Source organism: Apodemus sylvaticus, chromosome 7 (assembly GCF_947179515.1).
Source record: "Apodemus sylvaticus chromosome 7, mApoSyl1.1, whole genome shotgun sequence".
Classification (NCBI taxonomy): domain Eukaryota; kingdom Metazoa; phylum Chordata; class Mammalia; order Rodentia; family Muridae; genus Apodemus; species Apodemus sylvaticus.
The window spans coordinates 46150385-46294563 of NC_067478.1; positions in this window are offsets into that span (position 1 = coordinate 46150385).

Consider the following 144179-nt stretch of genomic DNA (forward strand, 5'->3'; position numbering starts at 1 on the left):
ATCTGTTTCTGTCTCTTCGGTGTTCGAATTACAAGAGTCTGCTACTGTTTACAGTATGCTTTTGTTAATACAGACACATCCCTGTACATTATATCTCCAAAACTTATTTATGCTGTTTAAGTGAAACATTGCATTAATTAACCCCCATTTCTCTAGTACTCCCTCATTCTCAGAGACCACAGTGACCTTTACCTCTTCATTTAAGATTTGTGTATAGGTGAGTCATTTGTTTTTAGGTTATTTCACTCAGCATGAAGTCCTACAGGTTCATCCATAATGTTGTAAAGGTAATTTATTTACATATATGTAAATAATGTATGTATGCGTGTACAAATTCATACATATATGTGTATGTACATGTATATGCTGTATATGTCTATGTATATGATGTGTACATATATATATATATGAGTTATTATATTATTCATATATAGAAGTGCTGCAGTAACAGTGGATATCTAGACAGTGGCCTGGTATTCAGATTACTTTCTGTTTTGGAATCATATCTGAATGTGAGGTTTCTGCTGTTAAGTTTTGAACTACCTTCCTAGTGATTTCCCCAGTGCTTGTGCCCATTACATCCCCAGGAGCTGTGTAGTTTTCCCTTTTCCCACCTTCTTACACTATCACTGACACTTTCCCTTCATTTTATCAACTACAGATGTCCTACTGCTTGTGTGTCTGTTTACCTGCATAAACCAGAAGGACAGTCTGAGAGTTCAAATACAAAGCAACACATAAACATCAACTGGTTTTTACAAGGGTGCCAGGACTCAGAATAGGGAAATCAGAGTCTCTCTAAGAAATTTCTCCTCTGTAAAAAAATTTCACTGAGCACTTGACAGGGTCTATTTGAAATCTAAATTGCTTCAATAGGTATAAAAAATTAATAATATTAAACTTTCTATTTATATTCCTGGCATATCTTCCCACTGATTAATATTTTTAAAATTTCCATTTTCTCAAAATTTATTAATGCTTTTGGTTTTCTAGTGTAGAAATCATTCATGTTTTCAGTTAAGCATATTACTAAACCTTTGGTTCTTTTGGATTCCCCTTTCAGTGTAATTGATTTATGGATCGATCAATGTTTAGAAGTACTGATTTTTGTGTTTATTTTTATCCCGCAACATTATTAACTTTTTAAATTGATTCTAAGAATTTGTAGCATCTTTGTTTTCTACATGTAACATTACATAACACACTAAAGGAGATAGATTTAGCCTTTTTCTTGGTTTGATTTTAAATTTTTTTCTTGCCCAGTTTTTCTGGTAGGGGAGGCCTTCCAGTAATCTACTGCCTTTTGACTCTTAGTGGAAAAACCTTCAATTTTCAGCATTGAATATAATGTTAGTGTGAGCTTTCTTTGTGGTTCATGGGGAGTCCTCTAACAGTGGTTCATCATAGCTGGAGCCAGCCTTGGGAATGCTTCTATGTTTATGCCAAATCCATGGTTCTACGACCAGTTAAAAGGGGATGGGTGATCATGTCTGCACATAAGGAACTTTCTCTAGGACTGTAGACCTGCAAATTCCCTTTGAATCTGCAACAATAGGCTGTAATAGGCCCGTTTCTTCATTTAGAGCTGGGCCTATGAAGATGGACCAATTATCAGGACAGACCTGTTTTTTCGAAGTGGTTTTCTTCTGCTTTGGGGTCTGTGGGAATATCAAAACCTGCATCTGGAGTCTCATAAGGTCACATCTGTGGTGGTTAACAATTTATCTATTCTTTATCTTAGGCTGCCCTAAGAAGTGCTGAAATCTTCAAACTGGCTCTAATGGTGTGAGAGAGAGCTTTGTTACCTGACATGCACTTTCTCATCAGATAGTGCCCCATCAATGCCTACAGAAAATCCTCACCTCATAATCATTTGTAAAATCCTAGAAGGAAAATTTGGAAAGCTTGTGAACCAAGTCATCGTGTGGCTGCCGTAAAGCACATTAGCACAGAAAGCTTGAGTTCTATTGGTTGAAAGGTTGGTGGAAGCCATTTTATGATGAACACCAGCAGCTTAGAGCTTCCCAGCAAATATTTAATCATTTTTTCTCTGCTTGTTCCCTGAAGAGAACTGTCTGCTTTATTTCTATTTCCATGTTTAGACGGTCATGAGGCAAGCTTCATGCAAATGTGCATGGATTGAGATAGCGAACCTTAGTTAGTAATGGATTAATAGTGTACAGAGCAAAGGAAAGTGCTAATCCTCTTCCTTTTATCCTTAAATAAGACAAGTAAATCTTTGATATACACATCATATACATATATCTTATATAAGAATACACCTATATATCATATACATATACATATATACCATATACAATATACATAGAACACACACATATAATATACATATAAGTTATATAAACATATATATCATATACCTATGTATATATACACATATACATAGAACACATGTTAAATATACATTATAAAAACATATACAAATACATCATATACATATATATCATATACACATATACTGTATACACATATACATAGAACACATCATATATACCATATACACATATACATAGAACACATACACATCATGTATATATGTAAGTTATATAAACATACACAAATATATCATTACATATATACCATATACACATACACATGGAATACATACACATCATATACATATAAGTTATATGCATACATATATACATATATATTGTATACATGTACATGTATACATGTACATCATATACATTGGAGTCATTGGAGTCAGGGTCAGTAGTGGTGAGTAGTGGAGAGAAAGCTGAAAGCATCCATCCCTGGCTGAGGTGATGCTTGAGAGAGCATCTGAGTTTCCTATTTATAGAGAGAACGGAAGAGGACAGATGGGATGCTGTCTGTCCATCCAGACTCCCTCAGCTGCATTGTAGAGATTGCCTGTGTAGGAGGTCTCAGTTCATTCTTGTACTTCATATCTTGCAGCATGTGAAGCGAAAACAACACTTTTGTATCTGTAGAAGAAAATGCAGGAATTCAAAAGTTTGGGAGCTAATCATCCAAAAGTATTTATTAAATTAACAAAAAACATTTGTTGGTGTTACATGGAGTTTCAATTGGATCCCTCATTACCTTGCCACAGACTCTTCCCGTGTCAGTACTCTCTTCTTTTGCACCATATGCCTGGCAGCTCATACATTATATTCGTTAATATAATTCTAGCCTCCAATAATAAGTCAGTTGTTCTCAAAGAGAAATTTTAATTTAGTTGCTTTGCCTGGGAGCATGTAATGTTGTCTGGTAGAGGATGGAAGCTAATGCTTTCTTTTATAAGATCCTTTACACATGAGGACTTTAAAGAAAAAATTAGCTTTCCACATTGTAACGATTTAATAAAAATTATGTTTTTATTTTCTTTGGAGTTGTGTGTATGTGTGTGTGTGTGTGTATGTGTGTGTGTGTGTGTGTGTGTGTGTGTGTGTACTTGTGAGTGCAGCTGTCTGTGGAGACCTGAAGAGAGTGTCATACACTGTGAAGCTCGGGTTACAGGCATTTGTGAGCCCCCTGATGTGGGTATTAGGGACCAAACTTGGGTCCTCTGAAAGAGCAGGATATGCTCTTAACCACTCTGTGATTTCTCTACCCCGAGACTTTTATTTTCATTAATCAAAGGTTACTGCTCTTATTGTTAGTTTTGTGACAATCAAGAAAAAAAAGGCTCTTTACAGGAACCATGTGGACCATTATGTTGGAGAATATAGAATTTTTCCTTTCAGATGATGAAAACTGTATCCTGTTTTTGTATCCTTAACTTTAGAGGGATATGAATATGAATGTATATAATTATCCCTTTTCCTTAGTTGTCACTAGACAGTTACTTGTCTTAAATAAGTAGATCTAGTCAAAGCATTTTTGGTTTCATCATGTGAGTCTATTACATAAATATAAAATGCTGCCAAAATGCAAAATGTATACTTGGCAAAGATCTGCCTAATTAGTAGTAGGATGTTGGTAATTGATGGAAGTCCATAATTAATGAAGAAATGAGTCCATTTCATGTCTTATGTTTCCAGAGCATTCATAAACGACTCTTTGTTTAGCCGTTGGTTCTGTCTCTGCGTCTTTCTACTTTATCAGAATTACTTTATATCCTAAAATACCTGTAAATGCCTTGCAGATATTTAAAGCAGATTGCTTCATAATGACTAGAAATGCACACAAGTGTAAGGAATCTTTTTATTTCTTTCCCTAGTAATGAGAATGTGGCTTAAAGTCTGAAAAATATCTGTATTAACTCCTTGTGAATATTTAGTGTTTTCCTAATTAAATAAGAAAGTTCCCACTAAAGAATGATAAAATCACAATTATCAGCAACTATATTTTGATATTTAATGGAGCAGCTAGATACCAAAACATAATAGATGCTACATATAAAAAGGGGAGAGAGACTCATAATCACTACACACACACACACACACACACACACACATACATATTGATGTATGGTCAGATGGTAACTAAAACTATGAGACTGCCAGCACCATTGTAGATCTCCTTCAAAAGCAGAGTGGGCATCCAATGGTCCACAATGCACAAAAGAATTTTGCATTAGAAATGACAGAGGAAGGTCAACAGTGCTGGCTCTTGCAGGATCATTTATCAGATCATCCAATTATAAACATGTTGGGCCGGGTGTAAAATGCCAAAGAATAATGCTAAGTCTAAGGAGGTTTGGGGGTAGACAGAATGACAAATGAACTGGAGTTCACCACATCCATCCCTTTTGGAAACACTGGAGTGGAAAATGCCACTAGCATTCATACATCAGTGAGGGGATGCTCTTGAGACTGTAGCTAGATTTGGACTCCAGCTTTTTTTTTTTCCCATATGACTTGGTCAACACTTCAGTTTTCTTATGTTTGAAAACTACCCACCTCATACTTTTTTCACACAGAAATCTGCAGAGACACATGGTCATACATATTTTTATTTTATATTGACTTCAATAATTTTTGAGGATATCATTTTCTGCATTTAATTGAAGATAAGCAGGATGAAATTGTTCTGAGAAGACACAATCATCAAGCTTAAACTTGATTTTATTCCCAAATCGTATTTTCAATAAATTATTCCCTCATTTGTAAAACTGGTAAGGCATGGAATTTCTCAACAAGTATTATTTCAACTATTCATTTACCCATTATTTAGATCTTCCCTTATTCTTAGGCATTCTATCCTAAAGCACAGAGGAAAGAGAACACTGCTATCTGCTGTCTGACAGTGAAGAGAAGGACAAAGTAAGAGGTCAGATTCTAACTCTCACTACAGGAATTTGTCAACAAGTTGGTAGATAAGAATACTAAAAAAATCAATCAAGGAATAAAAGTTTCAGGCCTAAAATCCCATTTCCAATGTTATATAATTCCATGGACATTTATCTGTAAACACGCAAGGAAAGATATAAACATGTAACTATATTTAAATCGGTAGTATTTTAAAAGATGAAATAGAAAAAAATGCAGTCTGAAGGACATATCAATATGTGTCACTTAATATATCTATTCACAGTCTATCTTGGTTTTGTGTGTGTGTGTGTGTGTGTGTGTGTGTATTTTGATATATCAAGACAGAATTATGCAGGAAAAATAGCAAAGGCCAGATAACATTTCCGAGTTAAATATAATAATACAATATTCATGTAGAAGGACTTGGAGGTATTAACATTGGGATATTAATAGGAAAGAAGCAGAGAAGATGAAGAATGCTTAAAAGGACAATTGAACCAACAAGTCCTCTACAGAATCTGGGGTTGTGAACTAGCACAGAATATGTGGAAATCAGTTATTACCAGAACTTGAAAAACATGTCTGTTACCTTAAGTCAGCTGGAGTGGCAGAAGGAGCATTGAACTGTTTTTTTTTTTTATTAGAGATTTGCATTCCTGGAATTTTCTTCAGCCTGAACAACTTTGTAATAACAACAACAAAAGAAAAGTCAGTAGTATAGTCACAGAACCTCAGCACTGAAGGTAAAGAGTATATAAGAACAATATGGGCTAAAATGGATTTATGTGTGAGAGAAGATGACAAACAAATAAGAAAAACAATAGCAAGAATGGAGAAGATAAGAAAAAACAACAGGAAGAACCCCCCAGGTCAGCAGTAATCAATATTGATCAATATTTTTTCTTTGTAAAGGGGGGATTGGGTGTCAGCAATCAATATCTTTGCTGTTTATGAAGGGGAGATTGGAGCAATTGAAATTTTGTATAACTATGCATTATATATATGTATATATATATATATACATACATACATACATACATATATACACATGGATTAAATTTTATCTATGTCTAGTAATGCATTGTGTGTTTGTATGTTGCATCATGGTTAAGCGTTCTTGTTTGCATGTGGACATATGTACATGCAGGTGCACATGAACCTTTGTGAGTGAAGTGTCTTACTCTTTACTTTTTGAGACAGGGTTCCTCTCATTGTTAGGTAGGCCAGTCTAGCAGGCCACAAGCTCCTGCAAGCTCCTCCTGACTTTGCTTCCCCGGCATTGAGATTTCTGGTATGCACTCCTGTCCTAGTTTGGGTGTTACTTCTGTGAAGAGACACCATGAACAACACAATTCTTAGAAAGGACAACATTTAATTGGGGCTGGCTTATAATTTCAGAGGTTTAGTTCATAATCATCTTTCTGGGAAGCCTGGCAGCAACCAGGCAGACATGGTGCTGGAGAAAGCTGAGAGTTCTACATCTTGGTCTACAGGCAGACAGGAGGAGACTGTGTTCCACTCTGGGTGGAAATTGAGGATAGGATACCTCAAAGCCATGTCCCCATATTGACACACTTCCTCCAACAAAGCCACACTATCTCTAACATAGCCATGCCTCCTATTAGTGACATTCTCCATGTGCCAAGCATTCAAACACATTGGTCTATGGTGGCCATACCTATTCAAACCTACACACCTGGCATGCGTGGATTTTTATTGGATGCTGAGGATCTCAACTCAGGCCCTAGTTTTTATGCATCAAGCTCTTTACCCACAGAGGAATCAACCAAGCACCTATTCTACAGATGTGTGATTGAGAAATCACAGTTAGTGCCTTTGGTCTTGATAAATTTCCAAGAAAAATTCATTTAAGTTATTGAGTAAATGTGATCATTGCATTGAATTTGAAGCTATGTATTAGAAATGTGAACTTACAAGTTGGAGAGATGGCTCGGTGGTTAAAGGCTAGGCTCACGACCATAAAATATAAGAAATGTGAACTTACATACATGTGCACATGTGGATGTATGTACAATCCACAGACTTACGATGTAAAACTCCAGATAATCATGAACTTATACTTCAAGGGTGCTTAAAATAGGGATTTTGGCACAGTTTGCACAGAGAAGTAATAGTAAATGACTGAGGTGAACAAAATGTTGTCTTCACTGTCTGTCTAGTATGTAAGGAGATCGGTCACACGCCTTTGCCTCCCTAGACCTTCCAGTCTCAGTGCACGACTTCTGTCTCCTTTTTATTTTAGCAGCCATAAGCCCCAGGAGTGATGCATGTTTTTGCTAGTCCATGTCTACACAGCCACATGGGAACTTGTCTCCTGATACTCATGTTGGCAGAGAGAACTATCCAAATACCCCTGTCTTTAGATTTATTCAACACCTCCATAGCTTTAATCAAAATAGTTCATTGTGGTTATCACAGGTTCCCTAAATTCTATCATAGCATAAATTATACATCTCTTTAGAGTTACAGTTACCTGGAGTGTATTTGCAACCTCCTTCAATAAGACCCAAAGAGAGAAAATGGACTCCAGTCCTAGACTAAATAAATCTAACAAAAATGGGAAGGTATTTTTTAATCTCTAGTAGTAATATACATTATATGTAGAATGGATTAATTTTAATTAGCGAATTGAAAAAACTTGTCAGGGAAATGAGTTATTAAACAAAAACCAGATTAGATTAGTTTTTGTCTTGAAGTCCAATTCTTTAAAGTGTTGAAATGTTCCAATTTTGACAAGGCACATGTAAAACATACCTCATTTTGTCAATAAGATTATTGTTTTATGTGCATGAGAGTGTGTTGTAAGTGTGTGCCTGTATGTGCATTCCGAGAGGACAGGGAAAGACTTTGGGGATCCTGTTCTATTTATCCACCTTTTGAGACAGGGTCTCCCACTGATACTGGAGTGAGGCTTGTGGCTAATAGGCCCCAGTGATCCTTCTGTCTCTGCTCCTCTATACTGCCCCGGTTACATCCAAATCTTTCATCTGTGTGTGCTGTCCTCACACATACATATATAACAAGTGTTCTTACCACTGAGATGTCTATCCAGTCTCCCAATTAAGCTATTTTGAAGGCAAAGAGGGCTATTTTTAACACTTTAGATTTCCAATGACAATAATAAACACCACACATACTTTAATCACTGGCTTAGGTTGAAATAGAAATGAAGCTGTTTTAGAAGAAAGCAGTGTGAGATGATGTGTTTGCAAAAACATCCTCTGCCACAAATTATATTTTTTTCTATTAACAGAAGAAAATGTTAGCATGATTTATTACAAAGCCCAAGAGCACATTTAACTTGTTATGGAAAATAAAACAGCAACAACCCACAGGGTGTGAAATCTCCCCTCCAGCTGAATAGAGTAAGAAATCAGCGCTGAGGTGTAATGCAGGAGCACACACATTTGATCCTTGCTGTGGAATTGTACGAACCACTGTGATGACTACTGACTAACAATCCCAGTTACTGTTTCTTTCTAAAACAGTTTTCATAATTGCATTGCAGAAACATGTTCGAAAGCTCTCCCAAAGCAATTCTTTCTTTCCTAGAGATTTTGCACTCACACATTGTTCTTTTATATATCTAACCACACAATAGTATCTGTTTATATTTTCTTATAGTAGTTTGGTGATTTGTCAGATAACTGATGATTTTAGAAGTTTTGAGCACATAAAAGTGCCTTATGCCACTGAAAACAAAGTGATGCCCTGTTACCCAGTAGGCCTGTGCTCACCAACAATGGATGGCATTATTAGTTCCCAAGACAATTATATTAAAATCCAGATTCTTTGGCCATTTAGACTCAAATTTTGGTAGAATTTGGATTACTGGACATGCCAAAATACTCTTTATATGATACTTAAAATTTTCTGAAACTTGGTTCAAATTTAGCTATCCTACTTTCCTAGGGTCAAAACAAAATGTCTTTGATAAGCTCATTGCAGAAAGTGGGGATGGGAGAGACAAAATACCTGGCTCAAAATGCACAAGTAGCTGACTTTGTTGGCTTTCCTATGGAGTTCCTATGTCCTATGGTGTAGGGAGCTGCTTGCCCGTTAACTGCCGTTAGCTGTCGTTAACTGTCATTAACAGTTAACAAGTCCTTATTTGGGTGGAGCCTGTTGAGTCTTGCGCCTTCCGCGTGGATACAACCTATCAGCAATGCCTACGTGGCTAAGCCTGATTGGCTGGCTATTAGTATTTAAGGGCTGGGCTGATTCTCTCGGGGTCAGGAGAAGAAGTAGTAGTACAGGGCAGAAGAAGAAGTAATACAGGAGGGAGAAGAAGAAGTACAGGGGAGAAGTAGTAGTACAGGGAAGAAGAAGAAGTACAGGAGGGAGAAGAAGTACAGGAGGGAGAAGAAGAAGTAGTACAGGAGGGAGAAGAAGTAGTACAGGGGAGAAGAAGTACAAGGGTCCCGAGTAAACTGCTTGAAGATCTTCCTGTGTTGCGTCATTCCTTGCCGGCGAGGGTGGTCGTGACACTATGGGGCCTGCAATCCTTCCTTCTGTCGAAGAAAGTCTCAGAAGATGGAAAAATCTCCCATGTTCATGGATTGGCAGGATCGAAATAGTAAAAATGGCCATCTTGCTGAAAGCAATCTACAGATTCAATGCAATCCCCATCAAAATTACAAATCAATTCTTCATAGATTTAGAAAGAGCAGTTCTCAAATTCATCTGGAATAACAAAAAACCCAGGATAGCAAAAACTACTCTGTATAATAAAAGATATTCTGGGGGAATCACCATCCCTGACCTCAAGCTCTACTACAGAGCGATAGTGATAAAAACTGTTCTTCCATAAAAGTCTCTGTACTGGCTGGTTTTGTGTGTCAACTTAACACAGGCTGGTGGTGTTGTCACAGAGAAAGGAGCTTCAGTTGGGGAAATGCCTCCATGAGATCTAGCTGTGGGGCATTTTCTCAATTAGTGATCAATGGGGGAGGGTCCCTTGTGGGTGGTACCACTGCTGGGCTGGTATTCTTGTGTTCTATAGGAGAGCAGGCTGAACAAGCCAGGGGAAGTAAGCCAGTAAGTACCATCCTCCCATGGTCTCTGCATCAGCTCCTGCTTCCTGACCTGCTTGAGCTCCAGTCCTGACCTCCTTTGGTGATAAACATCAATTTGTAATTGTAAGCTAAATAAACCCTTTCTTCCCCAACTTGCTTCTTGGTCATGTTTGTGCAGGAATTGAAACCCTGACTAAGACAGTTCCCAAGCTCCATCCACTGTTTGGCTGTGGGTCTTGGTATTTGTCTGAGTTGGCTGCTGGGTGGAGCCTCTCAGAGGGCAACATGCTCCTGTCTGCAAGCATATCACATTAATAGTGTCAGGGATTTGTGCAGTAACCTGGTCCCTTGGGACTTTCAGAGTCTGAACCACCAACCAAAGAACATACAAGGGCTGGACCTAGGCATCCTTGTACCTAGATGTACCTTGTACAGATGTTCTGCTTAGTCTTCATGTGGGTCCCAAACAATGGGAGCAGTAGCTCTCCTAAAAGCTGTTACCTGTTCTAGCTGGGTTGCCTAGTCTGGCCTCACTGGGAGAGGAAGTGTCTAACCTCGTATACACTTGAAATGCCAGAGTTTGGGGAGGGGTGTACCCAGGGGCCCTCATCCACTCAGAGAAGAAGGGGATAGGGGATTGGGAAAAGACTGTGGGAGAGGTGACCAGGAAGGGGGTCAATGAGTGGGATGTAAAATGAATAAATAAAAAATAAAATTAAATTAAAAAAATCACAAGTAGCACCAAATAGGGGTAGAAGATAGAGCCTTCCCTAGGAATGTATGCCAAAGAGGGTCTCTGAATCTCAGTTACAGGGCTGGAGCAAGGGGTGGAAGAGAAGATCAGATAGGACTTTTGTGCATCTGCTAATATCAGAGACCTCAAGGTGAGAGCTGTGGGGTGGTTTATAAGAATAGTTTGAAAAAATAAATAAGCACATTAGATTTCAGTCTACAAAATAAATAATAATACTACAAAAGCCAAGCAAGCAAGCAAGCAAGCAAGCAAGCAAGCAAGCAAGCAAGCAAGCAAGCAAACAAGCAACAAAAGCATGGAGGTAATAGATGAGAGAAAAGGAGATGGTTCATAAGCTGTTCCAAAAGGAATTTAAAGGTATAAAGGGCAGAAGATGGCTTCCTTTGCTAGGGAGAGGCCATCGAAGGAAATCACAAAGGGTTTGGGTTTTGCAGGTGATTTTATTCTCAGGTTGCTGGGTGTGCTTGCTGATGTACTCCCTGTAGCTCAGGCTCAGGGATGGGTACAGACTGAACACAGGAAAGAAATATTAGAAAACCTGGGTGTGGCCAGGCCAGACTATCAGAGGAGAAAGAAATCTGCCAGGGCTGGCATTTTCTTACCTCACACTCTGCCAAATGCTACTGGCTCCGAATTAGCATCCTTTCTTTTCCCTATGATCAGCTACTGTGTAAGGTCATTTCCCATCATGTCTCCAAGGCTAGTAATGAATACTTCCAGAAACATCTGCTAGAAAAAACTGCACATTAAGCATGATGTTGCAGAGATTCAGCCCTTGTTGCTGAGATATCTAAATTTTACTACCTTTAGATATTCTTCATAAACATTTTTGATTACTCTATCTCTCCTCTTATTTCTTTAGCCACTGTGACTTTAATGTATCTTACATTTCTACGTAAATGGTAACTATGAATTCAGCATGTATACCCCAATCACCATCAAGGGCTAGCAATTCTTCCAACATAAATCTTGTCTGTTAAATCGTTGTATTGCGTACGTCACACTGTAGACAAAGTCAAAGCTTCCTAAGTGCCTTTTAATTCATTGGCTCCATCATTCCTAAAGTTTGGTGCTCATAAATTTTGCTTCTTACTAGGGATTTTTTTTTTCATTAGCATGTCTGAATAGCTTTGTAAGTTTTTCAGAGGTTTTAAAATCCATTAAATACTTTTGAATTTTATAGAAAAGTGTTTACAACTGTGAAATATAAGCTTAATGATAAATAAATTTACATACAAGATGAGTTTTATTTATATATTTAAGATATGTGTAGAATAGGTCCTAATATTATGATCTGGTGAGTATAAGCTTGCCTGTGGCCCTGAAAAGCTGAGAGAAGATGCTTGAAATATTTGGGTGCATAATTAATAGCTTAATCTTAATGCAATGTTATCTGGACTTTTTAAAAATTTTATTACTCATGACAGTGTTGTCTGCATGTTAAGCTAATGTTTTTGATTTAGAAATTGTGTTGCAGTTTCAAACAATTACTTTAACTGGACATTAAAGGAACTTTGTGCAGATGGTAATATATCATGCCAATTGAAGAGATTCAGAAAAAATGCTGGTTAAGTTATATAAAAGTTTATTTTTATTTTTATTTTCTATATTCTTCGTTTATATTCCCAATGATTTCTCCTTTTCCGGATCCCCCCTCCCCATATGTCCCATAAACCTTCTTCTCTCCATCCATTCTCCAATCACCTCCCTCCTTTTTTTCTCTGTCCTTATATTCCCCTCCAATGCTAGATCAATCCTTTCCAGGATCAGGACCTTCTCCATACTTCTTCATGAGAGTCATTTGTTATAGGATTTGTGCCTTGGGTATTCAGGGTTTCTGGGCTAATTAATATCCACTTATCAGAGATTGCATTCCATGTGTATTCTTTTGTGACTGGATTACCTCACTTAGGATGATATTTTCCAGATCAAACCATTTGCCTAAAAATTTTGTGAATTCATTGTTTCTAATTGCTGAGTAGTATTCCATTGTGTAAATATACCACATTTTCTGTATCCATTCCTCCTTTGAGGGGCATCTGGGTTCTTTCCAGCTTCTGGCTATTATAAATAAGGCTGCTATGAACATAATGGAGCATGTGTCTTTATTGCATGCTGGGGAATCCTTTGGGTATATGCCCAGGAGAGGTATAGCGGGGTCCTCTGGAAGTGTCATGTCCAGTTTTCTGAGGAACCGCCAGACTGATTTCCAAAGTGGTTGTACCATCTTACAGCCCCACAAGCAGTGGAGGAGTGTTCTTCTTTCTCCACATCCTCTCCAACACCTGCTGTCTCCTGGGTTTTTGACCTTAGCCATTCTGACTCCTATAAGGTGAAATCTCAGGGTTGTTTTGATTTGCATTTCCCTAATGACTAATGATGTTGAGCACTTCTTAAGGTGCCTCTCGGCCATCCAAATTTCTTCAGGTGAAAATTCTTTGTTTAGATCTGTACCCCATTTTTCAATAGGGTTATTTGTTTCCCTGGGGTCTAACTTCTTGAGTTCTTTGTATATATTGGATATTAGCCCTCTATCAGATGTGGGGTTGGTGAATATCCTTTCCCAATTTGATGGTTGCTGTTTTGTCCTTTTAACAGTGTCCTTTGCCTTACAGAAACTTTGTAATTTTATGAGGTCCCATTTGTCAATTCTTGATCTTAGAGCATAAGCTATTGGTGATCTGTTCAGGAACATTTCCCCCGTGCCCATGTCCTCGAGAAATATAACCCAAGGAATGTAATGTAGTTTTTTCACTTAATAATTAGCTAAATAATCAAATCTACAATTTTCTGCTGCTTTGAGTCTTGTGTTGTGGTTTGGTTGTCATTGGTAACTAAATATGACCAGATTCTGAAGTAGAGCATGGTATTTCAGTTGCCTTTATAACTCTGAAGCATTCTAGAAAAAGTTCAGTCCATGTGACACAAATTGTTACTTTCTCCTGTAATCTATATGACGTGGATGAAGTGATCTAGTCTCTTAGAAATGCTGCCTCTTAGGTCCCTTCCACAGTGACTGTGTGTCTTACTACACTTGTTTTGCAATCTCAATAGAGGCTTGGAATTCTTGAAAGATAACTAGCTCATTGCATATTCTTTTCCCAAGGGGTTTTTTTTTTCTTCTCTTTCTTTGTTTCTTTCTTTGTTTTTTCTTTGTTTCTTTGTTTCTTTCTCTTTCTTTCTTTTCTTCCTTCCTTCCTTCCTTCCTCTCTCTCTCTCTCTCTCTCTCTCTCTCTCTCTCTCTCTCTCTCTCTTCTTTAAACCCAATTTGTCTCTCTTCTGGAAAAAACAGCTTACATTTACATTATTTTCTTGTCTGATCAGACAAACATGTACAAACAGCATAATTTCGATTTTATTTTTGAAATGAAGTGCTTGGTTCAGATTCTTCTGTTGCCCTCTATCTTTGGCATGCTTCTCCTGTTCAGCAAATGGAGAAAGGAAGGAATACACATTAAGTATTTATTAAGTAGTTACAATTTCCTAAACTGATGCACTTGGTTTCTGCTTTTAAGCAGAGGGATACCTACAGAAAATTTCAATTGTTTCCATTTGCACATGTATGTGCATATGGCTTGCATGGTAACAATTTTGTACAGGTGAGTGCACATTTGTCCATGTGTGTGCATTTACATGTGTATAACCCAGAGTCTTGTGTTGCATGTCTTCCTTGATTGCTCTCCATGTATTAACTGAACTCTGTCTCTGAACCCTGAGCTTGTGGATCTGGGTATTCTAGCTGGTTGGCTTGCTCTGGGAATTTCCTGTCTCAGCTAGGGTTAGCAGGTAGACCACCATGTCTGTTTGGCTTTTATCTGGGTGCTGGGGTTCCTAACCCCCTGTGCTCACACTCTCACTGAGGGTGGTTTGTCTACCCATCCATCGTTTATCCCCAGATGTCCTCTCTAATACAATTCTCACATTGTTTGGAAGAACTTGGTGTGCTGCTTATGTAAGGGGATCTCAATGCCTTCTAAGTCTTACTTTATTCATCCATAAAGATGGAAAAGCACAGTGACTCAGCGTTAGATCATCACTGTCATCATTATAGTGTCAGCTCCAGCCCCTTGGTATTTTAGGTGTGTGTGTGTGTGTGTGTGTGTGAGAGAGAGAGAGAGAGAGAGAGAGAGAGAGAGAGAGAGAGAGAGAGAGAGAGAGAGAGAGAGAGACTGCAACGATCCTGAGCCTTGGGACTGGACTCCACAACTCTGTATTTTTTATTGCTGTGTGGTTTTCTGTTATGGTTGCAAAGAAACGTTTCTTTGATGAAAGATGAAGACTAAGCTTATCTCTGTGTCTAAGAACAAGTATTTGGAGTATAGTTAGTGGTTTAGTAAAGTGGCTGGTTTGCATTCTCCTTCAAGATCCATGGCTTTACTAGTCTTGGTTCCTGGCTAGGTTTCTAGTACCAGGGATGATTTCCCTCTTGTTGGGCAAGTCTTCAATTCAATTAGAGAGCTGTTGGTTACTGCCAAGGTATATGGGTCAGTACTGAAGCCTTAGGGTTACATGATATTGAATAGTCATTCTTGAAAGCATACACAAGTTGCATTGCATAGACTGAGAAAATTGTACTTATGTGTTTAGGAATATATATGTATATACACATATGTATGTATTTAACAAAAATTAATGAACAAAAGAGGCCATGGATTTGAAAGATAGCAAGGAGAGGATTATGGGGGGCTCTGGAGTGAGAAAAGGGAATGATGTAATTATATTATAATCTCAAAAATAAAAGAAATAATTAAAAACAAATTTAGCAGTAGAATATCAAGACAGGAAATCTCCTTAATTAGCTAATAGTGTGAGTTGAAACTGCCTCTTGGTTCTTTTTAGTGAGCATTACTTCACTATAAGCATTCAAATACTCCATGATTTTTTTAAAAATTGAAAACAGATTATTTTTCATGCAGTATATTTTTATTCCAGTGCCCCTTCCCTCTACTCCTCCTAGTTTCCTTCCATCTAGATCCCATCCCATCCAGATCCACTCCTTTTCTGTTTTTCATTAGAAAAAAACAGGCATCTAAGGTATAACAATAAAATACAATAAGACAAACAAACAGATGGAAAGGAGCCCACGGAAAGACACATGAAACAGATAGAAATTCAGAAGCCTCCATTTTAAATGATGTTTTTATTTATTCTTTGAGAATTTCATATAATATATTTGATTACAGTCTCTCTCCTTCTCTGACTCCTCCCAGATCTTCACCCACATCCATACAAACCAACTTCATATTCTTTCTCCATTTTAAAAATAAAAAGATGGTCATGGGGGAGCATGAATATAATCCCAGAACTCAGAGACAAAGTCAAGCAGATCTCTGTGCATTGGAGGCCAGCCTGGAGTATACAGTGAGTTTCAAACCAACCAGGGCTACAACATAAGACTCTTTCAAAACAAAATAAAAACAAAAGCCATAGAGTCCAGTTTGTGTTGGCTGACTACTCCTCAGCTTTGGGGACTGCTGGAGTCTGATTGATACAGTATGATTGATGGAATTTGATTGATAGGTCCCCCCACTGGAAGAAAACCGACTTTCCCTGTTCTAACAGCTATCTATAGCTGAAAATAGCTTCTTGGTTAGGGGTGGGAAATTTTGTGTCCAACTCCCTCTTCTGTGCTGGGATTTTGCTTGGCTTCAGCTTGTGCAGGTCTTATGTGTCCTGTCACAGTATCCGAACTTATATATTTGCCTCTCCATATCATTCCACACTTAGAGTTCTGAATAGTGACCTTAAAAGTTTTAATTTTGAAAAATGAAACTTATGAAATACCAGAAAAACAAACAACAGAAAAGCACAACAACAACAACAACAACAACAACAACAACAACAACAACAATCTCAAGATAATCCCCAATTGGCTACCTGGAATTTAATGTCACTTACAAATTATTTTATTTGCTTCAACTTTTACTTTAGAAAATATTTTCAAAAAGGTCATTGAGGACACAATGAAAAAATTAGTGTAAATTCATTGAAAATGCACTAGCATTGTCAAATACACGTTTTCTATGGCTATATAAAACATAATTATACAGGATTTCCTCCAACAGACACAGTGGAGACTGGCTTGCTGTTCCTTTCACTATTCTCTCAACTGAACTAATAATAGACAGCTTCCTCTTGGTTATGGCTACAAAACTGTTTTGCCCTTTCTCATGTTTCATTCTTTGGCAATTTATATATACTGATTGCAACTAGTTATTGTTAATTCCAATTTGATAGAACCTGGCAACCCCTGAGAGATTGTCTCGGTTAGATTGGCTGCTGGACATTCCTTTGAGAGAGATTTTCTTGATTATGTATGTTATTGAGGTGAAAAGATCCACATTGAAAATGGGTGCCACCCATGGGTGGCGCCATTCCCTAGACAGGGGATCCTGAACCAGAAAAGCATGGAGATATGTGAGCCTGCAGGCTTGTGACCAGCTGCTTTAAAGCTTCTGCAGCCTTCACTTAACTACCATGATGACTGTGTGTGCAGCTGAGAGTTAACCTATCCTTCTTCCTTAAATTCTCTTGTCACCATAACGTCAGGCAAAGAAGAGAGACACTCATCTTTCTCTTTCATTTCTTTTCTCTTTAAGTCACCTGCATTTACATCCATCCATTTTGGGAGTGAAATGTAGCCCATTTACTATTTATTGTTCATCTATTATGTCATGTAGGACAGAGTTTTCTATGCCACAGAGACAAAGGGAACATCCACAAGCAGCCGTGTCTTACGCAATGTGGCTGTTTTGTTCTCATGTAAACAGTGTTGAGAAGGGGCGATTTTATAATACCTGGCAGTTCTTCATCACCAGTGCAAACCCCAGCTGCCTTGCCATGCTCAGCATGCTCCAGCTTCTAGATCCCATGATTCAAATTCTTGGTTTTGTGGTTCATGCTCGCGGTTTGGGATAGCTTTTGAGGCTCTAGCTCCCACATCCACTTTCCGAACAGCAGGAAATTAAAAAAAAGAGAGAGAACATTGCCAGGGTTTAATAATTAAGGGAGTTAGACCACGCTTTTATAATTAAAGAAGAATGGAATAATGGATACCGAGTGGGAACCAATGGGCTTTGTATCCCTCTACATAATCTGCCAAATGCAGGCTGCTATTCAATTATTCCGAATGTGGGCTTATTTCTTTATTTCTCTCATGCTGTGGCTTTGTGGAATGTCTGGGTCAGCTGCTTTTGTGTTCTGCCTCGGAGATGCTGGGACTTGCTTTTGGTGAGAAAAGTAACAACCTGATTAAATTGGCATTGGAAAAAAAAAGTCTCTCGTTATGTAGAAATGCAGATGCTGTAATACTGTCTGCTAAAAGCTATTAAATGGCTTTCTTGGCAGGCATATTATTGTAAATAGTCTCACGCTGGATAATTTTAAAGCTATATAGCAGCGATAGCCAGAGAACAAATAGGATAGCCATGTTATGATAATCTTTCTGTTCGACCTTCCTTTATCACTATTTGCCAGGTACTGATTTTTTTAGTCCTTCGAAAATGCTAACTCCCTGGAGTGTTCCACCCCCACTCTCGTACACATAGTGGGTCTTTCTCACAGGACACTGACTTCTGATGATGCCACCAATTTCAGATAGTTGACTGTGTGATCGCTATTCTCTACATTTAGGATTTTATGTTTAGACTTTTTCGATAGTAGATAGCAGGACAATGGATTATTTAATCCAGAGAGTTTGAGAGGGCTCAGAAGCCTATAATTACCATGTAGCAACTGTGCCCCATGGGGCTAATTGTGCCACGTTCATACATCAAGACATTCTGGTTAAATCTCCCTTTAACATTTTTACCAAGTCCCTAACTTCTTCCTTTCTTCAAATGTTCTCCTTTCAATTCATGTCACATTTTTCTAGAGTTCTTTCTGTGCTTTGGACCTCGTTCTACAAGCTCTTATTTCTTTCTATACAGGAGATTTCAAGTAATTTACACACATGAATGCTGAGGCTGGGTTCAAATGCAAAATTAAAGCTCAATGTTTTGAGACCTAAACCCCTAACAGATGCTCTTACATTATGAGAGGATTCCTTACTCTGAGTTCTCAGTCCGGCTAGAGTCTTTTGTTACCAGTACTGATATAAACATGAACAAAATTTCCTGGTGATAGGAAGAGATAAAGAGAGGAAGGGAAAGAAAGAGAAAGGCAAAAAGAAAAGAAGAGGAACATAAGCCTAACGGCAAGTAGACTTTGTACCCAAAAAGGAGGCTGTGACACAAGAGTGATGGGTGCTGCTTACAGGCAACAGGTAAGCTGCTGTGGAGAGCGACCAGAGTGTGCCCTCTTCATGATCCCACAGTCAGCTAGTCGGGTGCATCGCAGCAGGAAAACCTCCCTTTACAAGAGGAAATTTGAACGACCTCTGCCTAAATCCATCCTCTTACTAACACTGTAGCTAGACAAGGAATTTGATCCTAGCCTCAGCCCTGAAAACCTTGCTTCTTCAGAATACCTTCAACCACTAGGGTTGAAAGAACATCTTGCTTCAAATATACTGTGCTTTGCAAAACAGTTCCAAGAGCTGGAATCCATCATGCTCACAACAAAGAAGAGGTTCAAGCTGCTTGGCAGATCACAAGGCCCTTCATAACCAGGCTGCACTCCTCGTCTGCCTCCAGCTTCTTTTCTGTTCCCTCTATGCTGTACATTTTAGTCACATTTATTTTTTTCTTACAGCTTCAATAAGCACATTTATTTCCCCCCCTGCCCTGTTTGTGCATCACAGAGCTGTCCATGATATCACAATATCCTCCAAAGCACAAGAGGTGGTGGAAAGAAAATGAGGCAGGGTGTTACCTCTATCTGTAAAATCCTCATTACATGGTGTTAGGAAGTTGGAAACCCCAGTGGACTGGCCAGCCTTAATATTCCATCTTCATCTCTTATTTAAAACTGACTCTATCAGCCCTCAGCATCTCTGTGCGCACCAGCCAGTTGTCCTAACCATAGGCTCTTCCTCCGAAGCTTCCCCTCGAAGCCCTGTTTTAAACCAGAGCTTAGTCTCTCCCTCTTGATTCTGTTTGTCTTGCACGACTCTTGGTTCCACATCCAAATAAGGCCATGTTAGTATCCCACTCTTTAAGCTCATGAAGGACACTTGCTTTAATAAGATACTTCAGTCAGTTTCTTGTGACTTGAAATTTGTCTGTGTTATCTTTCACTTGTTCTTTAATAGTAATACTTGCATTTCCCCATCTACCACCCCAGGTGCAGAAATTTCAAGAACAGAGCAGAGCATTGAAATCTCTCCGTGACTTTCTCTTCAGCAGCCTGCCTGTCAAGGTCCTATCAAAAATACTTCTGAATGACTCAAATGTAATTGCAAGTAAGACTACAGACACAGTGCCTCCAGTACTTGTCAGATCTGGGTTTGTTCTTATTCTTTCTGATTGCATCTTCATGTGCATAAGCTTTGGTGTTTTGAACGAAAATTCATTTACTGAAGCTCTCAATTCCTGAGTAGGGGTGCTTTCTTTTTGATGTTCCATTCAAACTGTTGTTGTTGTTGTTGTTGTTGTTGTTGTGTTTAACAGAATCTCAATCATTTGATTTTACCAGTGAAGACCCAGTAGCCAGATGCTCTGTTGTAAGCCTGGTAATTAACAGGGAAGCAAAACAAAACAAAATAAAGCAACAACAGTCACAAAAAAACCTCCTTCAAACCATCTGCTTCCCGTGTCTCTCTATCCATCCTCCCAACTCCCTCTTCCTCCCTATTTTTTTCCCTTAATGATCCTATGTTCACTTCCTGTCAACTGGTTGTTTATTCCGCCTCTTGTCCCATGGTTAACTTTTTAAAATCCTTTTTACAGTATTCAAGAAGAAAGTGCTTGGATTAAAGGTGTGTGCTAAGGCTGAGCCATACCACAACTAAAAATAGGTTTTTCCAATCAATAACACAATTTGAGGGTTCATAGTGTGATCAAATATCCTGCAACATCACACTGTCTTTGCTACCTTGTTTATACCTTCAAAATTAGCCAAATATCTCATCTTAAATACAGTTTTGTTTTAGGTCTTTTGAAAAGTAATTTTTTTTATTATGGAGAAAATACAAAAGGTTTCCCAATCTTGTCTTTAATTTTTGAAGGTTTTGTTTGCCTCTAAGTTAGCTTTCCATGGCTAGCTTTTTATTTCCCCAGTCACTTCTGCACCATTCTCTGATAACACGGTCCTTATTGTAGTATAGTAGTTCTTCTACATTTGTAGCATTGAAGGACGTGTCATGGGACCACATATGCACTAGGGTATTATACACTGTCTGGTAGAGCTAGTATTAGAGTCAAAGTTTGCGACTCATTTATGTTTTGTATCCATGGAGATGAGCCCAGCTGGGATGTGCGATCGCTGGTTGGAACTGGTGAACCGAAGGCGTCTAAGTAGAGCCTCTACTAGGACACTTTGAGAACCTGTGTAATAAGAAATGCCCTGACGCTGTCAGCCCTGCTGGGATGGCAAGAGCATCAATGAGAGCAACCACAAGCTTGGTTTAGGACTGGAATTTCGAGCTTAATAAATGAATATTGTACAATCATTAATTTTAAACTATTTTGCAGCATAGCCACCTTCAGAATTTAGTGTACCATTTTTAAAAAATATTTTATTAGATATTTTTTTAAATTTACATTTCAAATGTTATCCCCGTACCTGGTTTCCCCTACCAAAACTCCCTAAGCCATCCCTCCTCCCCCTACTCATCAATCCACCCACTCCCTCTTCCTTGTCCTGGAATTCCCCTTTCCTGGGGCTTTGAGCCTTCTCAGGACCAAGGACCTTTCCTCCCTTTGATGTCCAACAAGGCCATCCTCTGCTGCATATGCAGTTAGAGCCATGTGACCCTCCATATATACTGTTTGGTTCGTGACTTAGTCCCTGGGAGCTCTGGAGGTACTGGTTGGTTCATATTGTTGCTCCTCCTATGAACCTGCAAACCCCTTCAGCTCCTTGGGTCCTTTCTCTAGCTCCTCCATTGGGGACCCTGTGTTCAGTTCAATGGTTGGCTGAGAGTGTCCCCTTCTGTATTTGTCAGGCTCTGGTAGAGCCAATGTTGTATGCTGGGGATGCAAGAGTTGATAAATATCACCATAGAACTCCAGGGTAAGGATGACTCAGCTTTAAGGTTCTTACCCCCTGTCGGATGTAGGGTTAATGAAGATTTTTTTCCCTAATCTGTACACTGCCAATTTGTCTTATTGACTATGTCCTTTGTCTTACAGAAGCTTTGCAGTTTCATGAGGTCCAATTTTTAAATTCTTGATGTTAGAGCCATTGGAATTCTGTTCATGAAATTTCCCCCTGTGCCAATGAGTTCAAAGCTTTTTCCCACTTTCTCTACTATTAGATTCAGTGTATCTGGTTTTATGTTTAGGTCTTCGATCCACTTGGACTTGACCTTTGTGCAATGTGACAAATATGGGTGTATTTTAATTTTTCTACATATAGACAGCCAATTAGACCAGTTTCATTTATTGAAGAGGCATTCTTTTTTCCCCAATTTATATTCTTGTTTTTTTTTTTTTTTTTTTTTTTTTTTTTTTTTTTTTTTTTTTTTTTTGTCAAAGATCAACTGTCCAGAAGAGTGTGGTTTTATTTCTGGATCTTCAATTCTATTCCATTGATCAACATGTCTGTCTCTGTACCAATACCATGCAGATTTTATCACAATTGCTCTGTAGTAAAGCTTGAGATCAGGGATAGTGATTCCCCCAGCCATTCACTTATTGTTAAGAATTGATTTTGCTCACCTGGATTTTTTGCCTTTCTAGATGAATTTGAGAATTGCTCTTTCCGTGTCTTTCAATAATTGTGTTGGGATTTTGATGGGAATTGCATTAAATCTGTAGATTGCCTTTGGTAGGATGGGTATTTTTTGCTATATTAATTCTGCCAATCAGTGTGTGGAGATCTCTCCATATTCTGAGATCTTCTTTGATTTCTTCCTTGAGAGACTTGAAGTTATTGTCATACAGGTTTTTTGCTTGGTTAGTGTTACTCCAAAATATTTTAATTATTTGTGGCTATTGTGAAGGGATTCCTAATTTATTTCTCAGTCTGTTTATCATTCATATAAAGGAAGGCTACTGATTTATTTGAGTTAATTTTATATCTAACCACTTTGCTGAAGTTGTTTGTCAGCTGGAGAAGTTGTCTGATAGAATTTTTGGGGTTGCTTATGCATAGTATCATATTATCTGCAAATAGTGATACCTCCATTTCTTCTTTGCCAATTTGTACCCCTTTGATCTCTTTTTGTTGTCTTATTGTTCTAGATAGCACTTCGAGTACTATATTGAATAGATAGGGAGAGAGTGGGCATCCTTGTCTTGGAAAAAAGAAAGCATCTTCAATAAATAGCTGTCTGTAGAAAAATGAAAATAGACCAATATTTATCACCTTGCACAAAGCTCAAGTCCAAGTGGATCAAGAATCGCCACACACACTGAATTTAATAGAAGAGAATGTGGGCAAGAGCTTGGAGTACATGGGCATAGGGGGAAAGTTCCTGAACAGAACACCAATAGCTTAAGCTTTAAGATCAAGAATTGACAAATGGGACCTGATCTAATTGCAAAGCTTCTATAAGGCAAAGGACACTGTCAATAGGACAAAACAGCAACCAACAGATTGGAAACAGATCTTTATCAGCCCTACATTTGATGGAGGGCTAATATCCAACATATACAACGAACTCAAGAAGTTAGATTCCTGAGAACCAAAAAACCCTATTAAAAATGGGGTATAGAGTTAAACAAAGAATTCTCAAATGAGGAATACTGGGTGGCTGAGAAACACCTAAAGAAATGTTCAACATCCTTAATCATCAGGGAAATGCAAATAAAACAACCCTGAGATTCCATCTCACAACAGTCAGAATGGCTAAGATCCAAAACTCAGGGGACAGCAAATGCTGGAGAGGATGTAGAGAAAGAGGAATACTCCTCTGTTGCTGGTGGGATTGCAAGCTGGTCAAACCACTCTGGAAATCAGTTTGGTGGTTCCTCAGATAATTGGATATTGTACTACCTGAGGACCCAGCTATACCACGCCTGGGTCCACATGTCCTATGAACACATGCTCCACTATGTTCATAGCAGCCTCATTTATAATACTCAGAAGCTGGAAAGAACCCAGATGTCCCTCAGCAGAGGAATGGATACAGAAAATGTGGTACATTTACACAAAGGAGTCCTACTCAGCTATTAAAAACAATGAATTCCTGAAATTCATAGTGAAATGGATGGAACTAGAAAATATCATCCTGAGCGAAGTAACCCAATCACAAAAGAACATACATGGTATGCACTTGCTGATAAGTGGATATTAACTCAAAAGTTCAGAATACCCAAGATACAATTCACAGACTACACGAAGCTCAAGAAGAAGGAAGACCAAAGTGTGGCTACTTTGGTCCTTCTTAGATGGGGGGTCAAAATACCCATGGCTCATAGCCAACCAATGGACTGAGTGCAGGGTCCCCAATGGAGGAGCCAGAGAAAGGACACAAGGAGCTAAAGAAGTTTGTAACCCCGAAGGAGGATCAATAATATGCACCAACCAGTACCCCCAGAGCTCCCAGGGACTAAACCACTAGCCAAAGTGTACACGTGGAGGGACCCATGGCTCCAGGTACATATGTAGCAGAGGATGGCCTTTTCAGACATCAGTGAGAGGAGAGACTATTCATTGTTCCTGTGAAGGATTGATGCTCCAGTGTAGGGGAATGCCAGGTCAGAAGAGTGGTGTGTGTGTGTGTGTGTGTGTGTGTGTGTGTGTGTGTGTGTTGGTAAACAGGGTGGGGGACATGGGATAGGGTTTTTTGGAAGAGTAATGAGCAAAGGAGATAGCATTTGAAATGCAAATAAAGCAAATATGAAATAAAAAACATAAAAATAAGAAAAGAAAGTAAAAACAACAACAAAATAAGCCTATAATTATGATGTCTATTGGTCTATTTCTAAAAAATAAAAAAATAGAAAAATAAGAAATGTTCAAAGTCCTTAGTGATCAGAGACATGCAAATCAAAAGGATCTTGAGATTCTACCTTATGCCAGTCAGAAGGTCTAAGATCAAAAACTCAGGTGACAACACATGTTGGCAAGGATGTTGAGAAAGAGGAACATTTCTCCATTGCTGGTGGGACTGCAAATTGGTACAACCACTCTGGAAATCAATCTGGAGGTTCTTCAGAAAATTGGAAATAGTTCTACTTGAAGACCCAGCAATACCACTCTTGGGAATAGACCCAAAATATGCTCCACCATGCCACAGGGGCACCTGTTCTACTATGTTCATAGCAGATTTTTTTTTTTTTTGTGATATCCAGAAGCTGGAAGCAGCCCATATGTCCCACGACAGAAGAATGGATACAGAAAATGTGGTTCATTTACACAATGGAATACTACTCTGCTATTAAGAACAAGGACATCCTGAGTTTTGCAGGCAAATGGATGGACTAGAAAATCATCCTGAGTTAGGTAACTCAGACCCAAAAAGACATGCAAATCAGTTTGTGGTTCCTTAGAAGCTGTTGAACCCTTTGGTTGAACTTGGGCTAGTCTGGAGGAGGCTGAGGAGGAAGTCTACCCTGTAGGAGGACCAGCGGTCTCAATCAAACTGGACCCCTGAGGTCTCTCAGACACTGGACCAGCATACACCGGCTGATATGAGGCTTCCAACACACATACATTAAATGACTGCTGGGTCTGTGTTCATTCAGAGAAGATGCACCTAACCCTCAAAAGCCTGGAGGCCCCAGGGAGTTTAGAGGTCTGGTGGGGAGGGGACTGGGTGGTTTGTACATGCTCGTGGAGACAGGGGGGCGGGGAGCGGGTGTGGGATGTGCAGTGGTTAGAGGATGGACCAGGAGTGGAATGGGGTCCAGAGTGTAAATAAATAAGTAAGTAAGTAAATAAATAAATAAATAGTTAAATAAATATAATTAAAGAAAAAAAAAGGTTTTTACCTTTTCAAAGGTACTGCTGAAACCCTATTCCAGAAAGGATCCTTTTAGGTTGTAGGCACGGATTGGGGTGGAACCTGTCTAGAGCTGCTAGGCAGCAAGTGGATCCTTTGTAAATCTTTATCCAGTCCTCAGATGGAATTGTGACTCCCCAGGCATCGATCCCTGCTCTCCCAATCCTATCTGCTCAGAAGCACTTACACACTTACATGAAAGGAACTTTTTTTTTCCAGACAGAACCTCATGCTCTGTTCCCATGATGCCCTGCTCCCATCCTAGCAGATCAGTTACCTCTTTTGCACGAAAATAGTCTTTCGGGTGTCATTAGCTATTTCTTTTGTGACATTTTAGGCTGGGGAGGGTGGGATGGTGGAGCCAGTCATTCGGGACTTAATTCTTCCTTGTGCTGTGGTGTGCTTTTCTTTCTCTCTTCTATTTTTTCAATTCCTTTGTTGCCATTGTAGGAGAGTATGAAATAGCTTCTGGGTTCTCTGGCTCTGAGCTTGGCAGGTGATTGTGGTCACACCTTGACAACATTAGGGATCTGGAAAAAAAAAGTCTGGTGACCAGAATCATTGGGCAGGGGCAAAGGACAGGAGAAGATAGCTATATGAGTTGAAGGAGGGACCAAATTGGCCTTTCCTTCACAGTTTCTTTCTAGTCAGGCTGCCCACATTGATGAGGATAGACTTTTTTTCACTCAGTCGCATGATTCAAATATCGTATTTTGTAAACATACTCATATGCCTTCACGCATTGGGAAATAATATTTTAATGGCTATCTGGATAGTTTCTTTTAGCTGAGTCAAATGGCCATAGGATTAATTATCACAAGCCTAGAAGCTTTAACAGAATTCCTGAGTTGTCAGCTCTAAGGAAGAAGGCCAGGCCTTTGTTTGAGAGTCCTATGATGCCTTTTTCTTTTCTTTTTTCTTTTTTAATGTGCTCATGATCAAAGTCCATGCCTCACACGTGCTCAGCCTGGAGGTCAGCTGTCAGCACAGCTCTTTAATGGCTCATGGATTGAGGCTCATGTATCACCCAGGATTATATTTTATCTCAATTTGTCAAATATACAAGGCTCAACAAAGTTATATATTGCTTGTTCAGAATTCTTTGGTTTATTGAGCCACATTTGTGTGCTATTCTTTCTTTGCATCCTCATGGAGAAAAAAATAATCAATGTTGAACTATAAAGGATTCAGTGAAACGTATTTAGTGGGTTTCTAATAGATCACTGTTGAGATGACCATAGCTTGCTTACCATTTAATATTGGTCTTTGTCTTGATTACTCTGATATTATAGCCTCTGCTTCTACTCATTTTCCTTCAGAAGACATGATCTCACTCTTCTTGGTAGCATATTGATACTGCATTGTGTGTATATACCATGTTTTCTTTATACAGTTGTTTCTTGGTAGGTTCCCAGGCTGACTGTATAATATGGTCATTGTGAATAGTCTTGCAATGCAAATGAGCATGCAAGCTTCTTGTTGTGTGGCTGTTTGACTTTCTTCTGCGTATGTGTGCAGGAGTGATATAGCTGGATCACATGGTAGTTATGCATTTAGGTTTTTGAGTGACCCCCATGATGCATCCAATACTGGTTAGGCTGATTTACCCTCCCACCAATGATGCCCATTGGTTCCTTTTCCTTTACGTGCTCATAGGCATGTGTTTTTGTTACTGTTATACTTTGGAAGCTAGACAATGAGTGAAATGAATTCTCAATATAGTTTTGACATTGATTTCTCAGGTGATCCAAATTGTTGACTGTTCCTTCATATACTTATTGATCATTTGTGCTTTAAGAATGGCAACTAAGTTTATGCAAACACATAATCAAATTCCCGTATTAGCACTCTTCACACAGCAGTGTTTCATTCAGAGCACACTCCTGTGGGTTTCTGTTATTTTAGTCACTGGGTTGGATAAGGAGGAACTCATGCATGCACTTTAACCACAGCACTAAGATTTATGGTTGGCTTACCATAATTTTATTTAATTTTTATGAAAATAAAATGAAGTAGACATTAGTACTTTGTTTTAGCAGCTGCAAACACTGAAGCTTAAAGAGTTAGATTACTTAGTAACTTATGTTGCTTCTCTTGGCATAAATAATAAACATGAAAACTAATTTCTAAATTAATAATGTAGAACAATATTGTTGAAGGCATGTTTAAATTGCTTTAGACATACAAACAACTTTCTCAAGTTTTGAGCATTTAAATATACATGTCAGTATAAATATTAATTGAATAAATAAAATTATCCATCAATTTCTAAAGCATAGCATTTGGTGTATTGGAAACTATTAACATTGCTTCAAAATCTACTGTATTCCACTGTTCTTATTTCAGAGTAGCAGATTCCCTTCTTTAAATTAGTGTTTTCTCACTCTGTCACATGGCCAAGTGGGATTTATACTCAAAGCTGTTGATGAACTATAAGGAAGACAAGAATATTTGGAGGTGTGAGATGACATTCATGTCCCTTTCCTAAAATGGTACATAGGAATTGTAAGTCTGAGCAAGTGCTCCGCAGAGTGCAGCTGTGCCTCTCCAGCTGTGCTTGTCCTTTAGGTAGCCAGATGGCATAGATGCCACACTCCCCCCTCCACAGGCAGTCAGTTCCTCCTGGGATGTTCTCAATAATTTTTATTCTCTGTATTCATGGAAAGATGAAACCTAAATTGATTTAACATCAGTTCATCTTGGAACCTATCCTTCATCAAGGATGTTGGAAATAATCTGTGATGTTTCTTTAAATTCATTTGAATCTTTTCAAGTTATTTTCAGTCAGTTTAAGGCAAATGGACAGTTGTACAAACTTGACGAACATTGCTTTGTCAATAAAATAGGATCATTGCCTACTCTAACAATGATGCTCTCAACAAAATTTAGTTTAAAATCTCATTATGTTTAAAATAGAATTTCAGCAAGGTTTCTCTTAGTTATAGTTAAGTTAGCTAAGGTTTTGATAGCTCTTAGTCTTAGAAAGTGAGACACAAAAGAATTTTCCATGTGCAATTATGCTTATACCTAGTGAATTTTCCATTACTATTCTTTAAAACTATTTTCTTGTTTTTCGTCTTTAAAAATCATTACATGTATTATTATCATTATTACTATTATTATTGTTATTAGTGTGTGTGCATCAATGGGGCTGTACATGTCATAGTGCACATGTGAAGGTCAATTTGAGGGAGTCAGTTCATTTCTTCTGCCACGTGGGTCCCAGGGTTCTAATCTAGGTTGTCAGGCTTGGTGGCCAGTGGCAAGTGCCTTTACCTGCTGAATCAAACAATTCAGCTTGTCACAGATCATCAGGCACCTATTGAAAAAACAATTACATCACATTCTCCCTCCCTTTCCTGCTTTTTCACCCACTCCCTCCAGTTACCCTTTCTTGAACCCCTCTTATGTCTCCCACAAAGCCATTTTATATTTAATTATACACATGTGTATACACATATATATATGAGTAGGCCCACACATACGTATCTTTCTGTGTTGGAGGATGGTTTTGCGCACTGTGCAAAGGTTGTCTTTGTATTATTCAAATGCTGATTTCTGTACCAGCAGAGAGTACAGCCCAGACTTTGGTATGGTTATTTTTGTAAAGCATCGCCCATCTTAGTGATTTGTAAACATACTTCTCCATCATATTTTTATTGGTTAATAAATAGCTGGATCAGCCTATTAACTGGGTATAAGAGAATAGGGCAGGACTTCCAATCCCAGTCTGGGTGTCCCAAGGGAGATGAGAGAGCTGAGAGAAAGACGATGAAGAGAGAAGATGTGGAGAAACCGTACGAAGAGGCCAGGAGGATTTGCCATGAGATCTTGATGATGAATAACCATGATGACACACATGAATCAGTGTGATCCACAGGAAGACTCAGATGTGGCTGGGAAACAGGGAGCCTTAGAGGGTTAGCACAGCTCAGAATCTGCCCAGCTTAGCGCATGGAGCTTTCTAATAACAGATACCAAGTCTTTGTGAGCTCATGAGCTAAAATGGGGTAGAGCAGATGTAGAAAACCCAGCAGTTATATGAGAATATTGTGGGTAATAGTTCTTGAGAAAAACCTCAAGAATTACTTTTACATCTCCAAGTCCTTATTTATTATTTGTATGTATGTGAGTTCAAAGCTGGCCATTTTGTACAAGTCAACCAACCACCTAGAGGGATCGTCACTGAGAGTGGCTTGTTATCCTCCCAACAGCCAGTAGTTACTGTAGTTCACTATCTAGGGGTGGAACCCGATGGGATTTTCCTCTCAATAGTGTGTTTCTTGATACTGCTTCTGTTGCAATATTGTTTATGCAGCTATCTCTAGGAGAGGCTGTTCCACTAAAGACTTTCTGCTCTTCTGCCCTTCTTGTCTTTCCACTTCCTCCTGGGTAATGTTTCCTGAGGCATAGGTACAGGCCCTGTAAAGGAGTCTATCCACTATTGATCTCTGCTTTGCCCAGTTGTGGTTTTCTGAGATCTCCATTTGCTGTAAAGAGAACTTTCTTTGATGAGGGCTGGCAGCTAAACTTAATTGTGGGTATAAGGATATAATTTAGAATATAGTAATGAATTATGCTGGTCTAGCAAAGTGGCACCAGTAGATTCTTTTTTAAGGTCCATGATGTCACTGAAATTACTAGACCCACCAGGAAGCTGGCTAGGTTTCTAATATACAGCAAATAATTTTGTTCCCGTTGAGTGAGCCTTAACTTTATCCAATTAGACATCTGTTGGTTGACACCAACATGCAGATGTCACTTCTGGGCCTTTATGTGTATCTTATCATGTTGGTAATTGTCATTGTCACAGGTGTTGCAGCTGGATAGGACTATTTAATTGCCTTCCTCCTTTAGCAGCTTGCGTAGTATTTTCTGGAACCATAAAAATTAGACTGCAAGAAAGAGGCTTTCTGGTCCGATCCAGCTTGATTCATGCACTTTGTGTTCTCTGTGCATTGTCTTTTCAGTAGTAGGAGCTAACACTCAACCCCTGAGAGGGGATTCAAGGCTATACTGATAAGGTGTAGAGTTTTGAGAGTCGCTTGAACTACCCTGACCAAGCTTTGAAAAGGAGGTTTCTCATGTCAGTTACCAGGCTTTAGTCAGGGTGTCATTCTTGTGGGGGGGTGGATTTTAAGTCTAAGTAGCTAAACTTCCTTTAAGGTGTGTGTGTGTGCACATGCATGTGTGTATACACACACACACGTGTGTGTATGTATCTGTATACACATATGTGTATACACATAAATTTTATGTAGTGCATATCATTTTAGGTAAGTATAAAATAATTCAATTCATTGAGGGTTCATCAAACAACCTTGGTGTAACCTGTCCCTTCTGTATTTACCCCCTTTCCTCCACTCCAGTTCGATTCCCCATTATTCTGTTTTATTTATTTCATATCACCTATAACCCACTGCTACTCTTCTAAGTGTCCTCCTGCTAACTATGGTCCCTTTATATTTTTCTAGTTTCTGTGTTTTCTCTATGTTTTGTACTTGTATTGCAAGAGTTGGAGCTGGGATGCACAGATGAGAGGGAACATATAGCCTTTATCTTTCTCGGCCTGGGTTACTTTACTCAATTTAATCTGTTCTAGTTCCATCCATTTACATGTAATATTCATAATTTCATGTGTTCTTTTATTTTTAGCACTTTTGCACTTTATTTTTCTTTTTTATTAGTTATTTTCTTTATTTACATTTCAAATGCAATCTCTTTTCCTGTTTTCCCCTCCAAAACCACCCTATCTTATTCCCCTCCCCCTACTCACCAACCCACCCACTCCCTCTAGCCTGTCCTGGCATTCCCCTATACTAGGACATCCAGCCTTCTCAGGACCAAGGGCCTTTCTTCCCTTTGATGACTAACAAGGCCATCCTCTGCTTGAGCTTCCTTTGGTTCTGTGAATTGTATTTTGGGTATTCCAAGCTTGTGGGCTAATATTCACTTCTCAGTTAGTGCATATCATGTGAGTTCTTTTGTGATTGGGTTACCCCACTCAGGATGATATTTTCTAGTTCCATCTATTTCCCTAAGAATTTCATGAACATGTTTTTTTTCTTTTTTTTTTAACTCGATATATTTTTATTTACATTTCAAATGATTTCCTTTTTTCTAGCCTCCCACTCCCCGAAAGTCCCATAAGCCCCCTTCTCTCCCCCTGTCCTCCCACCCACCCCTTCCCACTTTCCTGTTCTGGTTTTACCAAATACTGCTTCACTGAGTCTTTCCAGAACAAGGGGCCACTCCTCCTTTCTTCTTGTACCTCATTTGATGTGTGGATTATGTTTCGGGTATTCCAGTTTTCTAGGTTAATATCCACATATTAGTGAGTGCATACCATGATTCACCTTTTGAGTCTGGGTTACCTCAATTAGTATGATGTTCTCTAGCTCCATCCATTTGCTTAAGAATTTCATGAATTCATTGTTTCTAATGGCTGAATAGTACTCCATTGTGTAGATATACCACATTTTTTGCATCCACTCTTCTGTTGAGGGATACCTGGGTTCTTTCCAGCATCTGGCAATTATAAATAGGGCTGCTATGAACATAATAGAGCATGTATCCTTATTACATGGTGGGGAATCCTCTGGGTAAATGCCCAGGAGTGGTATAGCAGGATCTTCTGGAGGTGAGGTGCCCAGTTTTTGGGGGAACCGCCAGACTGCTTTCCAGAGTGGTTGTACCAATTTGCAACCCCACCAGCAGTGGAGGAGTGTTCCTCTTTCTCCACATCCTCTCCAACACCTGCTGTCTCCTGAATTTTTAATCTTAGCCATTCTGACTGGTGTAAGGTGAAATCTCAGGGTTGTTTTAATTTGCATTTTCCTAATGACTAATGAAGTTGAGCATTTTTTAAGATGCTTCTCTGCCATCCCAAGTTCTTCAGGTGAGAATTCTTTGTTTAACTCTGTACCCCATGTTTTAATAGGGTTGTTTGGTTTTTGGAGTCTAACTTCTTGAGTTCTTTATATATATATTGGATATTAGCCCTCTATCTGATGTAGGATTGGTGAAGATCTTTTCCCAATTTGTTGGTTGTTGATTTGTCCTTTTGATGGTGTCCTTTGCCTTACAGAAACTTTGTATTTTTATGAGGTCCCATTTGTCAATTTTTGATCTTAGAGCATACGCTATTGGTGTTCTGTTCAGAAACTTTCTCCCTGTACCGATGTCCTCAAGGGTCTTCCCCAGTTTCTTTTCTATTAGCTTCAGAGTGTCTGGCTTTATGTGGAGGTCCTTGATCCATTTGGATTTGAGCTTAGTACAAGGAGACAAGGATGGATCAATTTGCATTCTTCTGCATGCTGACCTCCAGTTGAACCAGCACCATTTGTTAAAAAGGCTATCTTTTTTCCATTGGATGTTTTCAGCCCCTTTGTCGAGGATCAAGTGGCCATAGGTGTGTGGGTTCATTTCTGGATCTTCAATACTATTCCATTGATCCGCCTGCCTGTCCCTGTACCAATACCATACAGTTGTTAAAACTATTGCTCTGTAGTATTGCTTGAGGTCAGAGATACTGATTCCCTCAGAATTTCTTTTGTTGCTGAGAATAGTTTTAGCTATCCTGGGTATTTTGTTATTCCGGATGAATTTGATAATTGCTCTTTCTAACTCTGTGAAGAATTGAGTTGGGATTTTGATGGCTATTGCATTGAATCTGTATATTGCTTTTGGCAAAATGGCCATTTTAACTATATTGATCCTGCCAATCCATGAGCATGGGAGGTTTTCCCATTTTTTGAGGTCTTCTTCCATTTCCTTCTTCAGAGTCTTGAAGTTCTTGTCATACAGATCTTTCACATGTTTGGTAAGAGTCACCCCAAGATACTTTATACTGTTTGTGGCTGTTGTGAAGGGGACCATTTCCCTAATTTTTTTCTCAGCCTGCTTATCCTTTGAGTATGGATCAATTTGCATTCTTCTGCATGCTGACCTCCAGTTGAACTGGAGCATTTGACAAATGGTTTTGGTATCAGCGTAATTGTGGCTTTGTAGAAGGAATAGGAAGGCCACTGATTTGCTTGAGTTGATTTTATAACCTGCCACTTTGCTGAAGTTGTTTATCAGCTGTAGGAGTTCTCTAATGGTGTTTTTTGGGTCACTTAAGTAGACTATCATGTCATCTGCAAATAATGATAGTTTGACTTCTTCCTTTCCAATTTGTATCCCTTTGACCTCCTTATGTTGTGGAATTGCCCGAGCTAGTACCTCAAGTACAATATTGAAAAGATAAGGAGAAAGGGGGCAGCCCTGTCTAGTCCCTGATTTTAGTGGGATTGCTTCAAGTTTCTCTCCATTTAGTTTGATGCTGACTACCGGTTTGCTGTATATTGCTTTTACTATGCTTAGGTATGGGCCTTGAATTCCTGTTCTTTCCAAGACTTTAAGCATGAAAGGATGCTGAATTTTGTCAAATGCTTTTTCAGCATCCAATGAAATGACCATGTGTTTTTTTTCTTTGAGTTTGTTTATGTAGTGGATTGCATTGATGGATTTCTGTATACTGAACCAACCCTGCATTCCTGGGATAAAGCCTACTTGATCATGGTGGATGATCGTTTTGATGTGTTTTTGGATTCGGTTGGCAAGAATTTTATTGAGTATTTTTGCATCGATGTTCATAAGGGAAATTGGCCTGAAGTTCTCTTTCGTTGTTGGATCTTTGTGTGGTTTTGGTATCAGCGTAATTGTGGCTTCGTAGAAGGAATTGGGTAGTGTTCCTTCTGTTTCTATTTTGTGGAATAGTTTGAAGAGTATTGGTGTTAAGTCTTCTTTGAAGGTCTGATAGAATTCTGCACTGAAACCATCTGGTCCTGTGATTTTTTTGGTTGGAAGACTTTCTATGACTCCTTCTATTTCATTAGGCTTTATGGGACTGTTTAGATAATCTATTTGGTCCTGATTTAATTTTGATATTTGGTATCTGTCAAGGAAATTGTCCATTTCCTCCAGATTCTCCAGTTGTGTTGAATATAGGCTCCTGTAGTAGCATCTGAAGGTTTTTTGGATTTCCTCAGTTTCTGTTGCTATATCCCCCTTTTCATTTCTAAGTTTGTTAATTTGGATACTTTCTCTGTGCCCTTTGGTCAGTCTGGCTAAGCGTTTATCTATCTTGTTGATTTTCTCAAAGAACCAGCTCCTGGATTTGTTGATTCTTTGTACGGTTCTCTTTGTTTCCAATTGATTGATTTCAGCCCTGAGTTTGATGATTTCCTGTCTTCTACTCCTCCTGGGTGAATTGGCCTCTTTTTGTTCCAGGGCTTTCAGGTGTGTCATTAAGCTGCTAGTGTATGCACTCTCCATTTTCTTTTTGGAAGCACTCAGGGCTATGAGTTTTCCTCTTAGCACTGCTTTCATTGTGTCCCAAAGCTTTGGGTATGTTGTGCCTTCATTTTCATTAAATTCTAAAAAGTGTCTGATTTCTTTCCTTATTTCTTCCTTGGCCAAGGTGTCATTGAGTAGAGTATTGTTCAGCCTCCATGTGTATGTGGGCTTTCTGTTGTTTTTGTTGCTATTGAAAACCACTCTTACTCCATAGTGATCTGATAAGAGGCATGGGATTAGTTCGATCTTCTTATATTTGTTGAGGTCTGTCTTGTGACCAATTATATGGTCAGTTTTGGAGAAGGAACCATGAGGTGCTGAGAAAAAGGTATATTCTTTTGCTTTAGGGTGAAATGTTCTATAAATATCAGTCAAATCCAATTGGTCCAAAGCTTCAATTAGTTTTACTGTGTCCCTGTTTAGTTTCTGTTTTCCTGATCGGTCCATTGAGGAGAGTGGAGTGTTGAAGTCCCCCACAATTATTGTGTTAGGTGCAATGTGTGCTTTGAGCTTTAGTAAAGTTTCTTTTATGAATGAGGGTGCCCTTGCATTTGGCGCATAGATGTTCAGAATTGAAAGTTCTTCTTGGTGGAGTTTTCCTTTGACCAACAAGAAGGGTCCTTCTGTGTCTCTTTTGATGACTTTAGGTTGAAAGTCAATTTTATCTGATATTAGAATGGCTACTCCTGCTCGTTTCCTGTGACCATTATCTTATAAGATTGTCTTCCAGCCTTTTACTCTAAGGTATTTTTTTATCTTTGACACTGAGGTGTGTCTCCTGTGTGCAGCAAATTGTAGGGTCCTGTTTCCTTATCCAGTCTGTTAGTCTATGTCTTTATATTGGGGAATTGAGACCATTGATGTTAAGAGATATTAAGGAATAATGATTATTACTTCCTGTCATTTTTGATGTTCTTTTTATATTTGAGTGGTTATCTTCTTTTGGGTTTGATGAAGGAAGGAACTATTTTGCTTTTTCCAGGATGTAGTTTCCCTCCTTGTATTGGAGTTTTCCTCCTATTATTCTTTGCAGAGCTGGGTTTGTGGAAAGATATTGTGTAAATTTGGTTTTGTCGTGGAATATCTTGGTTTCTCCATCTATGGTGAATGAGAGTTTTGCTGGGTATAGTAGTCTTGGCTGACATTTGTGTTCTCTTAGAGTCTGCATGAGATCTTCCCAGGATCTTCTGGCTTTCGTGGTCTCTGGTGAGAAGTCTGGTGTGATTCTGATAGATCTTCCTTTATATGTTACTTGGCCTTTTTCCCTTACTGCCTTTAACATTCTTTCTTTGCTTAGTGCATTTGGGATTTTGATTATTATGTGACGGGAGGTATTTCTGCTCAGGTCCAGTCTGTTTGGAGTTCTGTAGGCTTCTTGTATATTCATAGGCACCTCTCTCTTTAAGTTAGGAAAGTTTTCTTCCATAATTTTGTTGAAGATATTTGCTGGCCCTTTCTGTTGTAAATCTTCACTCTCATCTATACCTATAATCCTTAGGTTTTGTCTTCTCATTGTATCCTGGATTTCCTGGATGTTCTGGGATACAAGCTTTTTGCATTTTGCATTTTCTTTGACAGTTGAGTCAATGAAAATGCTATGGTATCTTCAGCATCTGAGATTCTTTCTTCTATCTCTTGTATTCTGTTGTTTATATTTGCATCTATGGCCCCTGATTTCTTCTCAAGGTTTTCTATCTCCAAAGTTGTCTCCCTTTGTGATTTCTTAGTTGTTTCTACTTCTGATTTTAGATCCAGGATGGTTTAACTCAGTTCCATCATTTGTTTGTTTGTGTTTTCCTGTAATTCTTTAAGAGATTTTTGTGTTTCCTCTTTCATGACTTCTGCCTGTTGACGCAAGTTCTCCTGTATTTCTTTAAGTTTCTTTTTTTTTTTTTTTTTTTTTTTTTTTTTGCCTTTCTTCTTTATTGGCTTCTATCTCTTGGGCCTTATTCTCCTGCATTTCTTTAAGAGATTTTTGTGTTTCCATCATACGGGTTTCTAGCTTATTCATGTTCCCCTGTATTTCTTTAAGAGATTCATTCATGTTCTTTTTGTGTTCTTCTAGCAGCATCATGAACAGTGATTTTAAATCCAAATCTTGTTTCTCTGGTGTGTTGGCATAACCAGGACTTGCTGATGTTGGAGAGTTTGGTTCAGATGCTGCCATATTGCCTAGATTTCTGTTAGTAGCGTTTCTGCATTTGCCCTTTGCCATCTTGTTCTCTGGAGCTAGTTGGTCTTGTCTCTGGCTGGTGTTTCAGCCTCCTGAGAGGCTCTAGGGCTATTTCTGCAACACTGGATGGCAGGGTTTCCCCTGTTGCAGATTGCTGATGTGCTGTCCTCCTCTTGGGTGCTTTTGCAGCCCTAGTGTGTTTTGCCCCAGATTGTGACTGTGAACCAGATGGTGCTCCTTTGCTCCTTCAGGGAGTGCTGAGGGGTGTATGCTATGGGGACCTTTTCTGTGTGCTGATCACTCTGCTGGCCAGCGGAACTCCAAACAGGGTTGGTGCACACAAGGCTAGCCTTGCTACTCAGGCCCTGAGTCTAGGCAAAAGCCTGGCAGGCCAATGTCTGAGCAAAGTTCCTCTCAGCTGTAAGTGTTGTTGGGTCTGTCAGGTGGCTGGGATGGCAGCGTGCACGCACTCCCTGAGAGTGCTGGGAGAGTCTGCTGGGCTAACAACCTCCTGGCCGGGTCTGCACACAGATGACCCACTGAGCAGCCCATTTGGTGGGGGCGTGTGCTGGCTCGGGCAAACAACCTCCTGGCCGGGTTTGCACACTGGTGGCCCTCCCCCCCCCTCCCGACCAGCTCAGTGCCTGGGTGCAGGCCAACGCCCGTCAGGCTTAGACCCCTGCGATGTTGGTCTTGGGTTGTATTTGCGTACTTCAGTCTGTCTGATCTCTCTGGCTTCTGAGAACCAATATGGAGGCCTCTATCTGACTGGCGGGAGGCAGAGTTCTGATGTGGCTTCTGTGTAGTGAAAGGCGCCGTAAATCCTCCGCTGCTTGCAGCCCGGCTGGCCAGCGATGGCCAGTGGTCGTGGGCGCAGGGTCTGCCTGGACCCTGTCAGCTTGGTTCTACTGATGATGGTCCTTCCTCTGGACCAGCCGCTGCTGCCGCTGCTCAAATGCTCGTTCACGTGTTGTTTTTAATAGCTGAGTAATATTCCATTGTATAGATTCTGTATCCACTCTTCTGATGAGGGACATCATCTGCGTTCTTCCCAGCTTCTGGGTATTATAAATAAGGCTGCTATGAACATAGGGGAGCATGCATCCCTCCTCTTTGCCTATAATTTAAAGACTTGGTCTTTGGACAGTATCCTATATTCCTGTATATTCTTATTCTGTGCTTTTAAAATTATTTTAGTTTTTTTGTTTATTTTGTCTACTTTATCTTTGAGTCCAGATGGTCTTTTTCCTGCTTGGTTACTTACGTGGCTTTCCTTGAGTTTCTAAATTGGCATATTGAGGTTTTCTCTTCCATCTTCATTTTAGCTGATGTTCTTTTCAATGTTACTACCTCTTTATTGAATTTACTTTCACAGTCCTGGATTGCTTTTGTTATTTCATCCAGGTGTGCATTTACCTTTCATGTTTATTTTTATCCACTTAAAGTTAAATAAAATGTTTATACAGGTCTTTTTAAAGAATTAATTGCTAAAGTTAATGATTGTTCTTTTTAATCTCTGCATTCTATAGTTTATCTAGGTAGTTTTTATTAGGGAAAACACCTATGGAACTAGTAGGTTTAATGAGAGAAGTGCTGTCTTGGCCATCTATGGTTTTTTGTCTGTTTGTTTTGCTGTTTGACTTAGTCATGTGGACTTCTTTCTTTGGTTGTGCATAGGTTGAGATATCCTGGGCTTTCTTTGTTTTTGCCATGTAGGAGTGTCATAGCCTGTCTGGGCCAAGAAAAGCTCATAGCTGTGCTGTTTAATCAGACCTGTGAAAGATGGTTCTAGAACATGAGTCTATAACCAAGCTAGACAAGGGGAGTTCACAAATAATATGGTTCACAGCCACTGGTCTGAAACTAGGCTGAACAGGATTCAAATGGCAGAGGGTTGGTGGAAGTTCCACTACTATTCCTATAATTTGAATTAATTTCCTAGAAACTTAACAGAAAATAGTAAGAAACTCTAGTGTTTGAACCTTTTTTAAAAAATTTTGGGCTGTTATTTTGTAATATGAGTTTTTTTGTTCCATGTACTGTCATATGTGCATTCTCTTTAACAAAGATTGGTGTGTGAAATATTTAAATAGTTTATAATACTTCTACTTTCTTCTAAGTATACTTAAATTATGCAGGTGATTCACATAGTTGGTGCTTAACACTTACAAATTTTTTTCCAAAACCAGTTTGTTTTGTCCTATTAAATTTTATGAAAATATAAAGTGGAGCTGACACACCACATTAGCGATATCAATCAGTCCAACCTGCTTTGCAGACCACCTCAAACAATGTGTCTAAAACAGTGAGAATCCCTAGATTTGAAGGCTGGAAGGTGTGGTGTTGGTACACCAATATTGTCTATATATTAAAGACCAGAGAATCTTCCTGGTTTACAGGTGAGTTTCTCATTGCTTTCTTGTAACATAGATAGGGAGCTAGATAGGTAGATAGATAGATAGATAGATAGATAGATAGATAGAGATAGATAGATAGGTAGACAGAGAGAGATAGGGAGATAGATAGGGCATCTCTCCTATTTTAAATTCAAGGAGGACACCAATCCCATCTACATGTGTTCTACCAAATGAGATCCTTATTTCTGAAAGGTCACAGGTCCTAATGCCATTCTCCTACAGGTAGGGTTTTAATATATAAATTTAGGGAAAATTAAACATCTTTTCTGTGAATACAGATAACTGTAGTACAAATGATTTTGTTGTTGATGGCAAGATTAGCTCATTGGAATCATACTTCTCTTCACAGTCAGTACAAGCAAATCAGACTCCAGGAGCTCTTGGACCCTGCATCAGTATCCCTTATAAGAATTTAAAGCTTTGGCTTGGATCTAAGGAGCTATATCAACTCTGTCATGTAGCTAACTGCCAAAGTCTACTAACTGGTCTTTCTGAATCCAGTTTTGGTTCTCAGACTATTTCTCACACAGCAGGAAGAGTGAAGTTTTGAAAATCAAAATCAAACCAAATATTCTTCCAAGAGAACACAGTGGGAAAGGTTGGAATGTGATGCAAACTTCTTGCCATGGCTTATTTAGACTGCACATGGTATAATGTCATCTCACTACAGATTTATCTCCTGACTACTTTTTTGACTCTATGGACAAAAAGAACAGTCTATTGACCATTCCTGGCCCTTTGTAGGTACTGAAGTCTCAGGCTCTAGATCAAAATGTGACTTCTTCCTGCATTTCATGTAACTCTGACTCATTAAAAAGTTCTTGTTTCCTACCCTACACTCCCTATTTTCTAATCCTCCTTTTCACCTTAGATCCAGCCTGAAACTGCAGTGTTTGACTAGTTTTAGCTTCCTTCCTTTCTTGGGACACAAGCACTTTGATGACAGGGGGTTCTGTATATCTAAAGCCCAGAACTATGTGTGACAAAGAGTGGGTGTGTAGAAAGTATCTGGTGAGTAACTAAACCATTTGTATTAACTATAATGATATTTACCTTGTCCTCAGGAATTAGATGGTATTTGGACATTTATTTCATATCAATTCTTTAGTGTATTGCATCTTTCTTAAATCATTCCATGTAAATACTTTTTGCTAGTTTCTATTTCATAGTCTTCTTAAATTTTTAGATTAGTATATAAAGAAAAGTTTTCATCATGGCATCTTTAATATGTGAGTCATCCTATGTTATTATTGGCATTTATTCCCCTTTCCCAGGACCATCCTCTACTCCCTCTGCATCCAGCTGGTTTCGTCTTCCTTTTGATCCCATCGTCTCTTTTATCCACTATTCTTTGTATTTCCTACCTCCCATGATCTTTTCTTCTTTTTCTAGTTTTTTCTTTTATGTACACATATAAAAATATTCACACATGTAATTTCAATCCAGGTTTTATGTATGAGAAGAATATCCTCTTATATTGGCACTGTCTTACATTGTGTTAGTTTGCATAATTATTTCTAGTTGCATCCATTTCCTGTAAGTCATGATTTTATTTTATTTTCCAACTGAACATGCTTTCACTACATACGAGTACCACATTTTTCTTATCAAGTCACCTGCTGGTGGCCATCTAGCCTGGTATAAATTCCTGCTATTTTAAACAATGCAGTAATAAACTTTGATGTGTGAGTATCTCCAAGTCCTTTGGGAATATACTTATGTATAATATAGCTGAGTCAAATGGAAGTTCCATTTTCAGTGTTTTGTGGATACTTCATATTAATTTCCAAAATGGCATTACATTTACTTTGCCACTAATGCTGAAAGACTCAGTGAAGCAGTATTCGGCAAAACCAGAACGGGGAAGTGGGAAGGGGTAGGTGGGAGGACAGGGGGAGAGAAGGGGGCTTATGGGACTTTCAGGGAGTGGGGGGCTAGAAAAGGGGAAATCATTTGAAATGTAAATAAAAAATATATCGAATAAAAAAAAGAGATCTTTTCACCAACATTCATGCAAGCATTTTTTTTTTTTCATTTTAAAAATTTGTTTGTTTGCTTGCTGATAGCCATTTTGGCCTGGGTTATGTAGAATTGAAAAAGAGTTTTAGCCTGTATTTTCCAGATAGTTAAGAATGTTAAACATTTTTCAAGTATTTATGGCTTATTTTTTATTTCTTTTTTTTAGAACTGTCTAGTTCATTAAAATGAATAAAATAAATTTATAGGATTTATTGGATTAGATTTTTTTGTACTTAATCTTTAAACCCTCGTTTTATACTTAGCTATCAACAATTTTCCCATTGTAGAGACTGTGTCTTCTCTCTGATGATTTTTTGCTTTGATGTTCAGGTATTTATTTAGTTTCATGTAACTCTACTTGCCAAATTCAAAAAGATTATGTTCTGTGCTGTTAGAATACTTACTGTTCAGAATACCTTGCCAATGTCTATATCTTGAAGTACTAACCTATCTTTCCACTTGTAGTTTCAAAGTTTTAAATCATACTTCCAAGCCTTTGAGTCATTTAAAAGCAATCATCATTGTTTTTAATGCATGCAGAGTGAGAAAAACTGATTTGGTTTCAGTGTTTTTATATATGGAAAGGTATACAATTCAGAGGAAGCATTCAGATAAATTTCAACATGTTTTCTGCATGTCCAAAAAATGTAATGTTTTAATATCTGTTTTTTGCAGGAAAATATGAGGAGTGATGATAACCTGTATTGCTTTGGTGTCTTCCTGACCAACGCCTCATCAGGGAGCTTACCGCATCTGTGACTGAAGTTTTCATTTAATAGCCCATTGCTTCTGGGATTGATAATATTTACCATGCACAGCATTTCAGTTCAAATGCCCTCTTTTTAATATAACTTAGATTTTCTAAGGGTAAAGTGGTAGGTTTCCTTACAGCTTCTTCACACACACCCTTAGCTTTTGTTAATCCTCTTCTCTGTTTTGGCTTTTATAACACTGAAAGAGAAAGTGTGAAATGAATTATGTTTACTAGTTATTTCATCATCTTTTCTTGTTGTCTCTTTCCTTCTCACTGGAGTTCTTCTTGGGAGCTGTTTTATGCTCTTGTCCGTATGGGAACCTCTTTGTATTGTTTGCTTGTTTTGTTTTCATAATCGTTATTCTAAAACAGCTTTTCAGTTTCACAATTACAGATCAAGCATGCCATTGCTGATGCTGATTTTCCTCTTATTCTGGCCTCCCCTTCTATCAGTGGAAGCAGCTACTCTTTGTCACATGAGAAGCTTGGCTACCTCATTTGCTTCAGAGTTTCCAGTGTCCAAAAGTTGACTTTGTAGACTTGTTGATGTACTATCATCTAAGATAGAAGGCACTGAAAGCACAGACTAATCATACCCATCCTCTTGACTCAATTGTTACATCCCATAGTATGTCATTTAAGGCATGACTTCCATGACATTTGGGTAGAGTACACTGCCATACTAACCTTGTGCTTAGCCAGTGCTGCCCAGCATGCTCCACTGTAAGACAGAGAGTGCATAGGTATTATTTGTGCTGCTTCTCATGTTTGGCAATTTTTTCTTTCCCTTAATTAAGCATATTACTCATCTAGTACCAAAGCCTGATGTGTGAAATGTGTGACAACTAAGCTATTTGGCACTATATAATTACTCATCCAGGTCATGATAAAAACCAATGTACTTTTGTTGGTGTAAAGTAAAATAGTGACAAAAATGTATAAAGCACCCAGTGCAGAGTGAACCCAATAATGTCTGGGTGATACTTCTGTTACTAACAATATGAAGGAGAGTACTTTACTTTTTCTTACTTTTTCTTCATATTCTTTCCATATCCACATATATTGCCTAGAAGTTATCATTGTCTTTTTAGAATTAAAAAAATAAACAACCCCCAATCAATAATAGATTCTAAAAGAAAGTCTTTACTAAGACTTAGATGAAAACACTTGCTTAAACATTAATCACATCGCTGCTATCAATTATGAAGTGCTTTAATAAACACAAAATGTGTAATCATTGTTTACTGCTTTTTATTTGAGACATTGTATCCACATCACAGGAGCTGGGAGAATTTGCAATTAATTAGCAAGTGATCATGACAGCATGCCATCCTATACAATTTATGCAACACCTGCTTTTATTATTTTAGAATTCATGAATGAGAACAATCATAGCAAAGTGCCATTTGACAGACAAGCCACCTAATTAAAATGCTCCCAGGCACAGAAAATGGAGTAGAAATTAATCAGGAAGAATACTGTTTGCTAAAGTCAACAAATTATTTAATACAATGCAGAAATAGTGAGGCATAAAATAACTTCATCTTTCAAACATTCTAGGCAGAGGCTTTAGAAGACAACTAAGTTTAGAAAATTTACCTTCTTTTCAATTTTTGGGGAGTGGTTATAGCAGATCAGAGACCATTTTTGTCTGCAGAAATTGTATTGAGGAACAATAGAGGCTTAGATAATTAATATAAACATGTTGGAATGGTAGGTTTGCTCAAGAAAAGTTTCATACTATTGATAGATTGCACTTTCTTTTAAAAGTATGAGAAAACAGTACATAGAATCTAAGTAATGACTATATGAGAAGGCTACTCTTCAATTTCAACTTTATTCAGTTTAGAATTACAAAGAAGATATACCTATGAGTATGTCTGTGAGGTTCTTTCCAGATGTTGAACTGAAGAAGCAAGACAGCACTTCAAATGTTAGTCTCATGACTAGTTGAGAACAAGTTGGAGTTCTAGACTGAATAAAAAGAGAAAAAAAAAGAGATGTAATCTTATTAGCAGTGTTCTTCTTTCTCTGCTTTCTGATTGTGTACACTGTGACTGTCAACCTTGTGGTCTTCCCACCGTGCTCTCTCTCATGATTGACTGTATCCCTTCAAACTGTAAGTTGAAAGTAGTCCCCCTCCTCAGACTGTTTGCTAGGTATCTTGTCACAGCAACAAGCAAAGTAACCAATGCAGTGGCCGTGGGGACAGTCACGTCTTTGTGAGATAGCCACCTAATGTGCATGTGCAATAGTGGGGAGAAGGGGCAGAGAAGTAACAGACACATCTGAGATCCCAGTGCTACTGAGATGCTCTACTTTTTCAAACGGCCATGCTCTTAATTCTGAAGTGTTAGCTGAGTGTTCTAAAGAATTCAGTGTGAAGGAGTATACAGCTTTAAGTAAGTTGTTACTAAGTAATATTTTTGCTGTTCTAGAAGTTAATATTCTGTTTAGATTATGGGCCATGTTCTGCTGTATTTTGAGCAGTGTTATAAGCTCAGGGTCCATTCATTTTTATATCACCCAGGACATCTTGATTCAACACAACCTCCATTGAAGATCATAAACTGAATCTACTATAAATGGGCAGAAGAGAGCAGGAAGATGACTCAGTATGTAAAAGTCCTTGTAGTGTAAGACTGATACACTGAGTCTGGTCTTTGAAAATCATGTAAAAAAAATCTGTTTACAAGTGGTATGTATCTGTGAATCCAACACTCTTACTGTGGGAGATGAGAAATAGAGATAAGATAATTTCCCTGAAACTCATAGACTAGCCAGCCTGGTGTATGCAAAATGGTAGAAACAAAGATCTTGCCTCAGGCCAGAGAGATGATTGTGTGGTTAAGAGCACTGACTGCTCTTTCAGAGGTGCTGAGTTCAATTCTCAGCAGCCACAAGGTGACTCATACCTCTGTAATGGGAGATGTCCTCTTTTGGTGTGTCTGAAAACAGCTACAGTGTACTCATATACAATAAATAAATAGATAGATGATAGATAGATAGATAGATAGATAGATAGATAGATCCAGCTTCAGATAAAGGTAGAAGATTCAACTATGCAAAGAGTATGTGGTAATGTAGGCATCAATCTGAGATGGTACATCTATATTACATTCTGTCTTCCCAGTGCTTGGGGAACATTTCAGAAGAGAGGGCAGAAAGGTCAAAAAGGCCAGAGATTGAGAACAAATGGTGTTACATAGTATATGAACATGACATAGCTGTTGCATTCATGAATTCATAAAAGCTGTGGCCAACTGCCCATGATCTGCCCAAGATCAAGCCAGTCAACATTCATACAGCAGTGGGGAGGGGCTCACAGGTCCCACCTCTAGCTGAGAAGCTCTTGGCTGTTGCTAGCTGTTAGGGGGAGAGAGAGAGAGAGAGAGAGAGAGAGAGAGAGAGAGAGAGAGAGAGAGAGAGAGAGAGAGAGAGAGAGAGAGAGAGAGAGACTCAATTTTCTTCAAGACTATGATGCAGAAGGTCTCCCATGCTCCAATGGTTGGCCTCTAACCCTCACATATAAAAGCCATACCAACTGAACTCAGTGGGCTTTTAAAAAGACAAAATAAAGACACATGAAATTGAAAGTGGTGTAGAGGAGAGGGGTCTTGTCTTGAAAATGTAAGAGGGAAGGAGGGACAGGTAAATATGCTTAAAGTACATTATGCATTTTATAATACATATATTATAATTAAATATAATTAATATATTTAAATATATAGATGAAAGGTTTTTTTCTTTGTAGAAAAATGTAGAAGGAGAGAGCACATTCTCCAAAAATTCAAATGTGTACAATGGCAAATGCACACAATGGCAAATGCACACTGGCACACACACAAATATGGTACACACACACACACATGTGCACATGCACACGTGCACATGCATATGCACACACATATGCACACACATACACACACCACAAAATTTTAAATATAGTTTATGCAAATATTTTTAGAGTTTTTAAGGCTGTGAAGAGACACCATAATCACAGCAACTCATATAAAGGAAAACATTTACTTGGGTCTGGCTTACAGTTTCAGAGGTTTAGTCCATTATTATCATATTGGGCAGACAGAGTGCTGGAGAAGAAGCTGAGAGTACCACATCTGGATCCTCAGGCAGCAGGAAGAGAATATTGACCCACTTGGCCTGGTTTGTGCTTCTGAGAACACAAAGCCCTCTCCCAGTGACGTACTTCCTCCAACAAAGCTATGCCTACTCCAACAAGGCCACAACTTCTAATAGTGCCACCCCTTATAGGCCTAAGAGGGGTCATTTGTATTCAAACCACCATGCATATAAGATAAAACTTGCTATATTTTTTATTATGAGTTTTGCTTTTTTTGCTTAACAAACTGATTTGTAATTTATCCTTTTTCCCTGCAAATGTCATGATTTTATTTCTCTTTATAGTGTAACAAAATTACATTGGCTATTTTATCACTATGTGTCATATTTTTATTCTTTCTTAAAATTAATCTAGGCTGGATTTATTTATTGTGAATAGTGCAGAAATATACAAGGACGTGAAAATATCTCTATTGGGTATTGAATTAGAGTTCTTTAGGTGTATATGCAGGAGAGATGTAGGTCATATGGTAGTGTTATTTTCTTTCTTAAGGAACTTCAATATTTATTTCCACAGTATCTGTGCGTGTTTATAATTCCACCAATGCATACGTTTCATTTTACCTCACGTTCTCCCCATAATTTGATCATTAGGTTTTTGGTATAATTATTATGATAGAGTAGAGATGAAATATTCAAGTAGTTTTGATTTGCATTTCTTTGGTAGCTAAGATGTTGAACTTTTGACCAGTTTCTTCTTCTCCTTTCTCTTCTTTTTCATCCTCCCCCTTGTCCTCCTCCTTCCTCCTCTTCTTCTTCATCTTCTTTTTGTTCTTGTTTTTATTCTAGTTATTCTTGCTCTTCTTGTTTCTCCACATTTATTGGGCATTTGTATTTCTTCTCTGAGAACAATCTATTCAGTTCATCAGCTCACTTATTAATTGAATGGTTATTTTATGGTAGTTACATTTTATAGCAGTTATATATTCTTGATATTAACCCATTGTCAGATGCGTAGTTGGGAAAGACATTTTTCCTATTCTGTAGACTCTTTAAACTATGGTGATTAGGTTTTTTTTGGTGTGAAGAAGCTTTAGATTTACATGTAAGCCAGGCATGATTTCATTTGTGGATTGGTATATAAATCAAATTGGAAAGTGACTTTCACGCCCATGATTTTGTACACTATTGCAGTAGTGGGCATGTCCTGCCAAGGCAGACATTATTATGGACTACTATTATGGGGGTCGCAGTTTGGTAAGATAGATGATTGGTTTTAGCATCCACAGTGCCTTCAAGTATTATGAAAACAAAAAGTGGAGGTGAAGCTTTCAGATAAGAATCAACTAGATTTCCTGATGTTCTATGGCTCAAGTTTATTGTATCTTCAGCAATTGGATCTTACTATCAAGTTCTAAAGGGTTATCAATAACATTGGTAGTAGTATGTAAAGTTTTGTGGTCAAAGAGTCTTTACTTGTTTGGCTGGAGACTATCCTCTGCCACAGAGATTTATATCCAAGTGGCACAGAGAAGTAGCTAACCTCTTAGTGCAGAAATGCCTGAGAGCACAGGTAGGACCACCCCTATTGCTCAGAGGAACATGTACAGAGCCCTCACGCAGGAGGGCAGGAATCCTCCATTTTTTGTCTCTGCCTGGAGACAATCCTCTGCCACAGAGTGCCATATCCAGGTGGTGCATGGAGATAGCTAAACTCCCAGGAATGCAGCCTGAGAGAGCAGGTAGGACAACTGCTCAGAGGAACCAGCCCAAAACCCTGAGGACTCAAGAGCCCAGGAGCAGTCTTGGACAGGAGTCTTTCAATTTCTATCTGCACCAAGAGCTGATCCTGGGCCACAGAGCTACATACACAAATACCACCATGAAAGAGCTGGTCTCCCAGAAGTGCCTACATACCTATGTGCACAGGTAAGACCACCACCTCTCTTCAAATTCCTGGCCCAAGAGGAACCTGCCCAAAGCTATCAGAACACAGGAACAAAGGATGAACTGGGAACAGGATCCTTCTGATTTCTGTCTCCACACCTGAGCTGAAACTGTATCACAGATCTCCATACCTAACTTCCTCCTAGAGAGACCGGTCTCCCAGGAGTACAGATAAGACACATTCAGAGACAGCAAGACCAGCTAACACCAGAGATAATCAGATGGCAAAAGGCGAATGCAAAACATTACCAACAGAATGTAGGGGACATGGTTTCATCTGAACCCAGTTCTCCCACAACAGTGAACCCTGGTTATCCCAACACACCAAAAGGGAAGATTTAGATCTAAGATTACAACTCATGATGTTGATAGAGGACTTCAAGAGGGACATAAATAACTTCCTTAAAGAAATCAGGAGAATATGGGTAAACAGGTAGAAGCCCTTAAAGAGGAAACACAAAAATCCCTTAAAGAGGAAACACAAAAATCCCTTAAAGAATTACAGGAAAATACAAACAAACAAGTGAAGGAACTGAACAAAACCATCCAGGAATTAAAAATGGAAGTAGAAACAGTAAAGAAATCACAAAGGGAGACAACTCTGGAAATGGAACACTTAGGAAAGAAATCAGGAGTCTTAGATTCAAGCATCAACAATGGAATACAAGAGATAGAAGAGAGAATCTCAGGTGCAGAAGATACCATAAAAAACATTGACTCGACAGTCAAAGAAAATGAAAAATGCAAAAAGCTTGTAACCCAAAATATCCAGGAAATCCAGGACAAAATGAGAAGGCCAAACCTAAGGATAATAGGTATAGAAGAGTGCAAAGATTCCCAACTTAAAAGGCCAGTAAATATCTTCAACAAAATTATAGAAGAAAACATCCTGAACCTAAAGAAAGAGATACCCGTGAACATACAAGAAGCCTACAGAACACCAAATAGACTGGACCAGAACAGAAATTACTCTTCTTACATAGTCACATAATAATCAAAATATCAAATGCACTAAACAAAGAAAGACTATTAAAAGCAGTAAGGGAAAAAGGTCAAGTAGCATACAAAGGCAGACCTATCAGAATTACACCAGACTTCTCACCAGAGATTATGAAAGCTAGAAGATCCTGGGCAGATCTCATACAGACCCTAAGAGAATACAAATGGCAGCCCAGAATACTACACCCAGCAAAACTCTCAGTCACTATAGATGGAGAAATCAAGATATTCCATGATAAAACCACATTTACACAATATCTTTCCACAAACCCAATCCTACAACAGATAATAGATTGAAAGCACCAACACTAGGAGGGAAACTACACACTAGAAAAAGAAAGAAAGAAATCTTCTTTCAACAAACTTAAAAGAAGATAATCACACAAACATAAAAATAACATCAAAAATAACAGGAAGCAACACTCACTATTCCTTAATATCTCTTAACATCAATGGACTCAATTCCCCAATAAAAAGACATAGACTAACAAAGTGGATATGTAAACAGGACCCAGAATTTTGCTATAGACCAGGAAATGTGTCAAAGACAAATACTACTTCAGTGTAAAGGGCTGGAAAACACTTTTACAAGCAAATGGTCCCAGGAAACAGGCTGGAGTAGCCATTCTAATATCAGATAAAATAAACTTTCAACCAAAAGTCATCAAAAAAGACACTAGACAAGGAAGGACACTTCATACTCATCAAAGGAAAATCTACCAAGAAGAACTCTCAATTCTGAGCATCTATGCTCCAAATGCAAGGGCACCCACATTCATAAAAGAAACTTTACTGAAGCTCAAAGCATTCATTGCACCTCACACAATAATTGTGGGTGATTTCAACACCCCACTCTCATCAATGGACAGATCTGGGAAACAAACTAAACAGAGACACAGTGAAACAACAGAAGTTATGGACCAAATGGATTTAACATGTATTTATAGAATATTTCATCCTAAATTCAAAGAATATACCTTCTTCTCAGCACCTCATGGTACCTTCTCCAAAAATGACCCTGTAATTGGTGACAAAATAGATCTCAACTGATACAAGATTGAAATAATCCCATCCTTCCTATTAGATTACTATGGATTAAGGCTGGTCTTCCATAGCAACAGAAACAACAGACAGCCCACATACACATGGAATCTGAACAATGATCTACTTAATGATACCTTGGTCAAAAAAGAAATAAGGAAAGAAATCAAAGACTTTTTAAATTGAGTGAAAATGAAGGCACAACATACCCAAACTTATGGGACACAATGAAAGCAGTGCTAAGAGGAAAACTCAAGGCTCTGAGTGTTCCATAAAGAAACTGGAGATAGCATACAGGAGCAGCTTAACAGGACACCTGTAAGCTCTACAACAGAAAGAAGCTAATACACTCAAGAAGAGTAGAAGGCAGGAAATCATCAAACTCAGGGTTGAAATCAACCAAGTGGAAACAAAAAGAACTATACAAAGAATCAACAAAACAGGTGCTTTGAGAAAATCAACAAGATAGATAAACCCTTAGCCAGATTAACCAGGGGCACAGAGAGTGTTCAAATTAACAAAATCAGAAATGAAAAGGGAGATAAAACAACAGAACCTGAGGAAATTTGAAAAAATCATTAGATCCTACTACAAAAGCCTATACTCAAAACAACGGGAAAGTCTGGATGAAATGGACAATTGTCTAGACAGATACCAAATACCAAAGTTAAATCAGGATCAGATAGGCCATCTAAACAGTACCATAACCCCTAAAGAAATAGAAGCTGTAATTGAAAGTCTCCTAACCAAAAAAAAGCACAGGACCAGATGGTTTTACTGTATCATTGTATCAGATCTTCAAAGACCTAACACAAATGCCCTTCAAACTATTCCACAAAATAGAAACAGAAGGAACACTACCCAACTCATTCTATGAAGCCACAATCACACCGATTCCAAAAACATACAAAGATCCAACAAAGAGAACTTCAGACCAATTTCCCTTACGAATATTGATGCAAAAATGCTCAATAAAATTCTTGCCAACTGAATCCAAGAACACATTAAAATGATCATTTACCACGATCAAGTATGCTTCCTCCAAAGGAAGCAGGGATGGTTCAATACACGGAAATCCATCAATGTATTCCACTACATAAACAAACTCAAAGAAAAAAACCATATGATCATTACATTAGATGCTGAAAAAGCATTTGACAAAATTCAGCATCCTTTCATGCTAAAGTTCTTGGAAAGAACAGGAATTCAAGGTCCATACCTAAACATAGTTAAAGGAATATACAGCAAACTGGTAGCCAATATCAAACTAAATGGAGAGAAACTTGAAGCAATCCCACTAAAATCAGGGACTAGACAAGACTGCCCTCTCTCTCCATATCTTTTCAATATAGTACTTGAAGTTCTAGCTAGAGCAATTAGACAACATAAGGAGGTCAAAGGGATACAAATTGGAAAGGAAGAAGTCAAATTATCACTATTTGCAGATGACATGATAGTCTACTTAAGTGACCCAAAAAACTCCACCAGAGAACTCCTACAGCTAATAAACAACTTCAGCAAAGTGGCCAGTTATAAAATCAACTCAAGCAAATCAGTAACCTTCCTATACTCAAAGGATAAGCAGGCTGAGAAAGAAGTTAGGGAAATGACACCCTTCACAATAGCCACAAACAATATAAAGTATCTTGGTGTGACTCTAACCAAACAAGTGAAAGATCTGTATGACAGGAACTTCAAGTCTTTGAAGAAAGAAATTTAAGAAGACCTCAGACAATGGAAAAATTTTCTATTCTCTTGGATTGACAGGATTAATATACTAAAAATAGCCATCTTTCCAAAAGCAGTCTACAGATTCAATTCAATCCCCATCAAAATCCCAACTCAATTCTTCATAGTGTTAGAAAGAGCAATTCTCAAATTCATCTGGAATAACAAAAAACCCAGGATAGCTAAAACCATTCTCAACAGTAAAAGAACTTCTGGGGCAATCAGTATTCATGACCTCAAGCTGTACTACAGAGCAATAGTGTTAAAAACTGCATGGTATTGGTACAGTGACAGGCAAGTAGATCAATGGAATAGAATTGAAGACCCAGAAAGGAACCCACACACTTATGGTCACTTGATCTTTGACAAAGGAGATACAACCATCCAGTGGAACAAAGATATTCTTTTCAACAAATGGTGCTGGTTCAACTGGAGGTCAGCATGCAGAAGAATGCAAATTGATCCATTCTTATCTCCTTATACTAAACTCAACTCCAAGTGGATCAAGGCCCTCCACATAAATCCAGACACACTGAAACTAATAGAAAAGAAACTGGGAAAGTCCCTTGAGCACATGGGCACAGGGGAAAATTTCCTGAACAGAACACCAATAGTTTATTCTCTAAGATCAAGAATTGACAAATGGGTCCTCATAAAATTACACAGTTTCTGTAAGGCAAAGGACACTGTCAAAAGGACAAAATGGCCACCAACAAATTGGGAAAAGATCTTTATGAACCCTACATCTGACAGAGGGCTAATATCAAAGATATTCAAAGAACTCAAGAAGTCAATCTCCAGAGAACCAAATAACCCTATTAAAAATGGGGAACAGAGCTAAGCAAAGAATCTTCACATTAGGAATATTGAATGGCTTAGAAGCACCTAAAGAAATGTTCAACAGCCTTAGTCATCAGGGAAATGCAAATCAAAACAACCCTGAGATTTCACTTCACACCAGTCAGAATGGCTAAGATAAAATACTCAGTAGAAAACAGGTGCTGGTGAGGATGTGGAGAAAGAGGAATACAGTTCCACTCGCTGGTGGGGTTGCAAGCTGGTACAACCACTCTGGAAATCAGCCTGGTGGTTCCTCAGAAAACCTGGCATGATACTACCAGAGGATCCTGCTATACCACTCCTGGGCATATACCCAGGGGATTCCCTAGCATGTAATAAGGATACATGCTCCACTATGTTCATAGCAGCCCTACTTATAATAGCTAGAAGCTGAAAAGAACCTAGATGTCCCTCAACGGAGGAATAGATACAGAAAATGTGGTATATTGACACAATGGAATACTACTCAGCTATTAAAAACAATGAATTCATGAAAGTCTTAGGCAAGTGGGTGGAACTGGAGAATGTCATCCTGAGTGAGGTGACCCAATCACAAAAGAACACACATGGTATGCACTCACTGATAAGAGGATATTAGTCCAGAAGCTCAGAATACCCAAGAAACAATTCACATATCAAATGATGTCCAAGAAGAAGGAAGGAGAGTCCCCTAGTCCTGGAAAGGCTCAGTGCAGCAGTATAGGGAAATACCAGGATAGGGAAAAGGGAAGGTGTGATTGGGGAACAGCGGGAGGGAAGAGGGCTTATGGGACTTTTGGGGAGGGGAGATCCAGGGGAATAATTTGAAATGTAAATAAAGATATATTGAATAAAAAATAAAACAGAACTATGGAAATAACATTTTTCTCACCAAGACTGGAATGACAGGAGGTATCTATGCACTGTACAGTAAGTGGTAGATGTGTTAAGACATCTGCTCTTCAGCTAGAGAGCATTATTTTCTTGTGTTTGGGGAACCTGGCAGCAGTAAGGCTGCTGGTATAGAGAGAGGGAATCATCCCAAGGAGAAATACAGGACAAATCTAGAGAATCTGGGAAGACTAGATATATGATTTTGTTTCACTTTATTCTGAGTGCAAAGGCAAACCTTGAAGGATTTTAGGCTTTTATGTACAGTACTGAAAGCCCGTGACTTTTTCAGTCTGTCAATAATATGTGTATTCTGTCCCAAGGTTTATTCTCCCATTGTGAGAAGTAATTTATCACTTATTAATTGTTCCTTATGTAGAAGACACAAAACACCTATATCCAATGAAACCGGCTGTTTCCTTCAGAGAGTTATGTTGCAAAAGCTGTGAAATTGACATACTGGAAATTCAGAGAGTTGCAAATATGCCAGCTGCTTCTTGTGGAGTGCCTGGTCTATGCTTACACAGTCGAATGCCATCTGCATTCTGACCTCCTGTAAGGAAAGTAGTCTTCGAAGAGAGGAAGGAACACTCTCGAGTCCACAGCTGCTACGGACGGAACCAGCACTGGGCTGTTGCTGTTGGATCTTGTACTCTGAAGCTAATGGCTTTTTGTCTGTGCCATGTGCCACATAGAGAATGTGTGCCCCTCTCTTCTCTTGATGGCCTATGTTTGTGGCAGATGATCTCTTCTCAAAGGCCTTCTGGCTTTTATTGAGCCTGGGTTTTATGAGCAGTTTGGCACATAAGCCATAAATCACGAAACAGCCTGCAGTCATTTGTTCCTGTATTGCCATATTTGACTAAATGATCCTGTAAAGTAATACTTATAATTCAAGAACCCTCTCCTCAACATCTCCCCCATTTTCTATGGAGCCATCAAAAGGAAAACGATCAGAGAAATAGCAACCGACAGATGAGAAGGTAGAGCTAAAGGTGGCGTCTGAGTTCAAGATGGTATGATGATTGCTATTATTAAATGGATTACTGTGAGATGAATGCAGTAATAAAAAGCACATTTCTCCAGCTCTATAATCGGATGCGGTTCCCTTAGGCATCAGCACGGGAGGATAATTAAATGAGGAGCTTTATAGTTGGGGAATCAAAGCAGGCCTGAGACAGGAAGCTATGCACTGAGAATGGCTGCACTGAATGCAGAAGATTGGGACGCAGACAAAGCTTCTCACCTTGTCCTGCTGCTTGCGATACCAGCTGTGGTTGCTGCTCAGACATCTCTTCTCTTTCCCCTTGCACGGTGTATGCATGGCAGGCCTCCCGGTGCTGTGTGCCATGCCTTGAGTACTTGGAATACTATTGAGACGGTTTTTGTCTACCGAGATTAATAAGTCCTGAGAAATTAAAAGTGAGGCAGCCATTCGTGGACTGTAGAGGCTTATCCTCATTGGTCTCTGCGGCTCTGCTGTCCAATCATTTGCTCTGAACTGGCTTACTACAGCTCTTAATGTTTATTCTGCTTGAATTCTAAATATCTTTGCAAATCATGTTTGTGAGCCCGGAAAACCAGTAAAGCCTGTGTGAATCGTTATAATCATCCAGCGGCTTCAATGCATAATGTCAAAACTTAATCTTTATGCATAAATGTGTCATCTTATTGTCTCACTTCTTTTGATTAGAGCTTTGGATTTAGAAGATTTGAAGCATTTTAGAAGTGTGTGTGTGTGTGTGTCTGTGTGTGTGTGTGTGTATGTAAAAAGCTAATCCTAACTGTTAAAAAATTATGATTTATTCACTTTACATCCTACTCACTGCCCTTCCTCTGATCATATCCTTCCTCCCACAATCCTCCTCATCCCCAAAGCTTTTTTTTTTAAAACAAAACCTCATTTATTTTTTTATTTTATATGTCTGTGTCTGTGTCTGAGTCTGTGTCTGAGTCTGTATCTGTGTCTGAGTCTGAGTCTGTGTCTGTGTCTGTGTCTGAGTCTGAGTCTGAGTCTGAGTCTGTGTCTGTGTCTGTGTCTGTGTCTGTGTCTGTGTCTGTGTCTGTGTCTGTGTCTGTGTCTGTGTCTGTGTCTGTGTCTGAGTCTGTGTCTGTGTCTGTGTCTGTGTCTGTGTCTGTGTCTGTGTCTGTGTGTCTGTGCCTGAGTCTGTGTCTGTGTCTGTGTCTGAGTCTGAGTTTGTGTCTGTGTATGCCTAAGTATGTATATGTGTAACACATGAGTGCAGTTGCCTATGGAGGTAAGAAAGGGAAATTGGATATCCTGGACCTAGAATCATAGGTGGTTATAACACTAGGTTGAACATTCTCCGATGGGTTCTAGAAGCAAACCCAGATCCTCTTTGAGAGCAACAAGTGCTCCTCACTGCTGAGTCTCTACCAAGTTGCTACTTCCAATCCCCCTTTAGCGCTGTTTACATATTAAACCCTACCTTAAGGTTTTTGATTTACCTGGAAGTAAAGACTCCTGACCATTTGAGGTCATGGTCCAATTTAACATGTGTTTTAGCCAGTGAGCTATTGCTGTGAGGTGACACCACGACCATGGCAACTCTTATAAAAGAAATCATTTAACTGAGGCTTGGTTACATTTTTAGAGGTTTAGGCTGTGATCCACGGCAGGAAGCATGGCAGCATGCAGGCAGAAACAGTGCTGAAGAAGTAGCTGAGAGACAATGGGCCTGTCCTGGGCTTTCGAAATCTCCAAGTCTGACCTTGGTAAAAAAGAAACACTTCCTCTAACAAGGCCAAACCTCAACTTCAAGTAGTCAAGCTCATATTCAAAGATATGAGCTTATGGGGGCCATTTTATTAAAGACAACAACGCAGCATGTTATAAGCAATAGACTATGATGCCAAGAGATTGTTTTAGAAGATGACAGTTGTAACAAAACAAGCTTGAGGAACAGGGGTGGGGTGGGAGGAAGGGAAGCTCACATCTTATTACAAATCTTTTCAGTTGTTCAAATTAATCATGCTATATAGACTTTTTTTTTTATTTTTAGAGAAGTTGTGAAATACATGCTTTTTTATTAGATATTTTCTCTTTCTTTTGTAATGATATTCCTTCTTACATGTACCAAAAGGATATTTTCTTTATTTACATTTCAAATATTATCCTCTTTCCCAGTTTTCCCGACTCCTGGAAACCCCTATCCCATCCCCCTCCCTGCTTCTGTGAGGGTATTCCTCCACCTACTCACCCACCCACTCCTGCCTCCCTGTCCTCTATTACCTTACACAAGGGCATCTATCCAGCCTTCATAGGACCAAGGACCTCTCCTCCCATTGATGCCTGACAAGGCAATCCTCTGCTACAGATGCAGTTGGAGCCATGTGTACTCCTTGGTTGGTGACTTAGTCCCTGGGAGCTCTGGGTGTGTGACTGGTTGGTTGATATTGTTATTCTTCCTATGGGGTTGCAAACCCCTTCATCTCCTTCAGTCCTTTCTTTAACTCCTTCACTGGGGACCCCGCACTCAGTCCAATGGATGGCTGTGAGCATCTGCCTCTGTATTTGTAGATCTGGAAGGGCCTTTCAGGAGAAAACCATATCAGGCTTCTGTCAGCAAGCATTTCATGGCATCCACACTAGTGCCTGGGTTTTGTGACTATATATAGGATGACTCCCCAGGTCAGACAGTCTCTGGATGGCCTTTCCTTCAGTCTCTGCTCCACACTTTGTCTCCATATTTGTTCCTGTGGGTATTTTGTTCCCCTTTCTAAGATGGACCAAAGCACCCACTTGGGTCACAAATATACAATCATATCATCTGCAAATATTGATATTTTGACTTCTTCCTTTCCAATTTGTATCCCTTTGACCTCCTTTTGTTGTCTAATTGCTCTAGCCAGAACTTCAAGTACTACATTGAATAGATAGGAAAAGAGTGGGCAGCCTTGTCTAGTCCTTGATTTTAGTGGGATTTCATCAAGTTTCTCTCCATTTAGTTTGATGTTGGCTACTGGTTTGATGTATATTGCTTTTACTATGTTTAGATATGGGCCTTGAATTCCTCATCTTTCTAAGACTTTTAACACGAAGGGATGCTGAATTTTGTCAAATGCTTTTTCATCTAATGAAATGATCATGTGTTTGTTTTTTTTTATAGTTTGTTTATGTAGTGTAATATGTTGATGGATTTTCTTATATTGAATCATCCCTGTGTCCCTGGGATGAAGCCTACTTGATCTTGGTGAATGATTGATTTGATGTGTTCTTGGATTCAGTTGTCAAGAATTTTATTGAGTATTTTCACATCAATGTTCATGAAGGAAACTGGTCTAAAGTTCTCTTTCTTTATTTGGTCTTTGTGTGGTTTAGGTATAAGTGTAATTGTGACTTCATGGATTGTGTAGTGTTCCTTCTGTTTCTATTTTGTGAAATAGTTTGAAGGCTATTGGTATTAGGTCTTCTTTGAAGGTCTGATTGAATTCTCCACTAAACTCATCTGGTCCTGGGTTGTTTTTTTTTCCAGCTTGGAGACTATTAATGAGGGCTTCTATTTCTTTAGGGGTTATGGGACTGTTTAGATGGTTTATCTGATTCTGTTTTAACTTTGGCACCTGGTATGTATCTAGAAAATAGTCTATTTCATCTATATTTTCCAATTTTGTTGACTATAAGCCTTTGTAGTAGGATCTGATGATTTTTTAAATTTCCACAGTTTCTGTTCTTATGTCTCCCTTTTCATTTCTGATTTTATTAATGTGGATACTGTCTCTGTGCCCTCTGGTTAATCTGGCTAAGGGTCTATCTATTTTGTTGAACCAGCTCCTAGTTTTGTTGACTCTTTGTAAAGTTCTTTTTGTTTCTATTTGGTTGACTTCAGCCTTAAGTTTGATTATTTCCTGCCATCCTCTCCTCTTGGATATATTTGTTTCTTTTTGTTCTAGAGATTTCAGGTGTGCTGTTAAGCTGCTAGTGTAAGCTCTTTCCATTTTCTTTTTGGAGGCACTCAGAACTATGAGTTTTCTTTTTAGCACTGCTTTCATCGTGTCCCATAAGTTTTGGTATGAGGTGTCTTCATTTTCATTAAATTCTAAGAATCTTTAATTTCTTTATTTCTTCCTTGACCAAGTTATCATTGAGTAGAGTGTTGTTCAGATTCCATGTGAATGTGGGTTTTCTGTTGTTTTTGTTGGTATTGAAGACTGTCCTTAGTCTGTGGTGATCTGACAGGGTGCATGAAATTGCTTCAGTCTTCATGTATCGGTTGAGACCTGTTTTGTGACCAATTATGAAGTCAATTTTGGAGAAGGTACCATGAGGTACTGAGAAGAAGGTATATTCTTTTGTTTTAGGATGACATGTGTTGGATTCCTTAGCTGCCTGCAGCTATTACAAAGTGGGTTGCTGGAACAGAAGCTGAGGGAGGGATAGGGAAGGGGTGAAAAGAAGAAGGGCTAAGACAATATTCACTGATCAAAGCCGGAAACTTTAATGGCGCCAGACCTTTTAACAGTTTGGGCAAACACTTCCCCCCAGACTCAGGGCTGAGTTCCGGTGGAAGTTGTCTAGCTTCTCTTGGAGGTCCTCATCTTGACTGCTCCGGCAGCTGGGTGGGTCACCTGCTTAATTCAGGAATTCTAGACCTGGAGGAACAATGAACTTAACCTTTACTTCGAGCACTCCACCCAAGTGGAGCAGGATCCTGGCTATCTGGGAGAAGTTAATCTTGACCATAGTCAAGTACACTCTTAGCACTCCACCCAAAGATAAAAATTCCTGCTTTAACCTACTTCCCTATTATGTCCTAAAGGCAGATTCCTGCCCGAAGTCAGGGATTGTCCTTGACCAAAGTCAAACTCAAACCATGTGCATGACTGTCCCAATATGGCTCTGTACAGACATGTTCTAAAAAATATCTCTTAGATCCATTTGGTTCTAAACTTCTGTTAGTTTCACTGTGTTTCTATTTAGTATCTGTTTCCATGATCTGTCCATTGCTGAGAGTGGTGTGTTAAAGTCTCCACTATTATTGTGTGGGGTGCAATGTGTGCTTTGAGCTTTAGTAGAGTTTCTTTTATGAATGTGGGTGCCCTTGCATTTGGGTGCCTTGTATAGATGTTTAGAATTGAGAGTTTATCATAGTAGATTTTTCCTTTGATGAGTATGAAATGTCCTTTCTTACCTTTTATGATAACTTTTGGTTAAAAGTTGATTGCATTTGATATTAGAATGGCTACTCCAGCTTGTTTCCTGAGAGCATTTGCTTGGAAAATTGTTTTCCAACAATTTTCTCTGAGGTAGTGTCTGTATTTGTCACTGAGGTGTGCTTCCTGTATGCAGCAAAATGCTGAGTCCTGTTTATATGTGTAGTCTGTTTGTCTATGTCTTTTTATTGAGGAATTGAGTCGATTAATGTTAAGAGATAGTAAGGAAAAGCAATTGTTACTTCCTGGTATTTTTGTTAGAGGTTGAATTATGTTTGTATGGATATCTTTTTTTTGGGTTTCTTGAAAGATTACTTCCTTGCTTTTTTTGATGGTTTCCCTCTTTGTCTTGGTGTTTTCCATCTATTATCCTTTGTAGGGCTGGATTTGTGGAGAGATATTATGTAAATTTGGTTTTGTCATAGAATATCTTGTTTTCTCTGTCTATGGCAACTGGGAGTTTTGGTGGGCATTTTAGTCTGGGCTTACATTTATGTTCTCTTGGGGATCTTTATGCCCCATGATCTTTTAGTTTTCATGGTGTCTGGTGAGAAGTCTGGTGTAATTCTGATAGGTCTGCCTTTATATATTACTTGACTTTTTCCCCTTACTGCTTTTAATATTCTTTCTTTGTTTAGTGCATTTGATGTTTTCATTATTATATGACAGTAGCAATTTCTGTTCTGATCCAGTCTATTTGGAGTTCTGAAGGCTTCCTATATGTTCATGGGCATCTCTTTTTTTAGATTAGTTTTCTTCTATAATTTTGTTGAAGATATCTACTGGCCCTTTAAGTTGGGAATCTTTGCTTTCTTCTATATGTATTATCCTTAGGTTTGGCCTTTTTATTGTGTCCTAATTTCCTGGACGTTTGGGTTAGGAGATTTTTTGCATTTTGCATTTCTTTGACTGTTGTGTCAATGTTTTCTGTGGTATCCTCTGCACCTGATATTCTCTCTTCTATCTCTTGTATTCTGTTGGTGATGCTTGCATCTATGACTCCTGATCTTTTTCCTAGGTTTTATAGCTCCAGAGTTGTTTTCCTTTGTGATTTCTTTATTACTTCTATTTTCATTTTTAGATCTTAGATGTTTTTGTTTATTTCCTTTGCCTGTTTGATTATGTTTTTCTATAATTCTTTAAGGGATTTTTGTGTTTTCTTCCTTCTATCTGTTTACCTGTGTTCTCCGGTATTTCTTTAAGGGAGTTACTTATGTCCTTCTTAAAATCCTCTATGGTATCATCATGAGATATGATTTTAGACTGGATCTTTCTTTTCCAGTGTGATGGTGTAACCAGAACTTGCTATGCTGGACGAATTGCATTCTGATGATTCCAAGTAACCTTGTTTTCTGTTGCTTATGTTCTTATGTTTGCCTCCTGCCATCTGATTATCTCTAGTGCTACCTGCCCTTTCTGTACCTGACTGGAGCCTGTCCTTCTTGTGATCCTGGTTGTGTCAGAACTCCTCAGAGTCAAGTTGTCTCTGTGATCCTGTGATTCTGTGATCCTGAGATCCTGGGTGTGTCAGAGCTCCTGAGAGTCAAGCTGCTTCTGGGACTCTGAGATCCTGGTGTGACCAAGCTCCTGTGATCTTGTGATCTTGTGATCCTGCATATCTTATATTGCCTCGGAGTGGAGCTTCCTCTGGGTATCATGGGACTGGCTGTGGAGTTTGTGCCCAAGATCTGCTCAGACTAAAAGGAAACCCTGCCACTGGTTGTGCAGGGTTCCTGTGACCATGGATCCTGCTGGTCCCATTTACTTCAGGTGTTCGGACAGATGTAATGTCCTCCTCACCTCTGATTCTATGGTCCTGGGCATGTTAGAGTGCCTGGGAGTGGAACTTCCTCTGGGTGTTGTGGGACTGGCTGTAGAGTTTGTGTTCAAGGTCTGCTCAGGGCACTAGCCCAGCTAATATAGAGTTTAAGGTTAAAAAAAAATTAAGTTTTTCTCTATTTCTCATAAAAGAGATGAACTCATGGAATCATGCAGATTCTTTTTGTTTGTTTTGTTTTTTCTTTTTATTTATTCTTCTTTCAAATATTATACCTCAATCCCAGTTTTTTTCTCCTTCCATTCTTTCCAGCCTTCCTCACACTGCTGCTCTGTTTCTCACAGACTGTTAAAAACAACTTTGTGGGTTGTTGGTTCCCCTTTACTTAATGGGATGCCTTATTTAAACTGCTTACCTCCATCATGCCTCTACAAGGGTGTCTTCCCCACTACTCTCTGAGCATGTTCCACCTCACTCTGACGATTGCATTACTTTTACTAAGAAAAAAAAATCACAAAGACCAAAATCTCCCATACCAAGTCTTCCAGTGGTACAGGATAGGGAGAGGACCATTTTCAGTGATTATTAAACCACACTCCACCATGTCACATCTAGGTGTATGTGCTTTTGCCTGGAGGTTAATGCAATCCTTGGGGTTGATCTAATATTTCTAGCCAGTAGGAAGATTGACATGAGCCCCCATGGGAATCCACAACATGCCTGGAAGACTTATTTTAAGCAGCTTTTGAGTCTTTGTTGGGCAGGAAAAATAAATCACAAAGAAACCTAATATCTTACTTCTTGCAAGAAGAAGAAGCTGCCCACTGGAACGTTCTGAAGATAATTAGCAATAAATCCATTTTTACCCCTTAACATCTCGTTTACCTTTAACATCTCTTAGATTTAGATCATGTCCCTGTGCAAATTCTTTCTCTCTGAGGAACTCTCCTGTGGCACTGGCTTCCTGCTTTATCTGGTGTTATCTCTGGAACAGCAGTGGTCTCAGGACTTAGGGGTATGCTAGAAATATAGAATCTCAGGATCACCAAGTCCTACTGAAAAGAGAATTCACAGTTAAACAAGAACCCCAGGTGATTCTAATGACAGTAAGTAGAAACACTGGGCAGCTAAACCTCTCCTAAAAACTCTCTTGACCATAGTAGGTCTGCCCTAGCTTTAAACTTGGCTTTTGGGTGGCAAACAATGCCTGTCTGCCTTCTGTCCATATTCCTTTTCTGACTTCTGTGAATTAACCATGTTCTAAATGTTGGGCCAGCTTGTGTTAGGTTGTCCTGTATGTGGTGTCTGAGTGTGTTTCTCTGAGAGGGCGGGGCAGAGGAAGATCCAGATAAGATAAAGAAGTTATTCCAGCTCATCCAGTGTCCTGGCCCAGAGAAGCCCCTCTGCTTCACTCTTTCTTCTCTAAGCAACTTTCCTCTCTAATGAAGAACCTGGGTCTTCTGAAGACAGTACTTAACTACTAATATTCTAACACCTTGTTTAACATTGCTGCTAAGATTAAGGGACATTGCACATAGACTTTATGTTGTGAACAAAAATAATGGAAAAATTCCCTTAGCTCTAATACTTTAACTATATTTATATTTGAATGTGCTCCCTTTTGACCTACCTTTGTTTTGATTTTCCAGCCAGTCCTATGGCTGACCCTTAAAGACATAAGGCTGGATCTCAGTTACCTGATCATCGACCTCCTACTGGGTATTATTCTTCCTTATTGTGAGCCCTTGCAGCTCAATTGCAGGTGCCATCCTTTTTCCTGTTTGCTAGCAATCTGTCTTATGAGGTTCTTTTCACTATTGTCTGAATTTTCCATTAGAGAAACTAAATTTCAAGAAAAAATCATTTCCCCAAGGTGATAACTCCCAGACCTGACTGTTGAGGGAGAGTGTTAATCCTGTTACTCATCAGAGAAAACAATGTTATAATTTCGGTCCAATTTTAAAGCAAGATTTTATTAAGTATTAAGTATTGGCCAAGAGATGGACTTTGGACAGGGCTATTCCCTGGAATTTGCCAGCCCAAACATGGCCTTGAGCCATGTGTTGCAGGGGCTTATGAGGGCAAACATATAGGCCACTGTACTTTCCCATGAGGATGCTTATTTCTGAAGAACTACAATTCCCAGCATTCCAGGAACTTGCCCAGCAAGGCAGGTGGGGATTGTAGTTTAATTTTGTGCATTACAAAGTGTGTTATGATGATGGTGGCTGCAAAGATAATTAATTTAGCATTTAACACAACCTCTTACTTTTAAGTGTATCATCGAAGGCAGATTATTTTAATAAGTAATGGCCAACATTGGTGAGCCTAAGGCTTTGCTACTGACTGATCTAATACTCCACACTCGTCAGTTCATTTTGCCCATCTTATCAAGGACATTGCATGACCATGATTATAAGATTAGCAGCCAAGTCACAGAAAGGTTAAGAAAGAGAGCTTGAGTGTAAACTCAGCCTATTTGTCTCCATTCCAATGTTTCCTTGAAAAAATAAAATATGTACTAAATACTTAAGGAGATAGAGTTATGAGTGTTTCAATGATGCATATAAGCCTCGAGCAGGCCAAGCACAGTTTGGGGAAGCCAGGCGTGATAGTGCCCCTGTTTCTACAGAGATTTCACTAGAGAGAGCCGCAATGCCCTTCAATCTTTCTCTACTTTCCCACCTAAGCAATTCTTTTGTTATCAGGGAAAAGATCAAAGGAGAGAAGAGAAACTAAACGTTTTGCTATTTAAATGATCAAATGACATAGTGACTGCAGCTGAATGCTCAGCTGTTCCTCTGAAACCATAGCAATCAAAGTGAACCAGCCTGAGGTTAGGAGGGTCAAAAGCAAATCTGTGGAGGAGGATCAAGGCCCAATCTGCATCTGCGCTTATTGTAGACGGATGCTTGATGGGCATATGATATATCTTCACAAACAAGTTCTTCTTCAGAGTGGAAATTGACAGTCACTGACCTCTCCAGGGCTCAGCCTTGATATGCTATCATGTGCTTCATCCCAGGAAGAGGTAAAGTCTGGCAGTTTCAGGAAGTTTCCAAGGCTCTCTGTAAGACAGGGTGAGGCCTTGGGGAACAATGGGATTTAGACAGACCTGGCAGCTCAGCCTGATCCATCCATGCAGAAGGAGAGTGCCTTGGGGAAACACACAAATGCAGGGTGCATGTCAGGTCTCTTATATTCTGAACCAAGTTCAGTCTCTTAATAATAAAACGAAGGAGACAAACTCTGGTATATGCCTTGGTAAGGATGGAGAAACACTTGGTAAGCTCCTCTGGGCAATTGACTAACTACCCCATCCCTTGATTCTGCTGCTTTGTTGCAGCAACAGCAGCAGCAGCTGCAAGGCTGTTCTGGGGACTTGGGAAAGTCTTCTCAAGGAAATAATTTTTCTCTCATAATGGAATCTTATGCTTATGGTTTGGTAGTGGAACAGGGATTAGTTCGGGTCATCTGCAGCTGAGCCCAGATCCTCTTCAGAGCTGCAGGGCACAGGCCAGATCTGATTCAGCCCCTCAAGAGAGGTTTGTTTTTAGTGAGGCTCAGTGCAGCCTTGACTTTCATTGTGCTCTCTGAAGATGCATGAAAGTGGGGATAGAAAAGGAATAGAGAAGTGGGGTGTGGATTCATGGCCAAGCTCTGCACGGTGTCTCTTAGGATCCTCTGGCTCTGGTAGTCCTCCAATGTGATAGCACTTCAGGGTGTTAGTGGTTACAAAAACTCTGAGCTTGTCCTAAGGGACATGCAACAAGGGCAACTGGAAAGCTCACAGCAACCTGGAGAGAAGTTTCTTATTTCCTACCACTGCTGTGTCATATGAACTTGAAAAACATGCTTTGGATTTTATGAACTCAAGAGTGTGGAGCTGGGTTCTGGCTACTTTAGCTCTAAAAACTGTCAATAAAAACATTTCTAGTCATTTCTAATCTACTTTTTTGTTATTATTTTTTTCTTTTACATTGTCTTCTGAGTCTTTATGAATTAGATAAAGCAATCCTTATTTTTTAACATCCTCTAAGATTTCTCAAATCAAGCATCAGGAAGGACAGGTACAAGGTCCCTACTCTGATCTCAGTGAGAGAACAGCACACAGACATGTTTGTGTATAATGTCTAAAATCACCTCTTAACATTCTTTGCTTAATTCAAGCAAAACTTCTATTACACATTTAAAAGAAAATGAAGGCTTCTCTTTTATTTGCACAGAAGTATTTGTCTAGTATAATAAATAGGCTTAAATTTTAAGGTACTATCTTAAAAATAACACTATTTCACAAAAGTGCCTCAATGGTTAATAAGAATTTATTTACAGAGTCGTTTTGTCTGTTTCACAGTTTAAGGAACCTCAGAGTAGTCCATTATATTTGTTTATAATAGTAGTTTGTAATAAGAAAACAATTGTTTTGGGATGCATTCTGCTTATATCACAAATGCACAACATGCTATTTTCTTTTCTTTTGTGTCTTTGTTAATGTGTTGTTTGTGATGGAACCCAGGGCAGCTCGTATGCCAGGCAAACACTCTAGCTCTGAGCTACACTGTCCTGCAGGGCTTATTTTCTTTCATGTGCTAATAAAATAGTACAAAAATTAAAACCCAGATTGCCTCTCTTTCATGTGAGAAGTATGTTGGGATAAAGGTAAGGGAGCTACATTGCAATATTGCTTCTATTGCTTTTTACGACACCTTGCATAAGTGAGTGTAATCGCTAAACTGTTTTATCTCCTAAAACTGGTAAAGTGATGGTCTCTATAGTTACTGTGATTATGTAAAGTATACAGAGAGTTTATTAAGTGATTCACTCCACTACCTGCTTATGACAAGCGCTCAGCACTTAGGTGTGTTATCTTTGCCATTGTGTTTGCTCTATATGTAAATCACCCAAAATCTTTCGCTTCCACTTTGTGTTAATTTGAGTAGATTACTTATTTCATAAAAGTGTCATTTAAATTAATCACTTTAGTTCTGTCACACACCAGAATTGACTGATGTTCTTCTATGAATTTGCTCATGTTGTCTATACCCGTGAGGAGCCAAGTGTTCTTAGGATGCTCAGAAGACACTCTTTAAGGCCAGAATGGCTGTACTCATGGCTGATGGAATTGACGTCTATTAGCTCACATCAGGTGTTCATAGCCAAAGTGGGAAGCCAAAAGGAAAGTCCTTCTGCTACTCCAGACAAATCACCAACTCCAGTTCAAAGACTCCCTGTCTATTCTCTTGCACATATTAAAAGACTGTCAGTAAGTTTATGGGAACCCTTCATTCCTCAAAAGAAGAAGCATTTTATACCTTCTACTTCTTTATAAATTCGGATTCTATAAGGAGGGCACAATCTTACACTGAGGGTATGTGGAAGTGTTGCCTTGTTAAAGGACAGGAAAGAACCTCTTTCAACTCAGAAGTAGAGAAATCTCTTCTTAGTTCTTCTAGTTTCAGACAACTTGTGTGCTCTTTGCTACCTAGTCTTTGTCTAAGGGTCTTACCTCTGCAAGAAAATCCTTCTCATCACTACGGTAGTGTGCACTGGCATGTTTTCCAAACAGGGCACAGAGCACATGACACACAGGAATAGATGCTGGGAACAAATGAAGTCTTTCTTCTTTCTTTGTTTGTTCTTATATTAGAGTGTATTGGTGTGGTAGATATATGTAGTTTACTTAGTGGTGAGGTCATTCGCATTTTATTAAACCATCATTTGGAGAAATTTAATCATTCTCATGAAGCTATTACCCAAACTGATACTTTCTTCCATATTTGGCTATATTTCTTCATTCCAATTTCCAAGTAGTTTTAGTATAACTTGTCATAAGGTAAAACTTCAGGAAATAACAGGACACATACAATTTTTTAAAGATTACAATGGATATAAAGGATATAAAAATTCCTAGTCCTGATTGGTGCCATGGCTGCCATCACATCCTGGTGGAACACATTATTCCCATCTGTGTTGTTGGTGCAAACAAACTTACTGTGCTGCCAGTCATGTCAAAGTAAAGCAATGTCTGCACACATTGTAGAGTGCTAGCTAATGGTGCCTAATATATATATATATATATATATATATATATATATATATATATATATATATATATAGTGCTGGCTTATGTATCTACCAGTATACTATAATTATTAGCTTGTAGTGTTCTCACATGGTTTTTGTGTGTGTGTGTGTGTGTTGGTATGAAGTTTCACAGTGAAAGTTTTGGCAACACTACCTTGATCTATCTTGAGCTTACAATCTTTTTGATTGCATCATTTCCACTCATCTTTGATTTAATCATACTATTTTTTCTCAAGTGTTCTAGGGGCAAATATACTGCACACATATATACTACATATATGAAATATGTAGTTGACTTCATCATATAGGTTTATGAAAATTTTCACTATGATGCTTTCAAAAAAAGAAAATAACCCAGTGACTCATTTTTTTTTAAAGAATACATCCACACTTTTAAGTGGTAAATAAGAACAAACAGAAATTGTCAAGGTTCTTTTCAGGAATTGAAAGTCCTAGTAGTCTCTTCTTATTGTAGTTTCAGAACCTCACTTACTGGTTCTAGTATTAGGAAGAATGGAGAATGGACACAGGTTAAGAAAGCAAAAGCCTTTTACTTAACGACTGTGCTGTTTTGGAGTTTCTGTTATTTGTTAAAATGTTCTGAAGTGGGGAAAGTGTACAGACATCGACTGTCCCCTGTAATCATTTTCCTAGATTGCTGAATTTGTAGATTTCAGTTGTAGTTGATAGTTCAGTTGCATAGATCTCTCAAGACTCATCTCACTAGAGTACCTGTTGGCTTGCATCTCTTTGGAAATGGCTTTCTCCTCCATTTGCACTTTGTGTCTAGTCCATGGGAAACAAACACCTGGTTGACAGCTAGAGCAAAGCTCCCTCCATTCCCTGTTCCATCCTCCTGTGAAGGTCAATGCTGATTGTTAGTCTGACAGGATACAGAATCTGTGTAGGGACACACCACTAATCATGTCTGTGAGAGTTTCTAGAATGTGTTGATTGAGGTGGGAAGACTGACTCTAAATATGGGAGACGCCACTCCATGGCCAAGCACACTGACCTGGCTGAAAGGAGAAAATAAGCCAAGCATCAGAGTTCATCTGCCTGTGCGTCCTGCATGAAGATGCATTGTGACCACATGTGCATGCGCTCATTCGTATGCCTTTCCCATAGTGGTAGACTGTATCCCCTCAAGCTTTTCTTCCTAAAATTACTTTAGCTGGCTATTATGTCACAGCAAGAAAAGTTACCCTCTTATGTCCTCTTGTCTTCATGACAAGGTGAAGTATACACTTGACTAGAAATTGGGTGACAATCACAAAACACTTTGTCCCCTAAATTCCAGCCTTCTGTGCTCCCTCTTTAAAATGGGAACTTGTATGTCCCTCTCTGAGAGTGAAGGGTGAGGACATGCAAGGAAATTGACAGACAGCTCATAGATTTCAGTGAAGGCATGGTATCTTAGATATCTTAACATGCCTTACAAAAGCTTCATCTTAGTGATTTTATGCACAAATATTGAGAAAACTATACAATGCAAATTTTATACAATTTTATTGTATGTCATATGTTATATGTGAGGTCTTATGATTATTTTATTCAACTTATGAATTCTTCACCCAAATTTTAGTGTGTATGTGTGTGTGTGTGTGTGTGTGCGCGCGCACGCGCGTGTGTGTGTGCCCACACATGCATACGTATGTGCAAAGGCCATGATATAAGTGTGGACAACAGAAGACAGTTTTTTGTGAGTCACTTCCATCTTGTTGAGGTGAACCTCTCGTATTGTGGCTGATATTTGTATATAGTACAGATTAGCTGACCCATGAGTTCTGGGTAATCCTCCTGTCTCAGGATCCTATCTCATTGTACAAGTGATGGAATTACAGATTCATACCACGTCATCTAGTCTTATCATGTGATCTGGGGATTGAACTCTGTCTCTCAGGCTTGAATGGCATCGTTTCTGTGCATTGAGCCATCTTGCCAGCTCAGTTTTGAATTCTTTTTTATTTATTTATTTTTTTATTTCTTTATTTTTTTAATGTTTTTTTTAAATATTTTTATTTTCTATATTCTTTGTTTACATTCCAAATGATTTCCCCTTTCCCGGATCCCCCCCTCCCCATATGTCCCACAAACCTTCTTCTCTCCATCCATTCTTCAATGACCTCCCTCCTTTTTTTCTCTGTCTTTATATTCCTCTCCAATGCTAGATCAATCCTTTCCAGGATCAGGACCTTCTCCAAACATCTTCATGGGAGTCATTTGTTATGCGATTTGTGCCTTGGGTATTCAAGGCTTCTGGACTAATTAATATCCACTTATCAGAGATTGCATTCCATGTATTCTTTTGTGACTGGGTTACCTCACGTAGGATGATATTTTCCAGATCAAACCATTTGCCTAAAAATCTTGTGAATTCATTGTTTCTAATTGCTGAGTAGTATTCCATTGTGTAAATATACCACATTTTCTGAATCCATTCCTCCTTTGAGGGGCATCTGGGTTCTTTCCAGCTTCTGGCTATTATAAATAAGGCTGCTATGAACATAATGGAGCATGTGTCTTTATTGCATGCCGGGGAATCCTTTGGGTATATGCCCAGGAGAGGTATAGCAGGGTCCACCAGAAGTGTCATGTCCAGTTTTCTGAGGAACCGCCAGACTGATTTCCAAAGTGGTTGTACCATCTTACAGTCCCACTAGCAGTGGAGGAGTGTTCCTCTTTCTCCACATCCTCTCCAACACCTGCTGTCTCCTGAGTTTTTGACCTTAGCCTTTCTGACTGGTGTAAGGTGAAATCTCAGGGTTGTTTTGATTTGCATTTCCCTAATGACTAATGATGTTGAGCACTTATTAAGGTGCCTCTTGGCCATCCAAATTTCTCCAGATGAAAATTCTTTGTTTAGATCTGTACCCCATTTTTAATAGGGTTATTTGATTCCCTGGGGTCTAACTTCTTGAGTCCTTTGTCTATATTGGATATTAGCCCTCTATCAGATGTAGGGTTGGTGAATATCCTTTCCCAATTTGATAGTTGCCGTTTTGTCCTTTTAACAGTGTCCTTTGCCTTACAGAAACTTTGTAATTTTATGAGGTCCCATTTGTCAATTCTTGATCTTAGAACATAAGCTATTGGTGATCTGTTCAGGAATTTTTCCCTCCCCCCTTGCTCATGTCCTCAAGGGTCTTCCCCAGTTTCTTTTCTATTAGTTTCAGTGTGTCTGGTTTTACATGGAGGTCCTTGCTCCCCTTGGAGTGAAGTTTAGTACATGGAGATAAGAATGGATCAATTCGCATTCTTCTGCATGCTGACCTCCAATAGAACCAGCACCATTTATTGAAAAGACTATCTTTTTTCCACTGGATGTTTTTGGCTCCTTTGTCGAAGATCAATTGACCATAGGTGTGTGGATTCATTTCTGGATCTTCAATTCTATTCCATTGGTCAACTTGTCTGTCACTGTACCAATACCATGCAGTTTTTTAACACTATTGCTCTGTAGAATTGCTTGAAATCAGGGATACTGATTCCCCCAGAATTTCTTTTGTTGTTGAGAATAGTTTTAGCTATCCTGGGTTTTTTGTTATTCCAGATGAATTTGAGAATTGCTTTTTCTAACTCTGTGAAGAACTGAGTTGGGATTTTGATGGGAATTGCATTGAATCTGTAGATTGCTTTTGGCAAGATGGCCATTTTAACTATATTAATCCTGCTGATCCACGAGCATGGAAGATTTTTCCATTTTCTGAGGTCTTCTTCGATTTCCTTCTTCAGAGACCTGAAGTTCTTGTCATATAGATCTTTCACTTGTTTGGTTAGAATCACACCAAAATACTTTATATTGTTTGTGGCTATTGTGAAGGGTGTCATTTCCCTAACTTCTTTCTCAGCCTGCTTATCCTTTGAGTACAGGAAGGCAACTGATTTGCTTGAGTTGATTTTATAGCCAGCCACTTTGCTGAAGTTGTTTATCAGCTGTAGGAGTTCTCTGGTGGAGGTTTTCAGGTCACTTAAGTAGACTATCATGTCATTTGCAAATAGAGATAATTTGATTTCTTTCTTTCCAATTTGTATCCCCTTGACCTCCTTATGTTGTCTAATTGTGCTAACTAGAACTTCAAGTACTATATTGAAAAGATACGGAGAGAGAGGACAGCTTTGTCTAGTCCCTGATTTTAGTGGGATTGCTTCAAGTGGGATCACTCCATTTAGTTTGATGTTGGCTACCGGTTTGCTGTATATTGCTTTAATGATGCTTAGCTATAGGCCTTGAATTCCTGTTCTTTCCAATACTTTTAGCATGAAAGGATGCTGGATTTTGTCAAATGCTTTTTCTTCATCTAATGATATGATCATATGGTTTTTTTTTCTTTGAGTTTGTTTATGTAGTGGATAGCATTGATGGATTTTCTTATATTGAACCATCCCTGTATCCCTGGGATGAAGCCTAGGTGATTGATCATGGTGGATGATCATTTTGATGTGTTCTTGGATTCGTTTGGCAAGAATTTTATTAAGTATTTTTGCATCAATATTCATAAGAGAAATTGGCCTGAAGTTCTCGTTCTTTTTTGGATCTTTGTGTGGTTTTGGTATCAGTGTAATTGTGGCTTCATAGAACGAGTTGGGAGTTGGGTACAGTTCCTTCTGTTTCTATTTTGTGGAATAGTTCGAAGAGTATTGGTGTTAGGTCTTCTATGAAGGTCTGATAGAATTCTGCACTGAAGCCATCTGGTCCAGTGCTTTTTTTGGTTGGGAGACTTTCTATGAGCCTTTATATTTCTTCAGGTGTTATGGAACTGTTTAGATGATCTATTTGATCCTGATTTAGTTTTGGTGTTGGATATCTGTCTAGGAAACTGTCCATTTCCTCCAGATTCTCCAGTTGTGTTGAGTATAGGCTTTTGTAGTAGGATCTAATGATTTTTTGAATTTCCTCAGTTTCTGTTGTTATATCTCCCTTTTCATTTCTAAGTTTGTTAATCTGTATACTGTCTCTGTGCCCTTTGGTTAGTCTGGCTAAGGGTTTATCTATCTTCTTGATTTTCTCAAAGAACCAGTTGCTGGTTTTGTTGATTCTTTGTATGGTTCTCTTTGTTTCTACTTGATTTATTTCGGCCCTGAGTTTGATGATTTCCTGCCTTCTACTCCTCCTGGGTGAAATAGCTTCTTTTTGTTCCAGGGCTTTCAGGTGTGTCATTAAGCTGTTAGTGTATGCTCTCTCCATTTTCTTTTTGGAGGCACTCAGGGCTATGAGTTTTCCTCTTAGCACTGCTTTCATTGTATCCCATAGATATGGGTATGTTGTGTCCTCATTTTCATTAAATTCTAAAAAGTCTTTAATGTCTTTCTTTATTTCTTCCTTGACCAAGGTATCATTGAGTAGAATATTGTTCAGTTTCCACGTGTATGTGGGTTTTCTGTTGTTTTTGTTGCTATTGAAGACCACTTTTACTCCATAGTAATCTGATAGGAGGCATGGGATTAGTTCTATCTTCTTATATTTGTTGAGGTCTGTCTTGTGACCAATTATATGGTCGATTTTGGAGAAGGTACCATGAGGTGCTGAGAAAAAGGTATATTCTTTTGTTTTAGGATAGAATGTTCTATATATATCTGTTAAATCTAATTCATCCAAAGCTTCAATTAGTTTCTTTGTTGTGCCGCGCTGATCTCCTGACCAGCAGGAAAGAAAGACTAGCACACCAGTTCCTTCCAGAGAGAGTTTACTCAGAATGTATGCCAAGTTACAGCTTGCTGGGTGTGCCCCCGAATCTCCCTTGTGCGTGACTGATATACCCTCGCTAGGATGGCCCATCGTCCAAGATGACGCTTCACTCTGCCATTGGCCGAGTCACAAGGCGTGAGATCAGGCCACTAAGCGATCCATGCCCCAAGCCTTATAAGGACTTTTTTACTCCAGGCGGCCAGGCTCAGGCAGCGCCATCTTAAAGGCGTGGTCAGCTCTCCACAGTTCCCCCTTCTTTATTTTATTAAGGCTGATACCATTTGTTCAAACAAAACCCTTCATGAGTGGTTCTGTGATCAAGAACGGTCAGGCCAAGAAATGAGACCCACCTTACTGGGTGCAATGGACAACAATCCCTCCAGGTGCAAAGGCTGGGTCACAAAGCAAATGGACACCCATCCCTAGTACAATGTGAACAACGTCACTTGGGGTGCAAGGGCTGTCCTAAGCTTGAGAAATTGGGGAAAGGAGGTTAGCGCTTATCAATCACTGCCAGCCATGCCTGAGGAGAAACTCCTGCCTCAAGGGCCTGAAAGGCTCGAACCACCAGGGCACGCTCCCTTGCCTGTGCTCGAGCCATACGGCAGAGACAAAGCATACCCAGAGCACAGGCCCCCAGCAGGGCAAGAGTCAACACTCCTACTCCCGCCCACTCCTTTAGGTGAGACATTGCTTGAAGAATCCAAGAAGAAAATCCTTCTGCAAAAGATGTATCAACACGGGTGGAGTTGACTATGGGTCTTGGACCAATAGCCTGAGCATCATACTGCACCGGTAGCAGGCTTCTTCCTGTTCATTAAAGACTTTTCAAACTACAGAAGAATGGGACTAAAACACATGGTTTAGTATTTATGGAAACATTGCAAAGCACTCTGTTCTACTTTTAATTTAACTGCAGTCTTCCCCGTAGTTCTTTTAATCTCGAACATCTGATCCTTAACATTTGTACCCAATAGAAGAAATAATCATCAGCCTACTTGCTCTAGAACTTGAGAAGCTGCTGGCCCTTTTTAAAAGCAGCTTTTCTCTAGCTGTGCTTGACTCCTAGCTAAATGCAGGGCAGTTTAAATCAGCCTCTGCTGTGTAAACTGAGACTGGATCAAGAGATGGACCTCCAGCAGATAAAGTTTTTACCAATTAGAGCAAACTAGCCGCACTCTCAGAGGTCTTTATCGTCCCACCTTACCTTGGGAACTTTATCGCTCCACACCGGAGTCTTTATAGCCTCTTGTACCAAGGACTTTTCCCTTTGTCCCTCCTTACCTGGGAACTTTATTGTCTCTCACCGAGAACTTTACTTTGTCCCACTTACCCGGGAACTTACCAGCGCGCTACCCTGACTGCAAAAAGTTCTGAGCATACCATGATATTAACCTAGAAAACTGGAATACCCAAAACATAATCCACACATCAAATGAGGTACAAGAAGAAAGGAAGAGTGGCCCCTTGTTCTGGAAAGTCTCAGTGAAGCAGTATTCAGCAAAACCAGAACGGGGAAGTGGGAAGGGGTGGGTGGGAGGACAGGGGGAGAGAAGGGGGCTTACGGGACTTTCGGGGAGTCGGGGGGGGGGCTAGGAAAGGGGAAATCATTTGAAATGTAAATAAAAAATATATCGAATAAAAAAAAATGAAAAAAAAAGTTCTGAGCCGTTCCTTTCATGAACTCTTCTTTAAGCAGTTTATTCAGGAACCTAGAAAAATCTTCTAACTTCTTCTGACTTCTCCCCTCTGACTTTCTGACTTCTGACTTCTTCTTCTCTTTCTCTTTTCTTCTTTGCTCTACCTTTGCTAGGAGCTCCTGTATAGCTTCTTCTAGATCCTCCATATCTAGCTCACTCTCAGAGCTGCCATCTGTTCCTGAATCCTGCTCCCCCTCTATTCCTTTCAAGCTAGGATACAGGCTTGGTGGTTTGCTAGGAGGCTCTTGAGATTTATTAGAGTGTGTTTCAGTGCGGGCCTCTTTAACCTGCTCTAAGGCCTCAGCTGTAGCCTGTATGGCAGGCAGGCAACTCTCACAAGTCAGACAGCTGCGGATAACTTTCCACAAACCCCGCACTCCCGTTTTTCCAGCTCTGTCCTGTAGGTTGCCCTCCTTCCAGGCACGATATAATCTTGAGCCAATTTGTCCCAGCACGCAAGTGTGAGGTTACCAGACACAGAGCAGCAACACTCAAGTCCGGCCTGATGGCAACGGAGGCAAAAACAGCTGATTAAAGTTATCAGAACCACTGCCACAAACACAAGAATGACAATTAACGGAGGGATTCCTCCCCGCACGAACATAACCTATTGGCTGCTTTTACTTACACTTTATGCAGCCTCCTTCCGAGGACTTAGAAAGAATGAGGCCATCTTCAGCATCTGAGATTCTTTCTTCTATCTCTTGTATTCTGTTGTTGATATTTGCATCTATGTCCCCTGATTTCTTCCCAAAGTTTTCTATCTCCAAAGTTGTCTCCCTTTGAGTTTTCTTAGTAGTTTCTACTTCTGATTTTAGATCCTGGATGGTTTTGTTTAGCTCCTTCACTTGCTTGTTTGTGCTTTCCTGTAATTCTTTAAGAGATTTTTGTGTTTCCTCTTTCATGGCTTCTGCCTGTTGTCCAAAGTTCTCCTGTATTTCTTTAAGTGATTTTTGTGTTTCCTCCTTATTGGCTTTTGTATTCTCCTGAATTTCTTTCAATGATTTTTGTGTTTCCCTTGTAAGGGCTTCTAACTTTTGATCCAGTTTCTCCTAAATTTCTTTAAGTATGTCCTTCATGTGTTCCTGTACCAGCATCATGACCAGTGATTTTAAATCCAAATCTTGTTTTACTAGTGTAATGGGGTATTCAGGACATGCTGTTAAAGGAGAATTTGTTTCAGATGTTGCCATATTGCCTTGATTTCTGTTAGTGACGTTCCTATGTTTGCCTTTTGCCATCTAGTTCTCACTGGTGTTAGTTGGTCTTGTCAATGCTGGACTCACCAGTGCAAGCTGCCTCTTCCCAGGTGGTCTCTGGTGCACAGCTGACCTCCTGCACTGCCTGGAGACAGGGTGCTGTGGCCCAGGCTGTTCAGATCCCGAACCAGACACCTGAAGGCTCCTGCTGGGGCCTGCAGGACTCACCAGAGCACACTGACTCCTCCCAGCGGCCTCCCGGATGCCCCTCTTGCCTCTTGTAGGACCTGGAGATGTGGCGTTGCAGCCCTGGCTGTTCTGGTCCCGAAGCGGTGATCTGAGGGCTCCTGCCAGAGGCCTCAGAACTTGAACCTAAGCTCTGTGCTGCTGGAGCAAGCTGTGCACTCCCAGTCTGCTTCTGGGTGCACACCAGGTCTCCTGCATTTCCTGGAGACTGAGTGCTGTGGCCCAGGCTGTTCAGATTCTGAAGCAGACACCTGAAGGTTCCCGCCGGGATCTGCTGGACTCAGCAGAGCACACCGACTACTCCCAGCCGGCCTCCTGGATGCCCCTCTTGCCTCTTGCAGGACCTGAAGATGTGGTGTTGCAGCCCAGGCTGTTCTGGATCCTGAAGCTCCCGCCAGAGGCCTCAGGACTGGAACCTAAGCTCAGTGCCTCAGTTTTGAATTCTTAAACTTGAATATATTCAAATCCTCTAGTAGAACTTTAAAGTTTTAACTAGTATATTATTCTTAAGTAATAGACACTCAATGGTCACTGCCATTTGTTCTATAATAGACAATTAGGGCCCAAGTGAGGTTTGTTTGTTTTGGCCTCTTGTCTTCTGGCTGTGACTAATTACCCAACAAAAACAATTTAAGGAGGTAAGAGGTTCTTTTGGGTCACAGTTGGACAGCGAGTTTCATCATGGCTGAGAAGGCATCATGTCAGGAGCATGGGACAGGTGGGCACATTGCAGTCACAGTAAGGAGATAGATGAATGCTGGCACTCTGTTTTCTTTCTTTCTATTTTTAATTAGATATTTTCTTTATTTACATTTCAAATAGTCCTTTTCCTTGGTTCCCTTCTGAAAACCCCCATCCCTTCCCCCTCCATCTGCTTACCACCCCTCCCATTCCCACTTCCTGTCCTAGCATTCCCCTAAAGTGGGATATCAAACATTCACAGGACCAAGGATCTCTCGTGCCATCCTCTGCTACATATATGGCTGGAGCCATGGGTCCCTCCATGTGTACTCTTTGGTTGATGGTTTAGTCCCTGGGAGCTCTGTGGGTACTGGTTGGTTCAGGGCATGTTTTCTTTTTGTGATGTCATCTCAGACTTCAGCCCATGAAATGATGCAGCCCAGATTTAGGGGCTATCTACTTTCTTCACTTAATCTAATGGGAACAATTTTACCACACGGAGGCTTATCTCTTAGGTGATTTTAAGTCGTGTCAATTTGATGGTCAGTATTAATCATTATAAAAGGACAGTTGAGGGCGGCAGCAGCAGCAGCAGCAGCAGCAGCAGCAGCAGCAATGGCTGGTCCAGAGGAAGGGCCATCAGCAGTAGAACCAAGCGGACAGGGTCCAGGCAGACCCAGCGCCCACGACCACTGGCCATCGCTGGACAGCCAGGCTGCAAGCAGCGGAGGATTTAAGGTGCCTTTCACCACACAGAAGCAGCATCAGAACTCTGCCTCCCGCCAGTCAGTTACGAGGGCTCCATATTGGTTCTCGGTCGCCAGAGAAATCAGACTGAGGTACGCAAATATAACCCGAGACCAACATCGCGGGGGTCTAAGCCCGACGGGCGTTGGCCTGCACCCAGGCCCTGGGCTGATCGGGGGTCCACCGGGGTGCAAACCCGGCCAGGAGGTTTTTTTTCCTCCCGGGCCGGCGCGCGCACCACTACCATTTTGCCTAAGGGAAGCCAGGGAGACCTAACAGGCAAAACCAAACCGGCTAACAGGCATAGCCCGAGGGTGACATAGCAGGGGTCTCAGACAGTCAGGCCCTGGACTGCCCCCAGGTCCTGGGCTGCTCGGCGGGCCATCTGTGTGCCGACCCAGCCAGGAGCTTGTTTGCCTGGGCCTTTTGCGCACCACCGCCATTTTGCCTACGGGAAGCCAGAGAGACCTAGCAGGCAAAACCAAACCGGCTAACAGGCATAGGCCGAGGCGGACATAGCAGGGGTCTCAGACGGTCAGGCCCTGGACTGCCCCCAGGCCCTGGGCTGCTCGTTGGGCCATCTGTGTGCTGACCCAGCCAGGAGGTTGTTAGCCCAGCAGACTCTCCCAGCACTCTCAGGGAACTCGCGCACGCCACCATCCTAGCCACCTGACACACTCAATTAACACCCACAGCTGAGGGGAACTTTGCACCCACATTGGCCTGCCAGGCTTTTGCCTAGACTCAGGGCCTGAGCAGCTAGGCTAGCCTTGTGTGCACCAACCCGGTTGGGAGTTCTGCTGCCCAGATCAGCCTGGGCGGTAGCACCACATCTCCAAGTCCTGCAAGTGGCTAGCTGGGTTTCCGGGCGGCCAGCTGGGAGAAGTCAGTGTGCTCCAGTGAATCCAGCGGGCCCCAGCGGGAGCCTTCGGGTGCCTGCTTTGGGATCTGAACAGCCTGGGCAGCAGCACCCTGTCTACAAGCAATGCAGGAGGTAAGCTGTGCACCAGAGGCCAACTGGGAAGGGGCAGCTTGCACTGCTGAGTCCAGCACTGACAAGACAAACTAACACCAGTGAGAACTAGATGGCAAAAGGCAAACGCAGGAATGTCACTAACAGAAATCAAGGCAATATGGCAACATCTGAACCCAATTCTCCTCTACCAACATGTCCTGGATACCCCATCACACCAGTAAAACAAGATTTGGATTTAAAATCACTGGTCATGATGCTGGTACAGGAACACATGAAGGACATACTTAAAGAAATTCAGGAGAAAATGGATCAAAAGTTAGAAGCCCTTGCAAGGGAAACACAAAAATCATTGAAAGAAATCCAGGAGAATACAAAAGCCAACAAGGAGGAAATGCAAAAAACACTTAAAGAAATACAGGAGAACTTTGGTCAACAGGCTGAGGTCATAAAAGACGAAACACAAAAATCTCTTAAAGAAATACAGGAGAACTTTGGTCAACAGGCTGAGCTCATGAAAGAGGAAACACAAAAATCTCTTAAAGAATTACAGGAAAACACAAACATGCAAGTGAAGGAGCTAAGCAAAACCATCCAGGATCTAAAATCAGAAGTAGAAACAACTAAGAAAACTCAAAGGGAGACAACTTTGGAGATAGAAAGCCTTGGGAAGAAATCAGGGGACAGAGATGCAAATATCAACAACAGAATACAAGAGATAGAAGAAAGAATCTCAGATGCTGAAGATTCCATAGAAACCATGGACTCAACAGTTAAAGAAAATGCAAAATGCAAAAAGCTTGTAACCCAAAATATCCAGGAAATCCAGGACACAATGAGAAGACCAAACCTAAGGATTATAGGCATAGATGAGAGTGAAGATTTACAACTTAAAGGGCCAGCAAATATCTTCAATAAAATTATGGAAGAAAACTTCCCTAACCTAAAGAGAGAGATGCCCATGAATATACAAGAAGCCTACAGAACTCCAAACAGACTCGACCAGAACAGAAATACTTCCCGTCACATGATAATCAAAACACCAAATGTTCTAAACAAAGAAAGAATACTAAAGGCAGTAAGAGAAAAAGGCCAAGTAACATATAAAGGAAGACCTATCAGAATCACAGCAGACTTTTCACCTGAGACTATGAAGGCTAGAAGGTCCTGGGCAGATCTCATGCAGACTCTAAGAGAACACAAATGCCAACCAAAACTACTATATCCACCAAAACTCTCAATCACCATAGATGGAGAAACTAAGATATTTCATGACAAAACCAAGTTTACCCAATATCTATCCACAAACCCGGCCCTAAAAAGGATAATAGGAGGACAACACCAATACAAGGAGGGAAACTTCACCCTGGAAAAAGCAAGATAGTAACCTTTCATCAAACCCAAAAGAAGTTAAGCATTCAAATTTAAAAAATAACATCAAAAATGATAGGAAGTAACAATCACTATTCCTTAATATCTCTTAACATCAATGGACTTAATGCCCCAATAAAAAGACACAGACTAACTGAATGGATACGTAAACAGGACCCTACATTTTGCTGCTTACAGGAAACACACCTCAGGGTCAAAGGCAAACACTACCTTAGAGTAAAAGGCTGGAAGACAATTTTACAAGCAAATGGTCTCAGGAAACAAACTGGAGTAGCCATTTTAATATCAGATAAAATTGACTTTCAACCCAAAGTCATCAAAAGAGACCCTGAGGGACACTTCTTGCTGGTCAAAGGAAAAATACAAAAAGAAGAACTGTCAATCCTGAACATCTATGCCCCAAATGCAAGGGCACCCTCTTTCGTTAAAGAAACTTTATTAAAACTAAAAGCACACATTGCACCTAACACAATAATTGTGGGTGACGTCAACACTGCACTTTCCTCAATGGACCGATCAGGAAAACAGAAACTAAACAGGGACACAATGAAACTAATTGAAGCTTTGGACCAATTAGATTTAACAGATATATATAGAACATTCTATCCTAAAACAAAAGAATATACCTTTTTCTCAGCACCTCATGGTACCTTCTCCAAAATCGACCATATAATTGGTCACAAGACAGACCTCAACAAATATAAGAAGATAGAACTAATCCCATGCCTCCTATCTGATCACTATGGAGTAAAAGTGGTCTTCAATAGCAACAGAAACAACAGAAAACCCACATACACGTGGAAACTGAACAATACTCTACTCAATGATACCTTGGTCAAGGAAGAAATAAAGAAAGAAATTAAAGACTTTTTAGAACACAATGAAAATGAAAACACAACATACCCAAATCTATGGGACACAATGAAAGCAGTGCTAAGAGGAAAACTCATAGCCCTGAGTGCCTCCAAAAAGAAAATGGACAGTGCATACATTACCAGCTTAATGACACACCTGAAAGCCCTAGAACAAAAAGAAGCTATTTCGCCCAGGAGGAGTAGAAGGCAGGAAATCATCAAACTCAGGGCCAAAATCAATCAAGTAGAAACAAAGAGAACCATACAAAAAATCAACAAAACCAGGAGCTGGTTCTTTGAGAAAATCAACAAGATAGATAAACCCTTAGCCAGACTGACCAAAGGGCACAGAGAAAGTATCCAAATTAACAAACTTAGAAATGAAAAGGGAGATATAACAACGGAAACTGAGGAAATCCAAAAAATCATCAGATCCTACTACAAGAGCCTGTACTCAACACAACTGGAGAATCTGGAGGAAATGGACAATTTCCTTGACAGATACCAAATACCAAAATTAAATCAGGACCAACTAGACCATCTAAACAGTCCCATAATGCCTAAAGAAATAGAAGGAGTCATAGAAAGTCTTCCAACCAAAAAAAGCACAGGACCAGATGGCTTCAGTGCAGAATTCTACCAGACCTTCAAAGAAGAGTTAACACCAATACTCTTCAAACTATTCCACAAAATAGAAACAGAAGGAACACTACCCAATTCCTTCTACGAAGCCACAATTACGCTGATACCAAAGCCACAAAAAGATCCAACAAAGAAAGAGAACTTCAGACCAATTTCCCTTATGAACATCGATGCAAAAATACTCAATAAAATTCTTGCCAACCGAATCCAAGAACACATCAAAACGATCATCCACCATGATCAAGTAGGCTTTATCCCGGGAATGCAGGGTTGGTTCAGTATACGGAAATCCATCAATACAATCCACTACATAAACAAACTCAAAGAACAAAACCACATGGTCATTTCATTGGATGCTGAAAAAGCATTTGACAAAATTCAGCATCCCTCCATGCTTAAAGTCTTGGAGAGAACAGGAATTCAAAGCCCATACCTAAACATAGTAAAAGCAATATACAGCAAACCGGTAGCCAGCATCAAACTAAATGGAGAGAAACTTGAAGCAATCCCACTGAAATCACGGACCAGACAAGGCTGCCCCCTTTCTCCTTATCTTTTCAATATTGTACTTGAGGTACTAGCTCGGGCAATTCGACAACATAAGGAGGTCAAAGGGATACAAATTGGAAAGGAAGAAGTCAAACTATCATTATTTGCAGACAACATGATCGTCTACCTAAGTGACCCAAAGAACTCCACTAGAGAGCTCCTACAGCTGATAAACAACTTCAGCAAAGTGGCAGGTTATAAAATCAACTCAAGAAAATCAGTGGCCTTCCTATACTCAAAGGATAAGCAGGCTGAGAAAGAAATTAGGGAAATGACTCCCTTCACAATAGCCTCAAACAGTATAAAGTATCGTGGGGTGACTCTTACCAAACATGTGAAAGATCTGTATGACAAGAACTTCAAGACTCTGAAGAAGGAAATGGAAGAAGACCTCAAAAAATGGGAAAACCTCCCATGCTCATGGATCGGTAGAATCAATATAGTTAAAATGGCCATTTTGCCTAAAGCACTATACAGATTCAATGCAATACCCATCCAACTCCCAACTCAATTCTTCACAGAGTTAGAAAGAACAATTATCAAATTCATCTGGAACAACAAAAAACCCAGGATAGCTAAAACTATTCTCAGCAACAAAAGAAAATCTGGGGGAATCAGTTTCCCTGACCTCAAGCAATACTATAGAGCTATAGTGTTAAAAACTGCATGGTATTGGTACAGTGACAGGCAGGAAGATCAATGGAACAGGATTGAAGATCCAGATTGAACCCACACACCTATGGCCACTTGATCCTCGACAAAGAGGCTGAAAACATCCAATGGAAAAAAGATAGCCTTTTCAACAAATGGTGCTGGTTCAACTGGAAGTCAGCATGCAGAAGAATGCGAATTGATCCATCCTTGTCTCCTTGTACTAAGCTCAAATCCAAATGGATCAAGGACCTCCACATAAAGCCAGACACTCTGAAGTTAATAGAAAAGAAACTGGGGAAGACCCTTGAGGACATCGGTACAGGGAGAAAGTTTCTGAACAGAACACCAATAGCGTATGCTCTAAGAGCAAGAATTGACAAATGGGACCTCATAAAATTACAAAGTTTCTGTAAGGCAATGGACACCATCAAGAGGACAAATCGACAACCAACAAATTGGGAAAAGATCTTCACCAATCCTACATCAGATAGAGGGCTAATATCCAATATATATAAAGAACTCAAGAAGTTAGACTCCAGAGAACCAAACAACCCTATTAAAAAATGGGGTACAGAGTTAAACAAAGAATTCTCACCTGAAGAACTTCGGATGGCGGTGAAGCATCTTAAAAAATGCTCAACTTCATTAGTCATTAGGGAAATGCAAATCAAAACAACCCTAAGATTTCATCTTACACCAGTCAGAATGGCTAAGATTAAAAATTCAGGAGACAGCAGGTGTTGGAGAGGGTGTGGAGAAAGAGGAACACTCCTCCACTGCTGGTGGGGTTGCAAATTGGTACAACCACTCTGGAAATCAGTCTGGCGGTTCCTCCGAAAACTGGGCACCTCACTTCCAGAAGATCCTGCTATACCACTCCTGGGCATATACCCAGAAGACTCCCCACCATGTAATAAGGATACATGTTCTACTATGTTCATAGCAGCCCTATTTATAATTGCCAGATGCTGGAAAGAACCCAGGTATCCCTCAACAGAAGAGTGGATGCAAAAAATGTGGTATATCTACACAATGGAGTACTATTCAGCCATTAGAAACAATGAATTCATGAAATTCTTAGGCAAATGGATGGAGCTAGAGAATATCATACTCAGTGAGGTAACCCAGACTCAAAAGGTGAATCATGGTATGCACTCACTAATAAGTGGATATTAACCTAGAAAACTGGAATACCCAAAACATAATCCACACATCAAATGAGGTACAAGAAGAAAGGAGGAGTGGCCCCTGGTTCTGGAAAGACTCAGTGAAACAGTATTCAGCAAAACCAGAACGGGGAAGTGGGAAGGGGTGGATGGGAGGACAGGGGAAGAGAAGGGGGCTTACGGGACTTTCGGGGAGTGGGGGGGCTAGAAAAGGGGAAATCATTTGAAATGTAAATAAATTATATCGAATAAAAAATTTAAAAAAAATAAAAAAAATAAAAGGACAGTTGATTTTTGGCAGTTTATTTTTAAAAGATTGAACTTTTTTTGTTGTTAAGGGTGTTCAGCACATATTTTTTTTGTATTTATCAGCCATTGGTATATCTTTTTTTATTGATATATTTTTATTTACATTTCAAATGATTTACCCTTTTCTGGGTCCCCACTCCCCGCAAGTCCCATAAGCCCTCTTCCCTCCCCCTGTTCCTCCATCTACCCCTTACCGCTTCCCTGTTCTGGAATTTCCCTATACTCTTGCACTGAGTCTTTCCAGAACCAGGGGCCACTCCTCCATTCTTTTTGGACATCATTTAATATGTGGATTATGTCTTGGGTATTCAAAGTTTCTAGGCTAATATCCATTTATCAGTGAGTGCATACCATGATTGATCTTTTGAGACTGGGTTACCTCACTTAGTATGATGTTCTCCAGCTCCGTCCATTTGTCTAAGAATTTCATGAATTCATTGTTTCTAATGGCTGAATAGTACTCCATTGTGTTAATATACCACATTTTTTTGTATCCATTCTTCCATTGAAGGACATCTGGGTTCTTTCCAGCTTCTGGCTACTACAAATAGGGCTGCTATGAACATAGTAGAGCATGTGTCCTTATTGCAAGCTGAAGAATCCTCTGGGTATATGCCCAGGAGTGGTATAACAGGGTCCTCAGGAAGTGTCATGCCCAGTTTTCTGAGGAACCGCCAGACTGATTTCCAAAGTGGTTGCACCTGATACCAAAACCACACAAAGATCCAACTAAGAAAGAGAATTTCAGGCCAATTTCCCTTATGAATATCGATGCAAAAATACTAAATAAAATTCTTGCATACTGAATCCAAGAACACATCAAAACGATCATCCACCATGATCAAGTAGGCTTCATCCCAGGGATGCAGGGGTGGTTCAATATAAGGAAATCCATAAATGCTATCCATTACATAAACAAACTCAAAGAAAAAAACCCACATGATCATTTCATTAGATGCACCATCTTGCAATCCCACCAGCAGTGGAGGAGTGTTCCTCTTTCTCCATAGCCTTGCCAACACCTGCTGTCTCCTGAGTTTTTGACCTTAGCCATTCTGACTGGTGTGAGGTGAAATCTCTGGGTTGTTTTGATTTGCATTTCCCTAATGATTAATGATGTTAAAAATGTTGAACATTTCTTAAGGTGTTTCTCGGCCCTCAGAAGTTCTTCATGTGAAAATTCTTTGTTTATCTCCGTACCCCACTTTTTAATGGGGTTTTTTGGTTCTCTGGGTTCTACCTTCTTGGGTTCTTTGTATATATTGGATATTCGCCCTCTGTTGGATTTAGGGTTGGTGAAGATCCTTTCCCAATCTGTTGGTTGATGTTTTGTACTTTTGACAGTGTCCTTTGCCTTACAGAAACTTTGTAGTTTTATGAGGTCCCATTTGTCAATTCTTGATCTTAGAGCATAAGCTATTGGTGTTCTATTCAGGAAATTTTCCCCTGTGCCCATGTCCTCAAGGGTTTTCCCCAGTTTCTTTTCTATTAGTTTCAGTGTGTCAGGTTTTATGTGGAGGTCCTTGATCCATTTGGAGTTGAGCTTAGTACAAGGAGATAAGAATGGATTGATGCGCATTCTTCTGCATGCTGACCTCCAATTGAACCAGCACCATTTGTTGAAAAGACTATCTTTTTTCCACTGGATGCTTTCAGCTCCTTTGTCGAAGATCAAGTAACCATAGGTGTGTTGGTTCATTTCTGGGTCTTCAATCCTATTCCATTGGTCCACTTGTCTGTCACTGTACCAATACCATGCAGGTTTTTTTTTTTTTTTTAACACTATTGCTCTGTAGAATTGCTTGAAGTCAGGGATACTGATTCCCCCTGAAGTTCTTTTACTGTTGAGAATAGTTTTAGCTATCCTGGGTTTTTTGTTATTCCAGATGAATTTGAGAATTGCTCTTTCTAGGTCTATGAAGGACTGGGTTGGGATTTTTATGGAAATAGCATTGAATCTGTAGATTGCCTTTGGCAAGATGGCCATTTTAACTATATTAATCCTGCCAATCCATGAGCATGGAAGATTTTTCCACTTTCTGAGATCTTTGATTTCCTTCTTCAGAGATCTGAAGTTCTTGTCATATAGGTCTTTCACTTGTTTGGTTAGAGTCACGGGTTAGAGAAAATGTCCATTTCCTCCAGATTCTCCAGTTGTGTTGAGTACAGGTTTTTGTAGTAGGATCTGATGATTTTTTGAATTTCCTCGATTTCTATTGTAATATCTCCGTTTTCATTTCTAATTTTGTTAATATGGATACTTTCTCTGTGCCCTTTGGTTAGTCTGGCTAAGTGTTTATCTATCTTGTTGATTTTTACAACAGATACTTTATGCTGTTTGTAGCTATTGTGAAGGGAGTCATTTCCCTAATTTCTTTCTCAGTCTGCTTGTTCTTTGAATATATAAAGGCTACTGATTTGCTTGCATTGATTTTGTAGCTAGCCCCTTTGCTGAAGTTGTTTATCAGCTGTAGGAGTTCTTTAGTAGAGTTTTTAGGGTCACTTAAGTATACTATCATATCACGTGCAAATAGTGATAGTTTGACTTCTTCCTTTCCAATTTGTATCCCTTTGACTTCCTTATGTTGTCTAATTGCTCTAGCTAGGACTTCAAGAAGTATATTGAAAAGATATGGAGAGAGGGGGCAGCCTTGTCTAGTCCCTGATTTTAGTGGGATTGCTTCAAGTTTATTTCCATTTAGTTTGATGTTGACTACTGGTTTGCTGTATATTGCTTTTACTATGTTTAGATATGGGCCTTGAATTCCTGTCCTTTCCAAGACTTTTAGCATGAAAGGATGCTGAATTTTGTCAAATGCTTTTTCAGCATCTAATGAAATGATCATGTGGTTTTTTCTTTGAGTATGTTTATGTAGTGGATAGAATTTATGGATTTCCTTATATTGAACCATCCTTGCATCCCTGAGATGAAGCCTACTTGATCATGGTGGATGATCGTTTTGATGTGTTCGTGGATTCAGTGGGCAAGAATTTTATTTAGTATTTTTGCATCGATATTCATAAGGGAAATTGGCCTGAAATTCTCTTTCTTATTTCGATCTTTGTGTGGTTTTTTTATCAGCGTAATAGTGGCTTTGAAGAAGGAGGTGGGTAGTGTTCCTTCTGTTTCTATTTGGTGGAAAAGTTTGAAGAGTATTGGTGTTAAGTCTTCTTTGAAGGTCTGATAGAATTCTGCACTGAGACCATCTGGTCCTGTGCTTTTTTTGGTTGGAAGCCTATCTATGAGCCCTTCTATTTCTTTAGGGGTTATAGGTCTGTTTAGATGGTCTATTTGATCCTGGTTTAATTTTGGTAGTTAGTATCTGTCTAAGAAAATGTCCATTTCCTACAGATTCTCCAGTTGTGTTGAGTACAGGTTTTTGTAGTAGGATCTGATGTTTTTTTGAATTTCCTCGGTTTCTGTTGTAATATCTCCGTTTTCATTTCTAATTTTGTTAATTTGGATACTTTCTCTGTGCCCTTTGGTTAGTCTGGCTAAGGGTTTATCTATCTTGTTGATTTTTTCAAAGAACCAGCTTTTGGTTTTGTTGATTCTTTGTATGGTTCTCTTGGTTTCTACTTGATTGATTTAAGCCCTGAGTTTGATGATTTCCTGTCTTCTTCTCCTCCTGGGTGAATTTGCTTCTTTTTGTTCCAGGGCTTTCAGTTGTTCTGTTAATCTTCTAGTGCATGCTCTCTGGAATTTCTTTTTGGAAGCACTCAAAGCTATGAGTTTTCCTCTTAGCACTGCTTTCATTGTGTCCCATAGATTTGTGTATGTTGTGCCTTCATTTTCATTAAATTCTAAGAAATCTTTGATTTCTTTCTTTATTTCTTCCTTGACCAAGGTATCATTGAGTAGAGTATTGTTCAGTTTCCATGTGTATGTGGACTCTCTGTTGTTTTTATTGTTATTAAAGACCACATTTACTCCATAGCGATCTGATAGGCGGCATGGGATTATTTCAATCTTATATTTGTTGAGGTCTGTCTTGTGACCAACTATATGATCTATTTTGGAGAAGGTACGATGAGGTGCTGAGAAAAAGGTATATTCTTTTGCTTTGGGATGAAAATTTCTCTCTCTCTCTCTCTCTCTCTCTCTCTCTCTCTGTATATATATATATATATATATATATATATATATATATATATATATATATATATATACAGATGTATATATATATATACATCTTAACTCCAATTGGTCCAAAGCTTCAATTAGTTTCACTGTTTCCCTGTTTAGTTTCTGTTTTCCTGATCGGTCCATTGGTGAGAATGGAGTGTTGAAGTCACCCACAATTATTGTGTTAGGTGCAATGTGTGCTTTGAGCTTTAGTAACGTTTCTTTTATGAATGAGGACACCCTTGTATTTGGGGCATAGATGTTCAGGATTGAGAGTTCTTCTTGTTGGATTTTTCCTTTGACCAGCAAGAAGTGACCTTCCATGTCTCTTTTGATGACATTAGGTTGAAAGTCAATTTTATCTGATATTAGAATGGCAACTCCATCTTGTTTCCTGGGACCATTTGCTTGTAGAATTGTCTTCCAGCCTTTTACTCTAAGGTAGTTTTTGTCTTTGACACTGAGGTGTGTTTCCTGTTTGCAGCAAAATGTAGGGTCCTGTTTACGTATCCAGTCTGCTAGTCTATGTCTTTTTATTGGGGAATTGAGTCCATTGATGTTAAGAGATATTAAGGAGTAGTGGTTATTGCTTCCTATTATTTTTTATTTTAATTTTATACGTGTGTGGTTATCTTCTTTGGGTTTGATGAAAGAAGCTTAATATCCTGCTTTTTTCAGGGTATAGTTTCCCTCGTTGTAATGGTGTTTTCCCCCATTATCCTTTGTAGGGCTGGGTTTGTGGAAAGATATTGTGTAAATTTGGTTTTGTCATGGAATATCTTGGTTTCTTCATCTATAGTAATTGAGAGTTTTACTGGGTATAGTAGTCTCGGCTGGCATTTGTGTTCTCTTAGAGTCTGCATGAGCTCTGTCCAGGATCTTCTAGCGTTCATGGTCTCTGGTGAGAAATCTGGTGTAATTCTGATAGGTCTTCCATTATATGTTACTTGCCCTTTTTCTCTTACTGCCCTAAGTATTCTTTCTTTGTTTAGTACATTTGGGGTTTTGATTATTATGTGACGGGAGGTATTTCTGCTCTGGTCCACTCTGTTTGGAGTTCTGTAGGCTTCTTGTATATTCGTGGGCATCTCTCTCTTTAGGTTAGGGAAGTTTTCTTTCATAATTTTGTTGAAGATATTTGCTGGCCCTTTAAGTTGTAAATCTTCACTCTCATCAATGCCTATAATCCTTAGATTTGGCTTTCTCATTGTGTCCTGGATTTCCTGGATATTTTGGGTTACAAGATTTTTGCATTTTGCATTTTCTTTAACTGTTGAGTCCATGGTTTCTATGGTATCTTTGGCATCTGAGATTCTTTCTTCTATCTCTTGTATTCTGTTGTTGATATTTGCATCTATGGCCCCTGATTTCTTCCCAAGGTTTTCTATCTCCAAAGTTGTCTCCCTTTGTGCTTTCTTAGTTATTTGTACTTCTGTTTTTAGATTCTGCAAGTTTTTGCTCAGTTCTGTCATTTGCTTGTTTGTGTTTTCCTCTAATTCTTTAAGAGATTTTTGTCCTTCCTCTTTCATGACTTCTGCCTGTTGATCAAAGTTCTCCTGTATTTCTTTAAGTGATTTTTGTGTTTCCTCTTTATTGGCTTTTGTATTCTCCTGAATTTCTTTCAATGATTTTTGTGTTTCCCTTGTAAGTGCTTCTAATTTTTGTTCCATTTTCTCCTGAATTTCTTTAAGTATATCCTTCATGTGTTCCTGTACCAGCATCATGAACAGTGATTTTAAATCCAAATCTTGTTTTTCTGGTGTGTTGGGGGTATCCAGGACTTGCTATTGTTGGAGAATTGGGTTCAGGTGCTGCCATAATGCCTTGATTTCTGTTAGTGATGTTCCTGCGTTTGCCTTTAGCCATCTAGTTCTCCCAGGTGTCAGATGGTCTTATTGTCACTGGCTGGTTCTTCAGCCTATTGTGGATCTTTAAGGTTATTTCTGCAACACTGGATGACTGGGTTTCTTCTGGCACAGATTACTGATATACTGCCTTCCTCTTTTTTGCCTTTGGAGCCCTTCTCAGTCTTGCCTCAAGCAATGTTATACTTAGGTTGTCAAGGTCAACCAGGTGTTCTCTGTCTGCTTTATTATGGAGCAAAGATGGTGTGGTGGGGGTCACTCCCTCTGTTGATTCTCACCTAGGACACAGGTCCTGAGATGGACTGGCTTGCAGATGAACAGCCTATGTGCTCAGTTCCTGAGTGCAGGCAGACCCCTGGAGATTTGCACCCCCAGAGATCTAAAGCTCAGGGAGTTCCAGTACCTAGTCAATATGGCCACAGGGAATCTCTTCCTCTGCTGCTCTCTGGGCAAGACACAGGCTGCACGCCCGGTGGGCTGGCAGACAAACCTCCTATGTGCTTAGTTCTTTGGTGCAGGCAGACCCGTGGCGGTTTGCACCACCAGAGATCTAAAGCTCAGGGTGATACAGTACCTAGTGACTGTTTTCTGTCCTGGCAGGCAGCGAATATGACTACGGGGCTTCTCTCCTTCTCAAGATTGAACTTTTAATAGTTGATAGGAACTCACTTTTTGGTTAAGTCTAAACAGCATGATTTCCCCTTAGCACCACTTAACATTAAGGTGTACATATGATATAACTGTTAAAAATACAGGTTTGTGTCTGTGACCTTTACACTGTTGCTTGTTGCATGCATTTATACACTGGGTTTCTGGGGCTGTAAGAAAATAAAGATTCTGACCACTTTAACAAATTTATAGTTGAAAATGTAAAAACCTTCAAGTGTGAAAGTTATTTATTTGCATTCACTCAGTTTTCCAGACATTCTTTGGGCAGTAAAAAGCAATTCACTTAAACTTTCTCAAAGGGAATTCAAATCTTCCTCCACAAACTATGTCTGGATAAAAAAAGTGAGAAGTGTTTTAAGGAAATATATGCTAAGGGAAATCAGCTCAGAAATGAGCTAAGGGGATCCTTGCGGAAGCATAGAATAATCAGGATTAATTTTGAAAATCTGAGATGGCAGCTTACTTTTATTAACTGATCATTTTCTTTCCTGATACATTTTTCTCTTGGGGGGAGAAGCACTTCACTTTCCACTCCAATGTTCTGGAAGTTTCATTAGTACAATTTCCTCAGGTTGTGTTGTGAGGAGTATTTAATACATGTTAAGGCTTGGGCCTTTGGGTTATCCCTGAGTTTCAGAGTTGCAGAATAACTTTTTTTTCCTTTTATTTTTTTTCATTTCCTTCTGAAGAAAGATAGCTATATGTACAAAAAAGAGTTTTGTATTAAGGAGTAAATAAGTAAATATTTACGTTTATTTTATTTTCCATTCTTAGTGCCTCAGAGCAGTCTGATCATTGTCAAGGATATTCATTTTTGGAAAGGTGCCAAAGATGATACATGAAAGATAACCCTGATTTCCTCAAAAAAACAAAAAGGTCTCCCCTCCCCCTTTTCCTTGTTTGTGTTGAAACTCTGGATGGAACCCAGGACTTCATACACTAGACGAGCCTTCCACTGGGCTGGACCATAGTCTTCATTGTCTTTTGAATTTTGAGACGGAGTCTTCCTATGTTCCCCAGGCAGTCCTTGAACTTGTGATTCTCTAGACTCAGTCCCTAGAGTAGCCGGGTTTAGAAGCCTGCACTAGCAGTCCTACCTTGAACAGTCAATTTCTAAAATCTTGAATTAGAAATAACAATGTAAAGATGATCTCTGCTTATGACTTCAGGCACGAGGGTGTTCATTGGAGACAGTGCTAGCATTTTCCTGGATTGTAGTGCTCACTCTGATGGTTATCATCATTACCAGAGTTTGGAATAATGTACACTTTCTATAATATTGAAAGAGTCTCTTGACCTGTAGTTTAAAATGATAGAGGCAATTTTTTTTACCATTGCAATGAGTATAGTAATCAATATGATAAATGTGATTACTAAATGGGAATAAAGCAGTCATTTAAATGTTACATAGACTTTATTTTGGAAAAGCAATGTGTCCTTAATACTTCAGGAATGACACCACTATCAGAGCTGGTATCTGGAAGTATATTCACTCTCTAACTTTCCTCATTACACTGCTGGCAAAGTACTGTTGGTGTTTAGGAAAGTTGGGGAATCTAGGGAATCTTTTGAGATATATTTGAGTGAAAGGTGTTCCCAAATCTTGTACGTTTAGATCTGTTCTCACCTCAAATATGAGAGTTAATGATGAGGTAGCATCTGGAGAAATGTGTGTTCTGAGGAGATAGTTCTTGGAGATTGTGCAGTCTTCAAACTAGAAACCGTTTCCATCTATCAGCACAAAAACAAGCACCCCGATGTTGTTTCTTGAGAACACTGCTGGCGCCTTTATTATTTATTTATTACCTCACAGCTTCCATTTTATCCTTCTTGGCATCCTTTATGGCAACTCTCTTTCTTTTCTTTTTAATGTACTGATATATTTATTTACATTTCAAATGATTTCCCCTTATCTAGCCCCCCACTCCCCAAAAGTCCCATTAGTCCCCTTCCTTCCCCCTGTTTTCCCACCCATCCCTTCCTACTTCCCTGTTCTGATTTTGTTCTAAATTGCTTCACTGAGTCTTTCCAGAATACGGGGCCACTCCTCCGTTCTTCTTGTACCTCATTTGATGTGTGGATTATGTTTTGGGTATTCCAGTTTTCTAGGTTAATATCCACTTATTAGTGAGTGCATACCATGATTCATCTTTTGAGTCTGGGTTACCACACTTAGTATGATGTTCTCCAGCTCCATCCATTTGCCTAAGAATTTCATGAATTCATTGTTTCTAATGGCTGAATAGTACTCCATTGTGTAGATATACCACATTTTCTGCATCCACTCTTCTGTTGAGGGATACCTGGATTCTTTCCAACTTCTGGCAATTATAAATTGGGCTGCTATGAACATAGTGGAACATGTATCCTTATTACATGCTGGGGAATCTTTTGGATATATGCCCAGGAGTGGTATAGCAGGATCTTCTGGAAGTGAGGTGCCCAGTTTTCGGAGGAACCTCCAGACTGATTTCCAGAGTGGTTGTACCAATTTGCAACCCCACCAGCAGTGGAGGAGTGTTCCCCTTTCTCCACATCCTCGCCAACACCTGCTGTCTCCTGAATTTTTAATCTTAGCCATTCTGAGTGGTGTAAGGTGAAATCTCAGGGTTGTTTTGATTTGCATTTCCCTAATGACTAATGAAGTTGAGCATTTTTTAAGATGTTTCTCCTCCATCCAAAGTTCTTCAGGTGAGAATTCTTTGTTTAACTCTGTACTCCATTTTTTAATAGGGTTGTTTGGTTTTCTGGAGTCTAACTTCTTGAGTTCTTTATATATATTGGATATTCGCCCTCTATCTGATGTAGGATTGGTGAAGATCCTTTCCCAATTTGTTGGTTGTCGATTTGTCCTTTTGATGGCGTCCTTTGCCTTACAGAAACTTTGTAATTTTATGAGGTAGTAGCTCGGGCAATTAGACAACATAAGGTGGTCAAAGGGTGTCTCTCTTTCACAGTTAAGATGATGCTAAAATTGCTCAGTAGAGGGAGCAGCAAGGGCATTACACAAGAGGAAAGAGCTCTTTGGTCTTTTGCTATTGGACCAGGGTCAGGTGGGGATGGGAGGGCTCAGCAGTAGTGGATGTTAGTTGTAGCCACAGGGTCAGAGTCATTGCTCACTTTGCAGATGCAGGCTGGTGGCAATGTTTCTGAATCCCCCTCGAGTTGGGATGTAGTTTATAAAGCCTTCCTGTTTGCACATGCTCAAAGGCTTTGCCACTGCACTCTGGGGCCTGCAGGGGTCTGGTCTCTTCTATAGAGCCACACTGAAGATTCCTGATCACCTTCTCACAGTCTCCATGCTAAACAGCTGCTTTCTACTTATCTGAAGACGGGACCTAACTCCAGGTTGTACAAATTAGTTGAACTTTCTAGCTTCTTCTTGGCTGAAATAATTATAAGTATATCCTTTCCAAAAATTCTGAGCCTCATCCTGGATCCCTTCCATGCTTGTTCGTTCTTGAGTAACTTCCCTTATCTCTAATATACCTTATGCCATTTCTCCATATTTTATAGGTACTATATTATCATGGTTTGTTTATTGTTTATGTGAATCTTCCTCTTTTAACCTACTGTGAAGTTTCTATCTTATGAGTGAACAAACATGTTAATATTCAAACCTCATTGTTCACAATGTGTACTAGTTAGCTTTCCATTGCTACAACAAAAACATGGTATAGACAAATTTAAGGAGACAAGATATATTTTGGCTCATAATTTCAGAGGTCAATTGACTCCACTGTTCTTAGAGTGTTCTCAGGCTATACTAAGGCAGGCTTAGTATAGATATAGAGCACACTCTATATCACAGCATAGAGTATGCTCACAAAACTATTAACCTTGTGGTAGCATAAGAAGAAAGAGAGAGGGAGGCCATGTCTTATCCATGCCTTCTCTTTCTTCCTCCCTCTCCCATCTAGTTGTCTATTCAGCTATAAATATACCAGTCTACTAATCCAAATTATTAGCTCTGTGACCCAGTCACATCTGAGCACCATTGTTGGATCAAGCCTTCAGCACATGAACACTTTGGGGAATAGTTAATACCTAAATCACAACACAAAGGCATCAAAAAGTGATGCCTATGTAGCATCTGATTGAAATGGGAGACATTGCTGTGGAAGCCATTGTAATTTAGTAAAAGGTGTCTGTTTTGTTTAGCTGAGATGATGCTTAGGACAGTTTGCCGATAGTTACACTGAGGCAATCTGCTGGGGGTCAGTACCTATTTAAGAAGCAGACAGAACTAATGGAATTTGAAAGGACTGCAAACTGGTACAATCACTCTGAAAATCAGTCTGGTGGTTCTTCAGAAAATTGGGTATAGTCCTACCTGAGGACCAAGATATTCCACTCCTGGGCATATACCCAAAAGATTCTCCAACATATAACAAGGACACATGCTCCACTATGTTCATAGCAGCCTTTATTTATAATAGCCAGAAGCTGGAAAGAATCCAGATGCCCTCAAAAGAGGAATGGAGACCAAAAATGTGGTACATTTATACAATGGAGTACAACTCAGCTATTAAAAACAATGACCTCATGAAATTCTTAGGCAAATGGATGGAAATAGAAAATATATATCATCCTGAGTGAGCCTAGTTACAAACATGGTATGCACTCACTAATAAGTGGATATTAGTCCAAAAGCTCTGAATACCTAAGATACAATTCACAGAGCACATGAAGCTCGAGAAGAAGGAAGACCAAAGTATGGATACTTCAGGCCTTCTTAGAAGGGAGAACAAGGTATCCCCTGGTACTAGCGAAAAACCTTGTCTCAAAAATCTTCAGAGAAGTGATACTTAAGGTTGATTTCTGCTCTCCACACACTCACACACCCAGAAAGACATGCACAGGCATGAACACACACACACACACACACACACACACACACACACATGCATATACCACTAAGAAAAACAACAATCCAAATCCTTGACTTTGTCTTTTCCTAGCTGTTTCTTCTTCATGCTGTCTTTGATCTGCCTCACACTTTATGTTGGTGTGTCTTGCTCTATACTGCTTATTTTCATTATTATTGAAATTATTTATTTTACACAATGTGATTATGAGTCCTGTGTTCTAGAGACCTGTGTGTACCAAATTGTAAGACAATTTGGATCCATGTATTCTAATAAAAATGAATTTATGTGAAACATTTTATTTTTATATAAATATTTCAAAGATGTAAATAAAAAGAAGTGAATGGGAATTTAGATCTGGGCACTGTGTAGAATTGGCTTTGAATTCCTCATTAACTTAGAGTTCTCTGTGACCTGGTTGCTCTAGTTACTCTGTCTGGGAAATATGATCATTAGTGAAATGAAACGTGCTGTTTTACTTGCTTCATAAGAAACCCACTAGAGCACTTTAGTGCCTGCAGAGCATCAGCACACAAAGGCTGTTCCTCACTAGTGCTTCCTTGCAGTGACTTCTATAGGTGATTCCCTATAGGTGAGCTTATAGTATCAATTTGGAGCTTTTCATGTGGCTAAGGAGAGGGGCTAATCTACCTATAGGGTGTTTTTTACAACAGGATACTTTAGCAGAGTCTTTTTAGTTGTGCAAATCAGTTGTCACACGTTCTAGAGAAGCTAATCAGTGCTTTGTTCTGAAGAGGTGAAAGAATATCTTCTATTTGTTTCTGTTGGTGATCAAGATGATCAAAGAAGGAAAGTATCAAGTTCTGTGATGATTTTCATGGCTTTCATCTCCATTCCTGTGTCTTCACACTCTGGGCAGACATAGGCTCACAATGGCTCCTTGTTTTCTTTTTCTTCACTTTTCTCAAAATGGAAAGTAGAAATGGATTAGTGGAGGGGGCATCTTTTTAGGATATCATGGTGATGTAGGATCAGGCATGTAAAATGTTTCTTGACTTTCCATTCAGTTATAAGAAAAGACTCAGGAAAAAGAATTGCTCCTTCTTTATGAAAAGTCTATAGAGTTTAATACTATCCAAGATTTGGGGAAGCACTTGAAATTCTCCATCAGAGAGAGTATTATTTAAAATCATGTTCATCTTTAAAACATTGAAATTTAAGACAACGAATTTTAAGATGATATCAGAAGAAGAAAAGATCTTCTATGCTCATGGATAAATAGGATTAATATAGTAAGAATGACCATCCTTCCAAAAGCAATTTGCAGATTCAAAGAAATCACATGAAAATTCCAACACAATTTTTCACAGAAATTTAAGAAACAATTTTCTGCATCATATGACAATATAAAAGCAACAGAGTGGCTAAAACAATCCCGAATGATAAAATAACATCTAGAAGTGCTACCATCTCTGACTTCAAGTTGTGCTAAAGAGCTATTGAAAGAAACCCAGTATGGTATTGGCACAAAAATAGATAATGTGGTTCAGTAGAATAGAACTGAAGTACTGGACATAAATCTATACACCTATGATAATCTGATTTTGGTAAAAAAAAAAAAAACAAAAGAAAGAAAAAAGAAAACATAACCAAAAACACACACTGAAAAAAAGACATCTTCAACAAATAGTACTGGACAAAGTAGATGTCTGCATGTAGAAGAATAAAAGAGGATCCCATACACCCTGCACAAGACTCAACTCCAAATGGATCAAATACCTTAATATAAGGTCTGATCTACTGAATCTGGTAGAAGGAAAAGTGGGAAATATCCTTGAATGCATTGGCACTGAAAAAGACTTTTTCAGCAGAACACCTGTAGCAAGGTAATAAAAATACTGATTAATAAATGGTACCTCATGAAATGTAAAGCTTTTGTATGGCAAAGGACATCATGATTCAAAGTGGGAGCCTAGAGAATGAATGGAACAGCTTTTTTTTTTTTTTTAAATCAGCTGCACATCTGACAGAGGGCTAGTAGCCAAAATATCTAAATAACTCAACTCCCCCAATGGCACATCAAGACAAGAAGTAACCAAATTAAAAATGGGGTACTGATCTAAGCAGAGAATTCTCAAAAGAAGAAATTCATCTGAGATAAACTTAAAGAAATGTTCATCATCCTTAGTCATCAGGAAAACTCAAATCAAGACTACCTTGAGATTTCATCTTATATCTGTCAGAATGCAAGGATCAATAAAACAAATCACATTATGCTGGTAAGGAAGTAGAGTCAGGAGAATACTCATCTCTTGCTGATGGGACTGTATACTTGTACAGCAATTACAGAAATCAGTGTGGTGGTTCCTCAGGAAGGCTGAAACTGACCTACATGAAAATCCAGCTATACTGTTCTTGGGATATACACATAGGATGTTTCATCCTACCACAGAGATAGTTGTTCAACCATGTTTATATCGGCTCTATTCATAATAGGCAGAAAATGGAAAAAGTAGATATCCATGGGTCTATGAATAAAGAAGAGTTACATTTATACAATAGAATACTACTCAGTCATTAAAACATATCAAAATCATGAAATTCACAGGCAAATGTATAGAACTAGGGAAAAAACATAAAGAGTGAGGCAACCCAGACTCAGAGAGACAAGTATGGTATATATTTGCTTTTATTCATGTATTAATTAGGTTATCGATATGCAAGCTACAATACTTAGAGCAACAGAAGTTAGGTATAGAGTAAGGGATGTGGTGCCTGTGTGCTACTGTGTGTGCATGTATGTGTGTGTGTGTGTGTATGTGTGTGTGTGTGTGTGTGTGTGTGAGAGAGAGAGAGAGAGAGAGAGAGAGAGAGAGAGAGAGAGAGATGAATATTCCTAGGAAGGGGAACTTAAATAGATATAGATAGACAGGGTCTTGGGGTGGGGACTGGAATGGGAGGATCAGATGTGGAAGGGGAGAGTATGGGTGAGGCATGGAAAAGAATATAAGGGAGGTCAGCTAAAACTAAGGGCCATTGAGGAGTCATATGGAAATTAGTTCAGGAAAAGCTTCCTAAATATATGCACATGTGAATGCAATCCAAATGAAATCTACATACAACAATGGAGAGAGAGCCCCAAGTGGACATCTATCACCAATTAAGCGTCCAGTACAGGGAATAGGTCACATCTAATTGGTTTGTTAGCCAAAGGTGTCCAAAATGGGAACCCCAAACAATCTAGATTATTGCCAAGACTACTGGTTGCTCTCCACACACCAACAGTAAGGTCCTATTGCTGAAGGCAACACCTCTATGACTCAATGGACACGGAGAAGTTAAACTAGTGCCTACCTAGAGCCTACATCACTCTGAGCTAGTGTTCATGGTATTTTATACTCTACCAAAGAAGAAATGCGAACACCAACATAAGCTACAACCCTTTTACGCTACAATGACGGCCTTCCTGCAAGATATACTAGTGTAATAGTGCCACAAAGCTTGTGGTAGTTATAATCCAAGAGACTAGATAGACCAGGGACCTGGGAGATAACCAAATAGTACTGTTCTGCTAAAAGAATGTAGCCATAAAATGACTCCTAACGACATTATGGAATACTCATAGATGTGTAGGTATGTGCCGTTCCCCTGTCATTGTCAGAGAAGCTTCTTTTGTAGCAAAAGGTACAAATACAGAGACCCACTGCTAGATATTATGTAAATAATCATAGACCTTGAACCATTTAGCCCTAAATGGAGCCAGAGTATTTGTATTAGGTTTGGACTTCAGACCTTGACATAATATGTACCTTTAGCAAAGGGAAGAGCATCATCATTGTTTCCATTGAAAAACCTGCCTTGCACAATGTGCCATTCATACAGGTATCCTATGCATAGCTTTCAGTCAATCAGAGAAAATAGGAGGATGACCAAATAGCTCCTTCAAGCTTAGGGATCTCTGAAAAGAGGAGACAAAAAGAGTGTAAACAGAAGGGATAGAAGACACCAAAGACATAAGGCCCCCTAAATACAACCAGTGCACAGTGCAACCAGTGCAAATATGGAGTCACTGAGTCTGAAGCAGAAGGCATATGGCCTGCAAGGGTCTGTGCCACCTGAGGGCCTAGCACTGAAAGGAGACCTGGATATGCGCCACCATCTCTAACCCAGAAGCTGAGCAGTAGAGGGGAAATAGAAACAAAGTCAATGGTATCTTTCAAGATTCTTTGTCTCATGATATAGAGTCAAGGTGTGTGTGTGTGTGTGTGTGTGTGTGTGTGTGTGTAAACATATATGTCTCTATGCGTATGTGTGTTTCTTGTATTTTTTCTTTGGCTATTTTGCTTCCGTTAGTTTTGTTCTATTCTGGTTTATTTGTTTTTGTTTTAAATCACTTTATTATTATTCCTTAGGTGTTTATTTTTCTAAAAAGAGACTGAAAGAATAGAGATATGGATGGGAGATAGGGAGGGACTGGGTGGAGTAGATAGAATGATGATTGTAGTCAGAATACCTTGTATGGACAAAAATCTATTTTCAATCACCAAAAAATTGTTTGTATCTTATACTATACTCTTTTTTTTTTTAATGCAGACACAGCTTTATGAAAGACAGGAAGGGAGAGTGCTCTCTATCTGCAACCAAGCAATTTTATTTTATTTTTTTATTAGGTATATTCTTTATTTACACTTCATACGTTGTCCCCTTTTCCTGGTTCCCTCCTCCACCCAAAATCCCACAAGCTATCTCCCCTTCCCCAATCAACCCACCCCCGCTTCCCTGTCCTGGCATTCCTCTACACTATGGTATCAAGTCTTTCTAGGACTAAGGGCCTCTCCCCCATTTGGTGTCCAACCAGATCATCCTCTGCTGCCGATGTGTCTGGGGCCATGGTAACTCTATGTGTACTCTTTGGTTGACAATTTTGTCCCTGGGAGTTCTGGGAGTACTTGGTGACTCATATTGTTGTTCCTCCTATGGCACTACAAAGCCCTTCAGCTCCTTGGTTCCTTTCTCTAGCTCCCCCATTGGGGACCCTGTGCTCAGTTCAATGGCTGGATGAGAATGCCCCTCCCCTGTATTTGTCATGCACTAGGAGAGCCTCCCAGGTGATAGCAATATCCAGCTCCAGTCATCCAGTACTTGTGGGTACCCACAATAGTGCCTGGGTTTTGTAACTGTTATAGGATGCATTCCTGGGTGGGGTAGTCTCTGGATGGTTTGGTAGCTCTCTTTCTTGAGAGAAAGGTTCAACCTTTTCTCTCTGTATCTCCTTCTATGTGTAATTTTTTTTTTACCCTTTCTAAAAGGGGTCCAAGGATCCATACTTTGTTCTTCCTCCTTCTTGGGCATCATTTGATATGTGAATTGTGTCTTGGGTATTCCAAGCTTCTGGCTAATATCCACTTATCAGTGAGTGCATACCATGAGTGTTCTTTTGTGACTGGGTTACCTCACTCAGGATGATGTTCTCCAGTTCCATCCATTTGTCTAAGAATTTCATGAACTCATTTAATTTAATGGCTGAATAGTACCCCATTCTGTATATATACCACATTTTCTGTATCCATTCCTCCATTGTGGGACATCTGGGTTCTTTCCAACTTCTGGCTATTATAAATTGGGCTGTTATGAATATAGCGGAGCATGTGTCCTTATTACATACTGGAGAATCCTCTGGGTATATGCCCGGGAGTGGTATAGCAGGGTGGTCTGGTAGTATTATGCCCAGTTTTCTGAGGAACCACCAGACTGATTTCCAGAGTAGTTTTATCAGATTGCAATCCCATCAGAAATGGAGGAGTGATCCTCTTTCTTCACAACCTCTCCAGCACCTAATGTCTCCTGAGTTCTTTATCTTAGCCATCCTGACTGGTTTGAAGTGAAATCTCAGGGTTGTTTTGATTTGCATTTCCCCGATGACTAAGGATGTTGAACATTTCTTTAGGTGCTTCTCAGCCATTCAATATTCCTCAGGTGAAAATTCTTTGTTTAGCTCTTTACCCCATTTTTAATGGTGTTATTTGGTTCTCTGGAGTTTAACTTCTTGGGTTCTTTATATATATTGGATATTAGGCCTGTGTTGGATGTATGGTTGGTAAAGATCTTTTCCCAATTTGTTGGTTGCTGATTTGTCCTTTTGACAGTGTCCATTGCCTTACAGAAACTTTGTAATTTTATGAGGTCTCATTTGCCAATTCTTGATTTTAGAGCATAAGCTACTGGTGTTCTGTTCAGGAAAATTTCCCCTGTGCCTATGTGCTCGAGGCTCTTCCCCAGTTTTTTTTCCTATTACTTATAGTGTATCTGGTTTTATGTAGAGGTCCTTGATCCACTTGGATTTGAGCTTAGTACAAGGGGATAAAAATGAATCAATTTGCATTCTTCTGCATGCTGACCTCCAGTTAAGCCAGCACCGTTTGTTGAAAAGGGTCTTTTTTCCACTGGATGGTTGTAGCTCCTTAGTCAACGGTCAAGTGACTATAGGTGTGTGGGTTCATTTCTGGGTCTTCAATTCTATTCCATTGATCTACCTGCCTGTTCCTGTGCCAATACCATGCAGTTTTAAACATTATTGCTCTGGAGTACTGTTTGAAATCTGGGATACTGATTCTCCTAGAAGTTCTTTTACTGTTGAGAATAATTTTCACTATCCTGAGTTTTTTCTTATTCCAGATGAATTTGTGAGTTGCTCTTTCTAACTCTGTGAAGAATTGAGTTGGGATTTTGATGGGGATTTCATTGAATTTCTATATTGCTTTTGGCATGATGGCCATATTTATTATATTAATCCTGCCAATACAGGAGCATGGGGGATCTTTCCATTTTCTGAGGTCTTCTTTGATTTCTTTCTTCAGAGACTTGAAGTTCTTGTCATACAGATCTTTCACTTGTTTGGCTAGAGTTACCTCAAGATATTTTATATTGTTTGTGACTATTTTGAAGGGAGTCGTTTCCCCTGTTATTCTTTGAATATAGGAAGGCTACTGATTTTCTTGAATTAATTTTGTATCCAGCCTATGCTATACTCTCAAAATTGGTTAGAATGTAAAACAATCATTTCAATGATACTGTGGAGCAACAAATTCAAATGTGTAGCTTTTCAATGAGTGACAGTATTTGATAAAGATGTTATAAGACCCTTGACTACTGAAATCATTTTATATTAAGAATTTAATTAATAAGCCTAATATAGTTTGATTCACTGTAAGTATAAATTAAAAATAGATTTCCAAAATAATCTCATTAGTCTTTAATATATGCTTATTAGGGGCCAAAATTACTTATAGTAATATCTTCTCCCATTTTACAAATTCTTTCTATTAGGTTTGGAGCTCAGACCTTGACATAGTATGTGAGTTTAGCAAAGGGAAAAGTATTATCATCATTTTATAATGACAAACTTGATTTGTGCAGCACAATGCATACAATGCAAGTGTAGCATGCACAGCTTTCTGTCAGTCAGAGAACATGAGAGATGATCATCCTACTGGAGAAGTAGCAACAAAGATTCCTATAACCTGCCGTGTTACCCTTTCTGAACTTTGGCTTCATCTGTGCAGTGACATAACTGGTTTAGCTCCCTGCCTGAGATGCTTCTAGTGAACTGGTGTGATTCCATTTCTTTAGGACATTTAGTTTTCGTATCCGTGGATGGCTGTTTGCTGGTAAAGTCATTTGAGTTGGGCAGTCAGCTTATTAGTTCGCAAGTCTCTGCAATTTTTCTTTTTATTTTAAAGATTTATTTATTTAATGTGCATGAGTATTTGCTGGCATGAATGTCTGTGCACCATGTTCCCACCTTCTTCTGGTGGAAGTCGGGGAAAAAGGTATTGGATTCCTGGATCTAGACTTTACAGTGGAGTAGACATTTCATGTGGGTTCTGAGAATTGTACCCAGTTCCTCCATGCAAAATTGGTGTTGTTAACAAAAGAGCCAGCACTCCAGCCTCAATTTTTATATTTTAATATGAGAGACTCACATCCCAGGGCCGGTTACTTTGAACATCAAACAGTTCATGTTTCTTCAGGACCTGGGCAAGGACACCTGGTGATTTGTAAATACCATCTTAACTTTTCTGCAAGATAGCATCTGTATTCAGGAGTTACTAATTTTTGGAAATTGGTCTTAATTTTTCTAAGCAGGAAAAAATTTAGTGAAAATAACCAAGAAATGATGGTTTCTTCAGTCTAGTTCAGTAAGTATAAATATTGGATTTCTAATTAAGGGCATGTACTTGTTTTATCCCTCATTATATATCTGATCACCCCCCCCTATCTGTATAATCTCTATACTCATTTATTGGAGTGACTTGGTCTGGATGGATGCACAGCTATATTATTTAGACCCAGTCTTGTGAATATTCTTTCCCATACCAAAGGAACAGCAAAGTATGCATTTTTGGAAGGTCACTCCAGAAGCCTCTGAAAATAGTTTATATAATGTAGTGCGTGACCCACAATACTGGTTTAATCTTTATAAAATACTAAATTCCAAAACGTATTTGATACCAAGTGTTTAAAGATTTACAATATGCACATGACAAGGGTGAGGCAGGTGGGAGAATGGCTAGAAGGAACTGAGCAAAATACCAAGGTTCATTTTTCTCATTTCCATGGCAAAATACCAGACAAAACTGAGATAAGGAAGGAAAAAAGAAAGAAAGGAAGGAAAGAAGGAAAGAAGTAAGGAAGACAGGCAGGCAGAGAAGGAGAGAGAATTTATTTTAGTTCAAAATTTCAGAACACAGTTTTCCATATCAGGGAAGATATTACAACAGTGACATAAGGCAGTTGTTCTTGTGTCCATAGTCAAGCAGAAAGCCATATATGAGAGTTTTTTCCTAGGAAAAATGAAACTCCAACATGCACACACACACACACACACACATACCCACACCCACACACCTACTCATCTGAGAAAGGGACTCCATAAGAAAACAAGGTAACAACTGTATCAATCAATGTTCAGCTTAATGAACTAATGAGCTATTTTTTAAATTGGGGTTTTCAATAAGAGTATGGGCAAAGGGCTATTTGTGAGGGGCAGGTATAACTCAGAAGCAGCAGTACCATTGGAAAGACACCCCATCATGAGTGATGAATCACTGGAGCCCTTTATGGACCTTGCAGTAAGCTACATAATCCAAACATCTATTTCTTTCTAAAGCTTGGGAGATCTAAATCTGTCAGCAGCAACTGTTTACTCCATTTTATACTGGTGGGTTGGGTATTCAAAAATCATGTAAGTTTCTTTTCTCCAGGGTGTGGTGTCTAGATCAGAAAGCTGGGGAATAGTTGAGGTGCTCAATAGAGATGGGGCTCAGGGGAGGTCAGAGCCCAACATTTCTGCTTTCAATGACTTCTAATTTCATCTCAGTCTTTGAGAAGTATACTTCCAATAATTATTTCACTCAAATTTTATAATAATTCCCAAGGCAGAACATAATATCCATTTTATAGCCCAAATTCTCAAGCTTGGAAGATGGGTTGACACTCCAGTAAGAGGAATCCTGAACTCTTTCTGGCCTTCAATATGAGTATAAGATTTTCCTAGATTCTTAGGACTACTTACCCGTCCTGATGTTTGTTTGTTTATTTGTTTGTTTGTTTGTATCTGTTAGTGAAATAAGGTTAAGTTTATTAAAAGCAGAAAGAAAGGAGAGAGAGACAGAGACAGACACAGAAAGACACACATGGGGGGAGAGAGAGAGAGAGAGAGAGCGAGTGAGTGAATGAACGAGAGAGAGAGAGAGAGAGAGAGAGAGAGAGAGAGAGAGGAAGAGGGGGAGAGGGGCCAAAGGGGAGAGAGAGAGGGAGAGAGGGAGAGAAGGAAAGAGGGAGAAAGGGAGAGAAGGAGAGATGAAGAGAGGGAAAGAGGGAGAGAGGGAGAGAGGGAGAGAGGGAGAGAGGGAGAGAGGGAGAGAGGGAGAGAGGGAGAGAGGGAGAGAGGGAGAGAGGGAGAGAGGGAGAGAGGGAGAGAGCACAGCATCAGGCCAAATGTGGGTTTCTCAAGGGAAAGCCAACAGCACCCATGATTCCCTTTTATAGTCTACTTTGCATTCTGCTGTCGTGTGCTAACATGCCAACCTGGATGATGAAAATCATATGAGGCTTCGATCCTACCCAAAGAACTAAAAGCAACTGAATAGAGCTGGGACCATGAAAAGTGGTCCTTCCCAGGGAAGAGCACACTATTGCTGGTCCAGGCTCAAAGTTCAGCCCTGTGCGGCGGTGGTAGCACGTGACTTTAATCCCATGGGATACAGAGGCAGCCTGATTTTTCTGAGTTTAAGGCCAGCCTGGTCAACAGAGTTCCAGGACAGCCAGAGACTATACAGAGAAATCCTGTCTTTAAAAAAAAAAAAACAAAAACAAAACCCAAAAAACCCAAAACAAACAAACAAACACAACCTTCAGCCCTGAAAAATATGCATAAGTAACAGTATATGATCACAACAGGTTATATTCGGGCTGCATATATGCAGATGCACATATGCATACAATAGCAATTAATGAAAAAGAGGACAGAAGTTTGAGACCGTTGGGAAGAAGGAAAGGGAAGAGGAAACACTATAATTAAATTACTAATAAAAATGCAAGGTTTCACTGGTCTATGTTGAAAGCAATGGGTTGATAGATGTAAGATACTAAGATTCCCAATCTTGCTTGATCTATGTTTTATGTACACTTGAACTTTGCCCATTTCTGGTAGTCAAAGGATTCTAACTACTTTTACAACAAGATAATGAAGAGCCTTTTGTCATCCTGAAGGCAAAATTAAATTTGGGGTTTAGAGATATATTTGTACATGTATTTTAAATACTAAAAATCCCCCTTCTCATGTTCAGAAAGTCCATGAAGGTCATTTTTGTTTGTAAATTCACTTGTCACATACTTGTGTGGAGTCTGCTCTATGCCACAGAGTGAAAAGAACAGGCAAGATTTCTGCTCTCACAGAATTTACAGTCTAATAGAGAAGGAAAAATGTTATGATTCTATCTCATCACCATTACTGCAAACAAAATAGAACAAAACAAAATTTGAGCTTTGCCATTTGGAAGTCTGGGAGAAATAGTATTTTTCTCTAGAATTAGTCACTTTGTATTTTATATTTACCTAGCTCCTGGAAATTGAACTAAATATTTATGGGTATCTCTGTAAACCAAGCACTGTTAACATGTTAAAATAAGCGACAGTAATTTCTTTGTTGGATACAATGAGCATATCAAACAGAAACCTAGGAGGAATAATTTTACATGAATCATAATCTTTTAAAATTCCACTGTCTGCCAAAATGGGATTTATGAGTGAGCCTTTAAAACAGCACCAATCCAGGTAGCACTATACATAGCATAGTTGGGAAGTTTTACATTATTATTATAGGATAGGGTTTTATTCTAATAACATAATAGTAAGACATAGTACCATATTTGCAACCTTATTCATTCAAAGATTCCATTTAGAGTGATGTCAAAACCAGCATTGCTTATTCACCATTATGGGAGGACGGAGTGAGCTGTACTGCAGGTTTTTCCACAGTGCAGAAACTAGCTCAGCTGTGTTCCACTGTATCCCTTCCTTTTAGAGAGATGAGAGACTCTTCTGTCTTGCATTTTATCAGTTGTATCAATATTGATGAGAGAAGAGCAAATAGGTGTTACAGAAATATAAATCTGTTTCCACATCTTTCCCCCAGATTACTTCCCAGATGCAGTGCCAGAATCTGCACGCTTGCTTGATTTAGTTAATCATGAGGCTGTGGCCAAGTGAGCGGTGCCCCTCTGCCCCCCTGCCACAACACCCTGAGGACAGACTTGGACTTCAAACTGTGAACAGTTGGTACGAAGTATTTCATTATGCTATGCTCTACAGAAGGGACTATGGGACTGACGCATATTCATAGACTCTTTGCCATCCTTTCCTACCTCTATAACAAAGAACCTTGTTTACAGAGCCGGTCCCTCCCTCACCCTTTCCTCTCAGGTTTTCCAGTCCTTTCTGCGTTGTGCTGAACTAATGCTTCATTTTCTTGCAATGTGCCCTTGCTCACAGGAGGGATGCATTTATATTGCCTCCTCTCCTTGAAAGACATCCTTTCCCAAAGCAACTTGTCTGTTGTGACAGTTCTCCAGGACACAATGTTTCATCTCTGTGAGGATTTGGCCATTAGGACCAGGTAATGATAACATTATCCCTACGTTTTTTTTTTCAGTCATATTAAATTCTTCCGATTATTCAAAGGCAGAACTCCCCCCAACACTCACACACATGCACACACACACACACACACAGACACACACACACACAAACACACTTTTTAGTGTGGGGCTAATCTTACTTGTAAACTTTACTACATCTGGAATTAACAAGAAAATAAGCTGCTTGGCATATCTATAAAGGATTGATTTTTTAAAAATCAGATTATTTGAAGCATGAAGACTCACCTTAAAACTAGGCAGTACCATCTGGTGTCAACCCACATAGAGAAGTTGGAAGAAGAGAATTTATTTTTGCATCCTCGCTCTTATTCTCAGTGACAAGCTTTGTTTATCCTGTTGCTGCATTAAACTCAACTTTCTCCGAGTTCTAATACTGGCTGAAAACACAGCTCTCCAGGAATTTGACTCCGTCACCAGATTTAGACCACTAAGCCATTCAGCCTTATGGACTGAACAACTACTGGATTTTCTTGGCCTTTCCATCAAGAGACAGCCATTAGTGGACCACCAGGACCATATGCAGTTTAATAAATCCTTTTGAACATACATATACCCACATACACACACCATTCATACATGCGTATAGACACATATTCATTGAATCAGTTCAGTTCTTTTGGACTCTTGAATAAATTCAGGGAGGACATCTCCCAGTACCTGGCACTCTCTCCGTTGTCATACCCCTGTGAATTCATCCAGGCTGGAAAAAGTTCCATAATTACCTGTTTCACATCTGAGTGCTACAGAAGCCAGAGAAGTTGTCATAAGACACTGAGAAGCTTCTGGCATCTGGGATTGTGTTGTCCAAGAAAAGAACCATGGGAATATATGTCACAAGTCTCACTCACAGAGACTCAACTTACTTATTCATGGCAGATGACATATTCCTGTAAAATCTGAATGAGTTTTGCTGAGGAAATACCTCCCATTGAGAGAAAGGTTGGCAAAAGAAAGAAATGAGTTATCTATCATTTTCCAGAAAGTGAAACTTACAGAACTTCCTTAAAGGTAATTGATGTATGGGGTGTGTGTGTGAAAATAGAAACAGGGAGAAAAGAGACACCAACTCTTTCACAAATCACCACTATCACCCACATGGCTGAAAGTCTCAGCATCTGCACTGAAGCCCTTGTGAGACTGGCTTGTTGAACTGAGTTCAGAATCAGCAGAGACTAGAGTTAGCGCATGGCACAAAAGAAAGGCATCCTATTCTGTCCTGTCTCATGGATTTTCCTTGCACTGAAATTGCCTTGTGTTCCAGCTGATCTACAGAAACGATACAACATTAATTCATTTGCATTGGGCTAATGCTCACAGTGGGCTTCTCTCTTGAGTTTAACTATTCTGATCCCTGCTCTCTTCCAACTGTTCCTTTCAAGGTTTTGCTTCTGAGATTATAATGTGCTTTCTTTATCCTGTGGATCCCTAATCCTTTAAAAATGTCTGTATATGTCTTTTCTTAGCAAATATCTTCTCCTCACTTATGTTCTCCTGAGTTGCTAACACCTGCCTTCATGGTTTTGCATTATTTTTAGATTGATCATGGCAGATTTCTTTCTCATAGTTTTGTAGCACCTGCAGCTTGAATGATATGTTAGATGTCTTTCAACTCAGTATAAACATAGCAGGACTCTCCATTTCCACATATAAAATGATGCCCTTTAAAATATTTACTTAAATTGACAGTAAATAACATCTACTTAATCTTTTGAACAAAGAATTGGACCTACCACCTCCAGTCTCCAAACGTTTTTTAAATATGCCTTTATCTCTGAAATGCACTTTTCTTGTCAGTTACTTTTATGTTGCTGTAAGAAAATAGTGTGACTAAAAGCAAATTATTGAGAAATGAGTTTATTTGGCTTACAGTTCCAGAGAAAATGTCCATAGTGACAGAGGGTGTATAGCAAGGTCAGAAAACCAAGTGCTCACAACCTCTTTGCAAATATTAGACAGAGAGAGGAAACTGGAGGAGAGACAAGGCTACAATCTCTCAAAGTCTGCCTCTAACCCTTCTGAAAAGATCAATTCCATCCAGGCATCACCACCTAAACATTCCTAATCACTATCACCAATAGGAGACCAAGTCTTCAAAAACTTGCACCTATCCAAAACCATTTCTCATTCAAATAACCTTGCCCTACAAAGTTTCCCTTTCTTCTCATGTGAGCTATTATTAAATACATATCTGCACATAAAAGAAACACACATTGTCTTTCTTATCACCATTATTATTCTATTGTTCCATATTTCATCTGTCCTTTTAGGTTCCTTATATTTTCATAATGTTATGTAAATTATACATATAAGAGAAAACATGTTTGCTTTTTCTGAGTCTGGCTTGATTTGTTAACAACGTAATAATCTCTGGTTCTAACTATTTTTGTGAAGATGACCTACTTTCTTTTTCTTCTTTTTCCTTTTTTTTTTTTTAAAACAAATACACTTTCATTTATTTACTCTCCATTAGTTTAAATCTGGGACAGATACAGCATTACACAGATTCGATGTCCAGTGGACATGAAAGTTGGTTTAGAATTTGGCATGAACCATACCATTGTTTTTATGGGCCTGAGTTACTTTTCCCCAGATCACTCTGGTTTGCCTCCAGGAATCACTGCATTTGTTTTTGGCTTTGTACACATAAGAACATTTCTTGCAGCCACAGCACCCAGAACTGATCCTGTGCCACAGCACTCCAGACCCAAACACTGCCAGGAGAGAGCTGGTCTCCCAGGAGTGCTGACAAGCCTGTGAACATAGGTAAGACCATCACTTCTGCTCACATTCCTGGCCCAAGAGAGACCGGCCATGAGCCATCATGATACAGGAACCAAAAAAGAGTAGGGGGACTGGATCCTTCCAGTTTCTGTCTGCACCCTGGAGCTGACCCTGTGCCAGAGCTGTCCATACCAAAATTCCTCCTGGAGAGAATTGGTATCCTAAGAGTTATGACACATAGGCTTGCAGGAGGGACAAGCCTCAGTCAGAGATAGCAAGACAAGCCAACACCAGAGATAACCAGGTGGCTAGAGGCAAAGGCAAGAACATAACCAACAGAAACCAAGGCTACTTGGCATAATCAGCACCCAATTCTCCCACCACAGTGAGTCCTGGATACCCTAACACAACAGAAAAGCAAGACTCTGATTTAAAATCACATCTCATAATGACAATAGAGGACTTAAAGAAGGACATAAATAACTCCCTTAAAGAAATACAAGAGAACATGGGTAAACAGGTAGAAGCCCTTAAAGAGGAAACACAAAAATCCCTTAAAGAATTGCGGTAAAACACAAGCAAACAGGTGAAGGAATTGAACAAAACCATTCAGGATCTAAAATTAGAAGTAGAAACAATAAAGAAATCACAAATGGAGACAACCCTAGAGATAGGAAACCTAGGAAAGAGATCAGGAGTCATCTTGATGCTTGATTCAGGTGGTGCAAGCATCACCAATAGAATATAAGAGAGAGAAGAAAGAATCTCAGGTGTAAAAGATACCATAGAAAATGCTGACACAATAGTCAAAGAAAGTGAAAAAGGAAAAAAACTCCTAACCCAAACATCCAGGAAATATAGGACACAATGAGAAGACCAAACCTAAGGATAATAGGTATAGAAGAGAGTGAAGATTCTCAACTTAAAGGGTCGTTAATATCTTCAACAAAATTATAGAAGAAAACTTCTCTAACCTAAAGAAGAAGATGCCCGTAAACATACAAGAGGCCTCCAGAACTCCAAATAGATTGGATCAGAAAAGAAATTCCTCCTGGCACATAATAATCAAAACACCAAATGTACTAAACACAGAAAGAATATTAAAATCAGTAAGGGAAAAATGTCAAGTAACATATAAAGGCAGACCTATTAGAATTACACCAGACTTCTCACCAGAGATCACAAAAACCAGAAGATCCTGGGCAGATGTCATACAGACCCTAAGAGAACACACATGTCAGCCCAGGTTACTATGCCCATTGAAACTCTCAATTAGCATAGATGGAGAAACAAAGACATTCCATAATTAAACCAAATTTACACATCTTTTCACAAATTCAGCACTACAAAGTATAATAGATGGAAAACTCCAACAGAAGGTAGGAAACTACACTCTAGAAAAAGCAAGAAAGTAATCTTCTTTCAAAAAATCTAAAAGAAGATAGCCACACAAACATAAAAGTGACATAAAAAATAGCGGGAAGCAAAAAAAAAATAGCAGGAAGCAACAATCACTATTCCTTAATATCTCTTAACATCGATGGACTCAATTTCCCAATAAAAAGACAAAGAATAACTTACTGGATATGTAAACAGGACCCAACATTTTGCTGCATACAGGAAATACATCTCAGTGTCAAAGAAAGACACTACCTCAGAGTAAAGGGCTAGAAAACAATTTCCCAAAGAAATGGTCTCAAGAAACAAGCTGGAGTTTGTTTAAAACAACTATAACTAAAAGTTATAAAAAAGGATAAGGAAGGACACTTCATACTCATCAAAGGAAAAATTCACCAAGAAGTACTTTTAATTCTGAACATCTATTTTGCAAATGCAAGGGCACCCACATTCATAAAAGAAACTCTACTAAAGCTCAAAGCACACATTGTACCTCACAGAGACTTCAACACCCCACTATCAGCAATGGACAGATCATGGAAACAGAAACTAAACAGAGACACAGTGAAACTAACAGAAGTTATGAATCAAATGGATCTAACAAATATTTATAGAACATGTCATCTAAAACAAAAGAATATACCATCTTCTTAGCACATCATGGTACCTTCTCCAAAGTTGATCTTAGCCCTTTTGTTGAGGATCAAGTGGCCATAGGTGTATGGGTTCATTTCTGGATCTTCAATCCTGTTCCATTGATCTACCTGCCTGTCACTGTACCAATACTATGCAGTTTTTAACACTATTGCTCTGTAGTATTGCTTGAGGTCAGCGATACTGATTCCCCCAGAATATTTGTTGTTGAGAATAGTTTTAGCTATCCTGGGTTTTTTGTTATTCAAGATGAATTTGAGAATTGCTCTTTCTAATTCTGTGAAGAATTGAGTTGGGATTTTGATGGGTATTGCATTGAATCTGTATATTGCTTTTGGCAAAATGGCCATTTTAACTATATTAATCCTGCCGATCCATGAGCATGGGAGGTTTTTCCATTTTTTGAGGTCTTCTTCCATTTCCTTCTTCATAGTCTTGAAGTTCTTGTCATACAGATCTTTCACATGTTTGGTAAGAGTCACCCCAAGGTATTTTATACTGTTTGTGGCTATTGTGAAGGGTGTTGTTTCCCTAATTTCTTTCTCAGCCTGCTTATCTGGATAAGGAAACAGGACCCTAAATTTTGCTGCATACAGGAAACACACCCCAATGCCAAAGACAAAAACTACCTTAGAGTAAAAGGCTGGAAGAAAATTTTACAAGCCAATGTCTCAGGAAACGAGCCAGAGTAGCCAGTCTCATACCAGATAAAATTGACTTTCAATCTAAAGTCATCAAAAGAGATACAGAAGGACACTTCTTTCTGGTCAAAGGAAAAATCCACCAAGAAGAACTTTCAATTCTGAACATCTATGTGCCAAATGCAAGGGCAGCCTCATTCGTAAAAGAAACTTTACTAAAGCTCAAAGCACATATTGCACCTAACACAATAATTGTGGGGGACTTCAACACTCCACTCTCCTCAATGGACTGATCAGGAAAACAGAAACTAAACAGAGACACAATAAAAACTAATTGAAGCTTTGAACCAATTGGAACTGACTGATATTTATAGAACATTTCACCCTAAAACAAAAGAATATACCTTTTTCTCAGCACCTCATGGTACCTTCTCCAAAATCGACCATAGAATTGGTCACAAGACACACCTCAACAAATATAAAAAGATCGAACTAATCCCATGCCTCCTATTGGATCACTATGGAATAAGAGTGGTCTTCAATGGCAACAAAAACAACAGAAAGCCCACATACACATGGAGGCTGAACAATACTCTACTCAATGACACCTTGGCCAAAGAAGAAAGAAAGAAATCAGAGACTTTTTAGAATTTAATGAAAATGAAGGCAAAACATACCCAAATCTTTGGGACACAATGAAAGAAGTGCTAAGAGGAAAACTCATAGCCCTGAGTGCTTCCAAAAAGAAAATGGAGAGTGCATACACTAGCAGCTTAAAGACACACCTGAAAGCCCTGGAACAAAAAGAAGCCAATTCACCCAGGAGTAGTAGAAGACAGGAAATCATCAAAACCAGGGATGAAATAAGTCAAGTGGAAACAAAGAGAACTATACAAAGAATCAACGAATCCAGGAGCTGTTTTTTTTTTTTTTTTTTTTTTTTTTGAGAAAATCAACAAGATAGATAAACCCTTAGCCAGGCTGAACAAAGGGCAGAGAAAGAGTATCCAAATTAACAAAATTAGAAATGAAAAGGGGGATATAACAACAGAAACTGAGGAAATTAAAAAAAATCATCAGATCCTACTACAAAATCCTATACTCAACACAACTGGAGAATCTGGAGGAAATGGACAATTTCCTAGACAAATACCAAATACCAAAATTAAATTGGGACCAAATAGATCATCTAAACAGACCCAAAACCTCTAAAGAAATAGAAGGGGTCATAGAAAGCCTTCCAACCAATAAAAGCACAGGACCAGATGGCTTCAGTGCAGAATTCTATCAGACCTTCAAAGAAGACCTAACACCAATACTCTTCAAAATATTCCACAAAATAAAAACAGAAGGAACACTATCCAATTCCTTCTATGAAGCCACAATTACGCTGATACCAAAACCACACAAAGATCCAACAAAGAAAGAGAACTTCAGACCAATTTCCCTTAAGAACATCGATGCAAAAATACTCAATAAAATTCTTGCCAACCGAATCCAAGAACACAAAAAAATGATCATCCAACATGATCAAGTAGGCTTTATTCCAGGGATGCAGGGTTGGTTCAATATACGGAAATCCATCAATGCAATCCACTACATAAACAAACTCAAAGAAAAAAACCACATGGTCATTCCTTTGGATGCTGAAAAAGCATTTGACAAAATTCAGCATCCTTTCATGCTTAAAGTCTTGGAAAGAACAGGAATTCAAGGCCCATACCTAAACATAGTAAAAGCAATATACAGCAAACCGGTAGCCAGCATCAAACTAAATGGAGAGAAACTTGAAGCAATCCCTCTAAAATCAGGGATTAGACAGGGCTGCCCCCTTTCTCCTTATCTTTTCAATATTGTACTTGAGGTGCTGTCTTGGGCAATTCGACAACATAAGGAGGTCAAAGGGATACAAATTGGAAAGGAAGAAGTCCAACTATCATTATTTGCAGATGACATGATAGTCTACCTAAGTGACCCCAAAAACTCCACTAGAGAACTCCTACAAGTGATAAACAACTTCAGCAAAGTGGCTGGTTATAAAATCAACTCAAGCAAATCAGTAGCCTTCCTATACTCAAGGGATAAATAGGCTGAGAAAGAAATTAGGGAAACAACACCTTTCACAATAGCCACAAACAGTATAAAGTACCTTGGGGTGACTTACCAAACATGTGAAAGATCTGTATGACAAGAACTTCAAGACTCTGAAGAAGGAAATGGAAGAAGACCTCAAAAAATGGAAAAACCTCCCATGCTCATGGATCGGCAGGATTAATATAGTTAAAATGGCCATTTTGCCAAAAGCTATATACAAATTCAACGCAATACCCATCAAAATCCCAACTCAATTCCTCATAGAGTTAGTAAGAGCCATTCTCAAATTCATCTGGAATAACAAAAAACCCAGGATAGCTAAAACTATTCTTAACAACAAAAGAAATTCTGGGAGAATCAGTATCCCTGACCTCAAGCAATACTACCGAGCAATAGTGTTAAAAACTGCATGGTATTGGTACAGTGACAGACAGGCGGATCAATGGAACAGGATTGAAGATCCAGAAATGAACTCACACGCCTCTGGCCACTTGATCCTCAACAAAGGGGCTGAAAACATCTAATGGAAAAAAGATAGCCTTTTCAACAAATGGTGCTGGTTCAACTGGAGGTCAGCATGCAGAAGAATGCGAATTGTACCATACAGGTTTTTTCATCACTATTGCTCTGTAGTAGAGCTTGAGGTCAGGGATGATGATTTCCCCAGAAGTTTTTTTGTTGTTGTTGTTGTGGAGAATAGTTTTCGCTGTCCTGGGTATTTTGTTATTTCAAATGAATTTGCAGATTGCTCTATATATCTATATGAAGAATTGAGTTGGAATTTTGATGGGGATTGCATTAAATCTGTATATTGCTTTCAGGAAATGGCAATTTTTACTATATTAATCCTGCCAATCCATGAGAATGGGAGATCTTTTCACCTTCTGAGATCTTTGGTTTCTTTCTTCAGAGGCTTAAAGTTCTTGTCATATATATCGTTCACTTGCTTGGTTAGATTTACACCAAGGCATGTAATATTATTTGTGGCTACTGAGAAGGGTGCCATTTCCCTAATTTCCTTCTCAGCTTGTTTATCCTTTGAGTAGAGGAAGGCTGCTGATTTATTTGAGTTAATTTTATATTCCACCACTTTACTGAAGTTGTTTATCAGTTTTAGGAGTTCTCTGTTGGAATTTTTGGGGGTCACTTAAATATATGATCATAGCATCTTCAAATAGTGATATTTTGACTTCTTCCTTTCCAATTTGTATAACTTTGCCATCCTTTTGTTGTCTAAATGCTCTAGCTAGAACTTCAAGTACTATATTAAATAGATAGGGAGAGAGTGGGCAGGCTTGTCTGGTCCTTGATTTTAGTGGGATTGCTTCAAGTTTTTCTCCATTTAGTTTGATGTTGGCTACTGTTTTGCTGTATATTGCTTTTCGTATGTTTAGGTATGGGCCTTGAACTCCTGATCTCTGCGAGACATTAACATGAAGGGATGTTGAATTTTGTGAACTGAAAAATGCTTTTTTATCATCTAATGAAATCATCATGTGTTTTTTTTCTTTGAGTTTGTTTATGTAGTGGATTACATTGATGAATTTCCATATATTAAACCATCCCTGAATCTCTGGGATGAATTCTATTTGACTGCGGTGAATTATCACTTTTATGTATTCTTGGATTCAGTTGGCAAGAATTTTATTGAGCATTTTTGCATCAATGTTCATAAGGGAAATTGGTCTAAAGTTCTCTTTCTTTCTTTTTTTTTAATTTAATGATATATTTATTTACATTTCAAATGATTTCCCCTTTTCTGGACCCCCACTCCCCGAAAGTCCCATCAGTCCCCTTCCCTCCCCCTGTTTTCCCACCCAACCCTTCCCACTTCCCACCCTTTCCTGTTCTGATTTTGTTCTATACTGCTTCACTGAGTCTTTCCAGAACAAGGGGCAACTCCTCCGTTCTTCTTGTACCTCATTTGATGTGTAGATTATGTTTTGGGTATTCCAGGTTTCTAGGTTAATATCCACTTATTAGTGAGTGCATACCATGATTCATCTTTTGAATCTGGGTTACCTCACCTAGTATGATGTTCTCCAGCTCCATCCATTTGCCTAAGAATTTCATGAATTCCATGATTCACCTTTTGAGTCTGGGTTACCTCACTTAGTATGATGTTCTCTAGCTCCATCCATTTGCCTAAGAATTTCATGAATTCATTGTTTCTAATGGCTGAATAGTACTCCATTGTGTAGATATACCACATTTTTTGTATCCACTCTTCTGTTGAGGGATACCTGGGTTCTTTCCAGCATCTGGCAATTATAAATAGGGCTGCTATGAACATAGTAGAGCATGTATCCTTATTACATGGTGGGGAATCCTCTGGGTATATGCCCAGGAGTGGTATAGCAGGATCTTCTGGAAGTGAGGTGCCCAGTTTTCGGAGGAACCGCCAGACTGCTTTCCAGAGTGGTTGTACCAATTTGCAACCCCACCAGCAGTGGAGGAGTGTTCCTCTTTCTCCGCACCCTCTCCAACACCTGCTGTCTCCTGAATTTTTAATCTTAGCCATTCTGACTGGTGTAAGATGAAATCTTAGGGTTGTTTTGATTTGCATTTCCCTAATGACTAATGAAGTGGAGCATTTTTTAAGATGCTTCTCCGCCATCCGAAGTTCTTCAGGTGAGAATTCTTTGTTTAACTCTGTACCCCATTTTTTAATAGGGTTGTTCGGTTTTCTGGAGTCTAACTTCTTGAGTTCTTTATATATATTGGATATTAGCCCTCTATCTGATGTAGGATTGGTGGTTATTAACCTAGAAAACTGGAATACCCAAAACATAATCCACACATCAAATGAGATACAAGAAGAAAGCAGGAGTGGTCCCTGGTTCTGGAAAGACTCAGTGAAACAGTATTTGGCAAAACCAGAACGGGGAACTGGGAAGGGGTGGGAGGGAGGACAGGGGAAGAGAAGGGGGCTTACGGGACTTTCGGGGAGTGGGGGGGGGCTAGAAAAGGGGAAATCATTTGAAATGTAAATAAATTATATCAAATAAAAAAAAAAGACAAAAAAAAAAAGTAAAAAAAAAAAAAAAAAAAAAAACAAAAAAAAAAAAAACAAAAAAAAAAAAAAAAAGAAAAAAAAAGAATTAAAATAAATCAAAAAACTACTGGAATAAAAAAAAAAAAAAAAAAAAAAAAAAAAAAAAAAAAGAATTTCATGAATTCATTGTTTCTAATGGCTGAATAGTACTCCATTGTGTATATATACCACATTTTTTGCATCCACTCTTCTGTTGAGGGATACCTGGGTTCTTTCCAACTTCTGGCAATAATAAATAGGGCTGCTATGAACATAGTAGAACATGTATCCTTATTACATGCTGGGGAATCTTTTGGGTATATGCCCAGGAGTGGTATAGCAGGATCTTCTGGAAGTGAAGTGCCCAGTTTTCAGAGGAACCTCCAGACTGATTTCCAGAGTGGTTGTACCAATTTGCAACCCCACCAGCAGTGGAGGAGTGTTCCTCTTTCTCCACATCCTTGCCAACACCTGCTGTCTCCTGAATTTTTAATCTTAGCCATTCTGACTGGTGTAAGGTGAAATCTCAGGGTTGTTTTGATTTGCATTTCCCTAATGACTAATGAAGTTGAGCATTTTTTAAGATGTTTCTCCGCCATCCGAAATTCTTCAGGTGAGAATTCTTTGTTTAACTCTGTACCCCATTTTTAATAGGGTTGTTTGGTTTTCTGGAGTCTAACTTCTTGAGTTCTTTATATATATTGGATATTAGCCCTCTATCTGATGTAGGATTGGTGAAGATCTTTTCCCAATTTGTTGGTTGCCTATCTGTCCTTTTGATGGTGTCCTTTGCCTTACAGAAACTTTGTAATTTTATGAGGTCCCATTTGTCAATTCTTGATCTTAGAGCATATGCTATTGGTGTTCTGTTCAGAAATTTTCTCCCTGTACCGATGTCCTCAAGTGTCTTCCCCAGTTTCTTTTCTATTAGCTTCAGAGTATCTGGCTTTATGTGGAGGTCCTTGATCCATTTGGATTTGAGCTTAGTACAAGGAGACAAGGATGGATCAATTCGCATTCTTCTGCATGCTGACCTCCAGTTGAACCAGCACCATTTGTTGAAAAGGCTATCTTTTTTCCATTGGATGTTTTCAGCCCCTTTGTCGAGGATCAAGTGGCCATAGGTGTGTGGGTTCATTTCTGGATCTTCAATCCTGTTCCATTGATCTGCCTGCCTGTCACTTTACCAATACCATGCAGTTTTTAACACTATTGCTCTGTAGTATTGCTTGAGGTCAGGGATACTGATTCCCCCAGAATTTCTTTTGTTGCTGAGATTAGTTTTAGCTATCCTGGGTTTTTTGTTATTCCAGATGAATTTGAGAATTGTTCTTTCTAACTCTATGAAGAACTGAGTTGGGATTTTGATGGGTATTGTGTTGAATCTGTATATTGCTTTTGGCAAAATGGCCATTTTAACTATATTGATCCTGCCGATCCATGAGCATGGGAGGTTTTCCCATTTTTTGAGGTCTTCTACTGATTCCCCCAGAATTTCTTTTGTTGCTGAGAATAGTTTTAGCTATCCTGGGTTTTTGGTTTTTTGTTATTCCAGATGAATTTGAGAATTGTTCTTTCTAACTCTATGAAGAACTGAGTTGGGATTTTGATGGGTATTGTGTTGAATCCGTATATTGCTTTTGGCAAAATGGCCATTTTAACTATATTGATCCTGCCATCCATGAGCATGGGAGGTTTTCCCATTTTTTGAGGTCTTCTTCCATTTCCTTCTTCAGAGTCTTGAAGTTCTTGTCATACAGATCTTTCACATGTTTGGTAAGAGTCACCCCAAGATACTTTATATTGTTTGTGGCTATTGTGAAGGGGGTCATTTCCCTAATTTCTTTCTCAGCCTGCTTATCCTTTGAGTATAGGAAGGCCACTGATTTTCTTGAGTTGATTTTATAACCTGCCACTTTGCTGAAGTTGTTTATCAGCTGTAGGAGTTCTCTAGTGGAGTTTTTTGGGTCACTTAGGTAGACTATCATGTCGTCTGCAAATAATGATAGTTTGACTTCTTCCTTTCAAATTTGTATCCTTTTGATCTCCTTATGTTGTCGAATTGCCCGAGCTAGTACCTCAAGTACAATATTGAAAAGATAAGGAGAAAGGGGGCAGCCCTGTCTAGTCCCTGATTTTAGAGGGATTGCTTCAAGTTTCTCTCCATTTAGTTTGATGCTGGCTACCGGTTTGCTGTATATTGCTTTAACGATGTTTAGGTATGGGCCTTGAATTCCTGTTCTTTCCAAGACTTTAAGCATGAAAGGATGCTGAATTTTGTCAAATGCTTTTTCAGCATCCAATGAAATGACCATGTGGTTTTTTTCTTTGAGTTTGTTTATGTAGTGGATTGCATTGATGGATTTCCGTATATTGAACCAACCCTGCATCCCTGGGATAAAGCCTACTTGATCATGGTGGATGATCGTTTTGATGTGTTCTTGGATTCGGTTGGCAAGAATTTTATTAAAGTTCTCTTTCTTTGTTGGATCTTTGTGTGGTTTTGGTATCAGCAAAATTGTGGCTTCATAGAGCGAGTTGGGTATGGTTCCTTCTGTTTTATTTTGTGGATAGTTTGAAGAGTATTGTTTTTAGATCTTCTTTGAAGGCCTGATAGAATTCCCCACTAAACCCATTTGGTCCTGGGCTTGTTTTTGGTTGGGAGACTGTTAATGACTATTTCTCTTTCCTCAGGGCTTATGGGACTGTTTAGATGGTTTATCTGATCCTGTTTTAACATTGGTACCTGGTATGTGTCTAGAAAATTGTCCATTTCATCTAGATTTTCCAATTTTGTTGAGTATTAGTTTTTGTAGTAGAAAATGACTATTTTTTGAATTTCCACATTTTCTGTTGTTCTGTCTCCCTTTTCATTTCTGATATCATTAATTTGGGTAGTGTCTCTGTGACCTCTAGTTAGTGTGGCTAAGCATTTATCTATCTTCTTGATTTTGTCAAAGAAACAGATCCCTTTTTTATTGATTCTTTGTATAGTTCTTTTTGTTTCTACTTGTTTGATTTCATCTCTGTGTTTGATTATTTCCTGTTGTCTACTCCTCTTGGGTGTATTTGTTTCTTTTTGTTCTAGAGCTTTCAGGTTTGCTCTCAAGCTGCTAGTGTAAGCTCTCTCCATTTTCTTTTTGGAGCCACATTTTCCTTTTGGAGCCACTTACAGTTATGAGTTTTCCTCTTATCACTGCTTTCATTGTTTCTCATAAGTTTTAGTATGATGTATCTTAATTTTCATTAAATTCTTAAAAGTGTTTTATTTCTTTCTTTATTTCTTCCTTGACCAAGCTATCATTGAGTAGAGCATTGTTCAGCTTCCATGTGTATGCGTGTTTTCCACTGTTTTTGTTGGAACTTCAGCCTTAGATCATGGTGCTCTGATAGGGTTCATGGAATTATTTTAATATTCCTGTATCTGATGAGGCCTGTTTTGTGACCATATTGTCAATTTTGGAGAAGATACTATGATGTGCTGAGAAGAAGGTATATTCTTTTGATTTAGGATGAAATGTTCTATAAATATCTGTTAGATCCATTTGGCTCATAACTTCTGTTAATTTCACTGTATCTTCTGTTTCCATGATTTGTCCATTGCTGAGAGTGGGGTGTTGAAATCTTCCACTATTATTGTGTGGGGTGCAATGTGTTCTTTGAGCTTTAGTAAAGTTTCCTCTATGAATGTGGATGCTTTTGCATTTGAAGTGTAGATGTTCAGAATTGAAGTTCTTTCTTGGTAGATTTTTCCTTTGATGAGTATAAAGTGTCTTTCTATGTCTTTTTTTTAATGACTTTTGGTTGAAAGTCAATTTTATTCTATATTAAAATGGCTACCACAGCTTGTTTCCTGGGACCATTTGCTTGAAAATTGTTTTCCAGCATTTTACTCTGAGATAGTGTTTGTCTTTGATACTGAGGTGCATTTCCTATATGCAGGAAAATGCTGGGTCCTGTTTATGTATCCAGTTTGTTTGTCTATGTATTTTTATTGGGGAATTGAGTCCATTGATGTTAAGAGATATTAAGGAATAATGATTGTTGTTTCCTGTTTTTTTAATGTTATTTTTATGTTTGTGCGGTTATCTTCTTTTAGGTTAGTTGAAAGAAGATTCTTTTCTTGCTTTTTCTAGGGTGCAATTTCCCTCCTTGTGTTGGAATTTTCCATCTATTATGCTTTGTAGGCGTGGATTTGTGGAAAGATACTGTGCAAGTTTGGTTTTATCATGGAATATCTTGGTTTTGCTATCTATGATGATTGAGAGTTTTGCTAGTTATAGTAGTCTGGGCTGGCATTTATGTTCTCGTAGGGTTTGTATGAGATCTGTCCATGATCTTCTAGCTTTCACGGTCTCTGGTGAGAAGGCTGGCATAATTTTGATAGGTCTGCCTTTATATGTTACTTGACTCTTTTCTCTAACTGCTTTTAATATTCTTTCTTTGTTTGGTGCATTTGGTGTTTTAATCATTATGTGACAGGAGGTATTTCTGTTCTGGTCTAGTCTTTTTGGAGTTCTGGAGGCCTCTTGTATGTTCATGGGCATCTCTTTCTTTAGGTTAGGGAAGTTTTCTATAATTTTGTTGAAGATATTTACTGGCCCTTTAAGTTGTAAATATTCACTCTCTTCTATACCTATAATCCTTAGGTTTGGTCTTCTCCCTGTGTCCTGGAGTTTCTGGATGTTTTGGGTTGCAAGCCTTTTGAACTTTACATTTTCTTTGACTGTTGAGTCAATGTTTTCTATGGTATCTTCAGTACCTGAAGTTCTTTCTTTTATCTCTTGTATTCTGTTTTTGATGCTTGCATCTATGACTCCTGATTTCTTTCCAATGTTTTCCATCTCCAGAGTTGTCTTCCTTTGTGATTTCTCTATTGTTTCTACTTTCATTTTTGAATCCAGGATGGTTTTGTTCAATTCCTTCACTTGTTTGTTTGTGTTTTCCTGTAATTCTTTAAAGGATTTTTGTGTTTTCTCTTTTAGGACTTCTACCTATTGACCCATGTTCTCCTGTATTTCTTTAAGGGATTTTTGTGTTTCCTCTTTAAGGACCTGTTGACTCATGTTCTCTTTTATTTTTTTTAAGGGAGTTATTTAAGTCCTTCTTGAATTCCTCTATCATCATCATGAGTTGTGATTTTAAATCCAGATCTTGCTTTTTCAGTGTGTTGGGGTATCTAGGACTTGCTGTTGTGGGAGAACTTGGTTTGGATGTTGCCATGTTGCCTTGGTTTCTATTGATAATGTTCTTGCATTTGCCTTTTGCCAAATGGATATCTCTGGTGTTAGCTGGTCTTGCTTTCTCTGACTATGGCTTATCTGTCCTACAAGCCTGTGTATCTGTACTCCTGGGATTCCTGTTCTCTCTGTGCTCACAGGTTTGTAGGCACTCCTGAGAGACCAGCTCTCTTGTGGTAGTATTTATGCATTTATCTCTGTGGCCCAGGAGCAGCTCTGCAGTCTCTGGCTTCCCCACAATACTGAGAGGTTAGCTAGTGCCTGTACCACCTGGATATGGTGCACTGTGGCAGAGAATGGTGCTTCTGAAGACAGAAACAAGAAGGCTCTTGTGTGAGAGTTCTGGAAGGTTCCTCTGAGCAGCTGGGGTGGTTCTACCTGCATTCTTAGGCCTCTCTGTATTCCAGCAGCAGCAGAAGGGGCAGAAGGAATGGAAGGGGAGTCATATTTGGGAGGGCAGGGAGTCATATTTGGTAGTTGATGGGTAGCGAGACTGCAGGGCCTGGAAGCAGCTCTGGGACTCTGGAGGTGGGAGGGCATTCTTACCAACTGTTTTGAGTGCAGTGGGTTATCTAGGATGGATCAGAAAATGGTGTCTTCACTGGATCAGAACAACCAAGAGTCAACTACTCTGCGTGCAGCAGGTTCTCTAGGATGGATCAGGAAATGATGTCTTTACTGGAGAAGAACAGTCAAGAGTCTGCCCCAGCAGAAAGGACCAGGTGGTTGAAAGATCCATTTTTCTAATGAATTGCCTTGTGTTTTTAATGCTTGCCACTAGTGTTGAGTCTACAGATTTAACCATAATTCTATCAAGACCTTATGACCAGAAGTATATGTGGGTAGGTCACATTTGGCCAGATGTAAACAATCAATATTCTTTTTAATATATAACACTTGTAAAAAAATAAAATCAACTAAGTACAATGTTGATGTGAACAGAGGATGTTACAGGATATTTGATCACATTCTGAACGGAGACTATTCTATTTACTAAAAACACTGTTTCTATTTGTGTTATGGTTCAGCCATCTGGCTGGAATTCAGACACACCCTTAGTACATGACTTTAATCCAAGACATTAAAAAGTAAAGTAGGTTTGGGTAAAGTTAGTTTGTAGAAGGAAGCACCCAAGTTTGAAACTGGCAGACAAAGTGAGGAATCAGAGAATGATTTGACAGAATAGGATACACTCAACTCTCACAAGAAGAGAGAAGAAGAGGAGTCTGATTAAGAAAGAGAAATGCAGAGAAAGAAAGGAGGCAGTTTTACAGAGATAGGTTAAAGACAGAAGAAGCTAGATCCAGACAGAACAAACCTGAGAATGAAAAGGATCCAGAAGATTAGAATATATTGCCAAAGTTAGTATGAAACAAAGCAGAGAAATTTATTAAGATGCTGAAAGAAGCCAAATTGAATCAGGTAGGAGCAGAGTTTGATTCAGAACAGGTGAGTTGAACCAGCCAGGCAGAGTCCAGAAAGAACTAGATAGGGTGAGTCTACACAGCAGTAAGTCTCAGAGGCTGAAAACATTCTAGGTCTAGATTGTATGGAAGCTTCCAGGGCTAGTCCTAGGTTAGAAGACAAAGGTAGAAAGCTTCTGAGACAATTACATCTGATAAATAAATATAAGTTACTATCACACTAGGTTTTAGTAGGCCTGAGACTGTTGACTTTAAGGAAAATGGAGTCACACATTGATTATTTATTTGGGGACACCAGTGTTGCAACTTAAGAGAGAGTAGATTAAAACTGTTTTAGATTATTGCTATGGGGCCTCAGAGATCACAAAATTTAAAGACTAAAGCCCAAAGTGGGGTGGTCAACATACAAGTTGTTTGTCAAGTCAATGTTAATGAAAGCAGTGTAGCAAACTGTTACATAAAGAAAGATTGGACCATTTTCAAAGTATGTGTAAAAGTTCTTGGGGAGTAGAGGAAGAAGAAACAAGAAATTCTTAGTGGAGAAAGAAAATTAAAGTGTAGTTGATCTTGGTTGCTGTCTATTCAACTGGAAATTCTGCTTCCATGAAAGCCATAAGAGTAGGGAATGTGTTGAGTGGAGAGGCATATATGTGGAAGCAGGGGGAAGGAGAAGGGGGAGGGATTGGGGATCTTAGGGGAGAGGAGATATCGGGAAAGGTTTTACCATTGGCAATGTAAATGAAGATGATATTCAATAAAAAAATTAAAAAAAATAAAGAAAGCCATAACTCTAAGCATATAGGTTGTAACAAGCAGGGGCTTTGTGGTCTCAATATATGTTCATCTAAGACTAAAGGTCTTAAGTTCCCTCAAGCAGGTAGTACTGAAGTCTGGTCTCATACTCCTTTTGGTTTAGTACCTTGAAAGTGACTTACCCTGCTTTGTTCTAATAATTACTTCCACAAAAGAACATTTTGAAAAGTTGCAAATTTATGTGAAGTTAAGATACATAAAGAATGCTAAGGGTAATGTCTTAGTCAGGGTTTCTATTCCTGCACAAACATCATGACCAAGAAGCAAGTTATGGAGGAAAGGGTTTATTGAGCTTACACTTCCACGTTGCAGTTCATCACTAAAGGAAGTCAGGATTGGAACTCAAGCAGGTCAGGAAGCAGGAGCTGATGCAGAGGCCATGGATGGATGTTTCTTACTGGCTTGCTTCCCCTGGCTTGCTCAGCCTGCTCTCTTAAAGAACCCAAGAGCACCAGCCCAGGGATGGCATCACCCACAATGGGCCCTCCCCGTTGATCACTAATTGAGAAAATGCCCCACAGCTGGATCTCATGGAGGCACTTCCTCAACTGAAACTCCTTTCTCTGTGATAACTCCAGCCTGTGTCAAGTTGACACATGAAACTAGCCAGTACAATTGACCCCTTGTCAACTTGACACACAAAAACATCACTATTAAGCCTCAACCCTTACTTTCTTATTCATCCCCAAGATCTAAATTACTTTAAAAGTCCCACAGTCTTTACATATTAAAAGTTCAATCACCTTAAAATGTCCAATATCTTTCAAATTCAAAGTCTTTTAAAAATTCAAAGTCTCTCAACTGTGGGCTCCACTAAAATACTTTCTTCCTTCAAGAGGGAAACATATCAGGGCAGTCACAACCAAAAGCAAAACTCAAACTCCAAATGTCCAATGTCTGGGATCCAACTCACGATCTTCTGGGCTCCTCCAAGGGTTTGGGTCACTCCTTCAGTTCTGCCCTTTGTAGCACACAGCTTGTCTTCTAGGCTCCAGCTGCCTGTACTCCACTGCTGCTGCTGTTCTTGGTGGTCATCGTATGGTACTAGCATCTCCAAAACACTGTTGACTTCTACTGTAATTAGGCTTCACCAATAGCCTCTCATAGGCTCTCTTCATGGTGACAAGCCTCTTCTCCTATGCATGACCCCTTCAAGTCCTGGGCCATCAATTGCAACTGAGGCTGCACCTTCACCAAGAGCCTCAGCTGCTCTTCATGACCCCTTCATGCCTTCAAAACCAGTACCATCTGGGTGACTCTTACACAGTACCAAGTCCAGCCACAGCACAAAATACAACTGTGGCTGTCTCTGGAACACACTCTCTGTGCTCTCAGAAAACACTTCCAAGAAGATTTCATCTCAGTGATGCTGGTCTCTTCTTAATAACCGCTAATTTCTTAGCTCCAGCTAACAAGCATCAATAGTCCCAGTAACACAAAGGTTTGCTTTAGTGGTTCTGGTATCTTGTTACTTACAGCTGATTTTCAGCCCCAGCTAAGCAAAACAGAATCTTCACAATCAAAACATGGCCACTTTAAGAGTCTTTAATCTTCCCTCTGAAATTTCACAAGCCAGGCCTCCATCTTCTGCACTGTTCCTAACATTGTCTTCCAAGCTCCTACAGAACTTTCCACAGCTTTTCTAGCTCAAAGTTCCAAAGTCCTTCTACAATCCTCCCCAAAACATGGTCAGGTTGTCACAGGAATACCCCACTACGCTGGTACCAATTTGTCTTAGTCAGGGTTTCTATTCCTGCACAAACATCATGACCAAGAAGCAAGCTGGAGAGGAAAGGGTTTATTGTGCTTACACTTCCACATTGCAGTTCATCACTAAAGGAAGTCAGGACTGGAACTCAAGCAGGTCAGGAAGCAGGAGCTGATGCAGAGGCCATGGAGGGATGTTTCTTACTGGTTTGCTTCCTCTGGCTTGCTCAGCCTGCTCTCTTATAGAACCCAAGAGTACCAGCCCAGGGATGGCACCACCCACAAGGGCCCCTCCCCCCTTGATCACTAATTGAGAAAATGCCCCACAGTTGTATCTCCTGGAGGCACTTCCTCAACTGACACTCCTTTCTCTGTGATAACTGCAGCCTGTGTCAAGTTGACACACGAAACTAGCCAGTACAAGAAACAACATTTATCATTTTCTTCATTTTGAAGTCCCCTGAGGATTAGAACAAAAAGAATATTTTAAACTCCATTTTCATAAGGTGTATGCAGAGGAAGAGTTTATTGAATGCTTACTTGTTTCATCAGTCAGGCCACGGTCATTTCACATTTTTGGAAAGAAAATTTAGCCTCCTAAATCCCTGGAGATATGTGGGGAAATGGACTTAATTTATATGAAGACATAAACTAATGACTTGTATTCTGGAAACAATAGGAATTAGGCAGAGGAAGAGACAGCATCACTAAGTCCCTGGAGAGAGATGTATTGGAAACAGATTTGAAAACTGAGACCTGGATGCTGAGAATTAAACTAGGTGACTTTAAAATGGTCCGTGGCTGACTCTGGGTGCATTGTTATTAATTTTATTTGGCACTAGTGATTTTTTAAAGTAAGCCTTAGGGACTTGGACACATTGGAAAAGCTGAGCAGTGGAGGCTTTTTAATCATCCAAGCTCTTGCAACCTGCTTGTGTGCACTGCTTGCTGAGCATGTTCCAAGCAAGAAGACAGACGGGAACATTCAGTATCTAGCTTTGTGAATTTACCCCTAAAGATCCTAGGTCTTCATTCAGATAGAATTTCATATGGAGTTCTTCCTGCCTAAAATTAGGAGACACTGGTACTCAGGAACTAAATTTGCTCCATTTCCTGAAGTTCCCCACTCTGTGGCTCCCCTGAGAAACCAGAGAATCACTTACAGCTGTAAGAGTTGTGGGATTGACTGCTCTTTTTCCTGCACTATTGTCCTCTTAAGGAACACCCCACCAATCTGGCATGAGGAGAAAAAGCGAAGCCTATCAGTTACTCAACTGATGTTTGACCTGACGTAGATTGTTAAAATGAAAGATCTTTGGGAGAACCCTTCACCCTTCCCAGAATGTAATATTTAAAATGAATTCAAAGGAAGATTTTGTTCAAAGGAAGATTTTTATAAGATTGTTATAAGTTAACATGTGTATCTGTCCTGCTGTGCTTGAAAGATGCTGTTTCCCTGGAGACATTCACCATCACTGGTTCTTACAATCTTTCTGCCCCTCACAGATACTATGAAGGGGACCTGCACAGGTTCAAAACAGAATTGAGAATGGGAAGTAGATACAAAGTTCCATACCTAATCAAGAAGCTGTTTACGATTCACATGTGTGGGAAGGAACAATCAGTGTCACTGGATATCATGGTTATTTCCCAGGATTAGTTGGCCAACACACAACAGCTACTTGTTTGTGTGTTTTTTGTTTTATTTTGTATTTTTTCTTTTTCATTCATTTTTTACTTTTTATTTATTTTAGCATATTTCTTTGTTTTGATTCTCATTTTTTGTTTTTCGTTTTTCTTCTTATGCGAAAGAAAAGGAACATGAAGTAGGGTGGATAAGCAGGTAGGAGAAGTTAAGGTAGGGGAAAGAATACAATCAAGTTTTACTGTATGAAAATTTTGAACAAAAAATAAAAGACTCATAAAGAATGGTATTTTATTCTGTCTTATTAAAATATTATGGTAGGTAGCCATGTTGATAAGGCTTCATAGGCATATACCAATAGATATTCTAACATCAAAGAGGAAAACCATATAAAGCTTTATCCCTAGACAAAGAGGTACAGGCAACTAAGAAATGCCGAGATTAAAAGAAATTGTCATCCTCAAGGAAGTACATACCAACTGGCTATCCAATACTAAGTGGTTAATCCTGAAATCATGGACATACAAGAACATAATCCAGAATAGTGTGTGTGTGTGTGTGTGTATTTGTGTAAATTGAGGTAAAAAATTTGAGTACATAGAAAAGGTTGAAAAGAGAGAAGGGAAAGGAAAATAATTAAATCTTAATTTCAATAACAACAACACACACATATAATAGGAATAATTATAATAAGTATATATGTATTAGTAGTATAGTGATAATAATTATAAACACATATATATGTTTGCTAGTAATAGAACTAGTAAATAATACTAGTAAAAATAAACATAAGTATATATGCTTATATATGTTTACTATTATTTTAATACATAATAATAATATATGTTTACTATAATGATAACAGTGCTGGGCCCTATTCAGACATTGACTTTATCAACAGACTGATCTAGAACTATGAAATACAAACTTCTTTTCTTTATGAATAGAACTACAGAAATATTCTTTATTCTATTCTGTCCTTATTTTAAGATAATTTGTTATAGCAGAAATGGTGTACTGAGAAAATATTCCTAATAATAAATATGGGGCATAGGAGGAGTTATGAGCATTTGGAAATTCATTTCAGGATATTCAAAGGGTATGACAAGCTTAAAAGGTGTTCAGTTGGTTGAAGCATAGGTATTCTCACAATTCCTACTCTATAATTTCTCTTTATTCCATCAATAAGTAGAGTTCACAGTTATATAGAAGTACATGGTGAAGCATTGTCAAAAACCAAGGTTGTCATTTCTATTTAGCAAATTGAATCATTCCTTATTTTGTCATGGGATTGTAAACCTTGATATCATTTACAAATTAAGGGTTAGTTTTAGAGTTTATTTTTGTTAGATGTTTAAAAAACATAAATGTATAATTTGCCATGCAATTCTGTGATTCATCACTAGTTATTATGTTTATATGACAGCTCTCAAGAGTGATTTGAAATCAACAAAATAATCCTGAATTTTTAAAGCAATGGTTTGTTTTGCTTTATAAAATCACAGATTTAGTTATAAGGATATGGAACCAAAAATAATAGTATTTTGCCATGGAACCAAAAATAATAGTCCAGTGGTTCACTGTAACCTGAAGCACACTGTGCATGCTTTTGTAGTACATGCCATTGTCCGATAATATGTGAGATGTTTTTCAGCTCAATTCTTAGTTCTTTTCTTCTTGTGACTTCTTGGGAGTGAGATCCATTGATCTAAAACTACCACTTACTGACATTCTATATATCTAGTGTGAGTACATGAATGTGTCTACTATGGTCTGTGTGTGGAAGTCAGAGAAGAACTTGCCCAAGTTTGTTCTCTTCTTCTGCATGTGTGTCTTGGACTGAACTCAGGCTAAAATGAAATGTTTTTATGTGATTTACAATCTATAATGCTAAGTACTTGGAAATTAGTAAAATGAAATTATAGTCTATTATCAGGAGCTAATGGATTGCAATGAATAGTTTAAAGATGTGTATGTGTATTAAAGATGTGTGTGTGCATGCATGTGTGTGCGCATGCATGTGTGTGTATGTGTGTGTGTGGTGTATGTATGCATGTATGTATATATGTATGTATGTATGTATGTGTAGATGCCCTCAGAATACAGAAGTCCTAAGAGCTGACGTCCCATGGAGTTGTGAGCCACCTGACATGAATCTTGAATACTAAACGCAGGCTCTTTACAAGAACAGCATACATTCTCAACTTCAGAGCATCAGCCTCACACATAGTTTAAATAAGTTTGGATTCAAGGAACAAATAATCTAGAGATTATAAATTTATATTTTCTAAGTGCTTTCAATTCCTTCCCACTCCTCTGAAAGTTGGCTCATCTTAAATTATGAAACTTCTGTCTTCACTACATTTACGAGTCATGTTACTACCATGATGATTCACACCAACTTTCTCTTAAGGTATGAAATTTTGACATTTTTCATTTGGTAAAATGAAAAATGGTAGAAAAGCTAAACATTAACTTGTTTAGGAATGAATCTTGGCAAAAACAAATACTAGGATGAACTAGGAGTTAAAACAGCCTAAAAGCAAGTATGTTACTGTCCATCATCTCGGCCACATACTCTTGATTTTTTTTTTTTTGTTAAGAGTTTCCACAAGCTATTTTAATGTTCTTTAAGGGTATCCTGATCATTACTGTGGAAAGTGTATTTGAAGACTAAATTTAAAAATCTCTGTTTCATGAAAATCAACCCACATTCCTGATGTCTATTTCCAAAAGATAGTATTTCTCAAATGTTGTGCTCTTGGACTTCTTCCCTATATTTCATCCCAGCTATTAGATTTTTAGATATTTGAATTGTTCCATGACTCATGGATGTCGACTTTTAAACAATGTGTGACTCTACTAGAGATCTTTTTCCTGAGGTGGTTGGTAATTCAAGTATGTTTTCTCTAGTCGTCCACTGTTATTAAAATTATGGTATCATTATCAAGAGTGATATATTATAAATGCACAGTCATATACCAATGAAAGAGACTAATAAGAGTTACTTATAACTGGGAATTAATCTCTTAACATAAATTAATAAGCTGTAAGAAATTGATTTCTCATTTCTTTTGCTACTTCATTAAACACATTAATGCCTTAAATGAAAAGCTATTCCATGTTCCTTAATATCTTGTTGAGTCATTTGTCAAGACAGGTCATATAAAAATCCCTTTGTATCTTCACTAGTCTTATTGTAATGGATTTCTGGATGGACTCACAGAAGGAAAAAAATCAACATTTAAAACAGTATTTGAACACTGGATTAATAATTTAATGCCCTTTGTGTAACAGAAAGCTCAGGTCATGTCTGGTTGATTTTTTCCCCCTTGTTTTTATTGATGGTGGTATTCGGGGCAGCTGTGAAGTACCCTGAGAGCTTGTAAATAGGGGAAATGAGATTATTCTTCAAGAATTAAATTATAAAATCAATAGAAAGTAGATAAGAGTAGAGCTATGCAGCCACTCGAAAAAAAATCATTTGTTGGCAGTTCAAGAGCAGGATATAACCGAATACACAATAAGTGTAAAGGAAAAATAATAGTCAAAAAAGATGATACACTATCATAAATTGGGGACAGTTAAACTAGAGAAGCAAATATTAGCCCTATTTATCCTAAACACAGAAAAGTATACTGCCCAGGGGCTTTTTATATATTTTTTTGATACCCACACTCTACTCCAGGCTGTTCTCTGAATTAAGTAACTCTTAAGATTCTGTGCTCATCAAGGAAGTTTCCTATTAAAGGCTGCTTTTTGCTGATTATCTGCCTGTGGGTGAGCAGAGCTGGCCTCTGCTGATGTGAGTGTTTAATGGAAGTAGGCCAAGCATATCTCTATCGATAAATTTGTTGCTGGTCTGATTTCATAAATCATTCTATTAGCTGAACAGAAGCTACCTCTGGAGGACACATTGACTTCTAATGTGTGGACTATTAGATTTTTAAGCATATGTATTTGATTGTTAGAACCAGTTACTTCCAGGTTTTATTGCTTGGGAGACCTTGGAGAGGGAGTTATTTATATAAGGAGAGATCAAAGTGGAGATGAGAGTAGAGAAGAGGAGAGAGATAGATTTCACCTGGTACTCAATGTAATACTTACCTCCATATAAGAGCAGAGTGGACTTTCTTTTATTATTTCAGTGCTGAAAAATACTCAATACTTGAACTTCTACATCATATTTTCTCTATAATAAACTTTATTTTCTAGGGGGATTAAATCTGCTATTAATAATGCAATAATGAGCTGAGTACAGTAGACTGCTCTAATGGTTTTCATTTTTGTCTAAAAGTAAATACCCTCCCCCTCTCTTCCTCTTTTAGTTTCTCCCTTTGCAATCAATAAAACCAAAGAGCTCCCATGAGTTACAACCCCAGCCTTACTACTTTTGGATTTGTAAAGAAATTTTACTCAAATGTTTTCTTTAACTTTTCAATATCTATGTGAAGCATGTAAAGAGAGCATTTTTCTTTTGCTTTAAATTTGAAAATTAGGCTAGGATTGATCAAAGAATTGAAGATACTAGGCAATATCTACTGACTTGAAGCTTGACTAAGAAGTGAGAGGCAGCAGTTGGAAATGTCGAAAATGTCAATCCAGTTTCTTCTGTTTGTTAGTCCTTCCTTGTCTTGTTCAAAGAGAGACCTGAAGCAAAATTCAAAAGATTCCAAAAGCTAAAAATTGGATAAAGCCCCCCATTTTAATAAAACATCTCTATTTTGTTTGTGCTGTGCTGAGAGAATAATTTATTGTTTACTTATTTGTGAGTTTGTGTCTATAGTCTTCTTCCATATAATGCATCCCGCACACTCTCCTCCCTCCACGTCTCCCAGTTCTTCTTCCTTAAGATCCTCTGAGCCTCCATTTCCCTTCAGAAAAGAGCAGGCCCTTCTGTGTTATCAACCAAATACAAGATAACAAGACTGGAATAAGACTAGGCATACATTCTTATATCAAGGCTGGACAAGGAAACCCAATAGGAGAAAAAGGGTCCCACAAGCAGGCAAAAGAGTCAGAGACATCCTTATTCCCATTCTTTGGATTCCCACAAAAACAACAAGCTAAGAAAACACAGTATGCATTCAGAGGACCGAACCCAGACCCATGCAGTCTCTGTGATTGCCACCTCAGTCTTTGTGAGACTCTATGAGCCCTGCTTAGTTAACTCTGTGGGTCTTGTTATCTTGGTGTCCTCAACTCCTCTGGCCCCCAAACTCTGTTCTCCCCTCTTCTGAAGCATTCCCTGAGCTCTACCTAATGTTTGGCTGTGGTTCTCTACATCTGCTCCCAGCAGCTGCTGAAGAATACCTCCTGAAGGCAATTTGGCTAAGCACCTATCTGTGAGTATAGCAGAATATCATTAGCAATCATTTTATTGAATACTTTTTGTCAGTTGTGTTTGCTTTTACTCTACTCCTCTGAACTATCTGGGTTTCAGTTCCTGGCCATCTAGGCAGTGTCTGTCATGGGCTCCTTGTGGCTGGTGCTCTCCAATCAACCCCCTCAAGACCCAGCTATACCACTCTTGAGCATATATTTCAAAGATGCTATATCCCTACCATAAGGACATGTGCTTAACTATGTTCACAGTGGCTTTAATCATAATTTCCAGAAGCTGGAAACACACATTGTCCCTCAACTGAAGGGATGAAGAAATCTATTGATAAAGAAAATGTAACACATTTACACAGTGGAACACAACTCAGTTGTAAGAAAACATGGCATCATAAAATCTGCAGGCAAATGGTTGGAATTAGAAAAAAATTATCCTGAGTGAGGTAATCCAGACACAGAAAGACAAACATGATATGTATTCGTGTATAAGTGGTTATTAGTTATTACATAAAGGAAAATCACCCTACAATCTACAGATTCATAGAAGTCAGATAAAGGAGAGAGATCTAGGGGGCAGGATGTATAGTTCTCCCTGGGTTGATTGAGGTAGGTGGGGATGGAGAGGATCAGGTTGGGGAGCGATTTATGGGGAGAGAGAGAGGACTGGTATAGTTGGCATTTAGGAAATGATGTAGATTTCTAGTATAGTAAAAATTTCCTGGAAGCTAGGAGGTTAACTCTAGTGAGGACTCATAGTAATGGAGGATATCCGGCCTGAACCAGCCATCTTCTGTAATCAGGGTAGGTTTTCAGTGGTAGGACTGAGACACAAACCCAGCCACAAAACCTTGAACCCACAACTTGTATTCTCTGTAAGATGTACTGGGGCAATGGTCGGTCAGAACTTGTCAGAGTGGTCACCAGTGACTAGTCTAAGTAGAAAGTTATTTTTACAAATGTAACTGTGTTGAATGAGATATCATTGGACAACTGTGATTGTGTGGACAGGAGGCTTCAGATACTTTACTCAAGGACTGATGTTTAAGTTGATGTCCTTTGTAGGTAGGTAGATTCAGGGCAGAGATGAGGATGGGGTCTCTTTATCTATAAATGATGCTAGGTTTACTAAAAATATATTAAAGAAGAACAGAAAAAGCTAGATATTTATTACATAATGTTTGTATCCAGCATCTTTCATGAAGGTGAAGGTGGAGAAAACAGCAGAGATGCAACTTCAAGTGAGCTAATACTTGATAATTAATTGCCATGGCTCCCCAGTTCACATTATCATACTTTATAGGATGCTTTGAATAAGAAAGGCCTCACAAGATTCAGGGATGTAACATAGGATATTGTGTCTTCAAAAACGATTAGCTAGAGGTCCAAACTTAATTGTCTTAATAAGCCACTTAATCATTCATGACAGACGAGAGAAGCCACAAAGGACTCTGCTCTAAGACTTTCAGCTGTAAGTTTCTAAAAGCTCATTAGTGAAGCAGAAGGTTGAAAGTAGGGTGTAAAATTGCTTTATCCAAAGGCCCTGGTTATTATTAATCTCCAGTTGTGGAGTTGCTTTGTATTAATCCTTCTTAGTAGCATGAAGAAAATATCAAGGAGTTCCCATATGAAGATAATAATAGGTATCGTCATGACAAGATAAAAGTCAGCTGAAATTACTTTGAAAATCAAATTTAGACAATGAGGGATGGAGCAGATCTCATTATAAGTAAAATAACGAAAGTATAGACCTGATTAACTAGAAGGTTTGAGAATGGGTTATTTTGACCTGTTATTAAAAATAAACTCATCTCTTTAAAAATGATGTTCTCAAGCTTGAATAATTTTGACTAAAACAGTATGTGCTAGAAAAACTAAAGAAGATTCATAGAAGAAATAGTAATATCTACTGATTCAGTTAAATTAATTCAAAGACCAGATACCAATTGAGTTTTAATATGTTTTCTTCAGATCATTTAATAATATGCATATATAATTAAAACCTGAAAATATTTTAATGCAATTCTGTGAATAATTTTCAGACTGTTTTGTCAATTATTTTATGAGCCTTTTCATATTATATTAAACATCTTCAAGCCTTTCATTTGCTTTCTGCAAGATATTTTAATATACACCACATATTGTTCAATGATTCATATGTCAGGTAATATAAAATGTTTTTTGATCATTTAAAGCTTATGAATTTAATTAAAAAATTTATTCCTATGAAAGGAAAATGCTGCATACAATAATACAAATTTTGAAATATGTTTATAAGTATTTTGAAAATTGTATGCTCGTGTGACTCATTTGTTTTTTGGAACTGTTTTGGTAAGTTTGTATCAGCTTTTTGACACCCTAACCTCCTGAGTGGAAATTCCCATTTCAGTGCATTTGACAAATGTGGAACACTATTCATCCATTAGATCTCCATGACGGACTGAGTGATATATTTCACCCTTTCTCACCTAAAATCTTGAAATTCTGAGAAAATGTACTTTAAGAAAAATTGGGCTAGAAAGGCAATAGCACAAGGAATTCTTGAAAATAAGAAAGCAAATGGCATTGGAATTTCAGAGGAATGAGAAAAGCCACAGTGAACTAAGAGGAAGGACTTCAGAGGAAGCCACTCAAGAAAGGCTGTCCCAAAGGTCAAGGGACAAAGACACAAACACTTGCTGTCTTAATTTGGGTTTTCTGCTGTGAAGAGACATTATGACCACTGCAGCTATTACACACGACAAAATGTAACTGGGGTTGTCTTGCAGTTTCAAAGGTTTAGTCTATTGTAGCCATGGAAGCATGGCAGTGCGTGGTCAGAATTGGTGCTGGTGATGGAGCCCAGAGTTCTACATCTTGATCTGCAGGCAACAAGGAGAGACTGTGCTACAATGAGTTTTTATTGAGCATATAAGAGACCTCAAAGCCCACCCCCCCAGTGACACACTTCCTCCAACAAGGCCACACCTCCTAATAGTACCACTCCTAATGGCCCAAACATTCAAACACAGGCATCTTTGGGGGCCGTACCTATTCAAACCACCACAATTGCTAGGCATGGAGGAGTTATTACCTAGAAAACTGCCAATCATTTGGCTCTTCTGCGGTGTGGGTCTTCTAAGTGTAATCTTGTGTCTGAAATGAGCTCCAAGAACAAAAAGATCTGTGTGGGATGTGGAAAGAAGCAAACACTGAGCATTTGCTCTGCTGGTTAAGTTTGCATTGCTCTCAATGAAACTTCGCTGCTAGTCTTAATTTATTGAACTTTTTCTTATGCATGGATATAGAATTTTGTCAACTTTCTCCTGTTGAAATTAGGACATAATTTACCTTATACAATGACTATAGTGAGTTTTATGGATTAAGTTTTGAATATTTAATCATTTTGCATTCTTGATCTATGCTCTTCTTGGTTATACTTTAATTTTTGCATATTTTGATGAATTTTGCTAACAATATTTCCTTAAGAATTTTTTATTTATGTTTAGAGGTATATTAGAATACATCAAGTTTGTGATTACAGTATAAAAATTAGTGTTCTCACACTCCAGTGTATGCCAACATGCCCAAGAGTACTAGCCTAATTGGATTGGATGGGTTTTTAGGAAAATGAGAATACAGCATTAGATGTGTTTGGAATAGCGGTAGATCTGGAAGGAGTTGGGGGGAAGATAGTCAAGATACAATATATAAAATTCTCAAAGATGTTGAAGAATAAAGCACATATAGCAGGAATAAAAATAATAGATCAAGTCTAGAAAACCACTTCAATAATTGTTAGGGTCAATACCTAAACAGAGGATGTTTCTAGCATTAAATAATATAATCTATTATAAAATACAAATCACTGTGAAAAATTAGCATGTCTTAAAATTGATTCAACTACTTTCAGTTATATACTGTCTAGTAATTAATTACAGTCACCATGTTGTTCAAGCTATCCCTTGAACTTATTTCTTTGGCCCATCTGCAATAATGTGTTCTTTATACTATGTCATTAAAATTAGTGCTCTCTACCATGTTTTTTAAATTCTTCCTACTCTTCATCTCCTCCTTCAGTGTGGGTAAACATTGGTCAGTGCTCTGACCAGAATATCTCTGTTATTCCCAAATTCATGGGCTCAGGTTAAGTTCCCAGTGCCATAGTCTAGTTGGGCTAAGTTTTCTGAAATTGATATAAGGTTATAATAAGAAATGGCCTTATAAAAAGGGCTGTGTGTCATCACATATTGAATCTGATGTCAACTTAATTTGGATTTCTCAGCCATCAGAAATGTCAGGAATAATTGATATTGCCTATAAATATTCTATTTTCCTAAATGGAGTAAGGCAGAAATTGGCAATGACACCAGGGTTCTGCCACAACAAATCCAAAGAACAGAAATGGCTTTAGAGTGGGGTGAAGGGCAAAGGCTTTGGGTATGTCTAGACGTGTCCTGGAAAAGAGCCCAGACTACTGAGGATGGAATATAGAAAGCAATTACAGATTAGGGCTTGGATAGAGGATGACTGTAGACTAAGTAAGCGTCAGTTACCTGTGAATTTACAGAAGTATCTATGAACAGGCCCATGGTAGGAATTCTATCAAGGTCACAAATAGAAACAAGAAACCTGCTGTTAGAAACAGCAGGGAAGACAGCCCTCATTGTAAGGTGGTAAAGAACCAGTGAACTGTGCTTCTGCCCCATGGTTTTGTGGAAAGTAGATGAAATTGGATATTTCACAAAAGAAATCTCTTAGCTAACAGGGCAGTATGGCTTCTCTTCAGGCCTCAAATGCAAAACACTAGAAGAGAGCAAAAATTTAAAGAGATAATTTATAATCAAAAGGGAAGTACCACTTATAGGTTTGGAAAACTCTGAATGGCCATGTTGTAAAATCTACTGACCTGGGACACATGTCACTCTTTTTTCTATGTTCTCAAGGCAGAGCCACACTATATTGACTAAGAGATGAATTCATCTGCTCCTAAAATGAGCTGTATACATATAAAGCACCTTTCCTATGCTGTGCTATCACAACTTACAGCAAGCTTTATTTTTATTGTTGTTCAATTAAAATGTTCTATAATTTGTCTTGTAATTTCTTCATTATTCAGAAATCTATTGTTTTTTAATGTAAAGAATTTTCTCATGTGTTACATTGTATGGCTATTGGCAGTTTATCTTTTTAAAATGTGTGGATAATGGATGTACTTTAACTAATTTCTTTCTCCCAATTACGTTCTCTTGTCTCTTGCACTTTTCTGCTGTTTTCCTTCCTTTTCCCAATTACTCTACTTCCTGTTTTCTTGAAAAAAAAAAAGCCAGATTGTGCATATGAATGAAAACATGCACAATTTTTCTGAGTCTGGTTTATTTTACTTATCTTTTCTGCTACATGGGTTCTGGGGATCAAACTCATATTGTCACAGGAAGTTAAGGTATATCAGTTGGGAATGCCTTGGTATCCAGTCCAAGTACTATATTGCTGAGTGTGGCCTCCTGGCAAGGTTGATTGGTAGTAGTCTATTTGTTCAGGTGGCTGCCTCTGAATCTCAATAGTTATTATGGTATTATTGAAGTTTATTTTTAGCCAGTTTCAATATTAAAAATATCTTAAGTGGAGCTTCATGACAAAACTAAGCACTTAAAATCTGTATGTCTGCAATGGTATTAAAAGCCTCACACACTAGATGAACTTCAGGAACAGGGCTCACTATATAAAATTTCAGCACTAAGTAGTCTGGCATCTGGGCTTATGTGAGAGGATGATGCTAACAGGAAGGCACTAACAATGGGAAAGCAGTTCGATACAAGAGAGAAGAACCTGGGTCAAACAGAAGGACACAATATCTACTTCAAAGCATTATCTAACTGGGAATGGCTTGCCACATGAATGCAAAGGCAAGGACTGCTCCTCCTGTTCTCTCTGGCGGCATGCCTTTGCCACCAGCTTCTGGAACTCCACTGGGTCCGTTAGTGTGGGAAAACTGGCTTTTTGAATATCTGCCTTTTCTAAACCTAATTTTAGTACCTAAGCAATACTTCCTACATGACTTTTACACTATAATTTTTTTCTTCAGCACAAAGGATATGTATACATTTGAAAGCTGAAGAAAGTATGCAGATCTAATAAACCCCTGAATCATGGAATTTTTCTTTCTATTACATAGAAGTTGAAGAATCAGATTTTTCTCCATGGATCCAATGTTAAGTTTTCCTTCTTTATGTTTGACCTACAGCAAGACTCCATTCTCCATATAGCATCTAGAAAGATAGACACTTCCTCACACAAAGGAGCCTGAAGGATCTCTTGCCCTCAGTGATACACTTCTTCCACCAAGGTTACACCCCCTCGACTCTATTTTTATTCATACCACCACAGAGGTCTTCCAAACCAACTCAGCATTGGTGCCCACTTCTCAGGCAGACATGTTGAATAGAGAAAATGTCTACTCTAACCCTATAGAGAAATGTGACCTTGCAGAACATTTGAAAATCATAGCTTTAATTTGGAAGATGATGTATATGGTGCTTAAAGAGAAAATGTTGCAATATGGCTAAAAGTTATGTTTTCTTGTATAGGTAGTAGAAGATTCAATAATTTTCTATCCTCAAAATCTTATAACACTATAATTCTTTAATATTTTACATTTAAATGATTCTATTATTAGTAGGAAAGAATGTTTTGGCATATTTCTATTCATAAGCTTCATGACAGGCATTAGAAAATTAATAGACTCCACAACTCTGACCAAAATACATGCAGTGTCAAAATGAAAAGGACATCTAATGTCAAAGAGAAATGACAGCTGTCCCTCAGGCTGTTGTATTGTGCTCAAATAATGGTAGTGCCCAAAGCCAGCTCAGCATGTTCTAGAGCCTGATATTTCATCCAGGCTCTGTCAACACAGTTTGATCAATGTCTTCAAAGGAGAAGGGGAGGCAAATAGATGATTAACTTGAAGCATTTGTCATTGAGACCAAGCTTGCAGAGATCCTAGGCAGTGTGATGGATGCCACAGGGAAGCCTCTTTGTATTTGCCAGTCAAACAGAGCTACTGTGAAGGTATTTAATGGTACAGGAGAATCCTCATTGTTCACTGTCAGCTTCTGTGCTTTCTCCAGGCAATGTGAATATTCTTCATTGCCAAAAGATACAGCCAGCCAAGGGAAGTTAGGGACAATGTGAAAGGAAAGATACATTCAGTTCAGTTTACTGCTGTTTGGCTTTCCCAGAGACAGTTTTCAACTCTTCCATAATTGTATGAAATAACCCGAATATATAAGTAACTGGTTAGCAGTGTAGGGAAGCAAATGTAACATTTACATGTGGACACCCTGGGTTTAGCTGATGTCACAAATCAGTAGACTAGACCTTCAGCTAGTTAAAAGCTTACTAAAAGTTGCATTATTCTCATTAAGAATTGGGAATAAATTAATCTATTTCATGGAATTTCATGAGGATTGGTATACATTCTAATACATAAGAGGCAGTAGGTAAATATTGATAATGGAAAAAAAAGCTTATTCAAATTCATTTTGGGGTGTGGCTACATTTTCCTGGAAAGCAGACAGCTTGCTTTGGCTGTCTTCTTATTTAATCGCCCTTTTTAATGTAAGCAAACCAATTTGTAGGTATACTCACCACTATCCTTATTAACAACGTAAAATAGTCAACAACAGCAACTTTATGTATGAACAAAAATAGAAAGTACTTTTCATTCACTGTTTTACAAATACTGCATTAATTAGCACTATAGCAGAGAATGTCAAGTTAATGACTGTCACCTGGAGACCTTTGCGGTGGTACTGCATCAGAGGACCTTGACACCTTTTGGCACATTAGTTGACTTTCAAAATAATATTATGTGATACTGACATTTACAATTATTTTAATAAATAATCTCCATTTCTGTTCAGCAACTTAAAATATTACTAAATGCTTTGTAAGATGACAAGTTTCATTTTTGACAACTTAATTAGAATTATTTGTGATTATTTCTAGATTCCAATTTTTGTTCATCTGTAGGACTGGCCCAGCAATGGCGATGAGTCATGTGACAATGATGTTGTCTGTGTGGGATTCATCTCCCTAAAGAGTATTGGAGTTCCCATCTTCTCATAAGGAGGCCATGTTTTGCTAGATTGTAGGAATCCTAGTCTTATACTATGGGAATGAGAAATTGATCTATATCTTTCAATTATAGATTGAAAAAAATTAAGAGAAAATGAACAGAAAGGGCATGTGTTTATACTCATGTATGTACACACTGAGGAAGAACTCAAAATAATGCAGGGAACAGGGTGGGATGTGAAGAGACATTAACATTATTGAAACTTTAGCCAGTGCCCACAGAACAGTCCTACTACACTTTGTTTAAAGAACACAATCTTTTGGAAGGCAATCTATTTAAAGGCAAACTTAACTTTTGAGGTTGTCTTAGTTATGTTTCATATATATATATTTACACCCCCCAAATGCTACCTCCCCTCCCAATCCCCCCTCCCCTAGCAGGCTCCCCACTAATCTCCCATTTCCTTCTCTTCTGAGAGGGTGGGACCCCTGCAGGTATTCCCCTACCAGGGCACATCAAGTCTCTACAGGATTAGGCACATCCTCTTTGGCTGCAGCTAGACAATGTAGCCATCGAGCCTGAGCTGCACATCTGCTACATATTTTCTGGGCCCTACGTTTAGCTGGGGTATGCTCTTTGG